The sequence below is a fragment of the Pongo abelii genome, chromosome 1, assembly GCF_028885655.2.
Source record: "Pongo abelii isolate AG06213 chromosome 1, NHGRI_mPonAbe1-v2.0_pri, whole genome shotgun sequence".
NCBI classification, from domain to species: domain Eukaryota; kingdom Metazoa; phylum Chordata; class Mammalia; order Primates; family Hominidae; genus Pongo; species Pongo abelii.
Genome location: NC_071985.2, coordinates 95,496,986 through 95,605,778, shown reverse-complemented (window position 1 = coordinate 95,605,778; position 108,793 = coordinate 95,496,986). Strand labels below are relative to the sequence as shown.

Sequence of the window (108,793 nt, the reverse complement as noted above, 5' to 3'; positions counted from 1 at the left end):
AGAGGTGAAAGTGAGCCAAGATCACACCACTGCACTCAGCCTGGGCGACAGAGGCTGTGTCTCAATTTAAAAAAAACATGCCACAGAATAATAACTTCCCCTCTAGTCTAACAAAACAGTAGTACCAAGTGGCCGGGCATCGTGGCTCATGCCTGTAATCACAGCACTTTGGGAGGCCGAGGCTGGCGGATCATGAGGTCAGGAGATCGAGACCGTCCTGGCTAACACGGTGAAACCCTGTCTCTACTAAAAATACAAAAAATTAGCTGGGCGAGGTGGTGGGCGCCTGTAGTCCCAGCTACTCGGGAGGCTGAGGCAGGAGAATGCCGTGTACCCGGGAGGCGGAGCTTGCAGTGAGCCGAGATAGCGCCACTGCACTCCAGCCTGGGCAACAGAACCAGACTCCGTCTCAAAAAAAAAAAAAATACTAGTACTAAGTAAGGATATTAATCTCCCCCATTTTTCCTGTCTTCCATCCACTTATTCCTAAAATAGCAGGCGTCAACATCGGGAAAACTCATTAGAAATGCAAATTATTGGGCTCCAACCTAGACCTACTGAATCCTAAACTTAGGATTGGGCACAGCAATGTTTTAACAAGCTGTCCAACTGATTCTGATGTACACTTAGGCTTGAGAATCCACTGGGAAAATACTGGAACAGACTTGGTATTCTGTTTTGGAAGGGGATCAAATATCACCTGTATTGCTAATAAAGATATTGGAATGTGGTTTACTAGGCAAGTGGAATTCTTGTTTTGCCCCTTTTTTTTTTTTTTTTTTTTTTTTTAAAGAGCTGACTTTTCATAATTGAAAGAAATGAGGGCCAAGTACGGGGGCTCACACCTGTAATCCCAATACTTTGGGAGCCAAGGCAGGGAATCACTTGAGCCCAGGAGTTCAAGACCAGCCTGCGCAACATGACCAAACCCCGTCTCTACTAAAAATACAAAAATTAGCCAGGCATGGTGGGGCACCCCTGTGGTCCCAGCTACTCTGGAGTCTGAGATGGGAGGATCACTTGAGCCCAGGAGGTCGAGGCTGCAGTGAACGGTGCTTGTGCCACTGCACTCGAGCCTGGGCAACAGAGAGACCCTGGTTCAAAAAAAAAAAAAAGGGCTTATTACTTAAAAGAATGGTCTAGACACCTGATCACCTGAATCTACCATTCACTGTGTTTTGTGGTTGTGTGGCATCCCTTCACTTTTCTGAGCCTGTTCCTCATCTGTAAAATGAGCATGATATGTACCTTACAGGGTTTTTCTTTTCTTTTTGATGGAGTCTCGTTCTGTCGCCCAGGCTGGAGTGCAGTGACACAATCGCGGCTCACTGCAAGCTGCGCCTCCCGGGTTCACGCCATTCTCCTGCCTCAGCCTCCCGAGTAGCAGGGACTACAGGCGCCCGCCACCACGCCCAGCTAATTTTTTGTGTTTTTATTAGAGACGGGGTTTCTCCATGTTGGTCAGGCTGGTCTCCAGCTCCTGACCTCAGGTGATACGCCCGCCTCGGCCTCCCAAAGTGCTGGGATTACAGGCGTGAGCCACCGGGCCCGGCCTTTTTTTTTTTTTTTTAATTGAGCGAGCTCGAGCAATCCTCCCTCCTCAGACTCCCAAAGTGCTGCGCCCGACCAAGGGTTTTGAAGAGTAAAATTTGGCAAGGTGTGGTTTACCAGTCCTACAAAGAATGAATTCGGCCGGGCGCGGTGGCTCACGCCTGTAATCACAACACTTTGGGAGGCCGAGGCGGGCGGATCACGAGGTCAGGAGATCGAGACCATCCTGGCTAACACAGCGAAACCCCGTCTCTACTAAAAAAAAAAAAAAAAAAAAAAAATTAGCCGGGCGTGGTGGCGGGCGCCTGTAGTCCCAGCTACTCGGGAGGCTGAGGCAGGAGAATGGCATGAACCCGGGAGGCGGAGCTTGCAGTGAGCCGAGATCGCGCCACTGCACTCCAGCCTGGGTGACAGAGGGAGACTCCGTCTTAAAAAAAACAAAAAGAATGAATTCAGGCCCTTACCATTCCAAATGTAGTCCACAGAGCAGTGGGATCACCATCACATGGGAACTAGCTAAATGCAGATCTCAGGCCCCACCCAAACCTACTGAATCAATCTGAATATGAAAAGATCCCCAAATTATTATTGGAAAAAAGTTTAAGATGTACTTTTAGAACAAAGGCAACTGAAATGGGGGTAAGCTCGGATGATGTGAGGATCCAGAGTAAACATGGAAGGCACTCCCTATTCGCTGCCTCATTTGCACCTACAAGACCAATTACTGGGAAAGGTGTCATTTGAACTAAGCACCATCTGGAGCAAGGTGGAGGAAGAGAGGGTTTTTGGACTCTTTCTTGTCAAAGAATTTAAGTAATTCGTTTTGTCTATTATACTAGAGATAAATTAAGGTTCCACACATCAAAAGCTCACCTACTACAGGGTCTTCATACCCGATGGACAATGGTGATAATCTTTCTCGGTGTCCCTCCAACTTCCTTCTGCTATAAATAAGATCCTTTCTCACTCCAGTAAAAGCCCTTAGCCTAGTGTTAGAGTCACGGTGAATGAAAACAGCTTAAACCATGGCTAACTGACCCATTAAACAAAACAAAACAAAGCAACACATGCATAACAATTATTTGAATCCAGCACCAGAAACTCCCCGAGGGCCTTACAGCACCTTTAACCACTGCCCCTTTCCCGCCCTAAACTCCCGAGGTCCCGCCCCCGACCGTGGGCTAAGGTCCGGCCCCCGTATTTCCGGGCGAGAAGTGACCACGTGGTTGTCGCCTATAACAATCCGGCCCTGCTCCCACCCACTGGCTAAAGCCTGAGAGCGACAGTTGAATACACCAATGGGACCCTGGAAGAGTCTAAGCGACAGCCAAAATCGCCATTCAATGTCAGCTAGGTGTAAGGCGGGACTTTAAGTACGGAAGCTGCCCCGGGACAAGAGGAAAGGAACAAGGGAAAGACCCGGTGAAGGGGCAGAACAGGCAGGTGAGAGTCTAAGAGAGCTCCGTAATCTGAAGCTTGGTGGGAAGAAGGGATTCTGGGTTAGAAAGGGTGCAGAAGCCCGAAGTAGAAAGAGACGGGATTTTGGTCCGGGGTGGAGAGCGAATGCATTGAAAAGGGCCAAGGCCCAGGATAAGGCAGACATTTAAAGGGATACAGATGCCCAAGGTAGAGCAGACACTTGAGGAGACCAGCTCAGCAAACGGAAGACACTTAAAGTGGTAGGTTCTCAAGAGAAGTTTTTAAGACTAGAGCTAAGCTTAGAAGACATTTAAAAGGACATGGGTTGGGATTTGGGAACACGTTTATTACAGAGGCAGGAACAAAGGAGTCGCTTGTCAAGGATCTGGTTAGAGAAGACTAGGGTCTTCCTCTAAGGAGGAACGCGCACGCCTGCTCTCCCCCATTGTCTTTTCTGGCTTCTCCAGGTTCCCTCGACCCAGGACCCCCTGTTCCCAGGCTATGGCCCCCAGTGCCCTGTAGACCTGGCGGGCCCCCCGTGCTTGCGACCCCTATTTGGGGGTCTGGGTGGCTACTGGAGGGCCTTGCAGAGGGGCAGAGAAGGCAGGACCATGACATCTAGGGCCTCTGAACTTTCCCCGGGGCGCAGCGTGACGGCTGGCATCATCATTGTTGGAGATGAGATCCTTAAGGTGTGTCTGGGACAGAAAAGGGGAGGAGGGCGCGGCATTCTCCCGTCCTTAAGGGCCTGCTGCACATCCCTCCATGGAGGGAGGTGAAACAGGGTGGGAGCCTCCTTGCTGCAGTAGGATCCTGGAGTGAATCCAGCATATTGGAGGAAAATTAACCCTCATTCTTTCAATTACTCTACTGAAAAACTTGTAGCAAAGTCCCTACAATTTTTCAACCTGAGAGAGCTGATTAAGAAAAAGAAAAAGGTCATTGCAATTTACCAAGCAGTGTGGTAGAGGGCAGAGGCTACACAACGACAGGAAGCCCCTTGAGTAGAGGAGATACAAGTGTATATATTGTATATTTAAGAGTTTTGGCCGGGCGCGGTGGCTCACGCATGTAATCCCAGCACTTTGGGAGGCCGAGGTGGGCGGATCACCTGAGGTCAGGAGTTCGAGACCAGCCTCAACATGGAGAAACCCCATCTCTACTAAAAATACAAAATTAGCCGGGCATGGTGGTGCATGCCTGTAATCCCAGCTACTCGGGAGGCTGAGCCAGGAGAATTGCTTGAACCTGGGAGGTGGAGGTTGCAGTGAGCTGAGATCGTGCCATTGCACTCCAGCCTGGGCAACAAGAGCGAAACTCCGTCTCAAAAAAAAAAAGAGTTTTACCCAGCCTTTTTGGAAATGACTCAAGGTACTCAGTGTAGTGGATAAGTGAGCTAGAAGGAAGGTACTAGAAGGGATGAATCCCCTCTGAATGATCAGGAAAGTCTTACTAGAGGACATAACAGATGACAGGAGTTTTTTTGTTTTTGAGACAGGATTTTTTTCTGTCACCTAGGCTGAAGTGCAGTGGCACAGTCACAGCTCACTGAAGCCTCCATGTTCCAGGCTCAAGCAGTCCTCCTGCCTCAGCCTCTGGAGTTGCTGTGACTACAGGTGTTAGCCGCCACACCTGGCTAATTTTTTTTTTTTTTTTTTTTTTTCAGAAACAGGGTCTCACTATGTTGCCCAGGCTGGTCTCAAACTCCTGGGCTCAAGCGATCCTCCCACACCTCGTCCTCCCAAAGTGCTGGGATTATAGGCATGAACCACCGAGCTTGGCCAAATGTCAAGTTTTAATAATAATCTTTTTTAATATTCTTTGTAAATTTGTCTTTTTTTTTTTTTTAGATAGTCTCACTCTGTTGCCCAGGCTGGAATGCATTGGTGGGACCTCAGCTGACTGCACCTCCACCTCTCGCGTTCAAGCAGTTCTCATGCCTCAGCCACCCGAATAGTGGGAACTACAGGCATGAGCCACTACACTCAGCCTTAATAGACCCTTTTTTTTTTTTTAGACAGAGTCTTGTTCTGTTGCCCAGGTTGGAGTGCAGTGGCTGATCAATTTTGGCTCACTGCAACCTCCACCTCCCAGGTTCAAGCAATTCTCCTGTCTCAGCCTCCCAAGTGGCTGGTACTACAGGCATGTGCCACCACATCTGGCTAATTTTTGTATTTTTAGTAGGGACAGATGGGGTTTCGCCATGTTGGCCAGGCTGGTCTCGAACTCCTGACCTCAAGTGATCCACCCACGTCAGCCTCCCAAAATGTTGGGATTACAGGCATGAGCCACCTCACCTGGCCCTGACCCCCTTTTTTTTTTTTTTTTTTTGGAGACAGAGTTTCACTTTTGTTGCCCAGGCTGGAGTGCAATGGCTCGATCTTGGCTCACCGTAACCTCCGCCTCCTGGGTTCAAGTGAGTCTCCTGCCTCAGTCTCCCGAGTAGCTGGGATTACAAGCATGGGCCACCATGCCCGGCTAATTTTTTTTTTTTTTTTTTTTTTTTGTATTTTTAGTAGAGATGGGGTTCCTCCATGTTGGTCAGGCTGGTCTCAAACTGCTGACCTCAGGTGATCCACCCGCCTCGGCCTCCCAAAGTGCTGGGATTACAGGCGTGAGCCACTGCGCCCGGCGCGTGTGTGTGTGTGTGTGTGTGTGTGTGTGTGTGATGGAGTTTCGTGTGTGTGTGTGTGTGTGTGATGGAGTTTCGTGTGTGTGTGTGTGTGTGTGTGTGTGTGTGATGGAGTTTCGTGTGTGTGTGTGATGGAGTTTCGCTCCTGTTGCTCAGGCTGGAGCGCAAATGGCGCAATCTCAGCTCACTGCAACCTCTGCCTCCTAGGTTCAGGCAATTCTCTCACCTCAGTCTCCCGAGTAGCTGAGATTACAGGCACCCGCCACCACGCCTGGCTAATTTTTGTGGGGTTTTTTTTGTTTGTTTGTTTTGAGACGGAGTCTCACTCTGTCGCCCAGGCTGGAGTGCAGTGGCGCTATCTCGGCTCACTGCAAGCTCCACCTCCCGGGTTCATGCCATTCTCCTGCCTCAGTCTCCCGAGTAGCTGGGACTACAGGCGCCCGCCACCATGCCCGGCTAATTTTTTGTATTTTTAGTAGAGACAGAGTTTCACCATTTTGGCCAGGCTGGTGACCCCTATATTTTAAGTGCCTTTTAAGTGCCTACTAGAGTCTGGCAGTGTGCTATACATCACATGTATGTGATTTTACTAATCTTCACAACAACCCCACACAACAATCCCACGAAGTTGGCACTTTTTTTCTTCTTTAAAATTTTATTTTTCTGTGTGCATTTGTTTTATAAACGGGGTTCTCGCTATGTTAAACAGGTCAGCCTCAAGCAATTCTCCCACCTCAGCCTCCCAAAGTGATGGGATTACAGGCATGAGCCACCTTGCCCAGCCACCCCCCTTTTTTTTTTTTTTTTTTTTTTTTGAGACAAGTCTCACTGTTGCCTAGGCTAGAGTTAATTTTTTGTATTTTTTTGTAGAGACAGGGTTTCACCATGTTGCCCAGGCTGGTCTCAAACTCCTAGGCTCAAGCAATCCTCCCACCTCAGCCTCCAAAAATGCTGGGATTACAGGCATGAGCCACCAAACCTGGTCGGCAAAAAATCCCAATTAATGATGAAACTGAGGGTCAGAGAGGTTGAGAAACCTGCCCAGGGTTACATACCTAGGAAGTTGTAGAGATGGGATTCCAGCCTAATGCCTGATGCTCCCTTACTCCAAAACACAGACCCTTTTTTTTTTCCTTTGGTGACACGGTCCCTGTCACCCAGGCTGGAGTACAGTGGCATGATCTTGGCTCACTGCAGTCTCTGCCTCCCGGGCTCAAGCAGTCCACCCACTTCAGCCTCCCAAGTAGCTGGGACTACAGGCATGCGCCACCACGCCCCACTAATTTTTGTATTTTTTTGTAGAGATGGGGTTTTACCATATTGTGCCGGTTGGTCTCGAACTTCTGAGCTCAAGCGAGCCACCCCGCTCCGCCTCCCAAAGGGCTGGAATTACAGGCATGAGCCACCATGCCCGGCCATCAGAACACAGACCCTTAACCACTAAACCCTTTGTAGACAATTAGAGGGAGATGGGGCTGGAAAAGAAGATAGGGTATACGCCACAGACAGCCCCAAATACTCTGCAAAGGAATTTGAACTTTATTCTGTATACAGTTGGAAACAACAAATGGCTTTTGAGTCCAAGAGTGATGCAATCACAGTGACGCATTAAAAAGGTTACTCCGGAGACAGAGCAGAGCACTGTGGCTGGAGGCTGAGAGCCTGGCCAGGAAGCTGTCGCCATTGTCCAGGTGAAAGGTGCTAAGGACCTGCTTGGTGGCAGTGGGGACAGAAAGAAGAAAGCAGGCCAGGCGTGGTGGCTCACACCTATAATTCCAGCACTTTGGGAGGCTGAGGCAAGAGAATCACTTGAGACCAGGAATTCAACACCAGCCTGGGCAACATGGTGAGACCCCATTTCTACAAAAAAAATTTAAAATGAGCTGAGTGTGGTGGCACGCACCTGTAGTCCCAGCTACTCGGAAGGCTGAGGTGGCCCTTGAACCCAGGAGGTTGAGGCTGCAGTGAGCTGTGATTGAGCCATTATACTCCAGTCTGGGTGACAGAGACCCAGCTTTAAAACCAAACAAATGGATTTTCCCACTCTTGTGTCCAGTCCAGGCCCCTCAGCAGCCTGAGGTGGTGTCCTTCAAAGAGCAGAGCACTGCATCATCAGGTGGATGGAGCCATCATCTTCAACCCCTCCCCTTCATCCCTACAGTACTGATGGCCTCATCCTCCCCTTCAACCCCCAGGGACACACTCAGGACACCAACACCTTCTTTCTGTGCCGGACACTGCGCTCCCTAGGGGTCCAGGTTTGCCGAGTCTCAGTTGTACCTGATGAGGTAGCCACCATTGCAGCTGAGGTCACCTCTTTCTCCAACCGCTTCACCCATGTCCTCACAGCAGGGGGCATCGGCCCCACTCATGATGATGTGACCTTTGAGGCAGTGGCACAGGCCTTTGGAGATGAGCTGAAGCCACACCCTGAGTTGGAAGCAGCCACCAAAGCCCTAGGAGGGGAAGGCTGGGAGAAGCTGTCATTGGTGCCCTCCTCTGCCTGCCTGCATTACGGCACAGATCCTCGCACTGGTCATCCCTTCAGATTCCCTCTGGTCTCCGTCCGAAACGTCTACCTCTTCCCAGGCATTCCAGAGCTGCTGCGGCGGGTGCTGGAGGGGATGAAGGGACTGTTCCAAAACCCAGCTGTTCAGTTCCACTCAAAGGAGCTATATGTGGCTGCGGATGAAGCCTCCATCGCCCCCATTCTGGCTGAGGCCCAGGCCCACTTTGGACGTAGGCTTGGCCTGGGTTCCTACCCTGACTGGGGCAGCAACTACTATCAGGTGAAGCTGACTCTAGACTCAGAGGAAGAAGGATCCCTGGAGGAATGCCTGGCCTACCTGACTGCCCGTTTGCCCCAGGGATCGCTGGTTCCCTACATGCCCAACGCCGTGGAGCAGGCCAGTGAGGCTGTATACAAACTCGCTGAATCAGGTAGGGACCTTATGGAGGAGGGGCAATATGCTCAAAGCCATTGGTGGCACCCCAGATCTCAGTAATGCAGGGGCTGTTGGGTGCTTCCTGCAAATCCCGGAGAGGGCAGAATATAGCTTCTGTTAATTCATTTTTCTTCCAATAAACGTTGATTGAGTACCTACTTTCATCAGCACTGTGCTAGGTGTTGGGGATATGGCTCAATAGGATAATGTATGCCCTGCTCTTATGGACCAGTGTTTTAACAAAAAAGATGGACAATAACAGGTGATCCTGCATGTGATGAAGGGAGTGATCTCCCACAGCAGGGAGATCAGCCTTGATCTGGGGTCAGAGAAGGTCAAATGACATAAATTGAGTGATAACAAGGATTTGGTCAGACCAGTAGGTGGGCAAGAGCCAACAGTATGAATGAGGGCCTGCAAGAAAGCAGCATGGGGTTTAGGGGAATGGAAGGAAGCCCACACCCCACACCCCCTGCTACGGAGGAATGACACTGAGGCTACCGTGAGGTGTGGCTGGATGGCAGATGGCAGGTCAGGGACAGACTGCAGGACCTAGTGGGCAGCATGAAGGAGTTTGGACTTTATCCTCGGAACACTGGAAAGATATTGAAGGGTTTAAGCAAGGGCAGCATGCCTTTACTCCCCTTTGATAGCCATATGTGTCCATCTGATGCCCTCTTCCCTGCCTGCTTGGCAGGGTCTTCTTTGGGGAAAAAGGTGGCAGGTGCCCTACAGACCATTGAGACCGCCCTGGCTCAGTACAGCCTCACCCAGCTCTGTGTGGGCTTCAACGGGGGCAAAGACTGCACTGCCCTCCTGCACCTCTTCCATGCAGCTGTGCAGAGGTGAGCCTGCCCCCTGGGAGACAAGACCCCTGATCTGTTTCTCCAGTTCCACATCCCAGAAAGCAAGGAGAAAGGGGGTGTATAGATGGAGTTCAAGAGGGAGATAGTCATGGTGACCTCTCAGTTCCACCATATTGAGTATATGATATGTGCCTGGCCTTGTGTATGGATGTGCAGGCCACTATCCCTGACCACAGGGAGGTCACAGTCCTGCTGGGGAAATGAGAGATTTACATACCCCAACCAGGGATGCATGCTTAGATTTGAGAGGTGAAAGGTCAGAGTGGGCTTCCCAGAGGAAGTGGGTCTAATGGATGGAAAGGACAAGGAAAAGGGAGAAGGGGTGAGAGAGTCTGTCCTAGGGGCCAAAGAGAACAGTGAGCTGTTCCAGGGGAGCCATTTCCTTGTCCATGCTCACAAGCCTGTGGATTCTTCCCCCTCTGCAGGAAATTACCTGATGTTCCAAACCCCCTCCAGATCCTGTATATCCGCAGCATCTCCCCTTTCCCTGAGCTGGAACAATTTCTACAGGACACTATCAAGAGGTACTAGGGGCCTGGAGGTTTGGGCTCCAAGAGAAGCTTGACAGAGCCCACTCCCGACCCCTACTTCTGTTTCTTCCTAAGGTATAATCTGCAGATGTTGGAAGCTGAGGGCAGCATGAAGCAGGCCCTGGGTGAACTGCAGGCACGGCACCCCCAGCTGGAGGCTGTCCTTATGGGCACCCGCCGGACTGACCCCTACTCCTGTAGCCTCTGCCCTTTCAGCCCCACTGACCCAGGCTGGCCTGCATTCATGCGCATCAACCCGCTGCTGGTAATGGGGAAGAGGGTTTATCACCTTCAGTCTCACGTGCCCCAGCAGTCACTGCACCCTAGCTCACCTGCAGTAGTGGGGAGGCTAGAGCCTGGAACCTGGATGAAGGGGCCTCATCATCCAAGGGAGGCAGTGCTATCTGTTCATTCATCCTTTTGATCAATATTTATTGAGCCCAAATTCAATAGCAGGCATTGTGCTTCCTACTGTGGAGAGAATAGTGACTTAGACCTGTGCTGTCCAATCTAGCCATTAATCATTTATTTATACTTAAATTTTAATTAATTAGAATGAAATACATATGACTAAAAAACACTGAATTATATACTTTAAAAGGATGAATTTGACGGCATGTGGATACCTCAATTTTTAAAATTAAGTACAATTAAAAATTCAGTTCTGGCTGGGCGCGGTGGCTTACACCTGTAATCCCAGCACTTTGGGAGGCCATGGCTGGCAGATCACTTGAGGCCAGGAGTTCGAGACCAGCCTGGCCAACATGGCGAAACCCTGTCTCTACTAAAAATACAAAAAATTAGCCAGGTGTGGTGGCCTGTAGTCCTAGCTACTCGGGAGGCTGAGACAGGAGAATCGCTTGAACCCAGGAGGCGGAGGTTGCAGTGAGCTGAGATGGCGCCACTGTACTCCAGCCTGGGTGACAGAACAAGACTCTGTCTCAAAAAATAAAAAATAAAAAATATATATATATAAAATATAATATATTATATAATATATAATACAATATATAATATATTATATAATATATAATACTATATAATATATTATATAATATATAATACAATATATAATATATTATATAATATATAATACAATATATAAAATATATAATATATATAATATATATATAATATAATATATATATTATATATATATGTACACACACATACACAGGCCGGGCGTAGTGGCTTACACCTGTAATCCCTGCACTTTGGGAGGCCGAGGCAGGTGGATCGTCTGAGGTCAGGAGATCGAGACCAGCCTGACCAAAATGATGAAACCCAGTCTCCACTAAAAATACAAACATTAGAGGGGCGTGGTGGCAGGCACCTGTAATCCCAGCTACTCAGGAGGCTGAGGTAGGAGAATCACTTGAACCTGGGAAGCAGAGGTTGCAGTGAGCCAAGATGGCACCACTATACTCCAGCCTGGGCAACAGAGTGAGACTCCATCCAAAAAAAAAAAAAATACAGTTATTCAGTTGTACTAGCCACATTTCAAATGACCATCATATTAGACAGTAGAGATACAGAACATTTCCATCATCACAGAAAGTTCTGGCCAGGCCCAGTGGCTCACACCTGTAATCCCAGCACTTTGGGAGGCCGAGGTGGGCTGATCAATGCCTGTAGTCCCAGCTACTCAGGCTGAGGTGGGAAGATCACTTGAGCCAGGGAAGTCAAGGCTGTAGTGAGCCATGATCATGCCAGTGCACTCCAGCCTGGGCAACAGTAAAGGCCCTGTCTAAAAAAAAATAGGGCCGGGCACGGTGGCACACGCCTGTAATCCCAGCACTTTGGGAGGCCGAGGTGGGCGGATCATGAAGTCAGGAGATGGAGACCATCCTGGCTACATAGTGAAATCCTGTCTCTACTAAAAATACAAAAAATTAGCCAGGCATGGTGGTGGGCGCCTGTAGTGCCAGCTACTCGGGAGGCTGAGGCAGGAGAATGGCATGAACCCGGGAGGCAGAGGTTGCAGTGAGCCAAGACCACGCCACTGCACTCCAGCCTGGGCGACAGAGCCAGACTCCGTCTCAAAAAAAAATAGAGACAGACATGGTCTCTCCCTGTCCTCAAGCTCCACCCTTGCAGTAGAGGGTGGTTCAGGAATGGAAAGCAGAGAGTGGAGAAGATGAAGTCCTTCTCTTTCTCTTTGCATACATAGAGCAAGCTATACCAGAGAATCGGATAGCAAGCCCTCCCTCAGAGGCCAAGGGAGCAGAAGAGCCATGGATGGGCCCCTTCCCAGGACAGCAGGGGTAGAAGTGGGAGAGGTGAGCATTTGTGACTATTCTATTACTCTGACCTCCCAGGACTGGACCTACAGAGACATCTGGGATTTTCTGCGTCAGCTGTTTGTCCCATACTGTATCCTGTATGACCGAGGGTAAGGGTATTAGGGGAAGGGAATGGGTAAGGGAGTTTTTAGGGTGCTGGGATAGGGAGGGCCAATAGGATCGCCCACCCTACCATATGCTTGCCCTCCACCCTCCCACATGCTTGCCCTCCACCCTCCCTGCTCCAGATACACATCACTGGGGAGTCGGGAGAATACCGTGCGGAACCCAGCCCTGAAGTGCCTGAGCCCAGGAGGACACCCCACATACCGTCCAGCCTATCTACTGGAGAACGAAGAAGAGGAGCGGAACTCCCGCACATGACCTCCCACCCTAGGAGGGAGGGAAGGACGCTGTCCTAGAGTATAACCTGGCAATAAACCGTGCCTCTCACTGTGCCTGTTGCTCTAGCTGTGTCTTCCTGCTCCAGAGGATGGGAGAAGCAGAAGTGGGTCAAATGCTGCCAGCTCTGACTGGCTGTGCTCACTCTTAGGGGCCCAGGGACAGGGCAGAATAGGCTGGAAAGGAGCTCTCATTGATGGTTCTCAATGTCAGCCTCAGCAGGAGCCCACCAGAGGGCGAAAGCAGGAGTTGTGCCAACCACTGGGAAAGGGCAATCAGGCAGGGCACCACCCGGGCTGGAAGAGGGGAAGCTGCCTTGGCCTAGCTGTGGAGGATGAAAGATAGAGTGGCCAGGCCCTCCCTCCCACTAACCCCACCCTCCCATCCCTGTCTAGAGGGGCTGACTCAGCCTGTTCCCAGGCCTAGAACCTTCTCTTTGCTAGACCCTGGATCCTTTGTCTCTGTAGTCATGAGGCTGAGGGGGGTGGGGACAGTGTTGATAAAAGGCACTAGAGGCAGCTCCCACACCCTTCCTCAGAACTGCTGCCCACATGCAGCCCCAGACACAGCCCCTAGCCCAAACCCTACCCTTCTTCCTCGGAGGGGCCCCTCGAGATACTGGGCTGCGGGTGCCTGTCATTAAGATGGGCACAGGGTGGGAGGGCTTCCAGCGGACCCTGAAGGAAGTCGCCTACATCCTCCTCTGCTGCTGGTGTATCAAGGAACTCCTGGATTAATGGTGGCAGGGAACTGCCTCCTCTCCCCACCAGCACCATGGCTGGCATCGCTCAGGTGGGCAGGGTAGAGTAAACAGGAGGCAAAGCTGCAGCCTCTGTGGCAGAGCTTGCCTTAGCTTCTCATTCTCTTCTTTAGCCCCCAGCCCAATTGCCATCAAGACTCCTGAGGCCAGCTGTGCTTGACCAAGGATGGGCCATAAACAATGAGTAAAGAGTGAAGTGTGGATCCTGCTTTGAGCTGTGTCATCTAGCAGACCTGCCTCATCTCTGAGCCTCCTTCATTCCCAACCCCTGCCTCTGGTGGATCTCTGGTGGGCAGGAGCTTGGACTGCTCTGGCTAGAACCCCCGTAAGATTGTGGCAAGACCTGGCACTCTTCCAAGCTTGGCACAGTGAGCCCACCAGCTCAGATGGTTGATCTTACCATACCCTCGTAGTACCAAGAATGGACTGCTCCCTAAGATATCTGTTTGAGAATCACTGAATTATAAATATAATCCATAGGCCTTGAGGCCCAAGATTCTAAATGTCTAAAGGGGAATCAGAAAAAGTCAGCACTAGAACGGTCTGGGAGCCAGGGTGCAGACCAGGGAGGGAAGGAGCTTGTCCTGAATAGAACCGAGATTGAAAGCCAGGTTTTCTGACTCACTGGTTCCTGAGTGGGGAGGGTGGAAGACAGTCCAGGTTCCTCTCAATCTGTGGGTAAGGAGGGGACCCAGCTTGAGTAGAGTCTTCATCTGTGAGGCCAAGGGTGTGTGGAAACCCAGAGGACCCAGCCCTTTCCCAAATAGAAGACCTGGTCCAGGCAGCTTCCTGCCTCTGAGGATCTTGGGGAAAGCACTGAGCTGAGGCTAGTCCCCAGCTCATCAAGGAAGTAGAACCCCATGAGCTACAAGAGCTCCCAGCTCACATACAAAGTTACAAGAGAAAGACACCTGTGTGGCCACACAGGTCCCTCAGGCTTATCATGGCACAGCCCTATCAGGACATAAACAGCTAGATTGAGCAGAATTGGCTCTTTACTTCCTCTTGGTAGCCACAGCTGGTATTTTCCATGAGTTACTCCCGGTGGTAGATATACACCAGCCATGTGTATCGTCTTGCTCAGGGGGTGCTTATGCTTACTGATGTGCCCACCCACAGCCCCCCAAACCTCAGAGCCAGTCTGTTTGGGACTGTTCAATATTTCCCTGGGATTCCCATCCAGCATTCTCTGGCCCCTCCTGGGGGCCAGTTATCCCCCAGCCCTTTGTCACTTGGGGCACTGGCCTGGAGATTATAGATAGTGCCCTCTTCCTCCCTGCCTGGGACCAGCTCTTCCTCAGCCTTCTTCTTAGTTAACTCTTTTTTTTTTTCTAGGTTCTTTTTGTAAAGGTGATATATGCCCAGAGTAAAGAACTTTAGGCCAGGCCAGGTACGGTGGCTCACACCTGTAATCCCAGCACTTTGGAAGGCAGGGGCGGGCGGATCACCTGAGGTCAGGAGTTCTAGACCAGCCTGGCCAACATGGTGAAACTGCATCTCTACTAAAAATAATTAGCTGGGTGAGGTGGTGAGCGCCTATAATCCCAGCTACTTGGGAGGCTGAGGCAGGAGAATCACTTGAACCCGGGAGGCAGAGGTTGCAGTGAGCCGAGATCACGCCACTGCACTCCAGCCTGGGGGACAAGAGTGAAACTCCGTCTCAAAAAAAAAAAAAAAAAAAAAAGCCGGGCGCGGTGGCTCACGTCTGTAATCCCTGTAATCCCAGCACTTTGGGACAAGGCCTAGGCGGGTGGATCACTTGAGGTCAGGAGTTCGAGACCAGCGTGGTCAGCATGGTGAAACCCCATCTCTACTAAAAATACAAAAAAATTAGCCGGACGTGGTGGCGCATGCCTGTAGTCCCAGCTACCTGGGAGGCTGAGGCAGGAGAATGGCTTGAACCCAGGAGGTAGAGGTTGCAGTGACCCGAGATTGCACCATTGCACTCCAGCCTGGGTGACAGGGCAAGACTTCATCTTATAAAAAAAAAAAAGAACTCTAATAGTTAAAAGTCTCCATGTTTATCCCCCAATCCTTTAGCGCTCCTCCTGGAGGCAACCATGGTTACCAGTTTCTTGGAGAACATTCCAGTCTATGCATAGACTGCATCTTCATTCATTCAACAAATATTGAGTTATTGAGTGTATACTATATGTCACTGTGGGTCTTTGGATACAGCAGTGAACAAAACAGATCCTTGTACTTGTGAAGCTTACATTTTAGGGGGTGGACAGGACAAACTATAAACATTTTTTAAAGTATGTATATGTTATTAGATGATAGGCACTATAGAAAAAAAAGTGGAAATCGAGCTGGAGGTGGGAATGGGGGCAGGTCATAGAGGGCCTAAGAATTTGAGCTTTTATGCTGAGTGAAATGAGGAACTATTGCAGGATGTTGAGTGTGAAATGAGTTTTTTAATTTAAAAGGCTCAAGCTGGCTGCTGTGTTGACAATAGATTTCAGGGGAGCAAAGGTAGAATACAAGTGACCTATTAGGAGGTAATGGCACAATATAGGCCAGACATGTTGGTGGTCTCGGACCAGGTTTATAGCAATAGCAGTAGTGAGGGGTGGCTGGATTCTGGATATATTACTCTTCCTAGTTAACATACTCTCCACACTGTTCTGCACTTTGCTTCTTTTCCTTTGATAAACCTTGGACAGGATTCAGGATCCCACATCAGTACATGGAGAGCCTGTCCATTCTTTTTTACAGCAGCCTAGTCTCTACAGTACTCCAACTTGAGCTTAGTTCTTATCCCTGGCAGGTCAATGCATCTTTTTTTTTTTTTTTTTTTTTTTTTTGAGACAGATTCTCACTCTGTCACCCAAGCTGGAGTGCGATGGTACAATCTCAGCTCACTGCAACCTCCGTCTCCTGGGTTTGAAGGGATTTTCCTACCTCAGCCTCCTGAGTAGCTGGGATTACAGGAGCGTACCACCATGTCCTGCTAATTTCGATTTTTTTTTGAGACAGAGTCTCGCTCTGTCGCCCAGGCTGGAGTGCAGTGACGTGATCTCGGCTCACTGCAAGCTCCGCCGCCCGGGTTCACGCCATTCTCCTGCCTCAGCCTCCCGAGTAGCTGGGATACAGGCGCCCACCACCACTCCCGGCTAATTTTTTGTATTTTTAGTAGAGATGGGGTTTCACCATGTTAGCTAGGATGGTCTTGATCTCCTAACGTCGTGATCCACCCACCTCAGCCTCCCAAAGTGCTGGGATTACAGGCGTGAGCCATCACGCCCAGCCAATTTCGATATTTTTAGTAGAGACAGGGTTTCACCATGTTGGCCACGCTGATCTTGAACTCCTGACTTCAAGTGATCCGCCCACCTCGGCCTCCCAAAGTGCTGGGATTACAAACGTGAGCCACCGCGCCCAGCCTCAGTGCATCTCTTTAGGCATCCACAAAATGCAGCTTAGTGCTCTTGGCTGGTCCGTTGAGAGGCTCTTACCTGGTCCCAGTGATGCGGGTAGTCAGAATTTACCTTCCCATGAATCTAGGGCTCCTTCTTCCCCCTCAGAGCCTGCACCCTACTTGGCCAGCTCCAGCCCTTCCTTCCCTGACTCAGGCCCTGGCCTACTGCCTTCTTTTCCTTTCTTAGGCCTCACTCCCACCAAGCGGGGCAGTGCCTGGAGGTGGATCCTGGAGTCTGAGGTCTGAGCTCAAGGGCCTTTGCCAGGGGAGGGGAAGTCTGGCAGAGACCACTGGGGAAGTGGTGGGTAGAGGAAGGCTGAATCCAGGGCTGTGGCCTGTGGTGAGATGGGTAATAGAGAGCAGCAGGGGGAGTGGCGGGTAGAGACTGCCAGTAGCCCAAGGAGAATGTCAGAGTGGGAAAGAGGGCTTTGACAGTGTAAAGACTGAGGAGAGGGATGAGGAGAATAAAAGAAACCTCAGATACCATTCGGAGAGCCCTTTTCACAATACAGAGTGCTTTGAGCCTCACGAAAGTCCACTTCAGCAATTATCCCATGTTAACATGAAGGAAGTAGGCCCAAAGAGGTGAAATGATTCGCCCAAGAACATACACAGCACACTGAAGTAAAGGAGTCATTTAGCGAACCCAGATTTTCAGATCACCAGCTCACAGCTTCTCCTAATGAGCCTGCCTTCCTCTTCTGAGCTGGTGTTTGCATGGAGATGGTGGCCAAAGTGGCCTGGAGGCAGGGCCATGCAAACAAAAGCATGGAGGGTACCACCACCCCGCTCTGCACCAGCTCCATGCCACTTCCCACCTCAGCCCCAAGCTCCCTGTTCTCAGCCCATTTGGAGGTTTCAGCTGCAGCCCTTCCACCTAATCCACACAGGCCAAGAGATCTTTCTTGGCCCATGGCTCCCCACTCTGTGGCTGTTCCCCCACAAGTATCTCTCCCCGACTAGGGCAACTCAGGTTGAGTGTCCAAATTACTCTCTCAGGAACTCAAGTGGAGTAAGGTGGGAGGGAGGTGAAAGAGACAGGGTACCAAGATGTTAGGTTGGGGCAAAAGTAATTGCGGCCTTTGCCATTAAAACCTCACCTACCCCTCGGTGCCCCAGTGCCCTCTAATGGTCACAGGGGGTGGGGGAATGGGTGGAGTAGGAATGGAGACAGGAGGGACCAGCTGGATGTGAGCCCTCAAGTACAACAGCGAGAGGAGAAGCCTGCTATCCAGGATTCCCGGCGGATTACATCAGATACAGGACCCTCGTTGGCATGCAAGAAACAGTTGGAGGAGAGGGGTCACGGCCCAAGGGTCTGAGGAGCGGCAGGCAATAAACTGGATATCATAGCAATAATCTGGCGGCGGGGAGGGGTCGGTGGGTGGGGATGTCCCACGTTTTCCCAACACCAAGAGGCCGGCAAAAAGGGGTGTGTGACAATCATTTCACTGACAGCGCCAGAGCGCAGACCCACCCCCAAGGGCATAGGCTTTTTTTTTTTTTTAAGACGGAGTTTCGCTCTTGTTGCCCAGGCTGGAGTGCAATGGCGCGATCTCGGCTCACCGCAACCTCCGCCTCCCAGGTTCAGGCGGGAGCTTCAGCCTCCCGAGTAGCTGGGACTACAGGCGTGTGCCACCACGACTGGCTAATTTTTGTATTTTTACTAGAGACAGGGTTTCACCGTGTTGGTCAGGCTGGTCTCGAACTCCTGACCTCAAATGTTCCACCCGCCTCTGCCTCCCAAAGTGTTGAGATTACAGGAGAGAGCCACCGCGCCCGGCATGGGCATAGGCTCCTATTTGCATCCTATATACATCTCTCTTGCATGTGAGTTATTTCCCCCTACCCACTTTCTCAGTTACTCTCAGACTCTAGAGTGTTCACCAGCCTTGGAGCGTACCCGTTCCTGCAGCCATTCTTCGGCCTCAGTTCCTTTCCATCATTCGCCCTCAGCCCTTCGCCTACCCCAGCTTCAAAGAAGCGACCGTACCTCCTAGCTGGCTGGGGTCGAGGAGCCGAGGACCTGCGCCTCCTGGTGGCTGATCGGAGGGAGACTGAGTGCAGAGGGGTTGCCTCGCCTTCTCTGGGACGTGGAGTTTTGGAAAATCTTCCCCTGAGCTTCCTGAAGCTAAATTTGCCTCCCCCGGCCTTGAGGGGCGCAGAGATCCTGGTGGCGATTAGCGCTGCGCCGCAGCCGTCTCCAACCCAGAGGCCCGGAATAGGCGCGGAGTTATAAATAGTGCCACCCGCAGGTGTTGGGGAGAGTCGGCGGGAGGGGGGTACCCCTGGTGGCCACGGCCCCTTCAGGTGGGTTGGGCGGTCGCGGTGGGAGCGCTGGGGGGCGGGGGGCGTGGGGGGTCTGCGGTCTGAGCGCCCCCAGCGGTTTCCTGGGCGGCGGGTTTTTCGAGGGAAGCGGAGGCAGCGGAGGATGGGGGGGAGCAGCGAAGAAGAGGTGGGCGCCTGGCGCAGGCTGACGCTCCGCTTGCAGCTCAGCCCCCCACATTCCGAAACAGGCCCCCAGACCCACTCACGCAGGACCCCGCCCAGGAAAAGCCTCGCCTTTCTTAACACCTGAAAGCCTCTTTCCCCCAGGTTCTGCAAGCATCTAACTTCTATGCCTCTACCCTTCGGCGCACGTGGACCGGCCAGTCCGGGCACCTGGCCGTCATTCCGAGTCGCTGTCCCCAGCCCCAGGTATTCAGTCCTCCCACTCGGGGCTTTCATTCCTCTCTTAGGGTAAACACTTCCTTCTCTGGGTATTTGTCCAACTCGTGCTACTCTCCCCAAATTTAAGGTCTAGCTGGTCGCCTAAAAATTTAAGTCTTAACATGCGGATCTGGGACGCTCCCCTATCCCCAGGCGGCCCCTGCAGGCCCCTCACTTGCCTTCCAGCTCCCAGTTCCAGTCTGGGCCTGGTGGCGGGGCGGGGGCGGCCGGCCCCTGGGGCCCAGCAGGGGTTTCATGGGAGGGGGCGGGGTCCCCAGTCAGCGTTTCTCTGCCGCCGCTGTTTCTGTCGTTTGGCGTGGTTAGGGGTTGGGGTAAGAGGGAATTTCAAGTAGGGGTTCCCCCCTCCGATTTCTGAGTAAGGAGGGGAGCTATTTGCACCAGGAGAAAAAGAGACAAGGGAGAGTGAGCGTCACTGAGGAACTAACTGCGGGTTCCAGGACCACTGGGAATGAGGTGGGGAGTGGCAATCTAGCCGCAGAAAGATCAGTCATGTTCAGCCAGACGCAGAACGCGACCCTCAAACATGGGGGAAGTTGGGCGAAGCGAGCCTGAGGCACTGGGCACCTTTCGAGTTTCTGTACCCAAAGGCTGGTGCCAGGGATCCCGCCCTTCTATTGCCTCTGGAAGCCCTGGCTCTGCCCTCCCCGAGCCACGTTCCCACCCCCCTGCCCCCCGCCCCCTTTCCTTGGCTATCCCCCTTCCTCCCTAAAGCAGCCCCCTCTCCATTTCACTTGTGGCACTGCCGCCTAGCCCCTAGCACAACCCTTCGCCAGGCCTGCACGACCCGGACGGCTGGAGCAGGAAGGGGAAAACCCCGGCCTGGACCCCACCGGCTCCGGGACCCTCCGGACCAGAATCTGTCCGGCGGGGCTGAGAAGAAAACCCGGAGCAGTGATCAGCCTCGGCACCCAAGGGGGTCAGGGACGATAGGAAAACCCGGAGCGGATTACTCGAGCCAGAGCGCGCCATGCCTGCCGCTACCTCCTCCTTCCTGTAGCCCCCCTAATTCTCCAGTGAGATAATGTCTGGGGTGGGGGGCTGTTTGGTTTGGCTTCAGCCCTCAGGGGCGCCTCACACTTTCCGCCCCTGGCTGGGGCGCAGGGCAGCGGCCCCGAGGCTGAGTCACGGCGCGGCGCGGAGAAGGAGAGAGGGAGAAAGAGCGAGGGAGGGACCTGGACTCCGCCCCTCGTGCGCGGGGATCCCGGGTCAGCCCGGGTGAGGGCCAGGGCCCCCCTGGCGCCGCCCATTGTGGTCCAACAGGTTGAGCTGGTGTCCCGAGAAGCCACCTGCTGGAAAGGGAGGGAGGCCCCCTGCGGAGGGGGGTTGGGAGGGGAAAGCGAGTCCGACCCGGTTCGGCCTGGCTTGTGGCAGGGGAGCCAAACCTGGCCCTAGGTAGCCGGATTTGATTCCATTTGACACTAGTGGGAGGGGCCCTTTGGGGTACGCAGCTCCGCAGGCTCAGTCAGAAACATCCTTCACCCGCTACCTTTCTCAGTTGGGGGCTCCTAAGTATTTATCCCCGTCCTCCCCAAAACCTACATATACCACACATCCCAAAACATCCAGGCACCCCTCGCCACTTGGGTCTCTCAGCGAAACCATGTCAAGATATCCCTCCTGGGTGAAGACTCAGTTTCTCCACTTAGGGAACCCGCGGGATGGAGGTGGGGAGCAAAAGCGTCGGCGCGCCCCCTCTCCCTTCGCAGACTGGGCCCCTCCCCTCCGACAATGCCAAGGCCGCAGCGGGCACTGGCGACAGCACAGAGGCTGCTTGCCTGGGGCGCCCTTCCCTCCCCGCGGGGCACCGTCACGCGTGGGGAGGGACGCAGGGCGCCCGCAGGCTCAACTCCCCGGCTCCCTCCGAGAGGGGGTGGGGCGTAGGGGCCGGAGCCGAAGGCCTGGTGGCTCCCCCTCCCCCTCCCTTCTAGGTCCCTGACCTGATTACAGCCCCTCACGGGACCCCCTCCCTCAAGACCCTAAGTCCCCAATTCACCCCCACCCAGCCTATCCCTAACCTCTCATACCCTTCCCTCCTGAGGTCCTGACCCTACAGAAGCCCCTCTTGAAGGAGAGGGAGCCCCTGCAGGGGGTGCTCGGTTCCCTGGCCGCTGCGGACACTGCCCCCTCCCCCCCCCTCCAGGTTCCAGGCCAGCCCCTCGGCTCCGCCCCCTCCCTGGACGAACGCAAGGCGAGACCTACGGGAGATGAGTGGGTATTCAGGCCAATGAGCGGACAGGGCGGTGGCGTGCAGGGGGCGGGCAGAGCAGCAGCAAAGGGCTGGATGGGGGCCGGGGGCGGAGTTTGAGTTAAGGTGGACTGAGAGAGATAGGGGCAGGAGAAAGGGGGGGGAAAGAGGGACCGCGGCAGGTGAAGGGAGACAGAGAGAAAGAAGGAGGGAAAGGAGGAGGGTGGGAAAGGCTAGAAGAGCTAAGTAAGAGTTCGGAGAAGGGGGCAAAAAAGGAGGGAGGGACCCATCTGCGCTCTGCAGGGACTGGCTGGACGAAGGGGTTGAAGTTTATGTCCTTATTGGGCGGAGGGAGGGGGCCTGGGGGGGCGGGTGAAAAACCAGGAAGTGACAGAGGGTGTTGCTAAGTGTTGGGGGGGGGAGTTTGGGGGGTGGCAGGGGCGGGGGGAGGGAGGGGAGGGATGGGGGGAAAGCAAGCTGGAGGACAGGTGAGACAGCAGGACAGGTGAGGCGGGCCCTGGGGGGGGGCGGGTGGGAGCCAGGTTAATGTACGGCTCTTGGCGGCCGAGGGGGGGCGGGCGGCAGGAGGAGGCAGAGGGCGGCGGAGGAGGAGCCCCCCAGCAGCGAGCGGCGAGCAACTGACCGCGGCCTTCTGACCAGGACCGGAGCAGGGCCCCAAGCCCCCGGGCCTGGTGGGGGACGCGCTTCTTCCCACACCCTGAGCCTCAGCAGCTCCAGCCAGCGGACCCGACGGCTGAGAGGTGAGTGTACCCCACTTTTCTCTCCTGGCTCAGGGTTCACTAGGCTCGAGACTACTGCAGTGTCCTTCGTCCGTCCTGTAAGTGGGACCCCCACATACACACGCATGCATATCACATTCCCACCACTCCCCTTCCCTGTGCTTTCCCAACACCCCGGGTCTCTGGAATTGGTTTTAACTGGTAGGAAAGACAGAGAAGGAACTGCGGATGCCCCCCAACCGTAGGCGGAGGGTCCCCAGAAAGTTTATCTGCACTTCTGGGATCAGACAGACAGGCGGCTTCGGGATGGAGAGGGGGTGAGGCGACGCTGAGCGTTCCCCCAGTCTCCTTCGTGACTTTAGGGGGAGACCCCAGACCGGACCGAGTTGAGGGAGTGGAAACGCTGACGGACTCTAACTAGGACAACGCGCACCCCCCCACCCCGCGCCCCCTGGCGCGGTGGGTTGGCCCCAGGCCAGTTGCATGGGGGTTGGGGGGGCGCAGGAGGAGCCGCGGCTTGGGGGAAAGTTACCGGCTGGACTATTCGGTTTCTTGCGCTTCCAGAGCCGCGCTCTCTCCAGTGGTGGTGGGGCTCAGCAACAACCTCTGAACCGACATAGAACGACCGCTCTCTTCCCTGTCCCTCAATCCCACTCCCTTCCTTCAGGCTCCAGTCCTGCCGCTACCTTTTCCACGCCAGCTCATGCCCCCTGAACCCGAGAGCGAGGGCGGGTGACTAGGAAGAATTCTCCTACCTACTACCCGTCCCCCCACCGGCGCCGGCGCACCTGCCCCAGCCCAGAGTGGGGGTCGCTACTGTGTTGTAGAACCTACAGAGTGCGCCTGGCAGAAGGCTGCCATTCAAAGGGGTGGGGGGCGCTGCTTTTAATTTCCAGCTTTCTCTCCCTCCTCCCACCCCATCCCAAGTAAGAGAGCGACGTGTCCCGGCCAGAGCGAGGTGGGGGCGGGAGTGGGGGGGCGGCGTGGGCAGCGGGTTGTGCCCGGACACGTGCCTGCCCAGGCGCCCCGGCCCTGCTGGTGTTTAGAGAGAGGGCGGGTCCCCTGCCCCCCGCCCCGCACAACCCCCACGTATCAAAGGGCGGCTGAGACGTGGTGAGACCTCGGGGCGCCCTGGGGGGCGGGGGGGGAGCCTGGGTCCGGAGCAGGGGAGGGGCAGAGGCGCCGGTGCTAGCTGACCCACAGGAAACGAGTGCTGCTGACCTAGTTTGGGACACCGGAAGTGGGTGCTGGGGAGAGGGGGAGACCGGCAGGCTGTCCTGGCTTCCGGGCCAGGTGGAGGGTGTTCTTGAATTGACCCCCGCCCGAATGCCTTGGAGACCCCTAGCTGCAGCCGAGAATGGGAATGAGTCAGCGCAGCTATTCCCCCTTCCCCCAACTTATTCCTGGAGGAGGGAGACCGATTATCAGGGGCGGGGGAACCAGATTGGGCTGTGAGGGGTTAAACCAGGATGGGAACTGTCTGTTCCCTAAGGGAGTATGTGTGAGTGTGGGGATGAGGCCTGGAGGATTATGGGGTTGCCTCCTGCTGCCCCACACACACCAACTGGTTTGGTCACCCCTGCACCCGCCTGGCACTGCTGGGAGAGCTGGCATGGAGTGGACATCAGGTTGGGGAGGAGAGAGTGGGCATAAGGAGTGTTGTGCTGCGCTAGAGAGGGACATATTTGTGACTATGTCTGGGTGATAGTTAGTGTTCCTCCTTAGTGGTAACTGGGGAGAAGGGCAGGGGGCTCCCCCTGGAGCAGCTGATGAAACAAGGAGAAATCTCTGTCAGTGCCTCAGTCCCTGGCCCCCGGGACCCCAGCTCCCCCAGTGTGCCTCTGTTACATGGTTGCTGTGGGCACAACACAACCTGCTGGCACCCCCAGACACTGTCCCCTCCCTTGGGTACCACACACCCCCAGCCTTGGCACAGGGGTCAAAAAGGGGTTAATACCACCAGAATGGGGCTCTGGGGAAGAAAGAAGGCAGTGCCCACTAGGCTCAGGTGTCAAGGAGACAGGCTTGCTGTAATGGGACTCTCATCACTACTCAGCTCTGGCTGATGTAGACCCCAGTGTCTGGAAGACAGGTGCTGTCCCCTTCTTCCCCATGGTGCCCCCTGGCACCCAGGGCCCCCAGCTCCTCCTTGGCCTAGTGCCTGCCCAGGGAGGGCGCGGCGGGCAGCGGGGGCTGGGCTAACAATGCACCATCAGGCCCTTTGTGTGCCTGCACTTGGCACCCTGGGGAAGGGTGGGGGAGGGGGCCCAGCAGGCATGGGGGGCGGAGCGCTCTGGGGTGGGGACAGTGAAGGCTGGGGGAGAGAAGCAAATGAAAGCAGGTGGGGAGGAAAGGGAAGTAGGTCAGATAGGGTGCCAGCCCCCCATTCCAAGCCAAGGCTGAGAGAACCAGCCCCTGATCCTATGGCTGCCTGGATGGCATCAGACTGAGGGACAGCCTAGGACTGCGCATTTGGGGTCAGAAGTCACTGCCCAGGGGACTGCTCAGATGGAGGAGATTTGGCCTGGTACTGCCCCCTTCTTAATGGCTGAGAGACCCAATTCTTCTGGCCCAAGACCAAGGCCCCAAGATGAGTAGTGAATGGGCTCCAGGCAGGGCACTGCCCTCTGACAGAAGCCTCTGGGCCTGCTGCGGGGCTTCCTGCCTCTGCCCGGCTTGGCTCCCTGACCTTCCTGAGAGTTAAGACTGCCCTGACACCAGGCCTTAGGGCCTATGCCTGTTTTGGCCTAGGGCGGGAGAGAACAGTGGGGGAGGAAGGTGGGGACAGGCAGATGGATAGGACCCTGGCATGGGGTGTGCCCGCCCTGGCCTCTTCCCCCTCCTTGTGCTGAGTAAACTCGTGAGTAAACTTGACGTTTTGCCCGGACAGTTTGAAGTTGCCTCGCTGCCCCCTCCCCCCAACTCTTGCCAACACAGAAGCGGCCAGGCGCCCAGGCGGGCCCGGGGGACTGGGAGGAAGGGGATAGAGCTGCTGTCATCCACCATCAAGTGTTTGGTGGGGTGGGGACAAGAAAGACCCCCACACCCAGCCAGGCCTAGATCTTGGCAAGAATCTTGGCTGGGGCCTGCCAGCATCTGTCCCAGAGCCTTGGGGAGCCCAGGAAATGTGGCTTCGAAGCAGGTCCTCTGCCCACTTCTGACCTCCACCTCTACTAGGGAAAGGCACCCAGCTACCACCTGGCCCCCTGAGTTGCCATCTTTAATATTCACTGGCACAGGGACAAAGCTACCTTTAACAAATTCCCCAGGGAGACCAGAGAGGGCTGCCCTCTTCATCCTGTCCCACAGTTTGGGATGGACATCTTAGCCCTCTCTTCCCTGAGGCCTCCAGATGCCATGGTTCTGCTCTGGAGGATAGCATTCTCATTTGCCAGCACTTGCCCTGACCACACCTGGGCCTAACCCCACATATACCTCTACCATATTCACCATCAGGCCTAGCCCTGATCTCCCCAAACCCCTTCCTTTGCCTGCTATCTTCCCCAGAACCAGGTCAGCCTTCAGAGCTTCCCAGTCAGCAAATACCTGTGCCAGATTCAGGGGTCGAAGGTGCCCCAGGCAAAAGAGGGCTGATGGCAGGCAAATGAAACAGTGATCCCCCATAAATATATCAATTTGCTATCTTTTGACATCACTGATTCCTCTTCTTCCTCCCAGGCCAACAGAATGACATGGGGAAATGCCATCCCAGTCCCTGACAGGCCTCAGAGTGGGGCTCCCCCAGGCCCTTACTTTCGACCTCATGTCTCTGGCTTCAGTTTCCTTCCTGTTTCCACCGTCCCCCCAACTCCTCCCCACCCATATGCCCCTTTCAACAGACATCCTCTCCTCCTTCCTTCCTCCTTTCCTCCCCCTTTGCTTGGGAGCAGGGGTCCTCTTTCCTCCACCATGGACATCCTAGCCTTTTACCTCTTCTTAAACCTAGCCCCCTTGGAGATTCATGACCAAGTCATCTGCCCTTCCCACCCATCAGCAAGGCTCTGGGGAAGAGGAGAACCCAGAGCTTCTCAAGGGGGGACTACAACTCCCAAGGTACATACAAAGCAATTGTGGTGCACACTGGGAGTTGTAGTCCTTGAGCTCTCAATTTGGCTGAGTCTGGAAGTGTTTCTGGATGAGGGTGAAAGCCAGAACTGGGATGGGTTGGAATGTGGGTACCCTCTGCATCCCCCCACTTTATTCTTGCTATCGCATTGCCATGGGATGCCGTGTACCTATGACTGACATTCATCTCCCTTGCTGAGACATGCTACCCGTCCTCACCTTAGGGCCCCACCCAAAAGATGCCCACACCCTGCCCTGCTGCCCCTGGCAGGGGTGAAACAGAGGGGCCCCATGAACTCCCTCCCTGCCCCCTGCCCTCTAGGCTGGTTCCCTCCCTTTATGGGGATCAAAGGGCAGAGAGCAGCCCCACCCCACTCCCTCGCAGGCTGCAGGCACTAGGGCTCTCAGGAATTGCAGGGACTTTGGTGCCCAAGCAAATGCTTGGGCAGGGGCAATGCCGGGAGGTTGGCACCTGGTGGTAGGGAGAGACACTGGCCCCCACCCTGGGGTGTGGAGCCTTCATTAACTGCTCACAGGGCTGTCCATTGCCTCCTAGGCTCTCTCTGTGTAGGCCCTGACCAGTGTGCTACCCCTTGAGGAGGTGGCTGGAGAACAGGGTCTTAGGCCTTATCTGTAGGGCCTAGGGGCCTGGGCCCGTCTGGCTGGCACCAAGGCACAGGGTGACCCTCCCCCACCTCAGGCCCACAGTTGGCATGGGGTGCTGGGAGCAGGGGGGTAGGAGGGAGAGGAGGGCAGGACTGCCAGCATCCTGGTGGGTAGGTGCCAACCGGGCCGGGAGCTGGTGAGGGGCAGCAGGCCAGCGGCATTGAGCCAGCAGCTGTTGGGGGAAAGGGGAGGGGATACTTTAGGGGGCATTTCTATGGTACCCCCAAGCCTAGCAGGACTTGGGATGGCCTAGTGTCTGGGGGACACTAGGGCACCCCTCATTCCAGGAATAAGGGACCCCAGGAGTTAAGTGAAACTTGGTGGCCCATCCATGTCTGGGCTCAGAGCTCTCCTGAGTTGCCCCTCGGGCCCAGGCGGGTCCCACCCAACCGGCCAGGGTGGCAGCAGCTTGCGCAAGGGGTGGGGCTAGGCGCTTCCCAGCAGATGCCCCCTCCCGGCTCCTTCCTCTTTCGGTGCCCACAGCTCCCCCAATCTGTCTATCCCCCTCAGGCCAGCTCTGTTCCCCCTGATCACCCTGGCTATTGGGGGCTGGCATGAGTGCTGCCCCCTGGCCTGGTTGGCAGGGGTTGGCACCCGGGCGAGGAACTGTGGTATGTGAGTGGGTTTGGGGTGAGGCTATGGGGAGGGCGGGGTGCCGCCTTGCCCAGCCCCTGAGGGCCCCAGCCCAGTACAGGGTAGGGAGAATTTGACCAGCTCCCAGGGGGACTGAGGAGCCTGCTGGGGTCTAGAGGGCTTCCTTGTGGTCCTCATCCCACATACTCTGAGGGGCTGGGTCCCAGGCACCTGTCACCCCTGGCACTGACTGTCCAGGGTTCCCCTCCTCCCTCTTCTGGCCACTGCCGCCTCTGTCCCCTCCCCTCCCTTCTTCCTTCTCCTGGTCCCACCTCCAGTAGCCTCTCCCATTGCTCCTCCTCATCTCTGTCCTCCTGGACTGTCCCAGCTCCTACCTTTCCTACCCCTCACCTTTTTCCTCTTTTAGGACTGAGTAAGGACAGGAGTGGGTGGGTTCTGCTGGGGCTTCAGGCACCACAGGCAGAGACTCTGGGCCCTCTCCCACGCCGCCAGCCCTCCGGTAACCCCTCCCTCCAAGCTGGGGGGAGGGGGGACAGCACCCAGAGGGTTAAGGCTGTAGGGGGGAGGGGCTGGGCCAGGTCGTGGGCGGCCCCTTTGAAGGAGGGAGCTGGAGCGGGGAACAGCCACCCTACCTCCCCCCAAGCCTGGCCCTCCCCCACCTGTCCCAACCTGCTGCCCCCAGGGGCCAGGAGGAGTTGCCGCCAGGCCCCTCAGCGTTCAGGTGAGTAGGCCCTGCTCTGGCTTGGGAGATCAGGCCCCAGGGGGGCTTGGAGGCCTAGAATTAGCCAAGGGTCAGAGGACTGAAAAACAGGCCAGGAAGAGGGTACCCAGACTTCACAAGAGAGTTTAGGGAACTGAGGGCTTGAGAAGCGGGAATGTGGGGAGGCTTCAGTGTTTAAGGGAACCCGAGCAGATCAGGAGAGGCAGAAGAGGGGCCTATAGGGACTGAGTGATTGCTGGGCCAGGCCAGGAGGCTGGACAGGCTGGCAGAGAGCCGGGCTCCGGAGATCGGGCTGGGGTGTCCTCTGGGGCTGGGGGGCTCAGGTTTCTGCCGGCGGCTTGGCGGGTGTGGGGTTACCAGCCAGCTCGGTTACCCAGCCGGAGACACTAGGCTGGGGGGGAGGGGGTGGGCACAGGGCAGACCCTGGCACCTTGTGCGGTCTCCTCAGGCCCTAAGGGGAGCTGGCACTGTCCAGGCAGACCCTGCTGAGAATCCTGATGGCCAGAGTCTGTCCAAGTGGACAATTGCCTGGTCCAGGGTGGGCACCCTCCGGGGAAAGTCCAGCAGCTCCAGGGCTGGAAACTCTGACGGGCAGAGAGGCACAGGTTGTCCCCCCACCCCCACCCCACATCCGCTCTCGCTGCAAACCCCCCTCCACCACTCATTCTCCCCAACTGGCTCCCAAATTGTGGTCCCCTGCTTCATCCAAAAGTGGGGCGTGGGTGCCCTAAACTCAACCATCTTTTGGCAAGACCAGGCATTGGAAGGCAGGCCTGGTCCCTGATTTAATTCCTCTGCGGCTCTCCACCCCTCACATGCCTGGGGAGAAGGGAATGGATGCTTGGAGCAGGGGGCCAATGGAGAAAGTGGAGAAGTTTGAGCAAGAGACAACCAAGGGGAAGAGAAAGGAGAGGCAGGGACAGTTCCTGGGAGGAGGCCTAGGGACACTGTTGTGGTGGAGAGGGTGCGGAGTTCGGGAGGGCTGAAGGAAGGAAAGCAAAGGGTGGACTTGCGGGGGGAAGACAAGGGTCGGAGGAGGCAATGAGGGGAAGAACCAGGAGGCCAAGAGAGGGGCAAGAGTGAGGGCTGGATGATGGCAGGGAATACCCAAATGTGGCGGCACGAAGGCTGAGAGAGTTGCCCCCATTCCTTCCTCCGCCATCTTTTATCTCCCTCATATTTCCCTTGATGGGGACTAAGGGGCTATGGGCAAGGGCTGGTGTCATGGAAAGAAAATGTAGGGAAGCATTAAGGTCTCCCTCATTTCAGGAGCCCCAGAACCAGGACTGGGGGATTTGGAGCTGGGCAGAGACTTAACCCCCACAGCACCGGGAAGCAGCCAACTCCCCTCGCCTCCTTCCCCCTTCGTGGCTTGCGGTCTCTCTTCCCCGCCTCGGCCCCCAGGAAGTGTGAGTGCTGGGGGTGGTGAGGTTAGGAGGGGGAAGCGTCATATGGGGGATGGGGAAGGCATGCACAAGCTTGGAGGGGCTGGGGTGGGGAGAGAAGGGCTCCATAAATGTCAGAGCATCCCTGGGCAGAGAACCTCTTCTTTGAAGCCCTTCTAGTCCTCATGTGAGAAGAGGCTCAGCCCCTTTACCTTCCCTCCCCAACTGGGCAATCCAGATGGCTGCAGCTCCTGGGCCCCAGAGGCCTTGGGAAACGATGGGGGAAGCTGGAGAACAAGGATTCCTGGGTCCCTTAGGACTTTGGACTGGCTGTCCAATTTCCCCACCCCTCTGGTCCAGACACAGGCCAAAGCCATGGCTTCGTGCAAACTTAGCTCCAAAAAAACAGGAAGAGAACCTGAGGCTGGAGTTGGGGTGGGGGGTGGAGGGAGAAAGGAGACAGAAGTAAGGGGGAGGGGTGGCCAGCCAAGGCACCAGGAGCGTTGGGAAGAGCCTCAGGTCTCTCCATCATCCCTGGCAGGAAGATGTTACAGCCTGGTTCTCATCCTCCCTCACCCCAAGCTGCTGCTCCTGGAGAAGCCTGGCCAGGCCCCTCTCAGGCTCCCTGGCAGAGCCTAGAGGTAGGGGCCTTGGAACCTGGGGAGGGGGGGCTCTGTGTGCCTGTGTCCCAGGCCTATATCTATTTTCTCCGCTGCTAATCCTGGTTCCGCCTGCTGCCCCCCACACTAAGCCTCACTCCCCTAATCCCCAGGGTGGGGGAAAGGGGGGCCAGCTTTACTCAGCTGCCCTGTTCAGGGCCTGCTATCCCTGCCCTTCGGCTGGCTCAAGCCAGCAGTGTTGGCCCTAGTGGCCCCCAGCCCTGCACTGGACCCTGCCTGAGGTCAGCACCTGGCAAGAGTTCCCATCTCCCTTTTCTTTCCAAGACCAGGCCAGTGGCCTCCACCTTTTGGTTTCTTGGTGCTGGACATACCCTGCCAGGTGCCCTTGAGCACTGAAGGGTAGGTGATAGGCACTCCCACCTTTACCCCCTCCCAACTTTCTCACCCTGAAGTCTTCCCCCAACCAAAGATAGGGCAGGCTTGACTCAGGGCCCAGTTTCAAGAGAGCTGCCCACCGGCTTGGCCGGTCTAGCAGGCCTGACAGTGAGGGGAGCCTGGGGGGGTGGCGGGAAAGAGGGGAGTGATGGGGTGGGGCCCCCAGTTCTTCCCCCTACCAGGCAAACAGACCAAACAGACCTTGCCCGGTTCCCTGGCACAGCTGCACCCCCAGCCACCACACACGCCCATGCCCACAAGGTCTTAGCAAGAGGGGGCATGCCAGACTGGGTGGGGATGGGCCGCCTTCATGGGGCGTCAGGGGACTGGGCCCTCTGGGATGCAGAGGTGGGAAAGGTGCCCAAGGTAGGGTGGGCACCCTGGCACCAGAGCCCTACCCTGGCAGAAAGAAGGGGGAGGCCTTTGCCCCACCCATCCCTCCCAGATGATGGGTCTAGGAGGGCCCCTTGGCCTGGTTGGCACCACCATAGCTCCAGGTGGCACCTATATTGGCATGGGTGCTAGAGCCCTGGGTAAGGGTTAGGGGAGTTTCCCAGAAGCTAGAGAAGCTTATGAACACCCTCTCCTTCCCACACATGTCCTCTGCCTCTCCCCCTCTTTCATTGCTACCTCTTGGCCATGGGCATTGGATTTGGGCCTAAGGAGTTAAACACCCACCCTTGCCCAATCCCTGTGTGAGTTGCGTGGTGAACGAGCCTGAGCCTGTGACCTGACAGTGAGGTCAGCCAATCAGCGCCCCCACCACACCAAGTTGCCACGGAGACCGGCCCTGGGGTGGGAGAAAGGAGGCGGGCTTAGCGGCGGGAATGGGTGGGGTGGGCAGGGAAGGAGGGAGAGGGATGGGGTGAGCCACGTGCCTGCCAGTGCCCAGCTCCCAGCCAATGGACAGCGAGGACAGCCCCACCCATCCCCCTTAGGAGGGACAGGATCCACTTGGGCCCAGGAGGGTGCCTACTGCTGCTTAAGTAGCTGCAGCCACTGTTGCTGCTGCTCCTCCTGCTGCTGCTGCTGCCCACCTGGTTTTTGTTTGTTCCCAAGTCTGGGGGCCATTTGCCACTTGTACCATTTGTAAAGTACAGGCAGGAGGATTAAAGGGAGCAGGGAGAGCTCCCAGATGGCTTGGTTCCTAGGGAGAGAAGTGGTTTGCGGACTTAAGGTCGGAACAGGTGAGCTATCTAAGGGTGCCTAGATGTGGCTTACAAGCAAAGAAGGACATGCGGGTGCTGCTCACCCAAGGTTTCTGTGCAGGAGCCCTGGCCTTGCAATGAAGAGGGCAGGCAGGGAGGCAGACACAGAGAATGCAGTTCTTGTGTCCTAAAGAGGAAATTTGTGGCTTGACTCCCCCATTCACCCCCCCCACCCCCCAAAAAAAACCTTTCCCCATCAATGGCCAGGTCTGAACAGCTGCTGGAGTGGCAGAGGGGACACTGACAAAATGGTAGTGGGACTTGCCCTAGGGATCATCTGGGCTAGTCTTTAATATTACATATGAGGAACAGGCCTCCTCAGGAAAGGAAGTGACTTGTCCAAAGTCATGTAGCTAGTAGTAGCCTGGTTCCCTCAGGGTGATTTGAGGGAGGGAGGCAGACCTGTCCCCAAGTAGTTTTCTTAACAGAGGCCATCTGTATAGTGGAATCTGACCCCAGGCTAGGCCAAGGCCAGAACATTTATCGAATCCCCACTGCATATCAGGCATTGTGCCATATTTGGTCTCATTTAACCCTCACCACAACCCTAGGAGTCAGGTGGAATTATCCTATGTTACAGACGAGGAAGGCAGCTCAGAGATTAAATCACTTGTTTAACGTCGTGGAGCTAACTGGTGGCAGAGACAAGATTCAAACTCAAGCCTGGCTGACTCCAGAGCCCAGCTCTTTCCAGGCCCCAGCACTGTCTCCAGTTGCTCCAGACCCACAAAATGTCAGGGCTGAAGGGCTGAGCCATTGGGGCCACTACTTCCACCCCCTCCTTGCACAACCGAGGAAATGGAAGCACAGAGAGAAATGACTTTCCCAAGGTCATTCAGCAAGACAGTAGCAGAGCCAGGATTTAAAGCAGGTCTCACCCACTTCCAGGCCCCAACCCCTGCTGACACCTCTGCCAGCCTTGGTGCTCTGCACCCACCTCCTGGCTGCTCTGCACCCACCTCCTGTGGCTGGGCCTTGGAGGGTAAAGGATAGAGAGCCGGACCAAGGCCCTCTGGAGACGGGGCTCTCCTGGAATAGGGAGGGAGGGGTGGCAGTAGCTGAGGGGGAGGTGGGGGGTGGGACTGGAACTTGGCCTATTGGCAGTGGGGGAGGGGGCGGGGGCGATGCTTATCTGTGCGGGGCAGGAAGCACCCGCGCCAGCCAGTGACACCCCAGCAAAGGGTGGTTGCTCCTTGGCCCCATGGGGGAGGGGAGGATGTGGGGGGAGGGATGCTGGGAGCTGTGTTTCCCGTTTGGCCTGGAGAAGCGGGGGATCTAGAAGGGGAGATGAACTTTTGGTAGCCAGGGGAGGGGCACGAGGAGGAAGAGGATGATGCTTGGAAGCTGCCTTCTCTTGTTTGCGTATGTTTTACAGTGTCCTAACCACTTTGGAGAGCGATAACTTGAGTTAAAGCACCTGTCTGTGCCTGGCCTCCAGCAGATCTTGGTCCAGTGTGAGTCTGAACTCTCTCATTGGCCTCTCCCCAGGTTATGAGGAGGTTCCATTACAAAGACTGTTACCTCGCTTTTCAAATGACTGAGGCCAGCTGCCAGTACCACCCCTGGTCCTTCAGCCAATTCTTTATGAAGCCTGAACTGGGACCCAGACATCCTATCTCCCAGTCCACTGCTCCTTCCAAAGAGATGGGGAATGGGGCAGGTGACATAGATGGACCTCTATGAAAGGGCCAGAAAGGCAGGGCTCCTGCTGCCACAGAGGCAGAGTACAATAGTATAGTGGTTAGGAACAAGGACCGGGCCCACTGCCTGAGTTTGAACACTGTTCTGCACTTAACTTGGAAAATCACTTCACCTGTCTGAACCTCAGTTTCCTTGTCTGTGAAACAGATGATGATCATACTTCAGAGGGTTCTGGAAGATGAAATGAGTGTAAAGTACTCAGAAGGGTGACTGGCATACAGTCATCCCTCAATAAGTATTGGCTAAAGTTGGTCCTCTTTCCCCAGACCCCTATGGGCTGAGCGCTCTTAATCTCCCCTCTACTTGACTTTGCAGGAGAAGATGGGGAGCCCCGAGGATGATCTGATTGGGATTCCATTCCCGGACCACAGCAGTGAGCTCCTGAGCTGCCTCAATGAGCAGCGCCAGCTGGGCCACCTATGTGACCTCACCATCCGGACGCAGGGCCTTGAATACCGCACCCACAGGGCTGTGCTAGCTGCCTGTAGCCACTACTTCAAGAAGCTTTTCACTGAGGGTGGTGGCGGAGCTGTCATGGGGGCCGGGGGCAGCGGGACGGCCGCTGGGGGAGCAGGGGCCGGAGTGTGTGAGCTGGACTTTGTAGGGCCAGAGGCACTAGGCGCCCTCCTTGAATTTGCCTATACAGCCACACTGACCACCAGCAGCGCCAACATGCCAGCTGTGCTCCAGGCTGCCCGCCTGCTGGAGATCCCGTGTGTCATCGCTGCTTGCATGGAGATTCTGCAGGGCAGTGGGCTAGAAGCTCCCAGCCCGGACGAGGATGACTGTGAGCGAGCCCGCCAGTATCTGGAGGCCTTTGCCACAGCCACGGCCTCTGGAGTTCCCAATGGTGAAGACAGTCCTCCACAGGTGCCCCTCCCACCACCTCCGCCACCGCCACCTCGGCCTGTTGCCCGCCGCAGCCGCAAGCCCCGGAAAGCTTTCCTGCAAACCAAGGGGGCCAGAGCAAACCACCTAGTCCCTGAGGTGGCCACAGTGCCTGCCCATCCTTTGACCTATGAGGAGGAGGAGGTGGCGGGCAGAGTGGGCAGCAGTGGGGGCAGTGGGCTGGGGGACAGCTACAGCCCTCCCACAGGAACTGCCTCCCCTCCTGAGGGGCCCCAGAGCTACGAACCCTATGAGGGTGAGGAAGAAGAAGAGGAGCTGGTATATCCCCCAGCCTATGGGCTGGCGCAGGGTGGTGGGCCCCCGCTGTCCCCAGAGGAGCTGGGCTCAGATGAGGATGCCATCGATCCTGACCTGATGGCCTACCTAAGCTCCCTGCACCAGGACAACCTGGCACCAGGCCTGGACAGCCAAGACAAGCTGGTGCGCAAACGCCGCTCCCAGATGCCTCAGGAGTGCCCTGTCTGCCACAAGATCATCCATGGGGCAGGCAAACTGCCTCGCCACATGAGGACCCACACAGGCGAGAAGCCCTTTGCCTGCGAGGTCTGCGGTGTTCGATTCACCCGGTGAGCAGCAAGTGGGGAAGGGCCCGGCAGGGGCCATGGGTAGGGGACAGGGTGGGAGGAGATGGGGAAGAAGTTAGGAGACCCGAGGTGGAGGTAGGTGGTCCTGGAGGGACTGGGGCATGGGTGGGTTACTGGAGTGAGGCGAGCAGAAGAAAACAAGCCAGGAGGGGGTGGGTCTGGAGCATGCCCCAGGAGGGCAGTGCTGGAAGCAGAGGAGTGGATAATGACAAGGCCTAGTTAAGCTAGAGGCAAGCCAGCAGGGTATCTCCTGGGGCAGTAGTGGGGTAACAAATGGTGAGGGACAGGGATGGGACAAGTCCAGGGTGGTATGACCAGGAGGAGCCAGGGATCCCATCCTGAATACCTCCCTGCCCCTCACCCCTGCCTGTGCCAGGAACGACAAGCTGAAGATCCACATGCGGAAGCACACGGGAGAGCGCCCCTACTCATGCCCGCACTGCCCAGCCCGCTTCCTGCACAGCTACGACCTCAAGAACCACATGCACCTGCACACGGGGGACCGGCCCTATGAGTGCCACCTGTGCCATAAGGCTTTCGCCAAGGAGGACCACCTGCAGCGCCACCTCAAAGGCCAGAACTGCCTGGAGGTGCGCACCCGACGGCGCCGCAAGGACGATGCACCACCCCACTACCCGCCACCCTCTACCGCTGCTGCATCCCCCGCTGGCCTCGACCTCTCCAATGGCCACCTGGACACCTTCCGCCTCTCTCTAGCTCGATTCTGGGAGCAGTCAGCCCCCACTGGGCCCCCGGTCTCTACCCCGGGGCCCCCTGATGATGAGGAGGAGGAAGGGGCACCCACCACACCCCAGGCTGAAGGTGCCATGGAGTCCTCTTAAAGAGGGACGAGGGCCAGACTGAAGCAGCACAAGGCCGGGGACACCCATGCCAAGCAGTGGGAGCACGCAGGACAGACACAGCAGGGGTCTGGGGCACGGAGCCTTGCTGGCATCAGCATCAGCCCTTCCTCCCAGAGCCCTCATTCCAATTCCAAGCTAAGAAGGTATTGGGGCAGAGGCTCCCCAAATTGGGGTGATCCCCCAAGGAGTGATACATATATTGTGTATATATTTACAGCTGTATTGTAAAAGTGGGGTCCCTGTCCCCAGCTGCTCCTGGGGAGTAGAAGCAATAATGTATTTCTGATTTGTGGGTCCCACTTCGGCTATGCGGGTTTCTAGGGGGTGGGGGCTTGGGACCAAAGCCTTGCCCCGCCCCTATGCCCCTTGGGGGTTTTGGCTGTGTAAGGGGGTGAAGGACTGCCCCTCCCTTCCGAGACCCCTCCTTCCTGGTTTCTGTTCCTTTTTCCTGGCAGTGAATTATGCAAAGGGGGCCGGCAAAGGAAGGGTAGGTGGGGGAAAGCCAGGTGGAAGCTTGAAAGACTGGGGGGACTGGGCCTGTAAGGAAGGAGCCATCCCAGTCCCCCTCCGCCCTGCTCCCGGCGCTGAGTCATGGGGTCGTGGAGAAGGGGGCGGGGTGGCCTGATTGGCTCGCCCGCCCCTGGGGGCAGTGGAGGGGGGCCCCGCCCAGCTAGGGGAGCCGCTCCGCTCCGTTCCACTCCCCTCCGTTCCACTCCCCTCCCTGTCCCTCCCTCCCCGCGGCCCTGGGCAGGGAATGTCTTGTTCCCGCCGCTCCCTCCCCGGGGCCAGAGGGCAGGGCGGGCCAGGCGGCGTCCTACCCTCTTCTCCTCCTCCCCATCTCCTCCCCGCCCAGGTGCGAGCCGGAGCCGCCGCCACCGCTGCCCCTGACTCACGCCGCCCCCGGGCTGGCGCAGCGAAGGGTGTGGGACAGGGTAAGGGGTTGGAAGAGCCTTGTGGAGAGCGGGCGAGCCGGCGCCATCTGGCGGCCATGCTCTGAGTGGGCGAGCGCCCCCCGCGGCCACTGGAGCGAGCTGTCTTCACGCTCCTCATCCACCCCAGCTGGTGAGCGGCGCCCCCTTGCCAAGGCAGTGGGCACGGAACTTCTCGCTTGGCCGCAGGGAAAGGGGCTGCGGACCTGTGGGAAAGTGATCCCCTTCCCAGATCCTTGCCAGCCGGGCTTCTTGTCAGGCAGGGGAGAATAATCCCCTCACTCTTCTCTTAGGATTGAATCCACCCCCATTCTGTACATAGCCTCTTCTGTTGGTCTTGTTGAAATCTAGTTTCAGATTTTTAACTACCCAATTCTGCTGGGGGTGGGGGATACCCCCCCTTCCTCGCTGGGTGCTGGACCCCTTTTGCAGCCTGGGCTCTGCCTTGCACTATTTCCCCTTCCTGGCCTGACGGCTCCTCCCCCTCCTTAAAAGGGGCAGGTTCAGGGGCCCGGTGCTCTTCCTCCCTTCCATGCACCCCCATGCCCATTTGCACAGCTGCCCAGGTACCCCTAACAGTGGGGAGGGGTCACAGGGAGGGGGTAGCGGGACCAGTCCCTGTATCTATTTAAAAAGTGATGATGTAATATATTGGGGTGGCGGGGAGATCGGGTTGTCCTGGGCCTCATCTTAGCATTTCAGGTGATGAGGGGAGCCCAGGGCTGGGGAGACCTGGGGCCCAGCCCCAGAGAGTGGGGACAATGTGGCCTCCCTTCTCCCTACTTTCGGCTTTCCCAGTCAGTGCCTTAGGGGGAGAGGCACTCCCCCCCTCCTGTTCCCTTCCCCCCATCCCAACTCCCCCACCTCGGGTGTAAGCGACAGGAAGAAATAATAATAATTTAAGATTCACATTTGTGTCCACTTTTGGTTTATTTGGGGGGTGGGTGGGAAGGATCAGGAAGAGAGGGAGGTGAGAGAGGGACTGAGGGTTCTGAAGCTGGAGTGGGGGCTGCTTTGGGGGCGGAGGATGGTTCAGGTGGTCTGTGGGGCTTAGGGCTGGTGAGAATGCTGACAGGCTGATGGGCTTCAGGTAAGGGCTGCTGCCCATGCTTCCTCTGCTGAGGCCCCTTCTCCTCATCCAGGTCACTAGTGAGGAGAGGAAGGGGGTGGCCGGATCACCCACCTTCTGTCTTCACAGGTGCATCCCTGCCCCCTGCCCTGCCCCATCTGTTCAGATCCAGCTCCTGTTCTTTCTGAGCAACTCCTGCTCTCTCAGGCCCACGAGGCGTACCAGCCAATGGCTGTAGGTATTTTCTGATTTTAGGCTGATGCTGAGGGGGGGGCAGTGACTTGCCTGAGGCCACATGGCTAGGAAGGGCAGAACCACTAGTGACCTCAGTGGTCACACCTGCTCAAGGCTCAAGCTGTCCCCTCTGCTGACCCAGCTTATCCTTTCACTGGGCCCTCTAGAACCTCTGAAAAGAAAGCTTTGCTTCCCCTTCAACCTCTTGACTCATCATGACCTCCACCGCCCCATTCACACTGGAATGTGCCCACTGGACAGTTTTCTTTGCAGTCATCCCAAGAGGAGGCAGCTTAACCTTCTCAAACCCAGCTGGCCCGTAGTGTTTTTTCGCAAAGCCCCTGGCTGCCATGACAGCTGTACCACCAGCGCTGTGGCTGTCTCCTCAGGCCTGCCAGACACCTGCCACATCTGTTTAAGATGCCGGCTCTGGACTCCTGCTGTTTGTATGGTCCTGCAACCTCCTCGTTAGAGGACCCATCCAATTCTCTGGCCTCTCAATCCCTAACCTCCTTGGTCCTATTGACTGTCATCTCTGTTCCCGTTCAGACGTCTTCCTCAGCCTTGGCCTTTCACTGGATTCATTCCAGAGTTCTTCCCTGGCCACGGCCCCCTCTCTGAGCCCCTCCTGTTCAGCCAGCTCTCCCTCCTGGCCACTGCCCCTGCTCTAACACGTCATCAAGACAGAGACCCTGGGCTGCTCCCAGGGGCCTCAGCCCCTCCTCTTCCCCAGTCATCTCAGACACTCTTACCAAAGACACCTCAATTCTCACTCCATCTTGTCCTCCTGACCTGCCCAGAAAAAGCCCTCCACCTGTGAATCCTATTCATGGCTACCACATTTGCCAGAGAAAATCACATAACCAAGCGCACTGGAGCAGTCATTATAAGTTACGGCTTCCAGCGTCATCTGGGCCTTTGACGCTACCTGGAAATCCCTTAACCTCCCTAGTCGGCTTCTTTGCACACTTGCCATGGCAGGTCTTTCAACCTCTACCACCCACTCCTTGAAACCTTTATTCCACTCCCAGCCGCCTGCTCTGCTCTCTCAGCAGGTGCTCTTGCCTCCTACTCCCCAAAAAGAAGCGAGGCCACCAGGCTGGAGTGGGCTCAGCTGCTCAGGGGAACCTATACTCTCCCCCTCTGCCTCTGCCAGCCTGCTCCTTTCTCAGGCAGGCCACCTGGTCCACCTGGCCCTGGAGCCCAAACCTCCCTCCCCAACACGCTTTTACACTGCCTAAATGCTCAAATCTTCCTGTCCTTAGATCTAGAAAACCCTTTTAGTGCTGAATCCCCTTCAAGCTACTTTCTTGCTCTGTGAAGCTGACTCTGTGTTTCTCTTCACCATCAAGCTTACATTTTTTTCCAAACTACAGCACTCATTAGATTAAAAGCATTATCAAACTCCTGGCAACAGTGATGCAGGAGCCACATACCATATTTCTGAGTCCTTTTATTATTTATTTATTCATTTATTTATTTTGAGATGGAGTCTTGCTCTGTCGCCCAGGCTGGAGTGCAGTGGCACGATCTCGGCTCACTGCAACTTCCACCTCCTGCGTTCAAGTGATTCTCCTGCCTCAGCCTCCCAAGTAGCTGGGATTACAGGTGCCTGCCACCATGCCTAGTTTTTTGTATTTTTAGTAGAGACAAGGTTTTACCATGTTGGCCAGGCTGGTCTCAAACTCCTGACCTCAAGTGATCCGCCCGCCTCAGCCTCCCAAAGTGCTAGGATTACAGGCGTGAGCCACCACACCCAGCCTTTCTGAGTCTTCTTTACCTGACACCCCTCAACCCATCATGACAGATCCAGTTTTGGTCTTCCCGATGCCATGAAAAATATTCCCACAAGCCACTCCAGTGATTTCTTAACTGCCTGTCACCTGTCTTCACATGATCCTACTTGATTTCTTTTTTTTTTTTTAATCTTCTAATTTTTTGAGACTGGGTCTTGTACTATTGCCCAGGCTGGAGTGCAGTGGTGCAATCTTGGCTCACTGCAGTCTCAGCCTCCCTGGCTCAAGTGATCCCTCCCACCTTAGCCTCCTGAGTAGCTGGGACTAAAGATGCACGCCACCATGCCCAGCTAATTTTTGTATTATTACCTATTTATTTATTGAGACCAATCCTCCCGCTGTCACCCAGGCTAAAATGCAGTGGCACAATCTTAGCTCCCTGCAACCTCCGCCTCCCAGGTTCAATCAATTCTCCTGCCTCAGCCTCCTGAGTAGCTGGGACTAACAGGTGCATGCCACCACTCCTGGCTAATTTTTGTATTTTTAGTAGAGACGGGGTTTCACTATGTTAGCCAGGCTGGTCTCAAACTCCTGACCTTAAGTGATCCTCCCGCCTCAGCCTCCCAAAGTGCTGGGATTACAGGCGTGAGCCACCATGCCGTGGCAAGTTTTTGTATTTTTAGTAGAGATGGGGTTTTGCCATGTTGCCCAGGATGGTCTCGAACTCCTGGACTCAAGTGATCTGCCCACCTCGGCCTCCCAAGTTGCTGAAATTACAGGTGTGAGCCACTGTGCCCATCTCCCTACTTGATTTCATATGTTTGGCTCTCCTGCTTTCTTGAGCCTCTCCCCTCCCTGTCCCCTCCCACTCTCCTGCCATGCCCTCTGCCAGGAAGATCTAGCTCATCCTCTCTTACAGTCTCTAACTTAACAACTCCCCAAAAATATACCTCCAGCCCGGAGCCCTGCCCTTTTCTAAGTGCCCCCCTGGGCATCTCCAGCTGGATGCCCTACAGACACCTCAAAGATCTCAAACTGGGCCAGTCGTCTTTCCCCAGAACCTGTTTATCTTCCTGCCCTAACACCTGCCCAGGCCCAAGCATAGAAATCCCAGTCACGCTCAGCACTTCAGTCCTGAGGCCATCACGAACTTCTCCTAGACTAAGACAAGCTCCTCTCTGACCTCCCTGCTCCTGCCCAACCTCCACTCTGCCTTCTTTGCTTATGGTCTTTTTTTTTTTTTTTTTTTTTTTGGAGACCGAGTCTCGCTCTATCATCCAGGCTGGGCTGGAGTGCAGTGGTGTGATCTTGGCTCACTGCAATCTCTGCCTCCTGGGTTCAAGCAATTCTCCTGCCTTAGCCTCCCGAGTAGCTGGGACTACAGGCATGCACCACCAAACCCAGCTAATTTTTGTATTTTTAGTAGAGATGGGGTTTTGCCATGTTGGCCAGGCTGGTCTTGAACTCCTGACCACAGGTGATCCACCCACCTCGGCCACCTCTAGGATTACAGGCATGAGCCACCGTGCCCGGCCCGCTTATGGTCTTAAAAGACAAATATGAGCATATCACTTTCCAACCTAAGCTTTTCAAATGACAAGTTAAGGTTCTTGCCCATCTCTTCCCACCTTGATTTCCAACCTTATCTCCCAGCATTCTCTGAGGTCTCTACCCAGCCACACCCATCCCTTGGGCTCGACCCTTCTGAATGCCTCACATTCTCCAAACCCACACAGGCCTCCCCTTGGAATGCTTTCCTCTACTTCTCAGCCTAACAAACCACCAAGTTGCCCCCAAAATCCAGCCCATGGCCAGGCACCATGGCTCACAACTATAATCCTGTAATCCCAGCACTTTGGAAGGCCAAGGAGAGAGGATGGTTTGAGCTCAGGAGTTTGAGACCAGCCTGGGCAACATAGTGAGACCCCCGTCTCTACAAAATAATAATAATAATAAAATAATAATAATAAGCCAGGTGTGGTGGTGTTCCTGACATCCCAGCTACCCAGGAGACTGAGGTGGGAGGATCACTTGAGCCCAGGAGGTCGAGGTTGCAGGGAACTGGGATTGTGCCACTGCATTCCAGCCTGGGTGACAGAGTGAGACCCTGTCTCAAACAAAACAAAACAAAACAAAAATCCAGCTCATTTATCACCTCTTCTATGAAGCCTTCATTAATATGCCCCTTTTCCCAAATTGGCTGTTGTGTCCTCTGTGCTGTCCAGAGTGTACTTCACTCCTTTATCAGGGTGCTGTCCACCCTGTTATCTATTCGATGTCACTCTCCCCAAGGGCATGGTGAGCTCCTCCAGGGCCATGGTGCTGACACAGAGCAGTCGCTTGGCAAACCTCAGTTACTTCCCCTCCCCTCACGTCTGTCTCAAGCCCTGGCAAAGGTCCAGACACCCAGGAAGGCCTTTGTAAATGGAACAGAACATGCTCAGGCCTCACAATTCCCAGGTGCCAACTCCTGCTTCCTGCTCACCTGGACTCGGAAGTGGACTCCATTGAGAGGCTCCTGCCGAGCACTTCTTGGAGCTGTTGCTGCAGTAACCATGCCTGCTCAGGGTCCTTCCTTTGAGCTGCAGCCAGCCATAGCTGAGGGCCCTCCTCATCGCTGGAGTCCCTGGAGAAGACTCTCATCTCAGTGGCCTGCAGACATCCTGGGAGAAGGGTGGCTACTTCCACTGCCCCTACAGACTCCAGCCACCCCATGTCACTGAAAGACTCACAGCTCCACGTCCAGGTCCCCCTGGTAGGAGAGGGGAGACGCACACACGGAGCAGGTATTGTCCAGGAGGCGGAAGCAAGTGAGGCAGTAGAGAGCTGGTGGAGGCCATGGGGAATGGAGGTGAACCCGTGCTCACCCACCCACCCTCTGTGCTTCCTGGTTGCCAGCCCCTGCCTCCCCTCTCACAGCCCTGGAGGAACCATCCTTGTCAAGGGGTGCACACTAGGGAACTGCTGCAATGCCACTTGCATGTAAATCCCATTCATAAATACCCGGGAGAATAAAGGCAAGCATGGAGAAAATGAGCTACCTGAGGGTTCTGTGTAAATGAGAACATGCAAAGTAATGAAGGGAGGGGCACAAAAGATGAGGTACAAGAGAAGTCCATCAAGGAAGGACCACAGTGGATTGTCATATGCAAATGGGGTAAGTCTGAGCAGGGAGAGGCACACGCCCCAGGGGGTCTCACCTTGGCAGCCCGGGGTACTGCAGGACACAATGTTCTCCATGTCTCCCTCATCCTGGGGCTGCCCACAGCCCAGGCAGTAGGCCTGATGTAGCCAAAAGTGGCTGACAAATGGACCTAGGCAGGGGCACCTGAGAAAAGGATCACAGACACTAAGCAGGCCAGCCCAGCCAGCTTAAGCCTCCCCACTCCAGCACCAACCTCCAAATGGCAGGGATGACTTCCTGACTTCCTGCAGTACATCCTCCATTCCTCTGATTTCAGCAGCAACTTCTCCATGGCCCTGCCTTCCTTCCTCCCTTCACTCCTCACCCCTAAGAATTCCCACCTTTCACAGCGTTAAGGGTATGCAATGGGCATTCTCTTCAACCAAATCTCTTGACACTTAGATAGCACAGAAATCCATTCCAACTCCTGGCTCTTTTTCTATCCCCTCTTGCCCCACCCCTATAGAAAAGACAGTGGCCTCACCGACTGGCCAGCACTAGGAAGGCACTTCTGTGGCCCTGGTCAGCTGCCCGCCGCCTCACTGATCGGTGCAAGGCAGCCAACAGATTGGTTCGGCGGCTCAGAAGTATGTTGTACAGGTAGGAGATCCTCTCCTGGTATGGGGAGATCAGGGATGGGGTCCCACTTGACCCTGTTTTCTCTGCCTGGAATGCCCTCTGCACCCATCTCCACTCCCTACCTTTTCCTTCTATCCAACTCCTATGAATCCCTCTAGGTTTGGCTCAAATGCCCCTTCCTCTGGGAAGTCTTCTGGGCTTGCCCAGGTGGAGTTACCACTCCTCTGGGTTTCCATAACACTTTTATTCATTCCTAAATAAAAGTGCTTTTTAAATTACAATGTCTTGTTAAAAGCTTGTCTGGCCAGGTGTGGTGGTTCATGCCTGTAATCCCAGCACTTTGGGAGGCCGAGGCGGGCGGATCACCTGAGGTCGGGAGTTCAAGACCAGCCTGACCAACATGGGGAAATGCCGTCTCTACTAAAAATACAAAATTAACTGGGGTGGTGGCGCATGCCTGAAATCCCAGCTACTTGGGAGGCTGAGGCAGGAGAATCGTTTGAACCCGGGAGGCGGAGGTTGCGGTGAGCCAAGATTGCATCATTGCACTCTAGCCTAGGCAACAAGAGCGAAACTCTATCTCAAAAAAAAAAAAAAGAAAAAGAAAAAGAAAAGAAAAGAAAGCTTGTCTGGCCTGCCTCGAGTCTGTGAGCTCCAGACTGTGTCCGGTTCATCTTGGCATCCTTGGAGACCAGCAAAGAGATAGGGGAATACAGTACATGCTCAGTAAATGATTAGTAAATGAGTAAACCGATGGTGAGGGTTTTTTGTTTGTTTTGTTTTGTTTTGTTTTTTTGAGATGGAGTCTTGCTCTATCGCCAGGCTGGAGTGCAGTTGCGCAATCTTGGCTCACTGCAACCTCCACCTTCCGGGTTCAAGCGATTCTCCTCCCTCAGCCTCCCGAATAGCTGGGACTACAGGCACGCGCCACCACGCCCAGCTAATTTTTGTATTTTTAGTAGAGATGGAGTTTCACCATGTTGGCCAGGATGGGCTCAATCTCTTGACCTTGTGACCTGCCCGCCTCGGCCTCCTAAAGTGCTGGGATTTCAGGCACGAGCCACCAAACCCAGCCCCAATGGTGAGTTTTTAATTACACCTCAACATGCCAACACTGCCCCCACCCCACCACCATTTTTTTTGTTTTGTTTTGTTTTGTTTTGTTTTGAGACAGGGTCTCACTCCATTACCAGGCTGGAGTGCAGTGGTGCAATCATAGCTCACTACAGCCTTGAATTCCTCGGCTCAAGTGATCCTCCCTAGTAGCTGGGACTACAGGCACACACCACCATGCCTAGCGTTTTTTTTTCTTTCTTTCTTTCTTTTTTTTTAATAGAGACAGAGGCTCACTTTGTTGCTGAAAGGCTCTATAACTCCTTGCCTCAAGCAGTCCGCCTGCCTCAGCCTTCCAAAGTGCTGGGATTACAGGTGTGAGCCATGCTGCCTGCTCCACTCTCCAACTCTCCCCGATCCCTCATCCCCCACCCCCCCAGCACCCCTGTGATTTTAACAAAACTTTGGATATAAATGCTGTCTCAGGAAGCCCCACCCCAGAGGCACCATTTCTCCCAGCCCCATCTTGGGTCCAGAGGCTTGCAGTCCAGGTCATTTGCTTTGGAGTTCAACCAGAGGAGAGAGGGCTGGGGCTGCTGAAGGAAGTCAGCTCCCAAAGCCAAAAAAGCCAGCCACTAGCTAAGCCCCCTGGGGAGGGGGCAGGGACTAGCTCCCAGCCCTGGACCCCTCACCTGCTCCCGGGATGGATAGTAGGAGGCACAGATGACTCGCCGCAGCCGGCTGACATAGCTGCCAAACAGGGTGATGAAGAAGCATAGGCCATACATGACGCCTAGGAGCACAGCAGCCACAGTCAGCCTCACCAGCAGGCACAAGTGCCAGCCCACCCCTGGCGCCCCCCACACCCTCAGCAGTCTGCACCCCTCATTTCCCACATGGTGTCCACGCCCCCAGGGACCTCAGGGTGTGGTTGATACCAATGACTATGTAGCCAGTGCTGTCAGGCTCCGAGGGACGAAGGAGACAACGCCGGGACAAAATACTGATGTTGCCTTGCTGCAGGACATCAAATGCTGACACCAGGTCACGATAAATATTCCCAGCATAGCCAGTACCTTCCACGGTTATAGACACCAACACAGGACCTGGCACAAAGACACTGTGTGAGTGACACTCATGGCAGTTGCTATGCAGAAAAGCCCACACCTTCTGGAATGAGGAAAGTGGAGCAGCGCAGGTCATAGGATGACTCAGACCCTCGGCTGGGGGCCTCTGATGCCTCAGGCACCCTCATGGTGCCCTGGGGCCTGACCTCAGTTCTGGCTCCTAGGACTGGCCCCATGGTCCAGCTGGGTGGTACTGGTGTCTGGTCTTCCTATCCAAGCCACCATATCTAAGATGACCTTAATGGTCAGTGAGTCCACCCCCCTGGCCTCCATGACCACCCAGAAGCATTTATTTTTTTTTTTTAATTTATTTTTTGAGACAGGGTTTCACTTTGTCACCCAGGCTGGAGTGCAGTGGTGCAATCTTGGCTCACTGCAGCCTCAACCTCCCAGGTTTGAGTGATTCTCCTGCCTCAGCCTTCCAAGTAGCTGGGACTATAGGCACGTGCCACCACACCCGGCTATTTTTTTTTTTTTTTATAAAGAGATAGGGTTTCACCATGCTGGCCAGGCTGGTCTCGAACTCCTGAGCTCAAGCAATCCACCTGCCTTAGCCTCCCAAAGTGCTAGGATTACAGGTATGAGCCACCGAGTAAGGCCCCCAGAAACATTTATTGGCTGAGCACTGACTGTATAGCAGACACTTAACCAAGTGCTTTATTGTTTGTTTTGGGGTTTTGGTTTTTGTTTTTTAGGAGTTTTTTACTTATTCTTTTTTTTTTTTTTTTTTTTTTTGTTTGAGACAGGGTATCACTCTGTCACCCAGGCTGGAGTGCAGTGGTGTGATCTCGGCTCACTGCAGCCTCTGCTTCCTGGGTTCAAGTGATTCTCGAGCCTCAGCCTCCCAAGTAGCTGGGATTATAGGCGCCTACCACCACGCCTGGCTCATTTTTTTGTATTTTTAGTAGAGACAAGGTTTCACCACGTTGGCCATGCTGGTCTTGAACTCCTGACCTTAGGCGATCCGTCTGCCTCAGCCTCCCAAAGTGCTAGGATTACAGGCGTGAGCCACCGCACCTGGCTCACATTCTCAATTAATGGCTTACCAGGCACTCGACACACATAATTTATTTTATTTTATTTTATATTTATTATTATTATTTTAGACAGAGTTTCACTCTTGTTGCCCAGGCTGGAGTGCAGTGGCAGGATCTCGGCTCACTGCAACCTCTGCCTCCCAGGTTCAAGCAATTCTCCTGCCTCAGCCTCCCAAGTAGCTGGGATTACAGGCACCTGCCACGCCGCCTGGCTAATTTTTTGTATTTTTAGTTGAGATGGGATTTCACTATGTTGGCCAGGCTGGTCTCAAACTCCTGACTTCAGGTGATCTACCCGCCTCATCCTCCTAAAATGCTAGGATTACAGGCATGAGCCACCCACCTGGCCCAACACACATAATCTAATTTACTCCTTACAGTGACCCAGAGAGGTTGCTACCATTATTATTCCACTATTCAGATGAGGAAACTGGGCCAGGACAGTGGCTCACGCCTGTAATCCCAACACTTTGGGAGGCTGAGGTGGGTGGATCACCTGAGGTCAGGAGTTCGAGACCAGCCTGAGCAATATGGTTAAACCCCGTCTCAACTAAAAATACAACTGGACATGGTGGCATGTGCCTGTAGTCCCAGCTACTTGGGAGGCTGAGACAGGAGAATTGCTTGAACCCGGGAGACAGAGGTTGTAGTGAGCCAAGATTGCACCACTGCACTCCAGCCTGGGTGACAGAGTGAGACTCCATCTCAAAAAAAAAAAAAAAAAAAAAGGCCAAGCATGGTGGCTCACACCCGTAATCCCAGCACTTTGGGAGGCTAAGGCGGGCAGATCATGAGGTCAAGAGATCAACACCATCCTGGCCAACATGGTGAAACCCCGTCTCAACTAAAAATACAAAAATAAGCTGGGAATGGTGGCATGCGCCTGTAGTCCCAGCTACTCAGGAGGCTGAGGCAGGAGAATCACTTAAACCTGGGAGGCGGAGGCAGTGAGCTGAGATGGTGCCACTGCACTCCAGCGTGGTGACAGAATGAGATTCTGTCTCGAAAAAAAAAAAGAGGAAACTGAAGCTGAAGAGGTTAAGCAACTTGCTGAAGGTCACCGCCTAATAAAGGACAGAGCTGGGATTTGAACCCTGGCCAGTCTGACTCTAGAGCTTGCATTTTTAACTACTCTGTATGTTATAATCTTGACCTAGACACAGGTGTTACTAGGCAGAGCATAGAGTTGAAAGAGTGGCACACTTGGGGGCTGCTGAGTAACAGTGACATGGGGACATTCAGGCAGTCATCAGGACGGAGGATGGGAAGAGGAGAAGGCTTGGGAGCAGGCGCAGAGATCAGGAGCAGGCCGAGGGGGATGCAGTGGGTGAGTGGGAGGAGGCTGTCATGTAGGCACTCACTGCGGGCCACAATCTCCCCCTGCAGCTGGTGCCGGGCCAGGTCAAGCACCCAGAAGACAGCATAGTCTAGGAAGACTAGGAACAGCACGAGGAGGAGGTGTCGGATAAGGTTGAAGGTCTCCAGAATGTAAAAAAACTTCTCCCATTGGGACAAGAAGATGGAGCCTGAGCAGGAGTGGGATGGTCAGGAGGATGCTCCCCAGTTCTCCCGTCCACCAGACCCCAGTTCTTGGAGAGGCCTCCTGCCCCTGATCAGGCGTGGGCCTGTCTGCTCATCGGGAATACGGAAAAGAAAAGAAGCTGTGAGGACTCTGGCAAGGATGGAAATCTCTTCAGGGGAGGGGGCTCTGTGGCTAGAAGGGAGGGGCCTGCCTAGCATCTCCACCTGGCCCTGTGGCCCATTCCAGTCTAAGGAGCCCTCCATCCTAGGGCATCCCTCATCCCCTTACCTGCCTCCCCACCTCACAGGCAGTCCTCCCCCTCCATATTAGCACTTCCTGCCCACCCCGGGGAAGCCCTCCCAACTTGACTTCCCTCGCTCTGTGTCCATCCCCTGCTGTCCTGATGTCCAGGGTGCTCCCAGAAGCACCATCTGCCCCTCTTGTCTCTGGCTACTTTCTCCAAGGGTGTCTATGTTCCCCTTTCAGACTGTGGGCTCCCCAAGGACCGAGCAGTGTCTTCCCTCAGCCTGAAAGTTCCTTAAGCTCTGGGTTGTGTCTCCTCCCTCTAGCCCCTGCCCCAAGCCCATCCTGAGCCCTGCCTGTGCAGGGGCTTAGGGGCAGGGCAGCGGGGTGGGGGGAAGCCCTGGCCTCCCTGACTTGGGCTCTCCCTGTCCTCAGGGCCCTCACCCGGTGGGATGTAGCGCCTGGCCTCGTGAGCACTGAGCGGTAGCACTGTGGGCAGCCCTGCCGTGGAGCGCACAGCCTCCATGCGCAGGAATCGGCTGGTGATGTAGATATTGTCATAATGGTCCCAGTTCAGGTAACAATACCGGTAAAATAGGGCTCTGGGAAGGGGAGGTGGAGCACATTTGAGGCCCCTTAGGACCCCGAGCCAGACCCCACAGGGCATCTGCGCTTCAGCCCCACAACTTCAACCTCCCTGGATGCTGGGGTGGGGAGAAATGAGCTGCTCCCTGCAGCCCTGGCCCTGCACCCCCGACGCTGCCCGGCAGCCCCTCACTGGAGGTAGAGAAGCACAAGCAGCAGAGGCGTGGTGAAGCCCATCAGAGCCAGGGCCTCTCGGACACGGTGCAGCTTCATGCTGACAGCCTCGTGGAGGTCCATGGCTACCTGGGACAGGCTCCGAGAGGCATTGAGATCCACAGAGAAGTGGTGGGTGGCTGTCATGTTGAACTCAAACTCCTGACGCACCCGGTTGAGCAACTGAATCACGGCTGGGGCCAGCAGGTTCAGGGGAGACGTGGGCAAGGAGAGTTAGGAGAGGGTGGAGCTGCCCCTGGGGAGGGGACTGGCACAGCCCAGGGGGCACAGCTTACAGACCAGCTGGGAACCCCCCAGTGCTTGGGTCAAGGTGGACTGAGGAGGGGACAAAACCTCCACATATCTGTGCCATCGCCACCACATGCTCAGCACCCAGCATGACACAGGGCATGCAACAGATGCCCCTAATGAATGATCTTGATAACCTGAGTGTGGACAGGAGGCCCTGGTTCTGTTCCCAGCTCCTGCTCTCAGGGCAGGCTGTGGTGAGGCACTGGCCCTTCGCTGGACCCCAGTTTCCTGATCTGTACAGCATGGATATGGGCCTGGGTGATCACTTGAGCCCCTTTCTTTCTCTTACATTCTCCTTTATGGGCTGGGAGCACTGGGGGCTGGCCATGGCCACACTGGGATGACAGAGGGAGATCACTAGGGAACACCATGTGTGGCAGGAGGGGGTCACTCACGGGTGCCGATGGTCTGGCGCAAGAAGGGTTGAATGTACTTAGGGATGACGCAGAACACCTGGACCACTGACGGGCGGAGTCGGCTGAGTGTCGGAAGGAGGGGCACAGCCAGGCCTGCCCTCCTACCTCTGGAGACCTCTTCTCACAGGGCCTCTTTTCGATTTTCCTATTGGCCTCCACATTTGCTCAAAATCTTGTAGCACCTCCCTGTCGCCCCTCTCTCCCAACACCAGTCCCTCCCTACTGCCCACCCCCACCCCCAATACTGGTCCCACCAAGCTTATTGGTTCCTCTCTGTTGCCCCCTAATCATCCTCCTGGGCCTGCCCTGCCAACTGACCCCCACATTCCCACCCCACCCCACCCCACATCGGCTCCTCCCCGCTGGCGGGCCCTGGTTTTCTCACGGCTGGCAAGTCCACAGAGCGCCAGTTTGAAGGGCATGAGCACGTAACACAGGTGGTAGGCTTGTGGTATGACCATCATGCAGCTGTCCTTGGCATCATCAAAAACCCGTGCACACTTCAGGTAAGGGTTGCCCAGTTCTGAGTTGCACACATCGCCGATGTGCAGGAGCCACTGCCATACATTCCGGAGAGCCCTGGCTGGGGACAGCTGCAGGGTTGGCACCCAGGGCTGGAATCCTACAGCCTCTTCTCAGGGGTTTGGGGAACAATACCACAGTACCCAGGGCTGGAGAGGCCTGTGGTCAGGGACCTAGCTGTGCTGTGTCCAGTGAACACTAGCCAGCACCCAGAAGGGGCCCGAAAAGCCCTGGACAGGGATACAGGTGAGGAGACTGAATTTCTTTGTTTTTTTTGTTTGTTTGTTTTGTTTTGTTTTGTTTTGAGATGGAGTTTCGCTCTTGTTGCCCAGGCTAGAGTGCAGTGGAGTGATCTCGGCTCATTGCAACCTCCACCTCCTGGGTTCAAGCGATTCTCCTGCCTCAGCCTCCTGAGTAGCTGGGACTACAGGTGCGTGCCACCACGCCCAGCTAACTTTTTGTATTTTTAGTAGAGACGGGGTTTCACCATGTTAGCCAGGATGGTCTTGATCTCCTGACCTCCTGATCCACTGCCTCGGCCTCCCAAAGTGCTGGGATTACAGGTGTGAGCCACCGCACTTGGCCAAGACTGGGTGCATTTTGAGTCCCCGGGGTAGACATGCTAATGTGCTTACCTATGTGTTTCACACCATCCATGATTGACCGAAAGAACTTGCGGACCCGGTCAGCCACTTCTTTGGTCTTCTGGGCGATAGCTTTAATCTTGTTCAGGGCACCTGATGGGTGAGGGACAGAGGCACTTTGGAGTCTTCTCCTCTAGGGGCTGGTTCTCACCATTGCCCCTTAAGCAGGGAGTGGAGAGGACGCCACCATTCCAGAGGCGGGAAGCCTAGATTCTGGGGCCTGGGAGATAGTTAATTTGGGAGTGGAGGAGGCCAGAGAGCAAGGAGAGAGGGTTTAGCTGTGCCCAGAGTCTCTTCCAGGCCCAGATGCTCTGCGATTAGCACCAGCAGAGAAGGAGGCCAAAGGACTGTAGAACATGCAGGATGAGGGGGGCGAGAGGGGTCCGTGGGAGACAGTGGTAGAGGTGGGGGACTTACTGACAAGAGGTTGCTTGGCCCTCTGTAGCACTTCGGCGGTCTGGTTCAGGGCCAGCTCTGCCCCACAGGCTACAGCCTCGCTGGCCCGGGTGAAGTTGCGTAGAGTGTTGGCACAAGGCCCTTGAAGCACCAACCCAAAAGCAGCCACCAACAGTAGTGTCCGGCCCTGCCCTGGGGGCGACAGCTCTGTTAGAACCAAGACCCCAGCCCCAAACATGGCAGCAAGTCCCTTACATAAGCCTTCAGAATATTTCCCTTAACCCCTGACTCTCCTCCAGCATCTCTCCTGCCCCAGCACCAGCCCCAGGATCTGCCCCCTAGCCCTGGGTGCCAAGCTCACTGGAGAAGGCCTGAGGCAGCAGCAGGAGGACAGTGGCTCGGACCTGGCGAGAGAATCCCATGCCCAGGCTAAGGAAGGCAGCCAAAGTGAGGGTGCCCACCAGGCAGCCCCAGGGGCTGTGGCCTTCCACCAGTAGCTCCAGAAGCCCGTAGGCCGTGGCTAAAGACAAGCCCAGGGTAAAGCCTCCCACGCTGCGAACCACAGCTCTCGCCATGCTAGGCTCCTCTCCCCCCAAGGGGTGCACAACATCCTTCATGACTTTGGGCATGGCTGCTGAGACCAAATGTCTGCCTGTCTCCAGGAGATACCGGCTGACTTCTGTGCTCCTGGAATTTCTCACCGTATTCTAAGGTTCCAAAGGGCTTTCACTGCATGTGTCTTGGAATCCTTGACCCAGTTCCGAGGACTGGAGAGGGGATAGGTAGGTCTCTAATCTCCTTCCCCACTTCTCGGAGCAGAAGGATTAAAAGACCCAGAGCTCAGGCCTAGGCTTCCCGTGAGGCGGAAGAGACAGGCAGCACCTCTCTTCTCTCACTAGAACCTTGTGTCCGAGGAGGTCCTTCAGGAGACCTGGGATGAGTGGTGCTTCCCCAAAAAAGACCCATGGACATTAAACATCATCAGAACAGCGCAAGAGGGCAAAGAAGAAAACAGCCTCATACCAGTGAGTCACTCAGCAGAGACCCAGCATCCCTTGACCTCCTCTCTCATCCCATCTCTCGTCCTGGAACTCCTGCACACTATCCCCCAACTCGGTGTCCCCGCCTCCACCACCTCTCTGGTCTAGTGCCTCCTGCCTCCCAGCCCAGCCCTTGCCTTTTCTATCCCTTACACCCGTACCACTTCCTCAGGCTCCCTCATCTTCCTCCAGGGTCCCCTAAGTTCCTACTGTTTCACATGCCAGGTTCCCCCAGCCTCTATCCACCTGCAAGCCCTGAATCCTAATGAGCCCCATCCCAGGCAGAAGAGTGGGCTGTTGAGCTACCCTGTCCCCCTCTTAGCGGTGCAGAGGCTCCTGAGCTGGGGGCTGCCAGTCTCCTGTAGCCGGTTCCTGTGGCGCCAGCCGGGCGAGTTTCCTGTCACTGCTTTCCTGTTGGGGGCAGGCGCTGGGGGGCTCCTGGCCATAGGTGAGTGTGAAAGCAGAAAGTCCGGGGTGGGCAGAGGCTGGACCAGGGCTAGGACCCATCTTTTGGCCTTTGGCTTGACCTTGTGCCCTCAGGTCTCTTTCAGCTCCTGGTGAACCCCATGAACATCTACGAAGAACAGAAGATGATGTTTTTGTACAGCTTGGTGGGTTAGTGCTGGGCAAAAGCCAGGAACACTCTAGCGGCCTGTGGAACACAGCGCCGTCCTGCATGCCCAGGAAGGAGTCAGGACTTGTTTCTTCTGTACCCAAACATCCCCTGTGGCTTCAGCCTCCTCCTGGGCTTTAGGGGGAGGTCCAGAGGGAAGAGGCCGCCAATTTAAGAAGGAAGACACCGTCCTTGCCCTGAGGGAGTCTCTCCATTCCGAGGGACTCCCCATCACCCACATGATATAGTCCAACCCCATAACCTTTCATAATTCTCATCTCTCCTGACCTGTCTGACCTCGTTTTCTGATCCTCCTAAGAAATTCAATTCATTCATTCATTCATTCATTCATTCATTCATTCAGCACTTACTGAGAATCTGCTGAGGATTTAGCAGTAAACAAGGATGACAAGCATCCAGCCGTTTTGCTTTGGTTTTGTTTGTATGTTTTTGTTTTCGTTTTGAGACGGAGTCTCGCTCTATCGCCCAGGCTGGAGTGCAGTGGCTCAATCTCAGCTCACTGCAACCTCCACCTCCCAGGTTCAAGCCATTCTCCTGCTCAGCCTCCCAAGTAGCTGGGATTACAGGCACCTGTCACCATGTGTGATTTGAAGCCAGGGAAAAAGGAAAATGACCTAGGTGACAGAGTGAGACTCTATCTCAAAAAAAAAGGAAGAAACATCTTTTCCTCATGTCCCTTTTTAGGAACAAGGGAAACTTGCCTATAATCCCCGCAGTAGACTTCCTCACATCTCTTTGGTCAGAACTGCGTGCAACACATGCCCTTTCCTGAAACTGTCCCAGGCAAGAGAAATAGAATTAGCATTTCATCACCTGTTTATTGAATTAATCCTGCTGGATACCAACAGGAGACTACTTTTTCTCTGACCCACTGTATTCAAACATGTTTTTTCCATTGATAACCTTTCACACAGCCCCTTAGATTTCTGGTTATATTTCTTTAGAAGACCTAGTCCTACTTCAACAATTAAGACTTATTTTTAGGGGTTAAAGAGGTCCAGTCCACTCTACATCAAACTTTTAACCTCATCCATGCTCAAGCATCTTCCCTCCTTATCTTGCCCTCCCCATCCCTTGGGCCCCCAGCTCAGTCCTGCTCCCTAGCATGGGGTCCTGCAATGGAGAAGGGGCGTGGCCTGCTCTTTCCCTTTTTTCCTCTACTTCCTTCCCTTTCTGGTTCTTCTGATGTCAGAAGGGAGATTAGAAGAATTAGAGGAAAAGGGACAAAAGTCTTAAGTCACTAATGCTGTTATAATTCCACTGTGGATGCCTGCGTGTAGCAGGCACTCACACCCTGGCTGTCCCAGTAGGCCTGATTATTGTCCCCTTGGAGGCTGTGTGTGGACCTCGGCAATGCCCAGTTTCCTGCAGAGGCCAGTTCTTTTTGGCTGACCTTGAGTGAAGCCCCCTTTCAGGGGCCACCCACAGCCTCTTGCTTTTGGGATCCCTCCCTCCAGCAGGCTGGGAGTGCACATGTCCATGCCCTGCCAGGCAGAGAAAGCAGGGCACCTTCCTTTTTGTGGAGAATGGGGTCTCGCTATATTGCCCAGGCAGGTCTCAAACCCCTGGGCTCAAGCTATCCTCCCGCCTCTGCCTCCCTAAGAGCTGGGATTACAGGCATGAGCCACCACGCCCCATCAAAAGCAGGGCACCTTATGGCTGCCTCTCTCCTGCCCTAATGAGAAGCAGATACCAGTCTCCGAGCTTGTGTGCCCCCATCGTCCAGAGGAGGTCTACAGAGGCATTACAGAGGCTGAGCTCTCCCAGGAGCTCTCCCTCCACTCTGTGCTGCGGTGGCAGCCCTGGAGTGGCCTCATGAGGCTCTGCACTCAGCAGGAGTCTAGTCTACAGAGACCAGGCAGGTTCCCCTTCCTGCAGCGCCAGTCCCTGAAGCCTCTTGGACTCCTGGAGTCTCTCACTTGACATGTGACACCCATCCTCTCCACAGACTCTCCCTCTCTGCCTGCCCATTCCAACCACTTTTCTCCCCTTCCAGGAAATCCACATTGTCGGTCTTTTTTTTTTTTTTTTTTTTAAGACAGAGTCTTGCTCTGTTCCCCAGGCTGGAGTGCAGTGGCACGATCTCAGCTCACTGCAACCTCCGCCTCCCAGGTTCAAGCAATTCTCCTGCCTCAACCTCCTGAGTAACTGGGACTACAGGCACCTGCCACCATGCCTGGCTAAATTTTATATTTTTAGTTGAGACAGCCATGTTGGCCAGTCTGGTCTCGAACTCCTGACCTCAAGTGATCCACCTGCCTTGGCCTCCCAAAGTGCTGGGATTATAGGCTTGAGCCACCATGCCTGGCCCATATTGCTGTTCTTTTTATATAGATGGGGTGGGATAGAGGAGTGAGAGTCAAGTTTTGCTGTTTTGGTGAGCCCAAAGAAGACACCCGTAGCTCCATGGGGCTCTCATTAGAACATAGGGCAACTATTTGTCAACTATTGGCCTCAGCTCAAGTCTTTGGCCAGAAGGCCAAGACCACAGAACTAGTCCCTTTCAATGTCCTGTTCTACCATGATTGGTTTAGACAGATCCAGATTTATCCCTCAGGGGCTGGGGCAGGGCCAGGCTATTGCCCTTGCAAAAAACCTAAGTTGTGTTAGCAAGGAAGAAGGCAGAAAAAAAACTGTGGGGTGGCACCCAACAGGGTTTGCCACAAACCTGTATGACTAGGTGGAGCCAGCCATGTGAAGAACAGGGGGAGGAGTGCTCCTGGCAGGGGGAACAGCTAGGGAAAAGACCAGAGAGGAGGAATGAGCTTGGCTTGTCCAAGGAGCAGCAACGAGGTCTGTGTGGGTAGACATGGTGGGTGAAGGGCTGCATAGCATGAGATCAGGAGGCAGGCAGGAGCCAGATCACAAGCTAGGTAGACCATGTTAGGGAGTTCGGATTTTATACCAAATGTGGTAGAAAGCCACCGAATGGTTTGAAGCAGGGAAGGGACGTGATCTGATTTATGCTTCTGCAAGATCACTCTGGCTGCCTTGTAAAAACTGAAGTGTAAGGTAGCAAGAGAGGACATAGGGAGACTCATCAGGTTATAGTCCCAGTAAGAGATGATGGGGACTCTACCATGACAGTGGAGATGGAGGAAGTGTAAGGATCTGGGATTTGCTTTGGCGATCATTGTTCCATCAACACAGGAATCTTCTAGCTCTCCCGACCAGTTTATAGTGTTCCTTTGGCCTGGAATGCCATCTGCACCTCCTAACAACACTGACTCACCTTCTAGGCCCAGCTGACACATCCTCTCTTTGTCCAGCCTTCTCAGCCCCACCCCTCCCTGAAGAAATACGTACTCCGACCTTGGCTCCCACAGCGCTCTATAAGCACCTCCCTTGTGCACTTAGCACATCGTGTTGTAGTCATTTGTTTACTCATCTGTCTCTTTCTCTGGATTATGAGCTTCCAGAAGTTCACTGTCTCCTTGCAGAGACCACAGGGAGACACATGTGAAACTGCTAAAACATACCAGGCAGTACATGACTAAGGGCTAAAATTAGAGGCAGGGACTGCGAGTGCTGTAGGTGTCTGAGTACTGGGAGTACTGAGGTGGGCTCTGATCTCTCTTCGGACCACTCTGAGCATGAGCGCCTGTTTCCAGAGATTTTCTCTTGCTCTCTCTGCTCCCTCAGCACCTAGGGTCAGTGTCACTGTAGCCCAGAAAACCTTGGCTTCCTTCCCTAACACAAACACACACAAGTCAGTCATTTGTGGCTTTTTAAGTTCTAGCCACCCCTCTATGCCCTTCCAGAGACTGGCACATAGCTCAACTCTGTGAGTGGCTGCCGAATGAATGAATGAGTGGCCTAGCAGGTCTATCAGAGTCAGTGTAAATGGGGATAAGGGAAGGATGGTGGTGGTTCCAGAATGGGGTGTTGCAGGTGGGTGCTCTGGTAAATGTGACAAAGGGAGGCATCTTCCTCACTTCACCTCACCACCTCCTGGGCTCTCCTGACAGGCTTGGGGGCCATGGGCTGGGGGACCTCCCCTCACATCCGCTGTGCCAGCCTCCTACTAGTACCCAAGATGCTCGGCAAGGAAGGCAGGCTCTTTGTCCTGGGATACGCCTTGACTGCCATCTATGTGGGTGAGTATGTGGGGGCCAGTGAGTTACACTGAAGCAGTGACCCTGGGTGGGCCATCCAATGGGAGCCAGGCTGGGTGAAGGAGAAAAGACAGTGGTGTCATCCCAGCTGGTCTAACTCACTGTATGTCCCTGAGGGAGCTCCTCCCCATATCTGGGCCTCCTCAGTTTATAAGAGTGAAAACATTGGCCAGGCACGGTGGTTCATGCCCGTAATCCCAGCACTTTGGGAGGCTGAGGTGGGTGGATCACCTGAAGTCAGGAGTTCAAGACCAGCCATGGTGAAACCCCATCTCTACTAAAAATGCAAAAATTAGCCAGGCGTGGTGGTGCACACCTATAGTCCCAGCTTTTCGGGAGGCTGAGATAGGAGAATCACTTGAACTTGGGAGGCGGAGCCTGCAGTGAGCCAAGATTGCGCCATTGCACTCCAGCCTGGGTAACAGAGCAAGACCCCGTCTCAAAAAAAAAAAAAAAAAAAAAAGGCCAGGCACGGTGGCTCACCTGTAATCCCAGAACTGTGGGAGGCCGAGGCGGGCGGATCACGAGGTCAGGAATTCGAGATCGGCCTGACCAACATGCTGAAACCCCATCTCTACTAAAAATACCAAAAAAATTAGCCAGACATGGTGGCGCGTGCCTGTAATCCCAGCTGCTCAGGAGGCTGAGGCAGGAGAATCGCTTGAGCCCGGGAGGCGGAGGTTGCAATGAGCAGAGATCGAGCCGCTACACTCCAGCCTGGGCAACAGAGGGAGACTCTGTCTCAAAAAAAAAAAACAAAAACAAAAAGCAGTGAAAAAAATCAAGGGTTGAACAAGTTGACCTTTCATAGGCTTCTCGGCCCCACCACTGTATAGTTCTAGGCAATGGGCACTATTTGCAGAGGGGAGCTGAGCGGGTTTGAGAAAGTGCTGATTATACAGGGAGGTGACCCACCAGGGCCTCTTTCTCCAGGGCCAGTAGCCAATCTGCGGCACAATCTCAATGACGTGATCGCATCGCTGGGCTGCACCGTGGAGCTGCAGATCAACAACACCCGTGCAGCTTGGCGCGTCTCCACAGCCCCCTTACGGGCCGTGTTCAAGGACCTGCTGGTCAGGAATCTGCACAGGCAGGGCCTGGGTGGTCCCTCTCTCTGGGGCCGAGTTAACTTGAGCTGGGAGTTGTCACCCTGGATTTACAGTTTCCCAATGGGGATACTACTGGCATTTTTTGCAGAACTATTCCCAAACATTGCAGAATGTGCCCTGGTCCTGGGACATTAAATGCCAGGAGAGCCCCTGAGTCATTAGGACATGCTCTATACACATTTCCTAATACCTGAGTGGTCAGTACTCTGGACAGCTGAACTAGAATATCTAGGAAATTTGGGGGCTTTGGCCTTGAGTAGCTCAGAAGTTTCAAAGACAAGAGGATTCAAGAATTGGGTATTGGAGGGCTGGAGACTGGGGGTTTGGGACAATTGGAGAGCTGGAGAGTTGGGAAGATGGGGGCTGAGGGGTTTGGAAGTTGGGGGCATTCAGATGGCATAATGATCTCAGAGACTAGTGGTGAAGGGTAAGGTCTAAGGACCTGGAGAACCACTGACCAGGAAGGGTCTGGGATGGGAGGACTGAGGAAGAGCTGAGAGTCTGGGAGGTACAGAGAGCCAGGACATGTGGCATCAGACAAGGCAGCTGGTGGGCGGGCTCCCAAGGGCAATGGACAGCCGGGAATTTGAGGTGAGAGGCTGTGTCTCAGGGCCTAGGCTCCCTGCCGGCCTGGGGTGAGAGCCCAAAGCTTGGCTACTGGGGGAGGACAGGCCCTCAGGCAGCAGAAGCTCTAAAGCCCCAGCCCTCACCCTTTCCTCCCTCCACCTCCAATCTCAGAGTAGCAAAGAATTGCTGAGAGCAGAGACTCGGAACATCTCTGCCACTTTTGAGGACCTGGATGCCCAGGTGAACAGTGAGACGGGCTACATGCCTGAGGATGCTGTGGACTCAGGGGAGACAGCCCAGGGCAGGGAGGCCCACCAAGCCCCAGCCTCCAGACTCCACCTGTCGACACAGAAGATGTATGAGCTGAAGACCAAGCTGCGTTGCTCCTGTGAGGGGTATCCCTGGGGAGTGGAGGGTGGGATGGGATGTGGGGCCAGCGTTGTGGATCAAGATGTGGGAACCTCAGACATCCTTGCTCCTTCCTACAGATGTGGTGAACCAGGCCATACTCAGCTGCCGTCGTTGGTTTGACCACAAGCATGAACAGTGCATGAAGCACATCTGGGTCCCACTCCTCACCCACTTGCTCTGCCTGCCTATGAAGTTCAAGTTCTTCTGTGGCATTGCCAAGGGTCTGCACAGTTGCAAAGGGGTGGGGAGCATCAGGGGTAGGGAGCTGAGTCCTTGGGACCCACTGGTAGGTGACAGGCAGGAAAGCAACAGATGAGGAGGGTTTTGGCCCTGAGGCCACAGCATCCTTAGAGCCCAGTCCATCTGCTGAATAGCTCTGTGACCCAGGGTGAGTTACAGCAAAGCTCTGAGCTGTGGCTCTTCATCTGAAAGATGGGCATGGGCAGAATAACAGTAGTTCTCGCATTAATTTTTTTTTTTTTGAGACGGGGTGTTTCACTCTTGTCACCCAGACTGGAGTGCAGTGGCGCGATCTCGGCTCACTGCAACCTCTGCCTCCCGGGTTCAAGCGATTCTCCTGCCTCAGCCTCCCGAGTAGCTGGGATTACAGGTGGCCACCACCATGCCCAGCTAATTTTTGTATATTTAGTAGAGCCGGGGTTTCACCACGTTGACCAAGCTGGTCTTGAACTCTTAACCTCAGGTGATCTACCCACCTCAGCCTCCCAAAGTGCTGGGATTACAGGTGTGAGCCATCGCACCCAGCCACATTAAGGGCTTTTAAGGATTTATGGGGCTAACGTATGTGAAGGCAGTGGCAGAGCTGGCACACAGAGGAGCTGCTCTGTAAACACTTGCTCTCCTTACTGATGTTTGTTATGGTTGAGGATAGATTGACAAAAATGGGGGAACTCAGGTCTGGTTCCTGGAGGGCAGGATCCAAAAACAGTGGAGAGGGGAAGACTCAGTGTTGGTGTGGTAGCAAGCCATGGGCAGAGAGACAAAAAAGCAGGATGAGGAGGACCACAGGAGGACAGGCAGGCCAGGCCTGCACGTGGAGGACAGGCCCGGGGAGGCCCCTGACCCCACCCACTGTCCACCAGTGATGGAGGTTTGGTGCCGCAATCGCATCCCAGTGGAAGGCAACTTTGGGCAGACCTACGACTCCCTCAACCAGTCTATTCATGGCCTGGATGGGGAATTTTCAGCCAATATTGACTTCAAGGTAGAAGGCAAGGGCGAGGGTTGGTGGGGGGTAGATAGGGAGCGGGAGGATGGCATGAGGGAATAGGGCTAGAGGAAGGACAAGTGAGAGGGCACAGGAAAGAGGTGACCAGGGTGAGGGAGGGGGACAAGGAGGGGAATGTCGCTGGTGTTGAGGGGGCCCTCTGTTTCCCATCTCCACCCCCGAACACCTGAGATGGGCAGGGGAGGGGAAAGGTGGTGATGAGGGGACAGTGCCAAGCCTATGGTTTGTGCAGACTTGGCCTGGGGTGGGAGCTATCAGCCAGATATGAGATGATGTCAGCTGATGTAGGTGCAGGGGAGGAAGACTGTGTCCAGGAGGGTGGTAAGCAGAAGGAAGTGACAACTCCTGGAGGTCCTGGGAGGGCCCCGGGGACACAAGTGGGGTACTGGGGGACAGATGTCATGAAGAGGTGGGACCTGGGTCTGGCGAGGTGGCTGCAGGCTGCGTTTGCTCATGTGCCCTCCACCAGGAAGAAAAGCAGGCTGGGGTGCTGGGGCTCAACACGAGCTGGGAGCGCGTGAGCACCGAGGTGCGGGACTATGTGTACCGCCAGGAGGCCCGGCTGGAGTGGGCCCTGGGGCTGCTGCACGTGCTGCTCTCCTGCACTTTCCTGCTGGTCCTGCACGCGTAAGCCATGGTCCCCACCCCAGCAGCCCCTCCTCTGCCCCGGACTGGAGCCCTGCCCTGAGGGAGGCTGTAAGGACGGAACCCTAGCACCTATCCTCACCTCTGAATCTGAATATTATTTACCTTTGTCTTTGTTTACACAAAGTTAAAGGAAATGTGGACATTTTGTCAGAAGAACATTACCCATGTTCCGACTGCCTTAAAAGGCCAACCGTCTTCATTCATCCACCTCCTTCCAGCCTTTATCCCAATACTGATTTTTTTTTTTTTACATTTAGCTTTGACTTTTGATTTTTTCTTGCCCTTCATATTCCCCTTGGCTCTGACTTTGTGCCATTTTTATCTTTCCATTTTGCTTTCATTTTCTCCTGCCTGCTGCGTTGGCAGCGACTTTCCCTCCATTTAGAACAAAGTCCTCAACCCCATCCAGCCCAGTGTCCAGCTGGGCTGCACCGGGCCTTGCTCTGCTCTAGCTCTCCTGCTGGTCTCTGGACCCTCTATTTCCCATCTCCACTCCCAAACACCTGAGATGGGCAGGGCTTGGGTGAGGGCTGCCACAGGGCTGTTGCTCTGTCTGCCCCTATGTGGGGGGCCTAGAGTGACTGCAAGTGAGTGGGTATGTGTGTATCTAGGGCCCCATGGGAAGACAAAGATGAAGGAGCTCTATTCCTGCCCTCAATAAGCTCATGATCGCCAGGCATGGCGGCTCACTCCTGTAATCACAACATTTTGGGAAGCCGAGGCGGGAGGATGGCTTGAGTTGAGGTGTTTGAGACCAGCCTGGGTAACACAGTGAGACCTCGTCTCTACAAAAAATGAACAAAATTAGCCAGGTGTGGGGCACATGCCTGTAGTCCCAGCTACTTGGGAGGCTGAGGCAGGAGAATCACCGGGAGGTCGAGGCTACAGTGAGCTGTGATTGTGCCACTGCATTCTGCATTCCAGCCTGGTGTCAGAGTGAGAGCTTGTCTCAAAAAAAAAAAAAAAAAAAAAGCTAATGATCTAGTTGGGATCATGAGACACCCACAAGACAGAGATGGTTCAAGGGCCATTCTATGGATTGGCTTTTGAGATGTGTATGGGAGCTGAGAAGGTGCCCCTTGGAAGGGCAATAACTGGGCTCCAAATGGCTACAGATGGGGAGCAGTGGTCAAGGAAAGAAGGGTGTCCCTTGGGTAAGGCTCCTGGTGTCCGTGGGGTGCAGAGGGCAGAGGCTGGCCTGGAGGACTGAAGTGGGCATGACCAGAACAGTCTGGAAAGCCCTGCAGGAAGACCTGGAACTGGCGGTGGTGGCAAGATGGCCTCAGGAAGTCTGGAGGGAGGGAGGCCAGGCTGGGTCAGAGGTTAGGGCGCCTGGCCCGGGTAAAGCATGGCAGGAAGACGGCTTGAGATGGAGGGGAAGGGGAAAGGTGCAGCGAGGCTCAGAGCCAGCTTGTGGAGGGAGGGAAGGAGGCACAGAGTCAAAAGCTACTTCTAGGCTTTCAAGCTCGGTGAGGTCATGCACTGAAAGGACAGCTGGCGGGAGGGCAGGCCCTGGCTCAGGAAGCCCAGGCACCACCTCTGTGAGCCTCTCCACAAGAGGGCACTCACAGTATGTCTTTGCACTTAACAGTAGTTTTAAAGGCAAAGATGTGGATTTTTACAGGGCCCCAGAAGCAATAGCATTGAAACTAATGTTTCACACTTTACAGAGTTTGTTTAATGTACTTTTACAGTTTTAAACACATTTGCAATAATTAACATTTTTTCCTTAGCAAACTGAAGCATTATGTAGGACTTTGGGAAATACATGGGGGATAGCTATCTATGCAGGCATGCACCCATGCACACGTGCACCGTGCTCAAGGGTAGCCAGGGAGGGCCAGGGTGTACTGGGGAGGACGGAGATGGTGGTCTGGGATGAGTTTTGCCCCAGCACACCTCCAGGAGATATGCTGCAGGCAAAGCCAAGAGGCAGGAACTTGTGAGTCACAGTGGATTAGGTGATTCCTGAAACCTCAAAGAGTTTCCCCCTCTCTGTGACTCTGCTCGATATTCATCCTGCAAGATGCATGCCTGTCCCTACCTCAGATGCACACATGCAACTCCCTCCCAGACAGGCTGACCATGCCCTCCTCTGAGCCCCCGCCTCATCCCCTACTCACTTCTGCTATGTTTCACCCATCGTGTAGGGGGATGTCTTCCTCTACACAATTGGAAGGCAGGGACAGAGTCTTCTCCTTGTTATCACCATCGCCTAGCAGTGCCTAGGACATAGATGGTGCTCAATGAATGCTGGCTGGTTGGCTGAATGACTGTGCCTCAAGGAAGCCTATGTTTGGGGATAGATGAGGAGAACCTGGAAGAGATGGAGACATCCCTGCCCATCCACCCACAGGTCTTTCTCCTACATGGACAGCTATAACCATGACATTCGTTTTGACAACATCTACATCAGCACCTACTTCTGCCAGATCGATGACCGCAGGAAGAAGCTGGTGAGTGGGCACGGCACTGCCCGGGGATGCCTTGCTGCTGTGTGCCCTGTGTGGGTTCATGCTCCAGGAAGGCAGAGGGGAAAGGGCAGAGGGCCCTTGGGCTTCCTGACTGTGTGGACATTTGTTTTCCAGGGCAAACGGACTCTGCTGCCACTCCGCAAAGCTGAGGCAAAAACCGTCATCTTCCCTTGCAAGCCCACCATCCAGGCCTCAGAAATGAGCAATGTGGTGAGGACGGCATGGGGAGCAGACTCCTGGGTGCAAAGACAGGCCTGAAGGTGAGGGTGGAGGGTAAAAGGCACCAGAGAGTACTCCGTGCCCAGGCAGGTGGCACTGCCCAGCTCTGCCCCTCCTGCTCCTTGGCTAGGTGAGGGAGCTCCTGGAGACACTGCCCATTCTGCTGCTGCTGGTGGTGCTGTGCGGCTTGGACTGGGCTCTCTACTCCATCTTCGACACCATCCGCCACCACTCCTTTCTGCAGTACTCCTTCCGCAGTGAGCCCATCCCCCAGACACATTCCAGGCCCAAGAGACACCCTCTGGAGAACTCCAATGCCTGCAGAGGCGCCCCACCCTAGTTCTTCCAACTGTGCCTCGTCCTTCTGCCTCTTTTTTTTTTTTTTTTTTTTTTTTGAGACAAAGAGTCTCGCTCTGTCACCCAGGCTGGAGGAATGCACTGGCGCAATCTCAGCTCACTGCAACCTCCACCTCCCAGGTTCAAGCAATTCTCCTGCCTCAGCCTCTTGAGTAGCTGAGATTACAGGTGTGAGCCACCACGGCCAGCTAATTTTTCTATTTTTAGTAGAGACGGAGTTTCACCATGTTGGTCAGGCTGGTCTCAAACTCCTGACCTCAAGTGATCCACCTGCCTTGGCCACCCAAAGTGCTGGGATTACAGGTGTGCACCACTGTGCCAGCCATCCTTCTGCCTCATCTTTTCCCCTTTCTGTGATTCAGCCCCTCCCTGTCCTCCTCAAGGTCAAATGACAGCCCTGCAACCTAACAGCTCTCACAGCAGGGAAGGGGGGCTCTTTACCCCTTTACACTTACAACTGGGAGCAGGGAGGGGTTAGGATTCAGGAAGGGACAGAAAGACCCAGGCAGCTGAGAAGCATTTCTGTGTCTTGACCCCTCCCTGACATCCACCCCCTTAACACATTCCTGATTTCCCCACATGCCCTGACTTCCCTACCTGCCCTCCTGGCTGCAGGCAGTCATAAACTGGAGGTGAAGGTTGGGGGAGACTCCATGCTAGCCCGGCTTCTTCGAAAAACCATTGGGGCCCTGAACACCTCCTCAGAGACAGTGATGGAATCAAACAACATGCGTGAGTGATGCTGAAAGTTTGGATCAGAGGAATAGAGGGCGGTGGGGCAAGGGTCAAAAGACTCCAAGGTAAAGAGTTGGGGGCCTGGGTCTTGGGTGTGGAGAGATGGGGGTTGGAGTACTTGAGCTGGGGAAATCGGAGCAGGGAACACATCTGGGCAGGCTTGAAGAAGGGGAGGATGACAAGCTTCGGTCAGAGGAGTCTGGAGGCCAGGGTCTTGGGGCTAGAGGGCCCCAGCCCACCAGAGCAGCACTGTCCAACAGGACGTTCAGCCAAGATAGAAATCTGCAAGATCTGTGCCACATTGGGCCCAGCGGCTACAGTACTGACAGGGCAGTTCTATAGTGAGGGGCAGGCAGGAGGAGAGCAGGGGAATCAGAGGACTGCACCTCCCACTGGGATGGGAAGTCCAACCCAGGGCTGCCCTGCCCCTTGGCTGGTCCTGACCAGACCCCTGGCCTGCCCCTCCCCTAGCCTGCCTGCCCCAGCCTGTGGGCCTGGATGCCAGGGCCTACTGGAGAGCTGCGCTACCGATTGGCCTGTTAGTGTGTCTCTGCCTGTTACAGGCTTTTGGCTACCGACTCCGGAGGGTCATCGCAGCCTTCTACTTCCCCAAGGTTTGCCCCTCCCCAGACCTCTCCACCCCTACACACCTGCACACACACACACACACACACACCACACCCAGCTCCCTACCAACTCCATCTTTGGGGGATGCCTTTCTCTATCATTGACCCCCTTCCTGCCCCCAGCGAGAGAAGAAGCGGATCCTGTTCCTCTACAATGACCTATTGAAGAAAAGAGCAGCCTTCACCAAACTCAGGAGGGCCGCTATCCTGAGGCGGGCGCGACAGCAGAAGGCTTCGGTAAGTCCAGGCGTGAGTGCTGCCAGCTCCTGGCTGGGTCTAAGTACAGCGGGGCAAGGGGCAGCTCCCTTCAGTCCACCCAGTACCCACCAATGGTCGCAGGCCTACTCGAGCCTGGTGAGTTCTTTTTATTTTTTGAGATGGAATCTCACTGTGTTGCCCAGGCTGGAGTGCCGTGGCATGATCTCGGCTCACTGCAACCTCTGCCTCCCAGGTTCAAGCGATTCTCCTGTCTCAGCCCCCCACTCCACAAGTAGCCAGGATTACAGGTGCACGCCACCACGCCCAGCTTTTTTGTGTGTGTTTTTAGTAGAGACAGGGTTTCACCATGTTGGCCAGGCTGGTCTCAAACTCCTGACCTCAGGTGATCCGCCCACCTCAGCTTTCCAAAGTGCTAGGATTACAGGCGTGAGCCACCGAGCCCGGCCAAGCCCGGTGAGATCTGATGCAACACATGCTGAGGGCCCCAGCCATCCAGCTCCTAAGGTCAGGGCTGTGCCCGTTTCTGAATCCCAGGATTCAGCCCAGCCTAAGAAACTCAGTGGACCATTAGGAAGCAGGCAGAAAAGGAGAATGAGATTTAATACAGTCTGCTCATAGAAAAGCAAGAGGGCTGCACAGAAACAGGAGGCCCAAGGCAAAACCAAAGGTACTACCAGAGGGCTGCAGACCAGAAGCTCAGTGCAGTTCAGGGAACAGCAGGAGGCAGGTGGGCTGGGAGTCAGGAAGGCCTCATGCAGGGGCACATGGTAAGGCACATGGAATCTGAGGGAGCAGACTCCAGTCCATACTCCCCCATTAAGTTGTGTCACCTTGGCCAAGGTCTTCACTGAGCCTCAGTTTCTCCCTCTGAAGAACGGCAAGACTGGAGAGATCTGTAAAGCCTGCTCACTGGAGATCAACCTAGAGTGGTGGTCAGGTGTGGGACTCCAGTGCCAGAGGGCCTAAGTGTGAATCCCGCTCCTTCCCTCATTACTATGACAACGGTGTGACTTTGAGCACATGACTTAACTGCTGTGCCTGGGCTTTTGCCTTCCGTAAAATGGGGTTAACTACTCCATCTGGTTGTTGTAAGGATTAAATGAGTTGTACTTACATGGTGCTGGCATGCAGCAAATTCCATATGCATGCATGTTATCATTGTGTGACCCTGGGCAGTGATCATATCTCCAAGCATCAGTTTTCTCACCTGAAAAAAAAAGAGATGATAATAACACTATCTGCCTTATATGATAATTGAATTGAAATTTTTTTTTTTTTTTTTGAGACTAAGTCTCACTCTGTCGCCCAGGCTGGAGTGCAGTGGCGTGATCTTGGCTCACTGCAACCTCCACCTCCCCAGTTCAAGCGATTCTCGTGCCTCAGCTTCCCGAGTAGCTGGGATTACAGGCACACACGACCACGCCCGGCTAATTTAGAATTGAAATAATTTACGTACAGTATCTTAGTACAGGACCTGACATTATAAACAATGAGTAGCAGCCATTCTTATTTAATCAGTCCTAACAAAGTTCATAAAAGTGAGACTGTGTTTGCTTAGCTTTTTCCCTAGTGCCTGGATACCCCCAGCCCCCATGACACACAATAGGGGCCAAATGAATGTGTTGTGAAAAAATGAAAAACAAACAAACAAAAAGAACATGCTGGGATTCCTTGACAGGGTCGTGAAGCAAACAATGTAAATGCACAGATGGAAATGTGCTGGACAGTCATTCCAAGCAGAATGTGCAAAGACTCAGAGTCCACAGGGAATGCCAAGTGCCAGGGCTAGTCTCAGGAGAAACTGGCTCAGAAGAGACAGCTCTCAGGGAGGGCTAAAGTGGGAAAGAGGCTAGAAAGGGACCAGGTGATGGAAGGCTCTGAAGGCCAAGCCCAGGAGTTCTGCCTGTCTGGCAGGCAGCAGGGCCTATGGAGTTTCTTGGGCAAAGAGTGGTTGCTTCCTGGGTAAGGTGGCCTGTGAAAAATCCCTGTGTAGAGACACGTCGTGAGGGATGGCAGGGAGCATAGTGAACTAGGTTTGTGGTTTGGAATCAGGGCCCCTGGGGTCCAGCCAAGTTGGATTGTTTACTATCTGTGTGACTTTGAGAGTCACTTCACCTTTCTCATCTGTAAAGTGGGGATAGCAACAGTGATAGTCGATCTGGCCTGCTCACTTCTCAGCCTCACTATGAGAACCAAATAAGATGATTTACAGGGAAGTGCAAATGAGAGTTGTGGCTGATATCCGCTTGGAGAGAGCCTGGAGGGTGCATCCTCCCATTCTCCATCACAGAGTTGGGGAGGGAGGCACCCTCGCCCTCCAGGGGTTTCCTTTGTCCAACCCAGCCTCCTAAAACACGCGGGAATTGTCAGGTCTAGCGACTTCAGACAGGAAACGCTGTCCAGTTCCCCTTCTTTCCCGCCTCGCTCCCCGGCTGGCGCTAACGCCCACCTCCCAACAGCGCCACCCGCTGGCGGATATCCTGCACCGCGGCTGCCCGCTCCTGCGCCGCTGGCTGCGCCGGCGCTGCGTGGTGTGCCAGGCACCCGAGACGCCCGAGTCCTACGTGTGCCGGACGCTGGACTGCGAGGCCGTGTACTGCTGGTCGTGCTGGGACGACATGCGGCAGCGGTGCCCGGTCTGCACGCCCCGCGAGGAGCTCTCTTCCTCCGCCTTTAGTGACAGCAACGACGACACTGCCTACGCGGGGTAAAGAGGCGTCCTGCTCGCTCTTCCGCTCCGTCCTTCCCGGTTAATAAAATGCCCTGTACGCTTCACGTGGGTCGAGGACTGGGGTGAGCCGCGCACTGCCTCGCCTGCAGTCGGGAAAGCCTGCCCGCCCGACCTCTCCGAGCCAGGCCGCGCACAGGAGGCAGGGAGGCCGCGAAGCTACTAGGGAGGGTTCCGGACCTGGGGCCGGGTGAAGGCGCGCCGCCCAAGCCGGTCGGACCGGGCCCCGGCTCCCACCCCGCACAGTTGCGGGGAAGCGGTAGCGCTGGGCAACGCGGGAGTAGTGGGCGGGGTCCAAGCTCCCGAGGCACCCGGCGCGCAGCGGGGCGGGCCTTGCCGGGGGCGGAGCTTGGCTTGGGGCCGGGTGGGAGGGGGCGGGCCGGGGCGGGGCCTGGTGGCTGCGCGGCGCTGCTGGGTGCTTCGAGGCGACCTGGCCGCCGGCCGCTCCTCCGCGCGCTGTTCCGCACTTGCTGCCCTCGCCCGGCCCGGGGCGCCGCTGCCATGCGGCTGGCGCTGCTCTGGGCCCTGGGGCTCCTGGGCGCGGGCAGCCCTCTGCCTTCCTGGCCGCTCCCAAATATAGGTGAGTCCTCGGCCTGGAGAGGGTCGGGGGGCGGACTGGGAGGGAGGTGCAGGAAAGTCGGAAGGCATTAGGGTAATGGGGCCGGACGGAGACCCTGGGAGAGCCCAGCCAGAGCGCGGCCCGCCCTAGTCCGCTGTCCTGGGCCTAGGGCCCGGTGACTTGGCGATGGGGTGAAGAGAGAAGGAGGGGGGATGCCGGCGCCCCCTGCCCCCTGCCTGGTCATCCGCTGCGCGGTCCCTGCGGACAATTTCAGGCTCAGGTACCAGGTACCGAGGGGCCTGTCCAGCGCCACTTCAAGATCGTGATGAGAGGGTCGCTGCTCCCCAGGACTGGCATCTTCGCTGCTCTGGGGCCTAGCTAACCGTTCCACCCCGTGCCAGGGCGCTGAGCGGGCATGGCTTGTAGGGTTTAGTGAAGAGGATTCTCTCTAGCCTCTATTCCTGGAGCCGCCAGGCACTCCTCACCCTGGTGCTGTTGCCACCAGTGCCTGGCCGAGCGGGAGGGGCCCGAGATGAGACAGGAGAAGGGAGAATTGGCCAGGAAAGAGGCTGGGACACCAAATCCTCCTTGGAACTTTCACTTCCCGCTGCTGTCTTGGGCCGGGACCGTGAGGGCAGACGCGGGTGGAGTGTCCGGAGGAGAGAGGGCCATTGTGTGTTGGGGGGGTGGGGGGTGCTCGAGGAGGAAGCAGAGGCTGTAGGCAGCGGGTGTGCCTGACTGGGCATGAGGGTGTTTAGGGAGGTGGGGGTGTTTGCACTGCTCACCCAGAAATGGGCGTTCCTGGCATCTCCGATGTAAGCGAAGGGGAGGGTGAGCGGGCACCCGGCCACAAGGCTTAGCTCAGTCTCGAGAGGGGGCGTTCCTGAAGGGGGGGGAGAGTGATTGGGAGGGAGTGGGAACAGGGGAGGGTCCCTGTGAGAACCTGGGATTGGCCGGAAGGGGACAAGGAGGGCCACAGGCTGAGCAAGCCGAAAGTCTTTCTTGGGGACTTGTGAATGGGTTGGTGGGTGGAAAGCCATAAATTAGAGAGACACCCCCTCCTTCCAGTATTCTCCTTTAAGTCTCAGCATGCAATGTGGAAGCCCCTCAGGTACCTAAGGGCCTTGATGGGCTGGGAGCTGGTGGATCTGAGGGCACCTGCCACCCCCAGCCCTGCTGTCGATTCCCTCAGTACTGTCTTGGGGTGTCCTGGGACCTGCAGGTGGCACCGAGGAGCAGCAGGCAGAGTCAGAGAAGGCCCCGAGGGAGCCCTTGGAGCCCCAGGTCCTTCAGGACCTCAAAAAGGTGCTTCAGGTGAGCTCCCACTCCCCTCTAATAAATAAACGAATCCACACAAGCCCCGGCATAGTCAGGTGTCTCAAGGCCAAAGCTTGGCTGAGGAGCTGGTGGGTAGAGCTCGCTGTAGTGGGTCTATCCCAGGCCCAGCTGCCTCTCCCACCACACCCCAGCACCTGGCTTCACTTATCTCCCTCTCTCTCTGCACACACATCTGTCTGCCTCAGCCCCACCCAACCTATCCATCTCCACTGGGGAAATTGTGAAGCCAAACTTGCTTTCTTCATCTCATGTTGTCGGTTTTCTCAGGGGGGGATTTGGAAAGAGTCAGGACCTTACCAAACCAACCCCCCCCCCAACCCCATTCTAAAGCTGAGTCAGAGGAAGGGCTGGGGCTTGTGCTTGGTCCTACACAGTGCTTCCTCTCTGGGCAGGAAACCGAGAAGGGGCGGCTCAGATACCTTCCTTGACCTCCGCACACAACCCCCCAGAACAATGCTCCAGGCCAGGCAGGGTTTCCTGGCCCCTCCCCTGGGATCCCCCCACCAGTGATCTAATCGCTGGTGCTCTTCTGTGGGCCTGAGGTTTTCTGGTTAGAGAGGCTGGGAGTTGTGGGCAGGTCTAGGGAGGTGACCTGCCCTCTGGTGCCCACAGACCAGTCTGCCTGAGCCCCTGAGGATCAAGTTGGAGCTGGACGGTGACAGTCATATCCTGGAGCTGCTACAGAATAGGTAATAGTGATGGTGGCAATAACAGTGACCACATGGCCAACAACTTGTATAGCATTTATTATGTGCCAGGTACTAAGTGCTTGTGCTCATTTAATCCTCATAACAGCCCTATAAGGGATATACTATCATGTATTATTGTCCTCATTTTATACATGAGGAAGTCAAGGCACAGAGAGATTAAATAACTTGCCCCAGGTCACACAGCTAGTATGTGGTGAAAACCAGATTGGAATTCAAATAAACTAACAGAGTCAGTGGCCCAACCAGTATACTTTGCTGCCCCGGGGTCAGGAGTGGAAAAGTTGGCCGCGGGGGTTGCCTGGTCCCCAGCCCCACCACCACCTTCAAGCCTCTGCTTGTCAATGCACAACCTGGGAAGTGGCTTTAAGCACTGCCTTCTTTTTCTTCACTCCACAGAGAGTTGGTCCCAGGCCGTCCAACCCTGGTGTGGTACCAGCCCGATGGCACTCGGGTGGTCAGTGAGGGACACACTCTGGTGAGTCAGGCCCTCTTGTGCCATTTTTGGCTTAGGGGAAAGAGGGAGGGGGTGACTGGAAGGTGAGAGGACACTGCATATTTTTACCGTCAAGCTAGACTCCTCGGTTCCAGTCCTGGTCTGCTCTCTGAGACAGCACTAATGTTGTTCCTGTGCTGCAGGAGAACTGCTGCTACCAGGGAAGAGTGCAGGGATATGCAGGCTCCTGGGTGTCCGTCTGCACCTGCTCTGGGCTCAGGTATACTGGGCGGATTTGATGACAGTAGAGAAAGTAAGGAGACCCAGGCATGGAGCTGAAATGTTCTCTGACTTCCTTTCTTTTTTCTTAGAGGCTTGGTGGTCCTGACCCCAGAGAGAAGCTATACCCTGGAGCAGGAGCCTGGGGACCTTCAGGGTCCTCCCATTATTTCGCGAATCCAAGATCTCCACCTGCCAGGCCACACCTGTGCCCTGAGCTGGCAGGAATCTGTATACACTCAGACTCCACCAGAGCACCCCCTGGGACAGCGCCACATTCGCCGGGTGAGGATGAATGGCAGGGGGGTGGGCTTTGGTTGTCTTGAGGGCTGATCCCCAGACACTCGGAGCTATGCGTTCACAGTAACAACAGCTCCTGCGAATGGAGCACTTTCCACATGCTGGGCACTTTGTGAACATTAGCTCGTGTACTCCTCCCATACCTAGGAGGTAGGTGCTATCAATAGCTCTATTTTAAAATGACGAAACCTTACAAAAAGTATCCAGGCATGGTGGTGTGCACGCGTAGTTCCAGCCACTCAGGAGGCTGAAGTGGAAGAATCGCTTGAGCCCAGGAGGCAGAGGTTTCAGTGGGCCGAGATGGAGCCACTACACACCAGCCTGGGTGACAGAGTGAGACTTCGTCTCAAAAAATAAAATAAAAATAAAATAAAATAAAATCTAGCTGAGACAGATTAGGTGGTTTGCCCAAGGCCCTACAACTAATAAATGGCCTATCCATTTATTAGTTGTATTTGGCTCAAACTCTTCGTCTGTCCTATGATCCCATTTGCAGAGAGCTCTCACTTGGTTATAGATAATACGTAGTTACCAATGATAAAGCAATATAAACCCAATTTCCTAATTTGTAAAATGAAGATAATAAAACTACTTGCTGCACAGAGTTGCTGGGAAGATTAAATGAGTCCATATAGATGTAAAGTGCTTAAAACTATGCCAGGCCTATGGTAAGTGACAAGAGTTGTTATTGGGATTTTTAAAAATTATTATTATTATTATTATTATTATTATTTGAGACAGAGTCTCGCTCTGTCTCCCAGGCTGGAGTGCAGTGGTGCGATCTTGGCTCACTGCAAGCTCCGTCTCCCGGGTTCATGCCATTCTCTTGCCTCAGCCTCCCGAGTAGCTGGGACTACAGGCACCCGCCACTACACTTAGCTAATTTTTTGTATTTTTTAGTACAGACAGTGTTTCACCGTGTTATCCAGGATGGTCTCCATCTCCTGACCTCGTGATCCACCCACCTCAGCCTCCCAAAGTGCTGGGATTACAGGCGTGAGCCACTGCGCCCAGCTAAATTACTGTTTTTTAAAAATTTGAAAAAAACCACTGAGTTTGGAGCCAGAAAAGCAGGGGTCTACTCCAACCTTCATTATCTACTTCCTGGTCCTCCTTGGCAAGTTCCTGGGCCCTCTGGCCTTCAGTGGCTCATCTGTAAAATGGGCTCTTCACCCTCCTATTTGACCCACAGAGTAGGAGTGGCTGCCTCTTGGTCAGCCCTGCACAGCTGCTGGCTGCGAGCGGCAGGTTTGCTTGATAATTCTTCTTGTCCATAGTGGAGGCGGGATGTGGTAACAGAGACCAAGACTGTGGAGTTGGTGATTGTGGCTGATCACTCGGAGGTGAGCCTGCTGGCCCCTGCACATGCTCCTCCCCCTGCACTGCCCCGCCGCCTTTCGTGTCACCTCTCTTGGCCTACAGGTCCAGAAATACCGGGACTTCCAGCACCTGCTAAACCGCACATTGGAAGTGGCCCTCTTGCTGGACACAGTGAGTGCTGGACAGGGCAGCCCCCACCCCAGGCCCCTGACCATGACAACCCCTCTTCTGAGCCCCAGCTGTCTTTCAGTTCTTCCGGCCCCTGAATGTACGAGTGGCACTAGTGGGCCTGGAGGCCTGGACCCAGCGTGACCTGGTGGAGATCAGCCCAAACCCAGCTGTCACCCTCGAAAACTTCCTCCACTGGCGCAGGGCACATTTGCTGCCTCGATTGCCCCACGACAGTGCCCAGCTGGTGACGTAAGGGCCCTGGACTCAGCCAGAGAGGCCAGTCCTGTCCTGGCCAAATTCACACCCCTTCAGCACCCTACCTCAGCCCCTGGAGCTCTGACCACTGTGGCTTCTGGCCCTGAATTTTAGCCTCTCTGTCCCACAGTGGTACTTCATTTTCTGGGCCTACGGTGGGCATGGCCATTCAGAACTCCATCTGTTCTCCTGACTTCTCAGGAGGTGTGAACATGGTGAGTTATTTCCAGGTCTCCTCCTCATTCCCAATTCAGTTCCTCCCAAGTGCGGTGGCATTTATTCACTGAAACCCCCCTATAAAGTTGCCCAACCCCAAAGCTATGGGTATAGAGGGTGGAGATGCATGATGTGGCCTTTGCTATCAGGGAGCCCTCGCTTGTGGCCAGCTAGTCACAGTGTACACAGTCATCCCCTGTGCAGTCTTCCCATTTCTTAGAGGAGGGTAGGAGGCAGCTAAGGCCCAAAGAACAGAGGTGATCTCCCTCCAGTGAGGGAGGGGGACAGAGCTGAGCTAGAACCCAGGTTTCTGCCATCCAGGCCTGGGTTCTCCTACTTTAGAAGCAATTCAGGAGGGAAGCAGTGCCTGCTGAGTGCCCGTGAGGTCAGATGTGGAGGGAACAGGCGCAGAGAGGGTGGTCTGGGCATTGTGGTGGAGGCAGGCTGGGACTGGACCTGCGGTACCCCTCCCCAATGACAGGACCACTCCACCAGCATCCTGGGAGTCGCCTCCTCCATAGCCCATGAGTTGGGCCACAGCCTGGGCCTGGACCATGATTTGCCTGGGAATAGCTGCCCCTGTCCAGGTCCAGCCCCAGCCAAGACCTGCATCATGGAGGCCTCCACAGAGTAAGTAGCTGCAGGATGGAGAGAGGATGTGGGGCAGGGGGCAGGGAGAGGCCCCCAGCCCCAACCTTCCTTGCCACCCTCCCCAGCTTCCTACCAGGCCTGAACTTCAGCAACTGCAGCCGACGGGCCCTGGAGAAAGCCCTCCTGGATGGAATGGGCAGCTGCCTCTTTGAACGGCTGCCTAGCCTACCCCCTATGGCGGCTTTCTGCGGAAATACGTTTGTGGAGCCGGGCGAGCAGTGTGACTGTGGCTTCCCGAATGTGAGCCCCTTTCCCAAAGCCTCGCCCTACTCATTTCTGTGCCTTCACCCTGGCTCATTAGCCCTCTCCCAGCCTCCTGAGCTCCTCCTGGGTTCTGAAGGGACTTCCCACCCCTCTCCTACTTGCCCTGTCTGTGGGGACAGCACATGGGTTGTTGGGCTCTAGCCCTCGCTTGCTGTGTAGCTTCTGATCTTGGCCTGTGGGAGGAGGAGGGATTGGAGGGAGGCTCACAGGCCCCACCTGCTCTGATGCCCGGCCCCCGTGCTCCTGCCCACAGGACTGCGTCGATCCCTGCTGTGATTCCTCGACCTGCCAGCTGAGGCCAGGTGCACAGTGTGCATCTGATGGACCCTGTTGTCAAAATTGCCAGGTGGGTAGAGACTAGACTGGCCACCTAGAGCTCACCTGCCGGGGCCAAAATGGAAAGGGTCATTCTGACCCCCAGCTGGATTTGCTCAGTGCCCACACTGATGCTCATCCACCCTCCACAGCTGCGCCCGTCTGGCTGGCAGTGTCGTCCTACCAGAGGGGATTGTGACTTGCCTGAATTCTGCCCAGGAGACAGCTCCCAGTGTCCCCCTGATGTCAGCCTAGGGGATGGTGAGCCCTGCGCTGGCGGGCAAGCTGTGTGCATGCACGGGCGTTGTGCCTCCTATGCCCAGCAGTGCCAGTCACTTTGGGGACCTGGAGCCCAGCCCGCTGCGCCACTTTGCCTCCAGACAGCTAATACTCGGGGAAATGCTTTTGGAAGCTGTGGGCGCAACCCCAGTGGCAGTTATGTGTCCTGCACCCCTAGGTAAGTGAGGAAACCTGGCTCCTCCTTTGGGTTTCTGAGAGCCTTGGCCCTGCTCCTACTAACTCTGTGTGCCCTTCCCCCTCCCCCCAGAGATGCCATTTGTGGGCAGCTCCAGTGCCAGACAGGTAGGACCCAGCCTCTGCTGGGCTCCATCCGGGATCTACTCTGGGAGACAATAGATGTGAATGGGACTGAGCTGAACTGCAGCTGGGTGCACCTGGACCTGGGCAGTGATGTGGCCCAGCCCCTCCTGACTCTGCCTGGCACAGCCTGTGGCCCTGGCCTGGTGAGCCGCCTGGGTGGGCAAGACCAGGTGTGAGAAGGGACATTTGGACCACAGTGAACAGAGCCCAGACTTCACCATTCACCAATGTCAAAGGCAGGGACTCCAAGGGAAGTCAGTTTCTTACTTCAGATGGAGCAAAGTCCTATCAACTCACTATGCCTTGGTTTCCCCATCTGTAAACGCAGGGTGTGGCCTCAACCTTATTGGCCTCCCAGTCCCATTAAAGCTTTGTGGGAATCTGATCCAGGCTCTTCTCTCCCTGGGTCAGGTGTGTATAGACCATCGATGCCAGCGTGTGGATCTCCTGGGGGCACAGGAATGTCGAAGCAAATGCCATGGACATGGGGTGAGCTGGGATGGGGGAAGTGGAAGGGGAGCAGAGAGCCTCAAGAGGAAAAGGATGCTGGGCTTTGGAAATAGACATATCTGGGTTTTAATCCTTGCTCTACTACTTCCTAGTTGTGTGATCTCGGGCAGGTTACTAACTTTGCTGAGCTCAGTTTCCCCACCTATCAAATGGCTATAATAATAGTATCCCCATCCAGGGTACATGAGATGAGTATGAAAGCATCTAGCACAGGCTGGGCGCAGTGGCTCATGCCTATAATCACAGTTTTTTTGTTTGTTTGTTTTGTTTTGAGACAGAGTCTCGCTCTGTTGCCTAGGCTGGAGTGCACTGGCGTGATCTCCGCTCACTGCAACCTCTGCCTCCCAGGCTCAAACATTTCTCATGTCTCAGCCTCCCTACTAGCTGGGATTACAGGCACCCACCACCATGCCCAGCTAATTTTTGTATTTTCAGTAGAGATAGGTTTCACTATGTTGGCCAGACTAGTCTCGAACTTCTGACCTCAAGTGATCCGCCCGCCTCAGCCTCCCAAAGTGCTGGGATTATAGGGGTAAGCCACTGCACCCAGCCAAATCACAGTACTTTGGGAGGCCAAGGCAGGAGGATCACTTGAGGCCAGGAGTTCAAAACCAGCCTGGTCAACATAGTGAGACCCCATTTCTATCAAGGAAAAATTTAAAAATTATTCAGGCCTGCTGGTGCACACCTATGCTCCCAGCTACTTGGCAGGCTGAGGCAGGAGGATTGCTTGAGTCCAGGAGTTCGGGGCTGCAGTGAGCCATAATTGCACCACTGCACTCCAGCCTGGGCAACAGAGTGAGACTCCATCTTACTTGCTGTCTAAAATAAAATAAAATAAAACAAAACAAAACAAACACAAAGAAAGAAAGCATGTACCACAGTGCCCAGCACACAGAAGGTGCTCAGTAAGTATTAGTTTGATCTAATTTGCTGTGGTATGGATAAAGACCCTCCCTCCGGGCTCTCTCTACACACATACCCAGCACAACCCCCAGTTGTAGAAATCTGAGATCTTGAAAAGCTAGAGACAAGGAAATAGTTCCAGAGTGCAGAGCTCCTCATTGCTTGCCTTGTACCTCCTAGGTCTGTGACAGCAACAGGCACTGCTACTGTGAGGAGGGCTGGGCACCCCCTGACTGCACCACTCAGCTCAAAGGTAGCATGGGGGTGGGGGACAGGGGCAGCTGGGAGGGCAAAGCGTCTCATGCTTTATCTTTCCCCCTCGGCCCTCTCTTTCTGACCCCCCTTTGCTGCTGGTTCCCTGAGTCTGTGCCCCTTGACCCTTTCACTCTCCCTGATCACTTGACTTCACTCCCTGCCCCCTGCGCCTTCATGGATCCAGAGTTCTTAGCCTTGTCCTCCCGTAAACCTGACTTCCGCCCACAGCAACCAGCTCCCTGACCACAGGGCTGCTCCTCAGCCTCCTGGTGTTATTGGTCTTGGTGATGCTTGGTGCCAGCTACTGGTACCGTGCCCGCCTGCACCAGCGACTCTGCCAGCTCAAGGGACCCACCTGCCAGTACAGGTATGAGCATCACCTCCCTGCTACCACTTCCTTCAACTGGGGACAGTGCTGAAGGCTGCCTCACCTCTGCAGCCCCTGCCACCTGGTTCTGAGCCCCAGGCCCCTTGGACCTTAAAGTTGCTGACTGCCATACCCCACACCTCCCTTCCCTATATGTGCCCACAGCTTTTTACCTCACAGCTGTGACCCTGTGGGGTGGCTGGAGTGCTAGGGCCATTTCTCCCCAGGAGCCCCTGTGCTGGATAAGTAGGGTCTTCCCTCAAGCTAATAAATACTGCCCCCCACCCCGGCCCTACCACAATTTTACCTAAACCACACATAAGTGCCTGCAAAGGGTTAACCCCACTCAAGGATGGCATAAGGTAGAAAACAGGGTCTGAGGCTGGGCCCTCTCCCTTCTTGCCTTTCCTCATGCATAGGGCAGCCCAATCAGGTCCCCCTGAACGGCCAGGACCTCCGCAGAGGGCCCTGCTGGCGCGAGGCACTAAGGTGAGTCCCGGATGCCAGAGGAAGGGGACTCCACCTTGGCCGGGCATCCAGCTTGGGCCCTGGGGGGTGCGCATTAAAGGCTCCAGACTCAGAGAAAGGCTAGCACTGCCCAAGAGTCAGTCGAAGGAGTCAGGGCCAGCCCTGCCCTCCCCTCCCCTGGCTACAGGCAGAGAAGCTGAGTCCAGAAGAGTGGGGAGGGCAGCCAGCTGGAGCAGGAGCTGCTGGGCTCCATCCGCTGGCCAAGAGGTGGCTTTGAGAGGTGGGTCTATCCATGCCCCCAGCAGTGACCCCAGGAGGGCACAAGGGCAGTGGTGCTCAGAATGGCCTTCCGTGGGCCCAGGTCACCATGTCAGAAGGGCTGGTGAGCATCCCCGCCCTGAGCCCTCTGCTTGGATGATGGGAGTGTGTGCACACCTCCTCCCCACTCGCTCCCCATCTGCATGCACCTGCGTAACTGCATGCACAGCACCCACTGCCCTGGGCCCCTGCTGGCCCTCCCTGGGCACTGACCCTTCTCTGCCCACTCTGTCTCTCTGCTTCCTGTTCCCCCTCTGTGCCTATCTGCCCCTCCTGCCCCCTCAGCAGGCTAGTGCTCTCAGCTTCCCGGCCCCCCCTTCCAGGCCGCTGCCGCCTGACCCTGTGTCCAAGAGACTCCAGGTAAATCTGGGCCAGGGCCCGCCCTGAGCCAAGGCAGGTGGGAGGCTTGGTACCCAACTGCAGTTCTCATCCCTGCTCCCTGCCAGTGGTGCTCTTCATTAGGTGATGGGGTGCCCCTCAGCTTTCAGACACTCTGAGCCCCAGAAGCAGCAAAGGGTGAGCCTCCTGCCTTGGTTTCTACCACCATCTGGTGGTCAATGGCGGGACTGCAGTCGGCCAGGGACTCCGCGGTTGACCTACACCTTCCTCCCCTGAGACATCAGCAGGCATGCCTCCAAGCCCTCTGCGCATGCCCTCATTCTCTCCTGCCCCCTGGCTGACTTTGCATGTTGACTTGAACCCCTCTGGGGAATCTCGATGCATGTCCACAGCCCCTGGTTATGCTCTCACAGCCACTGCCACTCTCTCTGTTCAGGCTGAGCTGGCTGACCGACCCAATCCCCCTACCCGCCCTCTGCCCGCTGACCCGGTGGTGAGAAGCCCGAAGGTAACGGTGGGGGGAGAAGGGCACGGCCTCTCCCCCCACCTAGGGCTGTGGTGCTGGTAGCCATGACGGTGGTGGCCGTGGCGAGATGCCCCCTCAGTGCATGAGGGCACATATCCCGGTGGTGCCTTTAATGGTGACAGGTTTGTTTGCAGACAAGGGTGACCGCTGGTGCTGCCCCCAAGCTGGTGTTCCCCAGCACCAGTGCGTTGGGGGTGGGCAACATGACACCCCCCCACACCTAAGCCGGCCTCCTGCCTTCTCTCCCTCAGTCTCAGGGGCCAGCCAAGCCCCCACCCCCAAGGAAGCCACTGCCTGCCGACCCCCAGGGCCGGTGCCCATCGGGTGACCTGCCCGGCCCAGGAGCTGGAATCCCACCCCTAGTGGTACCCTCCAGGTAGGAGGAGCCCTGGGGATGGGTGGGCGGGGCAAGTGACCTGGGGGAAGGGGGCCTCTGACCCTTTTTTCTTGGCTTCCCGCAATCCAGACCAGCGCCACCGCCTCCGACAGTGTCCTCGCTCTACCTCTGACATCTCTGGACGTTCCGCTGCCTCCAAGCCGGACTTAGGGCTTCAAGAGGCGGGCGTGCCCTCTGGAGTCCCCTACCATGACTGAAGGCGCCAGAGACTGTATGCGGTGTCTTAAGGCTCCGGGCACCGCCACGCGCTGTCAAGCAGCACTCTGCGGACCTGCCGGCGTAGTTGCAGCCGGGGCTTGGGGAGGGGCTGGGGGTTGGACAGGGTTGAGGAAGGTCCGCACAGCCTGTCTCTGCTCAGCTGCAATAAACGTGACATCTTGGGAGCGTTCCGCAGAGTTTGCCTGCTTCTAGAACCCGGGTCGCTCCTGCTGCGGTTCCAGGTCTGGCCGCCAGGAGACGCTGCCGCCTCAGACGAGGGCGGGCTGTGTGGGGCGGGGGTACCAGAAAGGGTCGGCTTGTGTACCCGGGATGCTCGCGGCTTCCCTCTGCCCAGACTGGGGTGGCTTTCGGCGCAATCTGTCAAGCTGTTGGACCTGCCGTCCCCACTCTGACCATTGGTTGGGAAAAGTGGATCTGGCTGATGTTCTCAGAGCCTAGGAGCCAGGGTGGAGCGGGGCGGCGGCTGCTCCCACGATCCCAAGGCCGTGCACCTGCCTCCTCCCCCTCCGCCGCCGCCACCTAAGGGATCGGGAACAAAGGTGCTTTGTACAGGCCGCAACCACCTCATTACTTCGTCTTAGGGACTGGGGCCGCGTGGGCCCCCAGCCCGCAACGAAGGTGTGGAGCGGCAAGGGACAGACGCCAATCCCAAAGTAAGCATCTAGCGCGCCACCTAAGGCTCTTTAGGGAAGGTGGTCCCAGAAGCTGTGTTGTCCCTTCCGCTTGCACTGTCCCTAGATGTGCAAAGAAAACGGGGCAGTGCATGAAGGTGGTTGGACAGGCTTCATGGATCCTCGCCCGCGCCTCACTTTCCCCTATCTGGGCTAAGGTTATGTACCCTTATTTAAAATCTTCCAAACTTCTAATAAGGCAGTCTACCCTGCACTAAAGCAGACACGAAAGGGATGACCTCCCTAAAAATACTGCTGTTGGAATACGTCCTTCCTTCCCGCCCCCTCGCAGTGCGGTGCAGCTTCAGTGGAAGCTTTGGCGAACCTGGCGCGCGCTGCGGTGCACAGAGGGTTAACTGGAGTTGGTGCTGGGGGGAGAGGAGGAGATGCGCTCCCATTGGTGGAAAGTTATCCAGGGGCGGGGTCAGTGAATCTCCGTACCCCACTCCCCTTTCCGCAACTTCCCTCTTCACTTTGTACCTTTCTCGCCTCGACTGTGAAGCGGGCCGGGTCCTGCCAGGCCAGACCAAATCGGACCTCGGGGGCGATGCGGCTGCTGCCCCTGCTGCGGACTGTCCTCTGGGCCGCGTTCCTCGGCTCCCCTCTGCGCGGGGGCTCCAGCCTCCGCCACGTAGTCTACTGGAACTCCAGTAACCCCAGGTAGCCGGGCCGAACCGGGCGAGCGCCTAGCCAAGTCTGCGCGCTCCCGGGCTTTGCGCGCGCCCGCCACCCGCTCTTTGCGCGGCGCCGCCTGAGCCTGGCCGCGCGCCGGGGCTCCTTTGTTTGAGCCGGCGGGGGAGGGGCGAGGGGCGAGGCGCGCCCTGGGTCTCCCCACAGCCCGCATGTGTTGGGGGGCAGGCAGAAGACCCCAGCCCCAAGGGTTGTCTAGGGGATCTTGGAGCATGGAGCTGGGGGGGGGCCTTTGCCCGCACTCCGGGCTCCGCCCCCCTCGCTGCTCTCCTGGCGATCCCCAGCCTCCCGCAGGCTGGAGCTGTGGCTGACGAACTTGAGAGCGAGGGAGGGGGCTTTACTCTTGTGAAAGAGCGTGGGTTACTCTCCTGCCTGCTAGGTCTCACCTCTGCCTCTCACTCTGTCTCCTGATCTCATTTACTATCTCTGCTTTCATCTCTGTCTTTATTCGTCCTTCTGTTTCTTTCCAGTGTCAGCCCTGCCCTTCTAGCCGAATCACATCTGGGCAAGTCTCGTGACCTTCCTAACCTCATTTATCTCACCTGTATAATGGGCTAATAATACCTAGTACCCTGGGAAGTCTGGCAGGGTAAGTGAGGTCATGTATGTGAAAAAGGCTCAGGCTGTACAGATATAAACTATTATTTCTCTCTCCTGAGCTGCCTGCCTTTGAACCTCAGTATATTTTACTGTTTCCATCCCCCTCCCCAAGTCTCCCTGCCTCTCCTATTTCCCATCTGTTTTTCTTTCTGATTTTCTACTTGAGACAATCTGTGACTCTATTCATTTCTTCACTCACTAACATTTATTTATTAAACACATATTGTGTGTGCCCGGCCCTGTGCTGGGTTGCAGGGGATTAACTATATAGATGAGAAAATCAAGACCCTGCCCTCTGGGATTCCACAGACTCTCTGGAGAACAGGCGCAAACAGGAGAGCCTGCGTAAAGACAGGTCATCACAATACCAGTAACAAGTGATAAGATCCTTTGTTGTCCTTGGTCTCTGAATTCTATATCTCTGTCACAGACAAAAGCTTCTGAATCACTTGGAGGACCTGTTAAAAATTCAGGTTTCTCACCTCCCAATCTTAAGGTTTCTGGCTCATTCATTCAATCCACAAATATTTGTTGAACGCTGTCTTGTGCTGGGCACTTTTCCAGGCACGGGGGATGCGGTAGAACAAAACTTACCAAGACCGTGGCCTTGCTCAGCTTGCGTTCTGGTAAGTCTGGGCTGGCTGAGCCCAGGAATCTTCATTTCTAATCAGAACTGATACAGGTGGTCCTTGGACCACTCATTGGAAGCTTTTCCTAAATCACGCTTCGCTGTGTTTGTGGTATGGGGGGTGGTTCATGCAGCATTCGGTACTGTGGGGAGCCGCCCCTTCCAGCCCTTCCCACCTGTGCTGGCTTCCCCAGGCAGCTCCCAAGAGGTGGGGAAGGGAGTCCCGAGAAGACTGAAGACTGGGTAGTATGTGGACTCCCCCCATGCCTGGCACTTGCTCCTCCTGGCCAAAAAAGGAAGGCACCTAGCACCCACTCCCTCATTCTTTTTTTTTTTTTTTTTTAATTTTTAGAATTTAGAGACAGGGTCTTGCTCTGTCACCCAGGCTGTAGTGGAGTGGCATAATAGCTCACTACAGGAGCTCGTGGACTCTAAGGATCCTCCTGCCTCAGCCTCCCAAGTAGCTGGGACTACAGGAGTGCACCACCACTCATGGCCTTTATTTATTTATTTATTTATTTATTTATTTATTTATTTATTTATTTTGAGATGGAGTCTTGCTCTGTCTCCCAGGCTGGAGTGCAGTGGCGCAATCTCGGCTTACTGCAAGCTCTGCCTCCCGGGTTCACGCCATTCTCCTGCCTCAACCTCCCGAGTAGCTGAGACTACAGGTGCCCGCCACCACGCCCGGCTAATTTTCTTTTTATATTCTTAGTAGAGACAGGGTTTCACTATGTTAGCCAGGATGGTCTTGATCTCCTGACCTCATGATCCGCCCGCCTCAGCCTCCCGAAGTGCTGGGATTACAAGCGTGAGCCACCGCGCCTAGCCTATTTATTTATTTATTTATGGTAGAGACAGTCTCACCATGTTGCCCAGGCTGGTCTTGAACTCCTGGCCTCAAGCGATCCTCCCACCTCGGCCTCCCAAAGTGCTGGGATTCAGATGTGAGCCACCACACCTGGCCTCCCTCATTCTTTTTTTTACCATGACATTCTTTTCACCCTTGGGTTGAAGTCAGTCTAAAGGACAGTGTTCCTCACTTTATATCTGTGTTTGAGGAGACCTTTCCCAACCCCTGTCTCCACCTCTGTGTCTGCAGCTGCACTGTGTGCAACTGTACCTCCTGCCTCTCTGCCCAGCTTCTTCACTGCATCCATCCACCTGACATTGATCAAGCCTGGTGCTGTACCACGTTGAGTGTTGGGCACTGGAGCTAGAGAGGTGTGTGGCAGCTCCAGCCTGTAAGACAGGGTGTGGCGACCCTGCTTCTCACATCTAAGCTGTGTGGTTATGGGCACTGCAGGTCTTAGCCTCTCGGAACCTGTGAATCGATCATCTCATCCATTTCTTGCACTCTCTTTGTCTCTCAAGAGTTGTCAGTCTGGGAACCTCAGGCCTTCCTGAGCTGCTCCGTTGCACATGAGTGGAGGAGAGGCTGGCAGGGGCCTCTGAGAAGGGGTGTCTCTGGCCTCCATGGCCATGGTGTGGTGCCCTCCGCTCCTCAGCCCACCCGTGTGTTATGCCTGCAGGTTGCTTCGAGGAGACGCCGTGGTGGAGCTGGGCCTCAACGATTACCTAGACATTGTCTGCCCCCACTATGAAGGCCCAGGGCCCCCTGAGGGCCCCGAGACGTTTGCTTTATACATGGTGGACTGGCCAGGCTATGAGTCCTGCCAGGCAGAGGGCCCCCGGGCCTACAAGCGCTGGGTGTGCTCCCTGCCCTTTGGCCATGTCCAATTCTCAGAGAAGATTCAGCGCTTCACACCCTTCTCCCTCGGCTTTGAGTTCTTACCTGGAGAGACTTACTACTACATCTGTGAGTGGCCAAGGGCACACTGGACACCTCTTGTGTACCAGAAGGGTAGGGAGGGGGAAGGAGAGGCCTGGGAGGAGGAGGGGGCTGGGTCTCTAATGTACATTGGGTTGGGGTATGGGCTGAACTCAGGACTGAGGAGGGAAATGTCTAGAAAGGAGAAAGTAGGAGCTAGGAAAGGGGGCCAGGGAGATGAGAGGACTGGACGGGGCCTGATACATGGGTGTGGCCCCAAAGTAAGGAAATGCTTTCCAGGGACCTGGAGAGAAGAAAAGCTGGGAGGGTCCGAAACAGTCTGAGGCATACAAAGGGGTGACTCCTTGTGCTAACTTCTTCTTCCCACTTTCCCACTACCCAGCGGTGCCAACTCCAGAGAGTTCTGGCCAGTGCTTGAGGCTCCAGGTGTCTGTCTGCTGCAAGGAGAGGAGTAAGTGGGTTGGGAGCATGGACCCTACTGGCTAATGTGGGGCCTTGGGAAGGAGGGAAGGAGTGAGAAGAATCTAGGAGGATCAGACTCCAGGGGTCCTGGTGAAGCTTCAAGCCGTGGTCTCTTCTCCCCATTTAGCCTTGAGGGAGCTTCTACTGCACCATCCGCTCCCCACTTCTGTTTTGTTTTGTTTTGTTTTTAGATGGAGTCTCGCTCTGTTGCCCAGGCTGGAGTGCAGTGGCGCGATCTTGGCTCACTGCAAGCTCTGCCTCCCGGGTTCACGCCATTCTCCTGCCTCAGCCTCCCGAGTAGCTGGGACTACAGGCACCCGCCACCACGACCGGCTACTTTTTTTGTATTTGTAGTAGAGACGGGGTTTCACCGTGTTCGCCAGGATGGTCTCGATCTCCTGACCTCATGATCCGCCCACCTCGGCCTCCCAAAGTGCCGAGATTACGGACGTGAGCCACCGCCCCCAGCTCCCCAACATTTTTTTTGAGAGACAGGGTCTTGCTGTGTTGCCCAGGCTGGAATGCAGTGGCACGATCATACCTCACTGCAGCCTTAAACTCCTGAGTTCAAGCGATTCTCCTGCCTCAGCTTCCTGAGTAGCTGGGATTGCAGGCATGTGCCACCACAACTCACAACTGGCTAAATTATTTTTTATTTTTTGTAGAGATGGGATCTCACTGTGTTGCCCAGGCTGATCTTGTACTCCTGACCTCAGGAGATCCTCCTGCCTCCCAAAGCACTGGAATTACAGGCATGAGCCACCATGTCTTGTGTGGCCTCACAGCACACTTTTTTTTTTGAGACAGAGTCTCGCTCTCGCTCTGTCGCCCAGGGCTGGAGTACAGTGGTGCGATCTCAGCTTACTTCAACCTCACCCTCCAGGGTGCAAGCAATTCTCCTGCCTCAGTCTTCCGAGTAGGTAGGACTACAGGCGTGCGCCACCCAGCTGATTTTTTTTTTTTTTTTTTTTTTAGTAGAGACAGGGTTTCACCATGTTGGCCAGCCTGGTCTCAAACTCCTGGCCTCAAGTGATCCACTCGCCTCAGCCTTCCAAAGTGCTAGGATTACAGGCGTGAGCCATCACACCCCCGACATACTGTACACTTTTTTAAGCTGGGCCAAGAGAACGGGGTGTCCAGGGGCAAGGCCCTTCAAGGTCTTAGCTGAGTTGGTTGTCTCTATTGGCAATTTTGGGGAGGCTTGGAAGTTGGGGCTTAGAAAGGATGAGGTCGTAGATCATGGGAAGGGAGTGGCTGGTTTGGGAGGCCCTGGAGGATGGGAAAGGAGGGAACTGCTAATGGGAAGGGGAGGAAGGAGGCTGGTAAAGTGGGAGGACTGATCAGTGCTACCCCCTCCCCCTCACAGAGTCTGAGTCAGCCCATCCTGTTGGGAGCCCTGGAGAGAGTGGCACATCAGGGTGGCAAGGGGGGGACACTCCCAGCCCCCTCTGTCTCTTGCTATTACTGCTGCTCCTGATTCTTCGTCTTCTGCGAATTCTGTGAGCCAAGCAGACCTTTCCTCTCATCCCAAGGAGCCAGAGTCCTCCCAAGATCCCCTGGAGGAGGAGGGATCCCTGCTGCCTGCACTGGGGGTACCAATTCAGACCGACAAGATGGAGCTTTGATGGGGGAGATCAGAGGGTCTGAGGTGACTCTTGCAGGAGCCTGTCCCCTCATCACAGGCTAAAGAAGAGCAGTAGACAGCCCTGGACACTCTGAAGCAGAGGCAAGACAAACACAGGCGCTTTGCAGGCTGCTCTGAGGGTCTCAGCCCATCCCCAAGGAGGACTGGGATTTGGTACGATCAAATCCTCAAGCCAGCTGGGGGCCCAGGCTGAAGACCTGGGGACAGGTGGATTGCTGGACCAGGGCAAAGAAGAAGCCCTGCCATCTGTGCCCTGTGGGCCTTTTCCCTGGGGCAGCACCTTGCCCTCCCCAGGGGGTCACTCACTTGTCTTCTATGAAGACGGACTCTTCATGAGGTTGAATTTCATGCCAGTTTGTATTTTTATAAGTATCTAGACCAAACCTTCAATAAACCACTCATCTTTTTGTTGCCCTCCCCAATCTACTGCCCTCAGGCCCCTTCCCTGATAGCAGGACTCCCTGTGGCCTGTGCTCTCAGCTTAGCTTGGCCTGACCTCCATGCCAGCTGTGCTCAGACCATCCATGCCAGGCCTCAGTGGGCACCCCTCTGGGCAATGTGGGGTGGGTGCCAGCAGCAGCTGTGGAGCTTGGCACCCTCTCTCACCTCCCCAGCCGGCTTCCTGTGCTGAGGAGGGGCAGATGCTCCTGACAGCCCATCCGCTTGGGGCCCTGCCCAAGTCCTGGTAGCACCAAGCAGGACGCCCAGCAAAAGCAAAGCGTAGTATTAATAGCATCTGGGTTTCAGAATGCCTGGGTCGCTGAGAGCTGGTCATCCCTCCCCCTCCCCAAGGGCACTCTGGGCGGTGCCTGGCCTAGAACTGGGAGGGTGGGGTCAGATCAAAGCCTCCTTCCCCAGCGGCCTCTTTGTTCTTAGCTTTTATAAGGAGGAGGAGGAGGTGGGGCTGAGGAGGGAGGGCCCCCTCTGCTCTCAGCCCACACTGTCTCTTCCACCTCTGGTAGGCGAGGCTATGATCCCCACAAGGCCAAGTGGGGCCCTCTTTCTGAATGGTATCCTGGGTGGTGCCTGGGTAAGGGGCGCCCCTTCCCCTGCAGCTGTACTTTACCCGCCCTGGTGCCCCGCAGCCTCCACTGGCACGGTGCCGGCCCGCCTGGCACCGAGCCAGCGATCGATAGGTGGATGTTGTGCTGATTAGCTCGGCCCGGCTGCGGCAGCGAGAGGCAGTGTGTGAACATGGTTAGGGGGTTGTGGGGGAGACGGCGGGGTGGGGGGAGGGCAGGAGGGAGGGCGCTAGGGGTCAAGAGACCGACACAGGTGCTAGGGTTTGCGAACCCCTCCCCCACCCCTTTGCACACCTAGGTCAGATCCCGGTCTCTCTCGGAGGGGGCGGGGGCCCTCTCCCCCACCACCATGCACCCGTTTCGGCTGCCATCGTTCATGTTAATTCCATTGCTCTGGCTGAGGCCTTCGGTGGAGGGCAGCACCGCGGGCAGAGCAGACTCCAGTCAGTCCCTTCCCCCATTCGAGGCCACCTTTCAGAAAATGCCTCTTGTAGGTAGGTGCGTGTATCAGGGCCTTCACCCCAAACCTTGATCTTTAGCGGGGGCGAGGGTCTGGGGCGCGAAGGAGAGGGTGTAGTCGGCTGAAGGAGAAGCTATGGGCTAGGTCTTCAGGTCCTGGGTTCAAGTGTTCAAGTTCCACGTTTACTGTCATCCAGGAGGGTGTCTACACGTTGCCATGGAAACCGGCTTACTGCTACCTCCGCCCCTCCCAAGTGAAGCCATAGGCGGAGTAGACTGGGAGCGACTGGTTAGCAGCCCCTTCCCTGGATTGAGAACTGTGGGGGTCTCACCCGGCTCCCAGCGGCCCCAGGCCACCCCCCTTTTCGCAGAACCAGGCGGGCGCGCTCGCTCCCGCGGCTGGGGCTGGCGCGCGGATGCGCCGCTGATAAGAACGCATGTGCGAAAGAGACGCGGGGCCCAGTCAGCTTTCCCCGCACTCAGACGCACTCCCTAACTGTCGGGCGCTCCCACTGACACGAACACCCCCCTGCCGGCCGCCCAGCCCCTTGCAGGTGCAAGGACGGATGCCTCAGCGACCACGGGATCCGGGCTGGGGAGGTGGCGGGCGGGAGGGGGGGAGTCTTAAACTTAGGCCCGCCCAGCCACAGGCGCTCAGGCCAAGCCGGCCTTCCCTATACACACTTTCCTCATAGCATGCGCGGGCGGCTGATTCAGTCCCGGGGCGCGTCCCCATGGAAAGCCAGGGCCGACTCCACTCATGGGGCCGAGACGGGCTGCAGGCGCTGGGAGGTCTTCCAGGCACCGGGCCTTACCCACGAGAAGTTGAGGCGTGTTCCAGGGCGCAGTTCCAGGAGGCTGGGCAGGCCTGCAAGTTTTGGGGCGTCACCGATCTCCCCTAAACTCAGTAGCGCTAGGCGGCTCAGGGTGGGGCCCTCAATTTGCTGGGCCTGCCCTAGTCTCTCCCGAATAGATGCGAAAACTCCACTCATCTTTACCTCGCCCTGTCTCCCTGTTTGAGAGCCTGAGAGTCTCTGCGACCGGCAATCCTGCTCCACACTTTCTGGGGTTTCAAATCTCCCTTTTCCTCTCCAGATTCAACCCTGAAGTTTTGTTCTTTTTCTGTCACCTCCCCGCTTTTTCTTCTTCCCTTTTATTAGTTCCTTCTTTCCTTTATTTTTCATTCATTCAGCACATTGTGAGCTTCCAGCGCGCCTTTCTTTCAGTAGGCCAGAGGCTAGCTGGGGTCGTCGGGGGATCCCCAGCGGTGACGCCATTGAAAAGGGTGCACTCTGGCTTCCAAACAGCCAATAGAATCCCGGGGCCTGGGGCATGAGGTCATCAGCGGTGATGCCCATTGGTTCAGGTCTGGAAGTGAGGAAGGGGTCCCCATAGCAACCGACGGTGCGTCCGAGTGCAACCTGGAGAGTAATGTTTGCCTGAGCTGCTGTGGCAGCTTGGGTGGGTGCTTGGGATAGGGTGAGGAAGCTGGGGTGGAGCTCAGCTTCCTAGGTCCTGCAGCCCTAGCCCAAGCAAGCTCTCATCTCTCTTGAGATCCTTTTTCTTTCTCAAAGTAATGGTCAGCACCACTTAACGCAGAAAGATTAGGAGTAGGTTGGTTATTGGCGACAGCACTGGGGTGCAGAGCTGCTGCCACCAGGAATGTCAGTACTGAGATCCTGTGTTCATCTGCATACCGTCTGCATCTCATTTGCATTCTCTTCATTTAAGGTCAAACTGGGCAGACATCTCCACATCCCCAGCCCTGTCGCCTGTCTGTTTCTGGAATCTATCCCTGAGTGGCTCTGTAATCTGTCCCTCAGTTCTCCACCTTCATACCCCACCTCTCCTCCCATTCTCCAGTGTCTGTTGGGGATGGATGGGGCAAAGCCAGCAACAGAAGAAAGGATAAGGAGTTTGTTCTCCCTCTGGATGTTTGGTGACAGATGGGGAGTACTGGTCTATACTGCTTGGCCCCGGCTGGGTGGAGGGTCTCCAGGGCCAAATCACCCACATGCCTGGCGGGGTGCTGGAACTAGGGATGCCTGGTTCCAGCAAGGGGCAGGCCCGCCCACCTGTCTGGTGCCAAGGCAGCTTCCTTCCTCCAATTAAACACTAATGAGGTGTCATTAACCCTTACCTTGCCTGCCAACCCTCAGGTTGAACTCAAATTCGTGGTCTCACACTGAGGGAAGGGAAGGAAAGGAGGGCTTCTGGAGAGCTGAGTGGTGGTGAGGGGACCAGGAGAAAAGAAGGCAGGGTCAGAAGCCTGAGTAGCATGCACAGTTTTCCGCTGTGGGCTTCTGAAGAATTCTAGAAATGGGTGTCCCACTGTCAGAAGGCATTTATTCTTTTGTTCCTTGATTCAACAATTATTAAGCACCTCACCTACTCCTACTAAGTAAATACTAGGCTGCATACTAGATGCTGGGGATACACACTTGTATAAGACAAGATCGCTTCCCTTAAGGGATCTTCAGATTACCCAAGGAGACAGACTGGCCAATGAGTAATTATAATGCAAAGTGAAAATGCTAATATAGAGCTATATACGAAGTGTTATGGGAACACAGGGAAAACGGGTCGTCAGAGAAGGCTTTGATTTTGAAGGACAAAGTATATGGCAGAGAGGGGATGTGTAGAACTAATAATGTCTGTGGGTTTGACACAGTGTGGGTCTATGTTTGGATGTGTTTTCAGGACTGCTGGTGTCTGCCCTCCCAGAGCGGCATGTTTTGCATCTGTATGTATGTGTGTGAGTGTGTATGTGTGTTGTGTCTGGAATCCCTTCTCCTGAACACATTGTGGTTTTATTACAGATCAATGTTTGCTGTGAAGCTCTTGAGCAGATTGGCCTGAACCTGCCCAGCCCAGGGGAGGGGAAGTGGAGACTGATGTTGGCTCCTTGGGAAAGGGTGGGCAAGCACCATCTTCACACCTGGGGGTCCAGACCCCTGGCTCCCCAAGTGGCAGCAGGCTGACCAAAGAAGGCGAAGGGTTGGGCCCCTGGCTTTGTAGGGTGTGCCCAGGCTGTAGTCCCCTCTGTCCCTAACTCCTCAGAGGAGACATGGGGGTTACCGCTACCACTCCCCACCAAGATCTCAGGCCCCCTCCCCCAACCTGTTCTTCTTCTGTCTGTGGAGGAGCAGGCCAGCTCAGACCTGTTTGCTGGCTCTCCCACAGGGAGCGGATCCTTTCCAGGGGACACAGAGGGCTGGGGAATGCTGGGGCCTACTGGGCGGCCGCCAGATACTCCACCCTGGCCCTCTGAGGCTCTCTCCATCCTGGATTCTCCCCACCCACTCTGGGGTGCCACTCTTCTGGTTTTTGCCCAGACACAACCATTTTTGTCAAGGAAGCCTTCAACCACTAGGCAGAGGGTGGGGGCTAGAGCTCTGGCAAGGAAGACTTGTTGGGGGTGGTGGTGGTGCTACTCAGAGACCTCTGCTCCAATCTCTCTGCCTCCTTGCAGTCACTTTCTTCCTTCCTTTCTTTCTTTTTTAAGAGACAGGGTTTCACTCAGTTGCTCAGGCTGAAGGGCAATGGTGTGATCATTGCTCATGGCAGCCTCAAACTTTTGGACTCAAGTCATCCTCCTGCCTCAGCCTCCCAAAGTGCTAGGATTGATTACAAGTGTGAGCCACTGCATGGGCATTGCAGCCACTTTCTTTTATTTATTTATTTATTTATTTATTTATTTACTTTTTTGAGGCAGAGTCTCGCTCTGTTGCTCAGGCTGGAGTGCAGTGGCACGATCTCGGCTCACTGCAAGCTCCGCCTCCCAGGTTCACGCCATTCTCCTGCCTCAGCCTCCAGAGTAGCTGGGACTACGGGCACCCGCCACCACGCCTGGCTAATTTTTTGTATTTTTAGTAGAGACAGGGTTTCACCGTGGTAGCCAGGATGGTCTCGATCTCCTGACCTCATGATCCGCCCACCTCGGCCTCCCAAAGTGCTGGGATTACAGGTGTGAGCCACCCGGCCATTGCAGTCACTTTCTAGAGAGCTAAACTTTGGTGAAAGTCTGGATTTAGGAAGACTTTTAAGGCTTAAGGAGAGTCTCTGGGGTCTGAGGAGAAGGTCAAGGACCCCTTCTTCCACACTGTGAAGAATAGAGACTTCCTTTTTTGACTGTAACCTCTTCTCATTCCATCTAATGTTTTCCTACCCCTTGCATACTTTCTAAGCCCTAGGTCACATCTCTCACTATGTTAGCTGTTAGGAAAGCTTGGAAATGAGGGAGAACAAATGGAAAAGGGTCTGGGCTGGTCTAGGTGGGCAGACCTCAGTAGATAATCTCTTAATTATAAGAAACCCTCCATTAATCCAGTGCCTCTGGGATCCTAAACACTGTGTTAAGTGCTTCCCAGGCATTATGGATCTTAATCCTCTTAATGACCAGCTCCCTGAGGTGGGGCATTATTATCCCCATTTCACAGATGAGGAAGCAGTCTCAGAGAAGTTAAGTGACTAGCATAGTTAGCGAGTGGCAGAACTGGAATTCGAATCCAAGCCCAGGCTGTTCACTGCTAAGCCAATACTGCTGCCTCTCAGCTTTTCTAGAGGACTCACACACACCTCTAGTGTAACACCCCAGAGCTGCCTCCCCACTCCAGGCTTCTTGGCTTGCTGGACTCATTAGAGGGATCAGGACGTGACCAGAATCAGAGGTGATTACACCCCAATGCCACCCACCAAGCCCTGCATCCTAATTTCCTGTGAACTGGACCACATACCAATGCCTATGTTCCCTGCTGTCAGGCTTGTATGTGGTTCCATGTCAACTCATGGATGTTAGAGCATCCTCAGAGCCATGCCGACACACACACTTGCTGGGACCCAGGTTTCCTGGTTAGGACTGCACCAACAGCCTGCCTGGGCTGGGGCCACACACACGGGCCCTGTGCAAGGTGCAGAACCTGTGAATATTTCATGCCTGGAGCTGGCAGCTGCCTCTCTTGCTCACACGTGTGCCTGATCTTCCCTCTCACAGGCTCCTTGTTTATTTGTTTAATGAATTATTTATCCATGGCCCTGCTTCCCTCCTGACCTCCCCCTTCCCCAGGCCCTAGCCTCCATGATTTATTGAACACGGCTCAGCTCTGTGGTTGCCACCTACTGTCCCAGAAGTTGCCTTGGGCCACACAGCCTGAGAGCTCCCTCTGTCCCACACCTGCTCAGCTCCCTGCTTCCTTGGCCCCTGAGGGATGGAGGAGAGTGAGGCGCCATGTCAGAGTCCTCCTAGGAGCTGAGCTCAGTGTCCCAGGAGAGATCTTGGCAGCCAGCAGTGTGCTAGCTAGCTCCTTACCCTGCAGATAAGGAGGAGGAGGCCTGAAGCCCTGAAGACAGGACCAGCCCCATGGAGGGAGCTCCAACCTCCACAGAGGCCCTCATCCAACAGAGAGGTAGTTCAGGGCCCAGGCCTTAGACACCAGTTTTTCACACTATAGGTTGTGATCTATAGTGGGGATGGTAAAGTCAAGAAGTCAATTTTATGGGCTTCAACCAGCTTTTTATTTTACTGTTTTTAATTTTAAAACTAGAACAGAGGAAAATATCATTGTGTATCCTCTGTAGTAAGGGTAAGTATTGTTTCATGAAACTTATTATTTCAGTTAAATGTGTGTGTGTATGAGTGTGTGTGTATGGGAGAGAGAGAGAGAGAGTGTGTGTGTGTGTGTGTTATTGAACTGCAGTGCAAAATATACTACTACTGTGGTGGATCACAGTCAGGAACAATTTGAGTTACAGTTACACGCAAACGTCTAGACCCCACCAATAAGGCCTGGGTCCTTCCATGACTCACATGCCACAGAGAGAAGCCCAGGCCTTTAGATTAGGCCCTGGGCATGTGGACAGTGGCTCAGATCTTATATACAGGGACTCAGTCCCTAGAGAAGCCCAGACCTTATGAATAGAGGCCTATAGACAGACATAGGCATTATAGCTAGAAGCACATATCCTGTAGACAGAATTGCCATACATGGTCATATAGTTTGTGCATGGCACAAAGGAGCCACCCAAGGGGAAGGGGACATCAGCCCAATCTCCCTCACTAAGACAGGGGGCCACTAGAGCCACCTCTCACTGAAGGAGGCAGCACCTTTGTTTATGCACAAAGGCACCACTTGCCAAGAGATGCACCCTAGGGACTGAGCCTGCAAAGAAGGGTCCTTTTCCTAATTCACACAAAGGCCCAAATCAGCTAGCAGCCCTATGGATAGAGGCCCAGGTAGACAAAGCACTAGATCCCACGGACACAGGCCTAGCTAGGCCCTATAGAGAGTATCTCAACTTCAAAACCAGAGGCTTCGACTCCATAGAGAGAGCTGCTTAAATCCTGTAGAAAGGGCTCCGGATTCTAAGAGAAGGTCTCAGTTATTATTGGAGGGTGGGTGTGGGGGTGCCAGATTCTAAAGAGTACCCAGGCCCTATAGAAAAAGGCCCAAATTCTTAAGCAGAACCTAGATTCGATAAACAGGGATATATCTTTTCTAAAATGGAATTTAAAGTCCTAGACCAAACCAGCAAGTTCCTGTTCACTATCAATATGGGCAGCATCTCTGCCAACTGTGGGCCCCTACAGAGAGAAGCTGCCCTTGTGGAGCAGGGAATATGATTTGAGTGGAGGGGACTGGGATTTGTGGCACCTGGAGTAAGCAGGTTAGCATCATTTGGGTGAAACAAATCTCTCTGGGGATGAGGAGCTTGCGGGGAGGGAGAGCTGTTTGCAGAGTCCCCCACTTCCATCCCAAGGGGCCTAATTTATTTGCTGGCTCCTGAGAAGGAAGAAGAGATCTCCTGGGGTGGAGAGGAGCCCAGAAAAGACAGAGCCTACTCTCACCTGGCAGCAGTCAGACACTGAGCCTATTCTGGATAGCACCACCCCTGCCCCCAGCCTAGCACCTGAGGCTGACTTGTGGTCAAGACCCTGTCCTGCCACAGATAAGCAGATAGGGAGGTGCCTGCATGTTCCCTCTCCTGAAGGATAGAAGCAAATAGCAGCATGCCTGTCTCCCTGGACACAGGTGGTTGGCTTGTGGTCTGAGAACCCAGTCAGGTCTGGTTCCACCTGGTCTGGGCCTCTCCAAAAGAGAAGAGATAAGGGACGGATAGTCCTAGGTCTGGTTTCTGAACACTTTTCCTGAACTTTTACTTCCTAGAAAGAGAGAAGAGGAGAGCAAGGAACTGTGTGTGTCAGGATGCATGTGGGTTTGTGTGTGTGTTGTGTGTGGATGGATATAGGTGTGTGCTTGGGTGTCTCTGTGCCTGATCTCTAGCAGTCTGATAGTGCCCTTTCCTATGTGTGTCTGGAAGGTGTACCTGTGTGTCCGTATGTCTGTGTCAGGCGCCTGTGTCTCTATGTTCTCTGCTTTTGGGTGACTGTGCCTTTTTTCCTGAATGTGTGTGTGTGTGTGATGTGTGTGCTTGGGTGTCACTGTGAGGACAATGACTGTGGTGAGAGCTGGAACACAAGGTGCTCTTCCCTCTGACTCAGGATCAGTGTCTCTGAGAGTAGGAGTGAGAAACCCTGGGGACACCCCTGGCTGCCCCGAGAGGGGCCCTGCCTAAGTGCCAGTGAGGAATCCTTTGTAGGTGTCCAGGGAACCCTGCTTTACCCCAGCTGACTCTCTCCTTGACCCTCTCCTGCGCCTTGGATTCTGGACCACTGAAGGCTCTTACAGCACCCAGTATTGACATTCTGGGGGGCTGAGCTCTTTTACTCTGCCTCCAAGAAAAACAAGCCTCATGCTCAGCTGGGGGCTTCAGGTCACCAGCTGTCAGAGCCTTGGTGCCAGCTGAGGACTTCTCCACCACCCTTCTGTGCCCACCTGAGTCCTCATGCACACGGGAAAAGGGGGCATGGACGCAGCAGAGGGCCACAGTGTTCAGAAGGGAAGGGGTCCAGCCCTGCTTACTAAGAGGTCCTGGATCCCCAGCTTCTTCTCAAGTCTGCTCCTTCCCCTCATTCCCAGAGATGAATGGGCTTTCCTGAGATCGAGATCCTTATCTTGAGTTCCCAAATCCTTCTGGGAAATTCAGCCTGGGGAGCAAAAGGCCCAGGACCAGTTGTAGCAAACTGAACCCAGGAGGGAGAGGCGAGGCACGCGCTGGTCTTTCCCGAGGGGGCAGCACGGTCCCCACCTCCCACGCGTTGCGCGCTCCCGGCCGGAGCCGGACGGGGCCTGTCGGGGGCGCGCCAGGGGCGGGGCTTCGGGGGTGCGCCCAGGAGGGCGGAGGGAAGGGCTGGGGGCGTGGCCTAAGGCTGGAGGCCGGCGGCGGCGGCAGCAGGGAGCTGGGAAGCGGAGAAGCCGGGAGCGCGGGGCTCAGTCGGGGGGCGGCGGCGGCGGCGGCTCCGGGGATGGCGGCGGCTCCGTTGCTGCTGCTGCTGCTGCTCGTGCCCGTGCCGCTGCTGCCGCTGCTGGCCCAAGGGCCCGGAGGGGCGCTGGGAAACCGGCATGCGGTGTACTGGAACAGCTCCAACCAGCAGTGAGTCCGGGACCCTGGGAGTCCGCGCGTCCCCTGTCAGTGAGAGGGGGAGCCGGTGGGCCCGAGAAGTCCTGGGGGATCCCGGGGTGGGAGTCCTGGGAGACCAGAGCTGGGGGCTGGGAGGGGACGGAGAGGGGGACGCACTCTGTGGGCGTCTAGGAAACTCGGGGGTGTCTGAAGAGGCTGTTGGGCTATAGTAAGGAGCGCTCGGGTCGTGCGGAGGAGGCCGCTGGAGGGGCCCCCCACCCCATCTTGGCTTCTCTCCGCACCCGCCGCTGGAATAGCATGCCCCTGTCCCATAGTCCCACCAGTTGGGCTGGGGTTTGGGGGTAGCGGTGTGCTGGGGATAGGCCGCTGCATTTTGGGGCCCAGGGATGACCTGTTTTTGGCCATGAGGGCTTCCAGGGATTCTGTCTAGGACTCCTTCTTTTAAAAGTGGGGTCCAGAGCTGAGGCAGGGAGTCCGACCGAGCACCTCCCTAGAAGGAAGGCGAATGGGTTGTCTTGGTTGTGTGGATAAGCCCGGCTGGGGTGAGCTAGGGCTGGGTCGCTGAGTTGGGGAGCCCTGGGAATGCTGCTTGGTTAGGATGGGAACGTGGGGTACCGGCGAGAGGGAAGGCGGCAGAGAGATGTCGGTGTGTCACACACGCACACACACGCCCGGGCTGGGGACGGCGAATGGCTCCAAGTGTGAGCGGGCGTGCGCGGCTGTCAGTGTGCGTGTGCGTCTGAGTGTGTGATTTGTGTGTCTGCGTCGGCGATCGTCTGGGGGTGGGAGCGGGCGGCGGGTCGGGGAAGGGGCTGCGGTCGCTGTCCGCGCGGCCGACTGCGTCTGGGCTGGGGTGGCTGTTGGCGCCGCCGCGGTCTGGGCGGGTGTCAGGGAGGCCGTGTGGTTTCCCGGGGTGTGTGGCGCGGTGGCCGGGTGCTGGCTGCGGGGCCGGGTCCTCATTCTGCTCAGTCCTTGCTGCCCTTGTCTTCTCCTCCCCGCCAAGCCACCGTGTGTATCACCCTGGCCACCTTAGTGTGTGTCTGTGTGTTGGTAGGGGGAGATCCCTGGGGACGCGGGGGTCACTGTCACACCTGCCCGGGCGGTGGCGGCAGCACTGCCTCTGGCTCCCCACCCCAGGGACCGACCGACCAGGGAGCAAATGGCCAGACCCCAGGGGAGGGGACCGGGAGGGCCGGGCGGCCGCGACCCCCAACCTCTCGGAGGAGGGGCTGCCGCTCGCCGCTCCGCTCTTTGTTGTTTGGGGCTCCGCGCCTCCCCCTCTCCCTCCTCGCGCCCGGAGTGTCAGACTGGGGGTGGGGATGAGCCAACGACGCCCCCCTCTCGCTTCCCATGGAAACCTCGGGGGTGGGGACATGGCCCCTCCCCCCCGGAGCGGGACTCCAAGAACTCCGGGGGGTGCTGGGGGCTGACTTTCCAGCTCTATCTAGCTCAGCCCCCTCCCCTAGACTCACACGTCCGCCCCCCACCCCGCTAGAGTCTGGCGGGGAACGGAGAGCTCGCAGGTGAGGGGCCCCGGGTTCCCCGCCACCCTTGGAGCACCTCAGCGTTCTTAGGGGAAGCCAGAGCCGGGGAGGATGCGGGTGTAGGTTTGGTGGGGGGAGGTGTTGATCAGGTTCCCCTCCCCCGCATACACCTGGGCGCAGGTGAAAGCTCAGGGAGCGGGTGGGGGAGCCCGGGTTCCGGGAGCCTCCTTTCTGTCCTCTCTACTCCGTGCGGGCCTGGGCCGGCAGAGGTAGGAGGGGGCGCACACCGGGCCAGGAGGCTGCCGCCGCCCCCGCCTCGCTTCCCGGGCCTTTGTTGCCGCTGCGCCCGGGCTCCCCGTCTCCCTCACTGCGGCAGCCGCGGCCCCATAAATCGTGAGAGCGACGTGCTCCGGAGCCGAGAGTGGAGAGGGCCGGGGAGCTGGGGGCGGGGCCGACCGAGCCACAGGCTCCCGCGCCCCCTCCCCCTAGTCACGTGAGCTGGGCTCCTGGCTCCCACCTCCCGTCACGTGCGGAGGGTCTCTGCCCCTTGGGGTCACGTGGGGAGGGTCTTGCGACCCCGCCTCCTGGGGGTCACGTGGGAGGGTGCTGGTGGGACACGTGCGTCGGCCTCCTTTGACAGACCTGGGGACTGTGCCCTGCACACCGGCCGCGACCTAGCCCTCTGCCCCCGACTCAGTACTTCCATTTAGTCCCGTGGAATAGGAGAGACCTGTTCCCAATCTGGCCCAGAAACTAGGGGTGGGGGGACTGTATTGGAGGGATGCATTAGAGTATGAGGTCGAGGAGTCCCCTAAACCGGGAACTGAACTTGGTGAGGGGGGTTGGGACGGCCGATGGCCAAATATATGCCCCCTGGCCTGTGTTTCATTTCTTTGCAGAACTGAGCAAAGATGTTGGTATTTGCCCCTGTCTCAAGGAGCTTCGGGAACATCTTTCTATATAGCTGTCTCTCGACCTATCTCTGAAATGTTTCTGTTGCTGATCTCTCTTTCATTTATGCATTCATTCAACAAATATTTATTGAGGCTCTACTACGTCCCTGATGGTCTTTCTCTGTGTTTTCTCCCAGTCTCTGAGTCTCAGCCTTGCACCTTTCCCTGTCCCTGCTTCTCTCCTTTGCGTCTCTCTCCGTCTCCGCCGTCTGTGGGCCTCTCTGGCCTGCCTGTCTCTCCTGTTCTCCAAGACTCTCGGTTCTCGTTCTCTTCCCTGCCTCTCTCGGTTTCTGGCTTCTCTCTCGCACCGTGTCTCCCTTCCTTTCCCCTTTCAGTGAATCCGGCCTCTGCTACCCTCCCCTTCTCGGTGTGTGTCTCCCCGTCACTCCGTCTCTGTGTCTCGCTTTCGGCGGGTCTCTCGCTCCTCTCCGCCGCTGCAGATCAATAAACCTTCGCCGCCGCCGCCGCCGTTGTCGCAGGGAGGAGGGGCGGAGGTGTCGGGCGCGCTGATTCTCCCCCACCCGACGCGGCCCAGGGAAGCCTTGCGCCCAGACCCGGGCTGTCCAGACTGGGACGGGCGGGGCGCCGAGGCCCAGGGCGCCTGAGGGGCGCAGGGGTGTCAGCGTGCAACCGCCGCCCCCTGAGCGTTCTCGCCACCACCGCCACCACCCTCAAAGCCCGGGCGCGCGGACCCCACGCCGCGCACACGTGGTCCGGCCTCGCCTGCTGGAGCGGGCGGCGCGCAGCCTCGGGGGCGCGCGCTAAAGGGAAGAGGAACCCGGGTCTACGTTCTTCCTCCACCCCTTTAACTCTGCAGCCCGGCGTCTAAGACCGGGGCTGGGGGTGGAGGATGGCGAGGATTTGACAAGTTCAGGGCGGCCTGGGATCCTTTCCCTACTCCCTGGTCTTGTTGGACACCGTGTTTACCTGCCCTAATTGCCCCGCGCTGGGGGAGAAGTTTGCTCCTTCCCCGCTCCGCCCGCCTGCCCCCTCCGCGGACACTCCGGGTTAAGTGGAGCCAGGCGCGGGCCGGCAGGGCACTGAAAGCGAGAGAGAGGTGTCGGGATGCGCCTCAGAAGGCGGTGAGAGTCGGGAGAGACCGAAATAACGGGGCGAGGGGACAGCCCCTCCAAATGGGGTGTGTCGGCATTCGCCTTTCTGCAAGGGAGGCGAGAGGCTATAGGGGATGAAGTGGAGCAAGAAGAGAGAACAGTACGAAGGAGCAGGGCACAACCCGGTCCCCAGGTCCCAGCCCACCCCCACCCTTCCGCAGGAGGTGCGGCCCTGGAGGCGGGGTTAGCTGCGGAGCTTCGCAGGGGCCCAGCGGCACCTCTCTCTCCGCACTGCTAGGGAGAGGGAGGGAGGATGACAGATTCAATTAAAGTGCCCAAGCCAAGGAGACACGTTGGGTCTCCAAAGAGTTGTGGTTGGGAATTCCTGGCTCTCACCCCGTTTGTCCCCGTGCCCTCTGTGTACCAACTGGGCCCAGCCACCCCACCGGCAGGTCTTTCTCTCACATGCCCAGCCTTGGGGGGCATTTCAGGGGCTGTTCCTGCCACCCAGCGCAGGAGTACATAACAGATGGCTTCCCTTCACCTGTGGTCGCCCTGCAACCTTTTTTATAAGGCTAGTCCTGCCCTGTTGAGGAAATGGAATTACCTGTAGGAATACCTTGGGTGTTGGCTTCCTCCCTGCTGGAATGGGGTGTGTTGTAGGGGGAATGGGCGGTACAGCAGGGAGGGGCTGCTTCAGAGTGGGACTGGAAACATGGGTGAGGCTCAAAGACAGAGATCCCAGTGTGGCTGTGCAGCTGCTCCAGACTTGGCACCCTCACCACTGGAGGCCCCCTCCCCAAGGCCTGAGGAGAGGAACAGATTATGGGTTGGTGACGGACAGGCAAGCCTAGGATGGCAGTTTGGAGCCAGGCCTGGTCTAACCCGTTTTCCTGCTCCCAGTGCCCCAGGCCGAGGCTCCTGCCCACCTGAGTGCCAGGGCAAGGGAGGGGCCTGAGTGACCCATTACTCCCATGGGAACAGAGTGGGGCTGCTGGCATTCCTGATGACCAAAGGAGGCTGTGCCAATTCTTACTGGGGTACCAAACATCAGCTGTCTGCCTGCCTCACTGCCAGGCTTGGAATGGGTTGCTGGTGGAGGGGACAGCACAGGCAAAGCCAGGGAAGTGGGGTCAGGTGGGAGGGACCCCCAAGGCCCCACCGTGTGCAGAAGCCTCCACGCTCATTTCTTTAATGGATCTAATTACTGTTTGGGGAACTGGGTGGTGCCTGGTGACATAGGGAGCCAGTCTCTCCCCCCAGGGAGCTCCCAGGGACTAGGGACCCCGTGGTTTGACATTTTGCCAAGGACCCCATGCCTTTCTGTGTCCACCACTCTCCTTGCACTGCTAAGATATGTGCATTCTTACCTTAAAGAAATTAGGGAAAACTGCCCCCTCTCCGAGTTTCTTTCTCCATTCAGAGGTTTCTCCATCCCCACACCGCTCAGTACTGCCATCGAGGGTGTTAAGACCAACACTTTGATGGTGACTAGCAAGGCAGGTGGGGATTACAAGGGACCCAGCATCTGCTTCTCTGTCCCAAAGAGGGATCAGGGAAATAAGAGGTGCAGCCATCTTGTCTAGGCCCTGTGCCCACTGCTCTGCCCAGCATCATTAAGGGGGGCCATTGTGCCAGGTTGAGGAAGGAGGTGCACAATGAGACAGAAGTTTGGGCTGGTTGGCATGATGCCACGTGGAGTCTTGGTACTGAGTCCCTTAGCGCCCTCATGTGTTTAAAGTTCCTGGGAGCCTAACTGTCCTTGGCCTCAGGGTGGGGTCTCTCACGGGACTCAAGGTACAGAAGCCAGTGATATTGTAGTATGGGGAGGGCAGGGAGAGACCCCCAGATTGGTGGGGTCAACCAATACTGGCATGCGGGCCAGCACACATACAGCCCAGCTTTTCTGTGTGTCTGCTGCCTATGAGTGGGCGGTGGACATATTTGTGTGTGTGCCATAGAACTTATGCATGTATATGCATGAAGCCGCCATACATGCGTCTGTAAGGGCAGGTCCTGTTGGACTGGCCCCCGGGGTGGACTGGCAGCCGCAGGGAAGCATGGTGGGAGAAGCGATGGAGGGTGTGTGTCCCTCGGAGGGGATCCCTCCCACGTTCACCCTTGGCTTCCATCCCTCCCATCCCTCCTCCCGGCTGCTGAATTATGGGGAATGGACGGAGGAAATCCGGGCCTGGGTCTGGGAGTCTCTGGGGCCTGCGCCGTTTCTGTGGCAACCAAAGCGTACGTTCTCTTCTTCCCTCCGCCCCTCTCCCTCGCCTCCTTTTCTTTGGAGGCAGGCCGGGCTTCCCTGCGCCTTTGCTACCCTCTGGTGGCCAACAGGAGAAGGACAGGCCAAGAAGGAGGGCACGGAAGGAGACTTCGGCGAGCGGCGGCACTAGGGCCCCGGGGGCAGAGACAGGGCTGAGCCGCGAGGAAGCTCCGAGGAAAAGTCGGGAGGCTACGCGGACCCTGGGGAGGGGCTGCGGAGCGGTCAGATGGAAAGCGGCTTTGCTCTGGGGTTTCTTCTCTCTGAGCCGCTTCCTCTTCCCCACAGCCTGCGGCGAGAGGGCTACACCGTGCAGGTGAACGTGAACGACTATCTGGATATTTACTGCCCGCACTACAACAGCTCGGGGGTGGGCCCCGGGGCGGGGCCGGGGCCCGGAGGCGGGGCAGAGCAGTACGTGCTGTACATGGTGAGCCGCAACGGCTACCGCACCTGCAACGCCAGCCAGGGCTTCAAGCGCTGGGAGTGCAACCGGCCGCACGCCCCGCACAGCCCCATCAAGTTCTCGGAGAAGTTCCAGCGCTACAGCGCCTTCTCGCTGGGCTACGAGTTCCACGCTGGCCACGAGTACTACTACATCTGTGAGTGACGGCGGCCGGGCGGGCTGGTCTGAACGCGAGAGTCTGAGTGACAGCCAGGGGGTGGAGCCCCGAGGCTCCGGGGCGGGGCCGGCGCGGCGGGCGCCAGGTCTCACGGCTGAGACCAGGGAGGAGGCGTGGGCACAGGGCGCCTCAGGGGTTCAGCTCAGACGAGGTCGTGGGGCCAAGAGAGGAGTTTGGTGACAGTCCCAAGTTTGGGCTGCAGAGAATCGCTGTTTCTGTGAGGGACATTCCGGGGTTGGAACATCAGGGATCCCAGTTTCTTGAGGGGTGGGACCAAAGGGGCGTCTAGGGCCGACGGCAGAGCTACAGTGACCCGTGTCCAAAGGGTAGAGGAGCTCTGAAGGAGACCGCCCGACGGGGACAGTTTGGAGGGGGTGAGAAATACAGCCGTCGAGGGAGGGCACAGGGCACACAATGGGCGAAAGTGACTCAGGCCCGGTCTCCTCCCCAGCCACGCCCACTCACAACCTGCACTGGAAGTGTCTGAGGATGAAGGTGTTCGTCTGCTGCGCCTCCAGTGAGTAGAATCGGCTCCGAGCCGCGCCCCCATCCTCAGCTCCCTGCTTTGGGGCTCCCCTGGCTTCCTGGGGGTGGGGGCGGAGGGCACAGGTGAGGGGGGCTTGCTCCCCAGCCGTAGCAAGGGGAGGGAATCCTGGCCCTGACTCTCCCCTCCTCTCTCCCCACCCGCACCCCACCCCGCAGCATCGCACTCCGGGGAGAAGCCGGTCCCCACTCTCCCCCAGTTCACCATGGGCCCCAATGTGAAGATCAACGTGCTGGGTGAGTCTGCGCAGCGCCCTCTGGTGGCCACTGCTGGAACCGCAGCCCCCGCCCCGGTGCCTGCTCACCTCGCATGCCTTCCCCGGGGGCACTACTGATACTTCCTACCCCGTGGGTGGTCACGTCCCTGGCTCCACTGCTGCTGCCGCTGCCGCGTGCCCCTGCCCTGGCGCGCAACCCAGCCCTCACCAGTCTGTCTGTTCCTCTGTCCACAGAAGACTTTGAGGGAGAGAACCCTCAGGTGCCCAAGCTTGAGAAGAGCATCAGCGGGACCAGCCCCAAACGGGAACACCTGCCCCTGGCCGTGGGCATCGCCTTCTTCCTCATGACGTTCTTGGCCTCCTAGCTCTGCCCCCTCCCCTGGGGGGGGAGAGATGGGGCGGGGCTTGGAAGGAGCAGGGAGCCTTTGGCCTCTCCAAGGGAAGCCTAGTGGGCCTAGACCCCTCCTCCCATGGCTAGAAGTGGGGCCTGCACCATACATCTGTGTCCGCCCCCTCTACCCCTTCCCCCCCAGGTAGCGCACTGTAGTGGACCAAGCACGGGGACAGCCATGGGTCCCAGGTGGCCTTGTGGCTCTGGTAATGTTTGGTACCAAACTTGGGGGCCAAAAAGGGCAGTGCTCAGGACTCCCTGGCCCCTGGTACCTTTCCCTGACTCCCGGTGCCCTCTCCCTTTGTCCCCCCAGAGAGACATATGCCCCCAGAGAGAGCAAATCGAAGCGTGGGAGGCACCCCCATTGCTCTCCTCCAGGGGCAGAACATGGGGAGGGGACTAGATGGGCAAGGGGCAGCACTGCCTGCTGCCTCCTTCCCCTGTTTACAGCAATAAGCACGTCCTCCTCCCCCACTCCCACTTCCAGGATTGTGGTTTGGATTGAAACCAGGTTTACAAGTAGACACCTCTGGGGAGGCAGGCAGTGGACAAGGATGGTACGGGGTGGGCATTGGGGTGCCAGGCAGGCATGTACAGACTCTATATCTCTATATATAATGTACAGACAGACAGAGTCCCTTCCCTCTTTAACCCCCTGACCTTTCTTGACTTCCCCTTCCAGCTTCAGACCCCTTCCCCACCAGGCTAGGCCCCCCACACCTGGGGGACCCCCTGGCCCCTCTTTTGTCTTCTGTGAAGACAGGACCTATGCAACGCACAGACACTTTTGGAGACCGTAAAACAACAACGCCCCCTCCCTTCCAGCCCTGAGCCGGGAACCATCTCCCAGGACCTTGCCCTGCTCACCCTATGTGGTCCCACCCATCCTCCTGGGCCTTTTTCAAGTGCTTTGGCTGTGACTTTCATACTCTGCTCTTAGTCTAAAAAAAATAAACTGGAGATAAAAATAACTGAGTGTGTGTGATTTCAAAGGGCCATCACCCTTCTGTTACACTGGTTAAACCTCACAGGGCACCGGGCCTGAGTAGGAGAGGGAATTCTGGGGCCAAAGGGTCACAACAAGGTATTTAAAACTTTTTCTGGGGCTCATCTTCATTACAAAGGCAGCGCTGCTTGGAAAGAGCAAGAGGGGCCTCCAGGCAGGGCCTGGTTGACTTTGGGCAAATCACTCAACCTCTCTGATTCTCAGGTATCCCACCAGAAAAACTGGTTGTGGTATCTCTTTCTCAGGGTTGGTGTAGGGATTAAATGACGCAGGGAGTTAAAGGCTCCATCAATTATGGTTTCCACCTTTTCTTCCCCTTCCATTCTGTAATTGAGGTTCTTGACTGGAGTCTATGGATTTCAGGGGATTTGAGAACCTAGACAGAAAAAAAACTATCTTTATTTTCACTTGCCTATAACTAAAATTTAACATTCTCTTGTGTGCTTGGGCAGCAAGCCATAATAGTATTAATAGTACCTGTGACTTTGTAACCAGAAATCACAGATGTTTTCAGGCTGCATTATAGTTGTTGAAGATATCTCAAAATACCATTTACACTCATTAGTACTTTGAAATGATCATAGTTGTTAGACCTTCCTCATTTTTAATGTGTTAATAAGAAAGCATATATATTACTATATCAAGAAGTGTAAATGTTTTGATAACTCTTTCAATATAATTAGCTTTCTTTATAACCCTTTGTAATTTTACTCATTTCAAACATTATGCCCAAGGTGCTGGGAGTTTGCTGGGGCTGGGGCTGCTCATAACTACACCACCCTGCATCGCTCGGGAGGGCAGAGGGGACAGAAGGGCAAAAGACAGGAGAATGGCCACTTCCCAGGGGCCCCAGGGAAGGTCAGGGTTTACAGGCCGGCACAGCATAAGGGAGTACGGATAGGGGCTGAAATGTACCTGCAACTTCACTTGCTGAGCCAAGTGCCTGGCCCAGGGAGGGGACACCTTATCGCCAAGCTGTGCACCCATGGGACTCCATCCCACCCAAGCTCTCTAATTGGCACTGTGTGGGCAGGCCGGATCCTGTGTGCCCCTGCGGCTCTTGCCAGTTGCTTTGTGAGAGTGAGCCCTTGGTGGTAAGGACTGTGTTTTCTCCTCCTCTCTAACCATAAAACATGGAAAATGGAATCTGAGTTCGACTCTGCAGAGTGGATGGGTTTCCCAATAGTGGAACAGGGAAGAGTGTGGGGTGGGAGAGCAGGTGGGGAAAGAACTGGGGGCAGCCACTAGACCAGTCTGAGACTCCCTACGGACTGATAAGACAGAAAAGGTGGGCCTATCCATCCAATTGTCCATGCATCCAATCCACATTTATCGAGCACCTGCCAAGTGCCAGGTTCTATCCTGGGTATTGGAGAAACAAGATATAGCCTCTACCCCAAAATAAGCTCATACTTTAGTATGTGTTGATGTATGAGCAGAAATTGGTAACACACACATACATAACTGACAACATAACCAGCTCTTTCGTGGGTAAATGCCTGGGAGCTGTGGGAATGCCAAGAAAAAGCACACACTTGCCTAGGGACAGAGGAAAGAGGCTTCAGGGAGGAGGAGATACACAGAGCTGGGGTCGGGTCCTGTTGGGGAGAATCTCAAGGACCCATAGCGGTGGGCCTGGGCTGCAGGCTTGCTTCAATTTCCCGGGCCAGGCAGGATAGGGGCTGGCCAGATGGGATGGGGGAGGGCCTTGCAGATTCAAAAATTCACGAATGGTAAGACTGAAAGGGCCAGGCGCTTTGGGCAGTAACTAGAATAAGCCAACTTCCATTCACTGAGCACCTCCTATGTGCCAAGTGTTGCGCCTTTGTAAGCCTCACTATTCCAATAACACAGATGAGGATCTAAGACTAGGGCCACACAGCCTGGCTAATGATAGGGCTGGCATTCAAAGTGGGTCTAACAGGAGGCTGAGGTGGGAGGACCGCTTGACCTCTGGAGTTTAATGCCAGCCCAGGTAATATAGCAAGACCCCGTCTTTTATTTTTATTTTTTTTGAGACAGAGTCTCATTCAGTCGCCCAGGCTGGAGTGCAGTGGTGCCATCTTGGCTCACTGCAACCTCCGCCTCCCGGGTTCAAGTGATTCTCCTGCCTCAGCCTCCTGAGTAGCTGGGATTACAGGTGCATGCCACCATGCCTGGCTAATTTTTGTATTTTCAGTAGAGATGGGGTTTCGCCATGTTGGCCAGACTGTTCTTGAACTCCTGACCTCAGGTGATCTGCCCGCCTCAGCCTCCCAAAGTGCTGGGATTACAGGCGTGAGCCACTGTGCCCAGCCGACCCCATCTTTAAAAAAACAAAAACAAAAACAAAACAAATGGCCAGGCACAGTGGCTCAGGCCTCTAATCCCAGCACTTTGGGAGGCTGAGGTAGGAGGATCACTTGAGCCCAGGGGTTCGAGACCAGCCTGGGCAACATAGGAAGACTCCATCTCTACAAAAAATAAAAAAAATCCAGGTGTGGTGACAAACCTTTAGTCCCAGCTACTGGGAAGACTGAGGTGAGAGGATTGCTTGAACCCAGGAGTGCAAGACCACCTAGGGCAACATAGTGAGACCCTGTTTCTACAAAAAAAAAAAAAAAAAAAGTTAGGTGTGGTGGCATGCACCTGTAGTTCTAGCTACTCAGGAGGCTGAGACGGGAGAATTGCTTGAGCCCAGGAGGTCAAGGCTACAATGTGCTATGATCACACCACTGCACTCCAGCCTGGGCGACAGAACAAGAGCAAGACCCTGACTTTTTTTTTTGAGGTGGAGTTTTGCTCTTGTTGCCCAAACTGGAGTGCGATGGTGTGATCTCATCTCACCGCAACCTCCACCTCCTGGGTTCAAGTGATTCTCCTGCCTCAGCCTCCCGAGTAGCTGGGATTACAGGCATGTGCCACCACACCTGGCTAATTTTGTATTTTTAGTAGAGACACGGTTTCTC

The 108,793-nt window shown here is 55.7% G+C and overlaps 8 protein-coding genes and 2 long non-coding RNA genes across 56 annotated transcripts; 7 read left to right on the top strand and 3 right to left on the bottom strand.

Annotated features, from left to right (window-relative positions):
• Nucleotides 1-2,839: 2,839 nt before the first annotated feature.
• On the top strand, nucleotides 2,840-12,683 carry FLAD1 (flavin adenine dinucleotide synthetase 1). 13 transcript variants are annotated; one of them, XM_009243538.3, is made up of 8 exons: nucleotides 2,840-2,994; nucleotides 3,438-3,662; nucleotides 7,764-8,542; nucleotides 9,245-9,392; nucleotides 9,839-9,937; nucleotides 10,019-10,208; nucleotides 12,262-12,335; nucleotides 12,474-12,683. In XM_009243538.3, exons 2-8 carry the CDS (start codon nucleotides 3,649-3,651, stop codon nucleotides 12,607-12,609), a joined length of 1,440 nt encoding a protein of 479 aa, XP_009241813.1. In that variant the 5' UTR covers nucleotides 2,840-2,994; nucleotides 3,438-3,648; the 3' UTR covers nucleotides 12,610-12,683. The 13 variants fall into 13 exon arrangements, with proteins under 13 accessions (XP_009241813.1, XP_054408380.1, XP_002810135.1 ...); XM_002810089.4 differs by having other exon boundaries at nucleotides 2,841-2,994; nucleotides 7,798-8,542; XM_024236172.3 differs by having other exon boundaries at nucleotides 2,931-3,230; nucleotides 7,798-8,542.
• Nucleotides 12,684-12,815: 132 nt separating this feature from the next.
• On the top strand, nucleotides 12,816-14,729 carry LENEP (lens epithelial protein). The gene is made up of 2 exons (XM_054552429.1): nucleotides 12,816-13,419; nucleotides 13,501-14,729. The coding sequence occupies exon 1, from the start codon at nucleotides 13,179-13,181 to the stop codon at nucleotides 13,362-13,364; it is 186 nt and encodes a 61-aa protein (XP_054408404.1). The 5' UTR covers nucleotides 12,816-13,178; the 3' UTR covers nucleotides 13,365-13,419; nucleotides 13,501-14,729.
• Nucleotides 14,730-22,149: 7,420 nt separating this feature from the next.
• Nucleotides 22,150-38,052, top strand: ZBTB7B (zinc finger and BTB domain containing 7B). Of its 5 annotated transcripts, none has more exons than XM_024236151.2 (5): nucleotides 22,150-22,211; nucleotides 22,384-22,484; nucleotides 33,533-33,611; nucleotides 34,174-35,333; nucleotides 35,728-38,052. In XM_024236151.2, the coding sequence occupies exons 4-5, from the start codon at nucleotides 34,180-34,182 to the stop codon at nucleotides 36,191-36,193; spliced, it is 1,620 nt and encodes a 539-aa protein (XP_024091919.1). In that variant the 5' UTR covers nucleotides 22,150-22,211; nucleotides 22,384-22,484; nucleotides 33,533-33,611; nucleotides 34,174-34,179; the 3' UTR covers nucleotides 36,194-38,052. The 5 variants fall into 5 exon arrangements, with proteins under 5 accessions (XP_024091919.1, XP_024091898.2, XP_024091878.2 ...); XM_024236130.3 differs by lacking the exon at nucleotides 33,533-33,611 and adding an exon at nucleotides 29,779-29,918 and having other exon boundaries at nucleotides 22,154-22,228; XM_024236110.2 differs by lacking the exon at nucleotides 33,533-33,611 and adding an exon at nucleotides 29,779-29,918 and having other exon boundaries at nucleotides 22,156-22,211.
• Nucleotides 37,562-52,724, bottom strand: DCST2 (DC-STAMP domain containing 2). Of its 4 annotated transcripts, none has more exons than XM_002810086.5 (15): nucleotides 52,377-52,724; nucleotides 52,037-52,207; nucleotides 51,611-51,712; nucleotides 50,839-51,036; nucleotides 50,433-50,498; nucleotides 49,706-49,919; nucleotides 49,372-49,529; nucleotides 48,524-48,688; nucleotides 45,937-46,104; nucleotides 45,691-45,791; nucleotides 43,851-43,981; nucleotides 43,383-43,510; nucleotides 42,915-43,008; nucleotides 42,668-42,808; nucleotides 38,055-38,289 (listed from the first exon to the last, which is right to left on the bottom strand). In XM_002810086.5, exons 1-15 carry the CDS (start codon nucleotides 52,642-52,644, stop codon nucleotides 38,073-38,075), a joined length of 2,322 nt encoding a protein of 773 aa, XP_002810132.1. In that variant the 5' UTR covers nucleotides 52,645-52,724; the 3' UTR covers nucleotides 38,055-38,072. The 4 variants fall into 4 exon arrangements, 3 of the variants coding, with proteins under 3 accessions (XP_054408193.1, XP_054408206.1, XP_002810132.1); XR_008523764.1 differs by having other exon boundaries at nucleotides 38,187-38,289; nucleotides 42,915-42,934; nucleotides 52,377-52,708; XM_054552218.2 differs by lacking the exon at nucleotides 42,915-43,008 and having other exon boundaries at nucleotides 37,562-38,289; nucleotides 52,377-52,698.
• Nucleotides 52,645-69,191, top strand: DCST1 (DC-STAMP domain containing 1). Of its 3 annotated transcripts, none has more exons than XM_024236080.3 (17): nucleotides 52,645-52,797; nucleotides 52,915-53,040; nucleotides 53,378-53,503; nucleotides 53,596-53,670; nucleotides 57,658-57,786; nucleotides 58,738-58,877; nucleotides 59,652-59,868; nucleotides 59,969-60,112; nucleotides 60,995-61,116; nucleotides 61,610-61,767; nucleotides 64,145-64,244; nucleotides 64,377-64,472; nucleotides 64,612-64,738; nucleotides 65,454-65,570; nucleotides 66,045-66,187; nucleotides 66,323-66,436; nucleotides 67,259-67,592. In XM_024236080.3, the coding sequence occupies exons 2-17, from the start codon at nucleotides 52,980-52,982 to the stop codon at nucleotides 67,382-67,384; spliced, it is 1,995 nt and encodes a 664-aa protein (XP_024091848.2). In that variant the 5' UTR covers nucleotides 52,645-52,797; nucleotides 52,915-52,979; the 3' UTR covers nucleotides 67,385-67,592. The 3 variants fall into 3 exon arrangements, with proteins under 3 accessions (XP_024091848.2, XP_024091840.2, XP_024091844.2); XM_024236072.3 differs by lacking the exon at nucleotides 67,259-67,592 and adding an exon at nucleotides 68,878-69,191 and having other exon boundaries at nucleotides 52,646-52,797; XM_024236076.2 differs by lacking the exons at nucleotides 53,596-53,670; nucleotides 67,259-67,592 and adding an exon at nucleotides 68,878-69,191 and having other exon boundaries at nucleotides 52,647-52,797.
• Nucleotides 59,727-69,075, bottom strand: LOC112129949 (uncharacterized). 2 transcript variants are annotated; one of them, XR_008523797.1, is made up of 4 exons: nucleotides 68,868-69,075; nucleotides 67,533-67,625; nucleotides 63,912-67,339; nucleotides 59,727-63,807 (listed from the first exon to the last, which is right to left on the bottom strand). It is a non-coding gene; the product is annotated as an uncharacterized LOC112129949 (long non-coding RNA). The 2 variants fall into 2 exon arrangements; XR_008523799.1 differs by having other exon boundaries at nucleotides 59,727-64,105; nucleotides 64,212-67,339.
• Nucleotides 69,192-69,480: 289 nt separating the features above from the next.
• On the top strand, nucleotides 69,481-81,032 carry ADAM15 (ADAM metallopeptidase domain 15). Of its 22 annotated transcripts, none has more exons than XM_054552138.2 (23): nucleotides 69,481-69,726; nucleotides 70,928-71,019; nucleotides 71,656-71,732; nucleotides 72,150-72,228; nucleotides 72,390-72,466; nucleotides 72,558-72,750; nucleotides 74,043-74,108; nucleotides 74,188-74,256; nucleotides 74,336-74,505; nucleotides 74,642-74,726; nucleotides 75,209-75,357; nucleotides 75,444-75,618; nucleotides 75,896-75,988; nucleotides 76,110-76,414; nucleotides 76,505-76,700; nucleotides 76,969-77,046; nucleotides 78,154-78,226; nucleotides 78,457-78,595; nucleotides 79,015-79,084; nucleotides 79,667-79,741; nucleotides 80,157-80,228; nucleotides 80,498-80,622; nucleotides 80,713-81,032. In XM_054552138.2, the coding sequence occupies exons 1-23, from the start codon at nucleotides 69,648-69,650 to the stop codon at nucleotides 80,753-80,755; spliced, it is 2,580 nt and encodes an 859-aa protein (XP_054408113.1). In that variant the 5' UTR covers nucleotides 69,481-69,647; the 3' UTR covers nucleotides 80,756-81,032. The 22 variants fall into 22 exon arrangements, 21 of the variants coding, with proteins under 21 accessions (XP_054408113.1, XP_024091820.1, XP_054408176.1 ...); XM_024236042.3 differs by having other exon boundaries at nucleotides 69,533-69,726; nucleotides 79,670-79,741; XR_008523756.2 differs by having other exon boundaries at nucleotides 69,548-69,726; nucleotides 70,877-71,019; nucleotides 80,157-80,368.
• Nucleotides 81,033-81,960: 928 nt separating this feature from the next.
• On the top strand, nucleotides 81,961-87,757 carry EFNA4 (ephrin A4). Of its 3 annotated transcripts, none has more exons than XM_002810083.4 (4): nucleotides 81,961-82,193; nucleotides 84,984-85,270; nucleotides 85,626-85,694; nucleotides 87,072-87,757. In XM_002810083.4, exons 1-4 carry the CDS (start codon nucleotides 82,081-82,083, stop codon nucleotides 87,206-87,208), a joined length of 606 nt encoding a protein of 201 aa, XP_002810129.3. In that variant the 5' UTR covers nucleotides 81,961-82,080; the 3' UTR covers nucleotides 87,209-87,757. The 3 variants fall into 3 exon arrangements, with proteins under 3 accessions (XP_002810129.3, XP_054408296.1, XP_024091860.1); XM_054552321.1 differs by having other exon boundaries at nucleotides 81,979-82,193; nucleotides 87,218-87,393; XM_024236092.3 differs by having other exon boundaries at nucleotides 81,980-82,193; nucleotides 87,238-87,757.
• Nucleotides 87,758-87,769: 12 nt separating this feature from the next.
• Nucleotides 87,770-96,984, bottom strand: LOC134760401 (uncharacterized). Its single transcript, XR_010137784.1, has 2 exons — nucleotides 96,751-96,984; nucleotides 87,770-90,252 (listed from the first exon to the last, which is right to left on the bottom strand). It is a non-coding gene; the product is annotated as an uncharacterized LOC134760401 (long non-coding RNA).
• A 103-nt stretch (nucleotides 96,985-97,087) lies between these two features.
• EFNA3 (ephrin A3) lies at nucleotides 97,088-106,379 on the top strand. 2 transcript variants are annotated; one of them, XM_002810078.6, is made up of 5 exons: nucleotides 97,088-97,321; nucleotides 103,353-103,666; nucleotides 104,139-104,204; nucleotides 104,390-104,467; nucleotides 104,683-106,370. In XM_002810078.6, the coding sequence occupies exons 1-5, from the start codon at nucleotides 97,194-97,196 to the stop codon at nucleotides 104,811-104,813; spliced, it is 717 nt and encodes a 238-aa protein (XP_002810124.3). In that variant the 5' UTR covers nucleotides 97,088-97,193; the 3' UTR covers nucleotides 104,814-106,370. The 2 variants fall into 2 exon arrangements, with proteins under 2 accessions (XP_002810124.3, XP_002810125.3); XM_002810079.6 differs by lacking the exon at nucleotides 104,390-104,467 and having other exon boundaries at nucleotides 97,138-97,321; nucleotides 104,683-106,379.
• Nucleotides 106,380-108,793: the final 2,414 nt, after the last annotated feature.

Coding starts and splice junctions, on each gene's coding strand:
- FLAD1 (XM_002810089.4), top strand. CDS start 3,582: ATGACATCTAGGGCCTCTGAACTTTCCCCGGGGCGCAGCGTGACGGCT. Junction 8,543..9,244: donor ATACAAACTCGCTGAATCAG/GTAGGGACCTTA, acceptor CCTGCTTGGCAG/GGTCTTCTTTGGGGAAAAAG. Junction 12,336..12,473: donor TGTATCCTGTATGACCGAGG/GTAAGGGTATTA, acceptor TCCCTGCTCCAG/ATACACATCACTGGGGAGTC.
- LENEP (XM_054552429.1), top strand. CDS start 13,179: ATGCAGCCCCAGACACAGCCCCTAGCCCAAACCCTACCCTTCTTCCTC.
- ZBTB7B (XM_024236130.3), top strand. CDS start 22,185: ATGGGGGGAAAGCAAGCTGGAGGACAGGTGAGACAGCAGGACAG. Junction 22,485..29,778: donor GCGGACCCGACGGCTGAGAG/GTGAGTGTACCC, acceptor CCCTCATTTCAG/GAGCCCCAGAACCAGGACTG. Junction 29,919..34,173: donor CGCCTCGGCCCCCAGGAAGT/GTGAGTGCTGGG, acceptor TTGACTTTGCAG/GAGAAGATGGGGAGCCCCGA.
- DCST2 (XM_054552218.2), bottom strand. CDS start 52,644: ATGCCCAAAGTCATGAAGGATGTTGTGCACCCCTTGGGGGGAGAGGAG. Junction 45,792..45,936: donor CACTGGCTACATAGTCATTG/GTATCAACCACA, acceptor CTGTGCTCCTAG/GCGTCATGTATGGCCTATGC. Junction 42,809..43,382: donor CAGTACCCCGGGCTGCCAAG/GTGAGACCCCCT, acceptor AGTCTTCTCCAG/GGACTCCAGCGATGAGGAGG.
- DCST1 (XM_024236072.3), top strand. CDS start 52,980: ATGGACATTAAACATCATCAGAACAGCGCAAGAGGGCAAAGAAGAAAA. Junction 53,041..53,377: donor AAGAAAACAGCCTCATACCA/GTGAGTCACTCA, acceptor TCCCCCTCTTAG/CGGTGCAGAGGCTCCTGAGC. Junction 64,739..65,453: donor TCTGCAGTACTCCTTCCGCA/GTGAGCCCATCC, acceptor TCCTGGCTGCAG/GCAGTCATAAACTGGAGGTG.
- ADAM15 (XM_054552128.2), top strand. CDS start 69,648: ATGCGGCTGGCGCTGCTCTGGGCCCTGGGGCTCCTGGGCGCGGGCAGC. Junction 75,989..76,109: donor CCTGTTGTCAAAATTGCCAG/GTGGGTAGAGAC, acceptor CACCCTCCACAG/CTGCGCCCGTCTGGCTGGCA. Junction 78,596..79,014: donor GGACCCACCTGCCAGTACAG/GTATGAGCATCA, acceptor CCTCATGCATAG/GGCAGCCCAATCAGGTCCCC.
- EFNA4 (XM_024236092.3), top strand. CDS start 82,081: ATGCGGCTGCTGCCCCTGCTGCGGACTGTCCTCTGGGCCGCGTTCCTC. Junction 82,194..84,983: donor TGGAACTCCAGTAACCCCAG/GTAGCCGGGCCG, acceptor TTATGCCTGCAG/GTTGCTTCGAGGAGACGCCG. Junction 85,271..85,625: donor AGAGACTTACTACTACATCT/GTGAGTGGCCAA, acceptor CCCACTACCCAG/CGGTGCCAACTCCAGAGAGT.
- EFNA3 (XM_002810078.6), top strand. CDS start 97,194: ATGGCGGCGGCTCCGTTGCTGCTGCTGCTGCTGCTCGTGCCCGTGCCG. Junction 103,667..104,138: donor CCACGAGTACTACTACATCT/GTGAGTGACGGC, acceptor TCTCCTCCCCAG/CCACGCCCACTCACAACCTG. Junction 104,205..104,389: donor GTTCGTCTGCTGCGCCTCCA/GTGAGTAGAATC, acceptor CCCACCCCGCAG/CATCGCACTCCGGGGAGAAG.